Consider the following 144,179-nt stretch of genomic DNA (forward strand, 5'->3'; position numbering starts at 1 on the left):
CAGGACCCTGCCAGAGTGGCTCTGTTCACCACAGCTTGGGGGGGGGAGACAAACCCACTATCAGTTTCTTGACTAGCTCAGGAAACTTGGTTTCTGAGACAGAATGTTCAGCCCTGCAGGTAGCAATGGAATGGTATTTCTTGCCTATTATTTCTATCCTGTTAAGTGATAAAAATGTGAGAGAATGCCAAAGCAAGACCAGAAGTAAGAACTGGGAGAAATGTGGTCAAACTGCCTTAATGCCAATAGAGGCTCTTATATTTACTCAGGACTTCTGTAATTTCTGATTTTTTCTCTATGTCTCTTTTGATTGCTGGCTCAAATTTTGAATTCAGTACTCAAATTGTAAAAGGAATTCCATTGTTCCAAAGACAACTTTGTTTTCAGTTTTAATATTATACAACTCAGAGGACCTTCTGGGGCAAGCCCACTCCTCACCTATGGTGAGCAGCTATGTCATATAATTGCTTCCACAGAATCAATTTGGACATGTATGCTTCCCAATCCTGTTGTTCCATGCTTATATGGTAGTATATTAGATGTAACCCATCATTATGTGACTCAGGCTGCAAGTCGACACAGGTAACCACAGGCATGTGGAGTATGAACAGATACAGGCACTGATACTATTATAGCTTACTCTGCAGTTTGGATGTGTACAGGCTGTTGTGAACAATACCCAGCCCTCTATGGACTATACTTGCACTGCCTGCAAGTCACCACGTGCACAACTCCAGAGAAATTTAGGAACAGATCATTAGGTAGTCCACAAACAAAACATCAGAAACTGGGTGATAGAGTCACTCAAAGGGAATCACTTTCTCAAACTGGCTGACAAGAACAAGCGTAAACACGTTGTGTTTTGCTCTGATGTAATTAGAGCAGCAAAGAAATTAGCTGTCTTCTGACTGAATAAAGGTGGATACTACATGTAAATACTCCAGCAAACAAAATGCTTCTGAAATTATCGGAACCACAATGTCACTGTAAAGGGAAATTGCACATTATATTAACAGAACAGAAATACAGGGGATGGCAGCTGAGTGTTGGCAATTACCTTTATATTCATAACAAACTCATTGTCATTCATGTCGTGTCTACCAGGGCAGAGCAGCCTGTGTCCACGGGAGCTGCAGGCCTTGTGATAGGAAACATTTGGTCTCTGAGGCACCCGTTCCTGGTAGCACTGTCAGGCAAGTACAGCCTGAAGCGGGAGGCAAGGCACAACCTGTTCTGTCCTTTCCTCCTGTCCATGAGTACTCTGTGCTCTTCCACAGCTAGAGGAACTTATTGGCCACTTCCTGGTGCTGCTACAGAGCTGGGTAATTGCAGTGATTACAGTGATCAGATTACAATGAATTTTCCTACTGTGCTTGTGAAGTGCTGCAGGTCATCCCACCTTTTCATGGCAGATGGTCGATTTGCTGAGTGTATGAATGGGTACTGCAGGACTAATCCTCTTTCCTACCCCGCCTCAGCTAGGTTATATTCTTCACCTTGTGTGAACTAGCAGGGCAGTAAAACAGACAGCATGTCTACTTTGTGCAAGTTAGACCTGACATTTAGTTTATGCTCTCATGTTCAACAGCTCTCTGCTGAGTTGAAATAACAGCAACCAATGACAAGCAAAAAGAGCATCAGCGACCTCATAATTTTTGTTCCTTAGTTGAACAGATATTCTTCATTGAAGAATCTAAAGACAAGTATTAAGAAAGAAATAGAGGAAACTAAACATATAGTCTGAATGTTTGCCAAGCTTTAAAGAATACATTGGGATGTTGGGTTTTGTTTCGGTTTTTGGGTTTCTAAAATACATTTTAAAAGTAGAAAATGTCAATGTATCCCTTACAAAATTAGTTTAGTTGTAACACAGAATTAACTAAGGTGTTGTACTTATACCTGTAAGGCTTATATTAAAGGCTGCTTCTAGTGGCTCAGAACACCATTGCTGAAATGCTGACTGCTCAAAATGCCAAAATTTATGGAGGTTTAGGTCTTAAAAATATCTACAAATCACAAAAACCAGTTTTCATTTGAAAAATGTGCTTCAAACAGTTGAAGTGCTAAAAGAATTTCGGAAGTCTTATTTGTGGAAGAGCTAAATGAAATGTCTTTCCTCTCTGCTGTGACATTTGTCATCTTTTGTTCTAATAAAGTCCACCTCCACTGGACCTGGTGAACTTCTTGGTAACATAAGTATTTGGTTTACCTACGCTGATGCAAAGATTTCTCTTCTAGCAACAGCAACAGCTCTTTTGGCAAGTTCAGTCAGATTAGTCTGTCCAGCACTGGCCACTGAGTAGACCCAGAAGATGAGAGGGAGCCTGCATTGATTATCACTATTTTAGCAGAGTCCATTGTTGAAACTGTGTGTCTGGTGTAGGACAGGGAAGGCAGAGGCACTCACACAAGGTCTGAAGTTCAGCTAACTCCTGCTGACCAAGAATGTGAACAAACTCCTAAAAGAGAAACACTTTTCAGCTGGAAAGAAGTGAAAATGGGGGGGAAAAAAAAGGAGAAAACGGGAATGCCTTTCTAATATTAATGTGTAGTGTAATGTATTTTTCCTTTATAGAGTGACTGGTGTTCTGACAACTTCATAGTAATAGATCTCATTTAGTGGATCACTTGCAGATTATGAATGGCAATTCTCTTTGTTTCATTGATGAAAATTTCAACAAATTTTTATATAATAAAGTTACATTAGTTGTTTGCAGATAGTATACTTGGAATAAAACATTTTATAGTGAATTTGTGAGCACTTGGAACAAAAACTTATGAAATAAAATTGGACGGACAGTGTACATACAAGAAGTCAGTCTGTGTTGGTACAGGAGATTGCTCAGAAATTGAAGGAAATTCTGAAATTGGTGGGTCAAATGTTCTCTTGGCATAGTCATCCTGTTCTGTTGGAATTAACTTTTCTCATTAAAAACAAATGTAAAATTTTGCATGAAACCGTTTTTCAGCTAATTTAGAGAAGGATCTTTCATGTGCTTGTTCCTAAGGAATGCAAAGCACTTTTGGCTACTACTGATATGAAAGTCAAAGTTGTTTAGTACCTCACAGGACAGAGCTAAGAGTAATCAGGGGCGATTGCACATTCCTGGCACCTCAGGCGATGAAGTAATGTCTTCTACGTAGTGACCTGCAATACTCAGTAAATATAGCTGTCTCACAGGAAACTCATTGCATATGTTTAACCTGAGAATAATCAGAAATATTTTATTTTATTTGTAAATTAAAAATATGAATTCATTGCATCTTCAAAATTAAGAGTACTTTTCTTTTTGAGTACATAGATTTTTTCCTTGCTCAACATGTTTCTGTTTCTTCAGCAAGTATAATTTGGAAGAGGAAAATAATATGACTGATGCAATAAAATCAATCATGCTAGAAAATGTAATATTCAAAAAGTTCTTTGAATATTCTGGAAAAAAATCTGAGCAATGACAAAATGTAGTGCAATGATTAGTACTCATTTGCCATATTGAAGGCAGAAATATGTGGTAGTTTAATTTTACTCATAATTATAAATGGCTCTTGACATCACTGGAAAGTCCAGCTATACCACAGCTTTTGAGATAACCAGGTTATGTTGTACATGCAGCTTAAGACGCATGTGGCAGAAGGGCATGTGACCTGCATAAGTCACTGTCCTGCGCCCAGTGCAGCACATATCATTTGCATCACACAGAAATATTTATCATTTTATGTTAATATATAGTAAAGAAATTTTTCAAAGAAGTAGTGTTTGAAATCTTCTTATTGTAAGTCACTGGATTAATTTATTAAGCATGGGCTCTAAATCCCTGTTCCAAGTTCAGGCCCTTTAAGGGTAGGCACGCAGGGGTAATGAGTGCCTGGAATCTTCTGGTTACAAAGGGCACAGGACAGAGGGCAAGCTGCCAGAAACCTCCATTTTTTTAAAGGCTGTGATGACAAGAAGGATGAAAACCTTTGGGGCTTATATCTGTAATCAGCTACTGATGGTTTGAGCTGAGGAACAGGGGCTCCAAGGGTACCAGCTTGCCCAGTGAGGGGCATGAACTGGTAGAAAGGAGCTAGGAAGCCCTTACCCCCTTTTAGCAGTCTGGTCCCTCAGATGGCACAGGCTCCTTGGACTACCCCTGCACTGCTAAACAAAGTGAGACCAGAGAAGATGCTTGACCCTTTGACCACTGGGAATAGGCTGCCCATGTCCACCCTTAGCTCTACATCTTTTCCAGCTGCCCAGTGGCATTCCTATGACCCCAGCTCAGGGCTGCTGTCTGAAGTGATTCTGTTGCCTTGCTGTGAGCTGAAGTTGCACCTTGGGTTCCCAGGGCCATGGCATGGTACAGGGACGGTGGCCAGTCTTCTGGGACAATAGTGGGGGCCATGTCTGGTGGAGGTAGTGGTGGGGATGCTGGAAACATTAAATAGTGTGGGTGATCTCCAGCCTGGAACCTTGGCCCTCTTATTTAGCAGGTAAGAGACTCTTAACCAAAGTCTTGGGTAAAGGTTTAGCCTGACTTTTTTTTCAGCTCTCATCTTGTGTTCATGGAAAACCTGCTGTTAAAGAGGACCGCTTTGTGAAATTGCATCAAAGATGGATTTTTACTCTTTGTCATTGGATTGTATTTCAGTGCTAAATCACATCAGCTCCAGAAAGATGTCAGGAAAAAGTGGAAAACATGTCACTGCTGTCATCCCAAGTTTTGTTTGCAGTTCTTTACATTAAACCTCTGATTTCTGCAGGAATTTTGAGGTTGATCTCATTCTTGTCTATTCTAGGTTTCAGGAATGTATTGTTAGGTACTAAATCAGATCTTGGTTTTGCTTGTAGTATGTTTATGTATTGTAAAATCATCTGGTCTAAATGGTGCTCCTAGGGAAGCATATAAGCACTTCAAACGATAAGATTATAATTTTCATTGTAGCCATTTTGCATTTTGTTACTATTTGCATGTGTTAACATTATGGATTTTTAAAAATGTCAAAAGGACACAAAGTTTAAAAAATCAAGCAATAAAACATAATTCAGTTTCTTTCTGGCAGTAATCTGTGTAATTTTAACTAGCTTCCTTTGGGTTTATGTACTGTGATCAATCTTTAATTAAAAGAACACACACTATTTTTTTGTTCTTGTCAATGAACCTCTTCTACTGGGACTCTTAAAGTCAGACACCTGGCATGGAAACATGTTTCATATATATGGTCCATAAATGAACTCAGTATTTGGTTTTATCATTGTCTTCATGGAGCATCCAATGCTGATTCATTTCACATCGTGCAAGACTGATGTAATGGAGAATTATTTGTTTCCTTACGACCATTTCTTTCATGTTCCTCATTAGTGTACTCAGCTGTTCCACAAGCAGTAATGAACTTCTTGCCATACTCGTTTGCTGCAATGAAGACTATTATTAGTCCCATTTTTCAGATAGTAAGCTGAAGCAGATGAATATGAATACTAACTTTAAGTACAAATTTTGGACATGGAGTAAAAAACCAATAGACAACTATTCTTCAGACTTTACTAGCTCACAGTACAGCACTCCCCAATGTCAGATGTGGGTGTGAGAACCCCACACTTCTGCAAGACCACCATAGTCTTCTGCTTGAGCTGATGAACAGCTAAGGGCCTGAGAAAGGATGCTTTGCAGAATGCCTTTGTGAAGTTAGCTAGATAAAAGGTCTAGAAAGGAGACTCATGCCTTTCCCTGACCAACCGCAGGGAGTGGTCCCATTAATGCAACCATCTTGTGTAACCTCCACCTTAGTTTTTTGTCTGTCTTCTGGCACAGCACAGCTGGGAAAAGCAATGGTAGAGACTTAGAGTGTAGGCTTAGCCTGTTTTATCCTGGGGTCAGAAAGAAAATAGGCTTAGCATGGACAGAATCCTTGGAAATGCTATTTATCAACTGCTACTAAGCATATGCATTTAGATATTTTCTCAATTAATTATAACTTGGCTACATTTGAGCATTGTACCCATCCATCCATGTAGATGCACAACAAAAGACTTATCCATCACACAAAGACTATTCAATGCCAAATTTCACTTCCTTGCCTCAAGACATCATACTGCCAGAAATTATTGACAAAACTGTTGTAGTAATCACTGGTAAATAGCATGATTGGCAAATAAGATATTTTCTGCTGATTTTATTATTGAAAACAACTGGACAATTTATGCTAACTGTCTTTTGGAAATCAGACATGGAACATTTCAGCCCCAACAGTTAAATTCTGGAAGAGTTTTTAATGACTGAAATGAAGGGTTTCTAATGGGAAGAGTTTGGCAGCATTAACTACAAAGAGCCTTCACCGTTCAGTCCGCAGTTGCTTCTTCCAAATTGTGAGTTGCAAATTACCTCCGCCCCTAATTCTTGCCAGAGTTACAGTCCCTGATAAGAGCACCCAGAAGTTTTAATTTTTTTTTACTTGGATCATGGGGGTAGAGAGGTTGAGTAGCTCTAGTGTGTAGTATCTGTATGAATACCCCACTACTAAATGCATATACAGAAGTATTTGAGGACAAATTAAGAAGCAGGAATTATTTGTATATACAAGGTACACAATGCCTGTAATGAAATTTTTCTGTTTATTCATCTTTCTGGAATGAGTAGGAATAATGTTATCTGTTATTTGCATAGCTGATAACTTCCAGGTCTAGAATCAGTGTAAGGTATTTACAGTTTTGGTTTGGTTTGATTTTAGTCATATGAATTTAATGTGAAAAAGATGCAGACTTATGTTAATATGAGTCCTGCCACAAATAAAAAAACCAGTGTGTACTTGTCAGGGCAAATAAATTATAAAGAGCATATACAAAGGAGTATGTATGATTGTGGTACAAATGGTTTGGGTTTTTTTTTACTTTGCTCATCGAAATACAAAGTATAACAATGCCATAACTTTTTTACAAAGTTTATCATTCTGGTAGCATGGGCTTAAAAAGAAAGCCAAAGGGCCTCATCTTTGAAGTTTTTCTTTAGCTTCAGGTAAAGACAATGCTTTTTAGAATCCATGCAGGAACGATTTTAACAATGTGGGATTAAAATGGACTTACTTTTACATCTTTGGGAATTGTCAGTCACTTAGTACCTGTTTATTTCACAGTCACATTCCGATTACAACCTGTCCATAAAAGTTGAAAAATACAGCATGAAAGACATTATTATGTATTGAGGCATTCATCAGAATATTTGGTGTGTGTATTCGGAAGGGGGTGAGGAGGCACATCAGCAAGGAAGTGTTTTTCCTTAACACTTGCAAGACATGACCCCGTGAACTTCTTGTGACTGGGAAGATTACGCCAGCACATTGCATAAAACAGATTTGCGCTATGAGCACGGTCATCCCCCAAGTGCAGGTGTCAGGGGACAATAGAAAAGCTAGATTTTTGTGATTGATAATACAGGATTGATTGGATATGCCGTAAGAGTCAACATCTTGAGTCATGTTTTACCAGTGTGGTGGTAAAATCATTGATATTTCAGAGTATTGATGTTTGAGAGTTCTGGCTAAGAAGTTTATCCTAAGTAAAAAGAACAGTCCTTTCAAATAGGAGCTTGCAGTCTGTTTGTTTCCCCTCCCCACTGCTAACTGAAGGTGATACAGGGTATGCCTGATAATACAGGCTCCACGTCCTCACCTTATTTACTGTGTTAGTCCTTCTTGGACTAATGGCGGCCAGCAAGCTACTGAAGTCTGTCCCTGTTGGAGATGGATACCTGAATTTGTTAACATCAAAATGACCGATTTTTCTCACCTCTCTTTTTTTTTTTTAATTCCCTGACACAGCCTATATTAGAATGATTACAGGCTGCAATCACTTAGCAGAGCATAAGGGAGCAGTGAGTGCAGTACTGTCCACATATTCTCTCCCTGTGATCACAGCTAATAAAGCTCCTGTCTGACCTGTTCCAAACTGTACTTGTGTTATTACACACTTGGATTATCCAGATCTCCCACTCCAACCTGTAGCCCCAAACTTTTATGGTAACAAGGTTTTCACTATAGAAAACAAGAAAGTCACTTGTATATTAAAAAGAAAAATCTCCTTTGTTTTCCCCTTTTCTTCTTCAGTTGTAAGTCTTTTAGAGGTCTTTGATTGGTATTTCAGTAATCTTTATCTTCAAGAATTCAAGCAGCTCTTTTAGCCCAAAGGAACAACTTTTAAAGGTAGCTGTTTTTCTTAGCAAGACCACATCCACTCTGAACAGAAACATATTACTTGGTATTTATAATGTAATATTGTTTCTCTGAGTCATCATAATGAATCTGCATTAGTTTATTATCACTTAGACTCAGCCCCAACACATTATATAAATGATGTTGGGTAGCTTTGTATCTGAATACTAACGTCTACCACACCGCTTCTGTTGTTCTGTTCTGTGTTGCTTAAGGTAATAATTGCTGCTGCTGCTGGACTAGTGATGTTATCACTGTACACCACCTATAACTACACTACATCATCTGCTCAGACAGTATGGAACTGGGTGCATTTCAGATTTGTGGATATTATCACTTATGATTAAAATATTTATAGTCTCGAGGTACAACCCATAAACCTCAGAGTTCATGTTCATTCTTACCAACACAAAAAAGCCATCCTTTTTTCTTTAAACTGAAAGGTGTTTGTTTAAAATAAGTACACTTTTCTTTAAAAATGCTATTTATATTCATGGCAATGACAGTCTGTTCTAAGGCCTAATTTTGCTCTTACTATTCTCAGATGTTAATGAATTCAAAAGTGCATTTTGCCTAATAATATGTATTTCATTGAATAAATCTTTGCATTGTATAAGTCTTTCAGAAAAGAGGGTTTGTTTGCTGTGTTGTGGTTTGTTGGTTTTTTTTTTAATTTTGGAGCTTTTTCAGTTTCTGCTGTACTGGTTGAAGCTTTCCTGAGTTACTTCCAGTGGAATTTTTAGTTGTGAGTTGCAAACACAGTATTTTCTTCATTCATGTTATTTCATCTAAAGCTGATAGACTGAATTAAAAAAGCAGAAAAAGGAGTTCTGTCTTCCAGTTTACAAACAAACTCCAAAATGGACAAGAAAAACATCAGTTGAATCTGAAAATTAAAGAATATATGGACATATTTGTGACAATGTTCTTGCATGTATCGCTGCTTTTCAGAAGTGCCTCAGCATCTTAATGGCACTGATTTTGATGGGGAAAAAGCAGCTGGCCTACTGCAGTAATTCGGAAATCCCACGAAGTAATGAACTGCTTTATTAGGCAGCAGATACCTTTAGAAGTGAGGCCCAGGATGACCAGAAGCAATATGTTATTTCACTAACTACGATTAAAATTTCCTTTTCATAATAATGCAGTTTTAAATACAAAACATAGTTTAAAAGCTTTCTTTTTGTGAAACAGCAATAGAGGGTCATTTATTTTACCTGTACAAGCAATTTTAACAGGCTCTTCTTGTGTATTCTTAAAATTTTAGTTCCATCTTTCATCTGAATACTGCTTATAAAAATCTTAAAACAAAAATAATCACCAGGAAGTGTGTCCACTGCTATTATCTGGTATAAATATATATATATATATATATCTGTACAACTAGCCATCTGAAAAAATGTACATGGGACAGATGAAAAAAATATGAACAGGTTAAAAGTACCAAGTTCAATATAACTATAACTATAACTATAACGAAAATTGAACAAGATCATGCCAATCGATGAAAATGAAGCTTTGTGGTCTGCTGTGACAGTGCCCGTAGTTAGAGATGCTGTAGAATGCAGCCCAAGCAGGATTGGAGCCCAGCTGTGCAGCCAGTGAGCCAGGACACTGCCAGTTGCATCCCCCTGGGCACAGGGAGCACAGCCAGTCTGGGTGGTCTGCAGTATACACAGGCCTGTTGAAAAACAGGCCAATTTTCACTTTTTAGCTTCAAAAGGGTCTTCCTTTTTAGTAAATCACTCAGAGTTATTTTTAATATTTTATACTTACTGACATCTTTTTGGGGGCACAGAAAGGTAAAAATCAAGAGACATTTACTATTTATACAAATAATCCATGCTTATTGCTCATAAGGAGCAATTTAAAATGATAAATCATTATTCTATAAATCAGATATAGACAGACAACTTACTGGACTCCTTCCAACATACACTGAGACATGCACCAAAATATCAGAGTGTAATTACTTTCATTATGTATTCCAATTAATCTGAAAACAACTGAGTCTGTAAAGATCACATCCTGCTAATTTTTACTCACATAAATCCCAATATTATTTATAGAATTGGTTGTCCTCTGTTTACTTGATTAAAATGTGGACTAATCAGGCGCTGCTTTTCCAGAAATAGTTCTTGACTATGATAATTCGTCATCTTCTGAAATTTTCTTTATTTAGCCAAAACATAAATGCATATTTTACTTCATGGCAATACGTTAAACTTATGTCTGCTTTGGAACCAATGACTTAACTGAAAAAACCTAAACAAAAAGACCATTTTTAATATGCATCTGAAGGTATGGTGTCTTTTATGAACCCATGTTCTACTTCTGATATTCCGAAGATGTTTTGTTGTTTGACCATAGTGCTTTTCCAATAAGCATAATCAATTTTTTAATTTTGAAAATTATTTTGATAATGAATTCATCTTCACCTGTGACATTGCTTCAGTAACTCAGAAATGGATATGTGGCAGTTGTGGGCATATAACTGTCTCTGACTGTGTATTGTCAATGATTTAGACATTCTTCTTTGTATTTCAAAAGCAATGACTTTTCTGTCTTTATCATTTGTTTCAAAACCTGCTTCCTTCTTCCTTTAAAATGGAGATTCATTTTTGCATATTTGGAGTTCTCCATAAAGGGAAAAGAAATAGCATGAATCTTAAAATGTTGTAAGATAATAAAATGTTAGCTAAGAATATACTATTAATGTAGCATATTTTAATAAAAAACCTTTAGCTCTCATAAAGGATTGGAAAGTTAAAGGAAGAAGCTTGATTGCACTTCCCTGGAAAGTATATTATGAGTGATGGAAGAGAAGTGTATAGCAAAACCTAAGCTCTGAGATGATCAGATCAGGCCAAGAACTCTTCTCCACCCTTGGGGCAGTTGGGTTGGTGCAGACTTGATGGAGGTTGGGTGCAGTGTGTGGGATCGTGGCAGCCCTGCTTTGGTAGGTGGGCTCTTCCTGGAAAAGTGGTACCTGCACAGAGAAGTTCACTGAAGACAAAGGTGTCTTGCCTTGGTGGGCAGTGTGCACCAGGCTGTAGAGCTCTTCTGTGAAGGGAGGAAGGCTATAGCTTTTTTTTTTTAGCCTACTCCTAATCCCCCAGTTTCCTGAACACTGAATTAATTAATTATGTCTGTAATCCTCTCCTCCTCTATTAGTTTATGTCTTCTCTTCTGACCTTGTTCCTCCCTCTTGGCCCCTTCTTCACTGGCACCATGCTTCATTCAGTGCTTAATTACTCCTCTGCACTTAGTGTTTTGTAGTTTGGAGCCCGTGTTCTGTGTTTTGTCGTATTCTGGTAATGCAAATAATCCCCTTCCTTTGAAGGTATTTATATTCTCTGATCTCGTCTCCCCTGAGCCTTCTCTTTGGCAGACTATAGAAACTGAGTTTCTTCTGTCTAACCTAAGTCACTAGATACCTTTTAATGTTGTTTTCTCTGTATGTGTTTTCTGTAGTTTCATGGCACTTTCAAGCTGTGGGGAGCAGAGTAGACCCAAAATAAGAACCCTGTGCACTTACCTACCATAAAGCATGCCACAGCCTGTATTATATTTACAAAATAGCAGTGTACAATCACTCATCCCTCCTGAACTTTTACTGCAACTCTTCATGCGAAGGAAAGTATCAAGGAAAAGGGGTATTCATTAACCTATCAACAATTTGTTGATTTAAAATCTGTGCCCAGTCTAAAATCTGTAAGTCTGTTATTCACCATGCAAGGCAGTACTGAGACTGGATTGCTGTTTAGAGACCTTTTGGCCGTGCCTTGTCTAAACTGCACTGACTGAATACATTGATTTTAATGAAGTTATTTGTGGCTTGCATTGATTGATTTAGAGTCTTTGTGTTTCCTAAATATTTTCTTACAGGTGTAAAGTTGATGGAGAGTCTTGTGATTCATTGCAGGATACATTGGAGAAGATAACAACCAGAAGTCGTGAGGCTCCTTCATGTCCTGGATCCTTCTCAGCAAGAGACTGTGTAATAACTTACAGAATGACTTAATAGAAGAACCTATTTCCATAGGTACAGCGATCAGAAAATGTGCACTGGTCTCTGATGTACAAAGGTACTGTCAGCAAGCACTAATGCCTCAGCTGGTTTTCCTCTGTTATCTTGTCTGCTATTTATTTTTGACCCTGATGGTTTAATCAGTGCCATGTGAACTGAATGCTTCATGTACCTGGAGCTCACGGAGGGCTGCAACAGCAGGTTGCAAGAGGCTCATGGCAATGCCTGCCATTCAGCTCTGTGCAAACTGGTTTTATTGGAAATCATTTGTTACAGATAGATATCTCAAATCATCGATCATTTTAAATCCCTCTTTTGTCTTGCCTCCACTAGTCGTGACTCCAAAAGTTAAAGAATAAAACCTGTGCCAAAAAATACCTCACTTTTTTTCTGCATGTCTCATTGTTTAGTATTTCTGGAAAAATAGAAGTAAACTTAGAACAATTCTTCTTCTGGAATACTTGTTTATCTCAGTACCTCCTCTTTTCACTTTAATATAATAAGTAATAATTGCACCCCTTGGGTACATCCTGGCTGAGCTGTTTTCATTTTACTATGAAAAACTGTTTGAAATGAGAGGCTACAGATGCTTTAATACCAGGACCACAAAATGAGCTATCAATAAACCTCTATCATTCAAAAAAGCTAAGTGGTGCTAAGATTTATTAAATACCAAATATAATTTCACTGCTACCGAGTACCATAGCCCCATTCTGTTGCACTAAAAACAAAGGAGAAAATATAAAAATAATTAGCTTTATGCATTTGGAAATCTCATAGACCCCAAATAATAACTCTGGTCTTGACTTGAGTACTTGGTAGTACTCAAAGGATCTACCCTGTGCCACAAAATTTCCCAAGAATTTGCTGGTACTAGTAATGCTTAATGGCTTCGGTGGAACTAGAATTTCTCCCTAAGAAAGTTACTTTCTCCTGCTGTTATTGCAAAGTCCAAACCAAAGAACTTAATTAAAATTCCATTGTGCTTTCTAGCACAAATGATGATATGTTTTGTAGGCTTCTCCAGAAGAGGTAAGCAGCATGGGTGGATCTTCCCTAGTCCTCGCAGGAGAGACAACCTGGGAATCCCACAAGGTGCAGTAGGCATAGTACCATAAGTTGTGATTAATCATCTGACAAGGAATGCCAATTTCCAAATACACTGGAAAACACCATTTGGCTGTAACACAAGTCCTCGGGGGACAGGCAGGGAAAAAATGAAGGGAGCACAACAGTTAAATTCATATTTGCAAAATATGGGTCTCATGTCACAAAGCCCACAAGTTCACAATTGCCCCACAAGTTTTGTGCGGCTCTGCACAGGAATGTGTTCAGTGTGAAGAAGATACTCTAAAATAAAAATACTAATAATTATTCTCAGTCTCTCTCTTCTAAAATTATAGGCATTTCTAACTGAACAGACTGGAAATAGTCTTTACATGCTGGTCTAAATAAATTCAGATTTACTATGGAAAAATATGAAATAGCTTTTCCTTATGTACAAGACTCCATGGATTCCAAGACAAAGGTATCAAATTCCACGTTCTGTTCCAAATTCCATTCTTTTAATTTCAACACATTAATTTATTAGAACATGTTGCAATCATCTTTCTTTCCTATCCTCCTCCTGGAGCAGGGAGCCAAAGAAGCCCATGCAACCAAAGTTTGTGGTTAAATGTATTTTTTTGGCATGACATTTATTAATGATTTTTCCACAATCCTTCACTTTGAAGATATTTTTTTCTTAAGATTTCTGACAAGGGGTTAATGCACAAGGTAGCTAGGCAGAGTTACTCCCTGGGATCTAGAAGCTGTAGACTGCATTTCCTGCTAGCGCTAAGCCCGGGGCCAACACACTTCCAGTCAACTGGGCACTGCCTGGCACCACCCTGCAGTCCCAGCTCAGGGTGTCCACAGGGAGAAAGCACCTCTGCTTTTTGTGCTTTTGAAGTTTTATCTTTTTTTGCTACAAGGTCCAGAACAATTACATTAAAAAAAAAATAGATCCAAAAACACAATTAAAATTTTATATATTTTATATATTAAACATTAGGTTTTGGTAAACTGAATTACCAGGAAATTTGTGGATTCTTGCAACTCATTTCTTATGCAAGAAGATAGAAACTTGCATGTATCTGACATCAGCCTTTAACAGGTTGCTTGGTGCAACAGTAAAACTTTGAAGGTGTCTCTAGTCACAAATCTCAAGAATGCAAAAGACAATGCCAACAATCTGCATCTGTGATGCAACAGTCCACAGTTTGCTAAATAATGGTATGTTGTAGAAGCTAATCCAATGCATACAACTCTAAGAGCATGAAAAGAAAGAAGCAAAACAGGTATGGTATGAAATGTGTGCTGGGCAGTCTTCTGAGGAGTGGGAAAAATGTGAAAAGAAAATACGATTTTGTATTCTGTGCATTCCAGTTCTTAAAAGCCATCTGAGCAAAACATCTACTATTAGCTGCCCTGTAAAGAAGAATGGGAAATGGGTGGCTGAAATATGTGAAAAGAAGAATATTTTAAAAGCTAATTGCCCTTATTTCAATATAATTCAAGAATATAAAATTGCCTGAGCAAAATGACAGAAGTGATTTATTCCTAGCCTGTGAATAACCTAAGGCTTGCTTACTTGTTTCCCTGTTCTAGAAAAGCTCGCATAGGAAAGTTGAAACAGGAAGCTCATGTATGCATTTCTTTCCAGGGTGAGGTTTGCCATTCAAAGATGGTACATAGCTCTCAAGCCTGAGGAGGGACAGGTTGTATATGCAGATGCACCCTTCCCTTGCACAGGCCTCAGATCCCTCACCACAGCTGAGAACTCAGCACCCCCTTTTTATAGTAGGGAGAGCTACTGCTCTCCTCAAAAGCATCCTGGAGAGGGTCTTTGTACCAGAATATGTGTTGTACTGTCTCCCCCGCAGGAGGGGTGTTTGGGGTGACTGAGAAGGCGAAGATTCATGCTGCCACAGCTTCACTCAGCGCTGGTCCATCAACCTGAATTGCTGGATCTCTGCTTTGTCTCACAAAAGCAGAGGACAGCATCTCCTGCCTTAGCAGGAGACCCCAGTAGCAGGAAACACAGCTGTAACTGGAAGTAGCAATTAAACTCAATACTGGCAGTGAGGCATAGCAGGACTTCAAGTTTAATAGCTCAAAGGTTAGGACAGTAATCATCACTCACACAAAAGCACACATCAAAATGTATTTCTTTGAAAATTTAAAGCAATTAATCCAAAATCACCAGGATAGAAAAAATAATGAAATCTGTAGAACTGAGTGAAAGGCAGTATTGTCACTACTATCATAGTATCATAGGCTCATAGCATAATCCAGGATGAAAAGCACCTCAGAAGGTCACTAGGCCAGCTTCCTGCTCAAAGCAGGCTCAGCTCTGAGCCCAGACCAGGTTGCTCAGGGATACACCCATTTGGGTCCTGAAAACCTTCAGAGATGGCAACTGTACAGCCTCTCTACGCACCCTCTTCCACAGCCTGATGGGGAAAAAGTGTTCCCTTTCAACTAACCTGAAGGTCTCTTATTTCAAATTATGCCTCTTGTCTCTTGGTCTCCTGCCATGTACCACTATGAAGAACCCACATCTGTCTTCTTGCTAACCTTCCCATAGGTGCTGGGGGGCTGCGCCTGGGTCCTCCCATAGCTTCCTGTCTTCCAGGCTGACCAAGCTGGTTCCTTCACTCTCTCTTCAAAGGGCAAATGCTCCAGCCCCCACCCAGACTAGGGGCCTCTGCTGAACTCCAGTTTGCCCAAGTTGTTCTTGGTTCAGTATCTAGATAATCCCTTCCCTCAAACTACTGACTAATGCAGTCCAGGAGAGTTCCCAGTCACCTTCTGCTTCATGTGCCAGAAGTGCACTCCAAGAGGACTCAATGAATGATTTCCTGAGGAAAGAACGGTAGGCTGAGCTGTCTGCAGTTCCCTGGGTTGATTTTTGTGCCCTTTTGAAGATGAATGAAACACTTACTTTATGTCAGAGGAAGAGAGTAGAGGGAACAAAGCAGAAGAATTTTAAGCTCTGGTTTACAGGTTTTCAGCTTAGAGATTTTCAGCTAGGTCAGAAAGAATCGGAAAGAACCCTGAAACATCCATGTATTGTCTTCTGGAATGTGAGAATGACAAAGTAGGTCAAATTATGACTCTGCTACGCAATTCTAAATCTAATAGTGATCAGTGTAGGATGCCTAGTGTTTGGGTATTAGAAAGAATATAAATGAAGGGTTCTCTTGTGTGGAACACCATCTGGTGCCCCAGGACACCATCTCATCTTCAGCAGTGACTCAGTTTGGACTGGTGGGGTTCTCAAATGCACCTAAACCACTCTTCTAAACAGTCCTGATAATCCCATCTTTTACGAACTCATTAAATTCCTTTATAGCTCATTATAACTTTGGTAGCAATAAATTACACAATTAAATTCTCTGTTATGTTGGAAAAATGCTTCCTTTTGTTTGACTTAAACATACAGCTGAGGCTGTCCCGTAGCTCTTGTGTAACAGGAAACAATGGGAAACAATGAACGATTCCACGTTCACCTTCTTTCCACTGTATGCAGTTGCTTAGATCCCATCAAAGCTGCTCTTGAGCATTTTCTTTCCTGATGAACTTCCTCTGGGATACATTTCATACGTCCATCTGTCTTTCATCCCCTTCCCATGTGTCTCTCCCACAAACACCAGTTTGAGAACTGTTTACAAAACAGTCCACAGATCTCCTGGCAAACTCTTAAGCAAAACACAGTCCCTAGCCAAAGTCTTTGTTTTGGAAACTGTTTTTCTTTAGTCAGAATAGTTTCATTTTTATTTCATTATCTCCATTTGCTAAACGTGGTTAGCTAGCATTTTACAACAGCTATATTCCATCAGCTGGAAAGACAGGAGGGACTCTGGTGCTGTAGTTGGAAATGGGAGTGAAACATGTCAGGAATGGCCTTCACCAAGGTCTTTCAAGTTTTTTGTATTCGGAGGGCTCCCCACATCCCGTGTCAAGGTGACTGCCCTCTGGAGGCCATCGCTGCCACTCAGGAATTCAGGTGGGAGGCTTTGGAGGAGAACTTGGAGATTGTGAGGGAGAGGCAGGACAAGGCTGTTGGAGTGTGAGTGCCTGTACACAGCGCCTGCTGGCATCTGCCCTCTAGGCTGTGGGCATCCTGCCAGAGCAGTGCCTGCTCACAGTCCGGGCTGCCTCATACTCTCAGGAACTGGGATTGTGCTTTTCACACCACCACCTTTCCCTCTGCTTGGGGCTGGGTGCAGCACCTTTGCCATGCCAGCACCAGATGCCAACTCTTCCTCTGTATCAGTGCTCCAGCAGAGCACAAGACAGTCCTAAAATATTACCCTTGGTGCAGTCAGTATTTTGGCTGTAGTGACCTTAGGGCCAATAATGATATAAATCAGTGCTGGAAAATCATTTCTTGCTGTGAAGATAGTTTCAGCGCACAGAGGTGATGAAGCAGCATGTCCTGGAACACCTGCACCCACAATTCCGGCACTGCTCCATGAGGCTTTACTATCCATCATGTGGCAGAGAACCTCCTTTCCATTGTTTTTATCATATGGAGCTGCAAAGGTGCATTTTATTCTTTTATTAGCAAGCTAAGTCCACCAATAATTTTGATTCTGTGGGGAGGACTTACTTTGGGGGTAACTTTTCTGGTCATTCAGTTCAGAGCTGCATGTGTCGTCCCTACAAAGCAAACTCCTTTCCCTCTCTCTCATCCTTTCTCCTGCAAGCAAAAAACCCACCAACTAGACACATTATTCTAAATAAGGCTGAGAAAGGAAAATGTCTTGTTTTTTCCTTACATTGACCAATAATGGTGATCAAGTATAAAAAAGGGAAATAATAACAAGGCAAAGCTATTGATTCTGTCCTGGGTGACATTTGGTTTTAGTCTAGGCTTTGGAAAACCTACAGAATTTTCCTCAAGTTTATAATATTTTATGTGTATCTAACTTATTTCTCAGGTTTGAGTTTGAGCAGAAGTGTGGGCCTTCAAGACACGTATTTGTAGTTTATGAATGGACAGAGCTAATGGGGAACTTCTTCAGATACAGCCTCTACATTTTCCATTCAAGGAGTCATACGCTCTTTAACCTTTTTTTATGATGTAGTTTAGTAAAGTAAAGTTGTGGCTGTTCAGTCTGGAGAAGTTTGTGTGGAGACCTCATACCAACCTTCCGGTATCTGAAGGGGGTTTGCAGGGAAGCTGGAGAGGAACACTTCATCAGGAACTGTAGTGACAGGACAAGGAGTAATGGGTACAAATTGAAAGGGAGTAGGTTTAAATCAGATGTTAGGAAGAAATTCTTTAATGTGAGGGTGGTGAGACACTGAAACAGGTTGCCCAGAGAAGTTGTGGATGCCCCATCCCTGGACGTGTTCAAGGACAGGTTGGATGGGGCTTTGAACAATCTGGTTTAGTAGGAAGTGCCCGTGCCCATGGCAGCGGAGTTGGAACAGGATGATCATTGAGGTCCCTTCCAACTCAAACTGTTCTAAGATTCTATGATTCTGTATCAACACTCCAACGCTTATGTTTTCTCTTCCACAAATAAAGCCTTTTGTTTTCTAGCAGCTCCATTGCTGTGACAAGCCACACAGATGGATAGTGTCAGGATCTAGAAAGTAGATACTTTTCTATTTTCCCATCACAGAAAAAGGAGCAGGCTGAAGGTACTTAACAAAGTTGATGTACATTTTCTTTGGCGGTAGTGTCAATACTTCGAAGATCTTTCACTTTCCTTTGATTCAGCCATTTAGTACAATTGTATTAGTTTTCTTTAATACCATTATGTGCTAGAGCTTTTCCTCTTGTCTTATGCAGACTTCTCTTGTAATGGCTGCAAGCCTTAACTGTGTATAGTTAAACAGAGAAGGCCATTACATATTAGTTTTGCCAGGCAGATAACATACAGAAGAGAAGAGCATTTACCTATGGCTTACTTCAGCACAACCTCTTACAGACTATACTGAAAATATGCAGACAGGCAATCTGCATAAGGTTTCTGTGAGTGCTCTGGACAATATTTCTGACTAAGTCCTCAGCTAATTTAAGCTGGCATGCATGTGTAGGCCACAGTTTTAAATTTTTTCAGTTATGTGCAGCGAACATGTTTATCTCAAATTTAAACAAAGTAAAGATGGCCAAACATCACAAGCTCTATTAACCAAGAACCCATTTATTCCTACTTGAGTGATAGAAACTTTAAAGCTGGTTAAAACTGTAATGCAGCCAGATGCTTTTCACTGGGCAAACACAAAAATCTGGTTTGGAAAGGCTTCCAGTACATATTCAGTCTCTTTGATATTCTGTAGAAAAATTAATACAATACAGAAAAGTTCCACAAGTTTTGAGAAAAAAAAATCCATATTAATTCCAGGGAGCTCATATGGGGGGGGGGGGAAAGGTAGAATTTGATTTAAAATAATTTTTCATGTGACCCATAAAATTAAAAAACTTATCAGTGAAAGAAACTGACAAATATTTAAAATGTGCTTTCTGTAGGCAGTCTTTCAGATTGTGGTACTTTATTTCAAAATGTATCAGTTTGGAGTTACAATTCCTATGTACTGTTACTCTTTAATGTAATTCTAACTATTTTATGATGAACACTAATAGGAATACCATAGGTATTTTGAAAAATGTTCTCTATAGATGTCTGTATTCCATTGGGTGTATTATAACACCAGGTTAAATTCAGTTAAATTCTATTTCAGAACTCTACAGGTAATCTTATGTTTATTTATGCTTAAAAATTATTGATGGTTTCTGTTTTCAAAATTTTTCAAGAGATAAATTTATAAACCTTAGTTCATATACACCTTCACCTCTAATATTAAGGTTATAATTGATTAAATAGAAATAAATAATGTACACGTTTCTTTAACGTAGTGTCTAATTCCACTTACTTTATACTATCTAAATTACCCATGTTATTTTTTTTCTCTGAGATATACATATAATTTATTTTCCACTTTAGCTTTATTTATCAAGTAACTGTTACAGATTTTATTTAATCACACTTCTGTTTGAGTGTATTTTCCTCTCAAAACTACACTCACACACTTTTTTGTGTGTAGCTGTAGATGGACCTGGACTGCTGGATGAATCCAAAAAGTTGTGGTGTTCTCCTTCATCAATGATCTTTGTGGGCATACTTTATTTTTAAACGACATGTAGAAAATGTGGTTATAATATAACAGGAAACAGTCAGTTTAGGATTTAAACTTTGTTAGACCTTGAAAAGAGTGTGAGGAAACTGCAGCACTTAATCAAAGTGCTTGAAGATCCTATTTCCTAAAGTGTAAGAAGAAAAGAAATCAATATTTTATTAAATAAGCTGTTAACCACAAAGGTTTACATCATCCAGCATGAGTTTCTGAACAAGAGAAAGGTAAAAAAAGCAGACTTTGTGCTCTATGTTCCCATGGAGGGCCTGGACAAATTTCTGCTTCTGTACTGAACATTTCAGTGTCCTCTGTGGCATGGTGGGAATGGGAGGAAGCAGAGCCCCTACAGCCAGTGCCACCGACATTGCTGTCCCACTGCCATGGTCTCTCTGCCCCATCCTCCTGCCCCTGCCCAGCTTCTGCGCTCTCTCCTGCTCTGGGAGCAAGTACTAGAGGGTCCATAAAGAAAACTGAGCTTGTGCCTCTTTCCAGAAAGGATTACCTCTGCATTTCTCCAGTCTCTGCAAAGGCTGTAGTTTAAACATTGTGTTTAACCCCACATTAGTACAGGTCTGTTGAATACTGAGTTGGCTCTATTATTTTCTTTCAAGCAGGACAGAATATAATCTGATGCATTTCTAGGTGATTGCAGTATCTGGAAGTACATCTCCGGCATGGAGCTGTTGTATACCCATTCTGAAGTACATGGAAGAAGATTTCTGCTTCTTTTTAATTCTTGTTCTGACATTTTTCATTGTCTTACTGTGTTTGGAAGGTCTCCAACATGGAAACTGCTAATTCACAAATTTTTGTTGCGTGTTGTTAGATTTTTAGTTTTTGGCAGTTCTGAAGAATCAATCTTCCATCAACAGCTTAGACATTTTCCCAAATGCCTATATTCAGACTGTTAAAACATTCTATATTTATATATAAATATATATTTTTATCACATATGCTATATATCAAACATCATTCAGTTTTGCAGGGTTTTTCTGAGGTCATTTGCTGTGGAAAGATCACGGTTCTGATCAATCTGTTAGATCTACAAGTCTTTTGGTGTTTTCTGCCCTTTGTTACAGTTTTCTGTTTCACTGTGCATTATTAGGACCCTTTCAAGCCTTGCCCCTTAAATGATGCCCCAGGCTCCCTCCTTCTGCTAAAGGTAACTCTGGATGCTCAACCTCCAGCAAGGGAACATGCTTCCCTGGGATTCACACTCGACAGTCCAGCAAGTATGCTGTCTTTTTACTTTGACACCATGCTGTCAAAAGATTAAGAAACTATATTTATTTGACTTATCTTCCATTACACACAGGGATTCTCCAAGATCCACATATCTCTCAGCTCTCTGTTTGAATCCTTCACTGTGCACAGCCTTCTCGGCAGTCCTCCGCCTCTCCAGTTGCATGTTGTATGGTGTATGATGACTCTCCTTTTACCTTTCTGTTTGTTCTCTCATCTCTAGTTTCCCCTAAAGGTTGCTGTGAAGCACCTCCCTTCTGATATTCCCACCCACACACCCCTCCTGAGAGCTGGCTGCAGTGCATTGCAGTGTTTCGTGGCTTTCACTACTCTAGGTACCACATGATGCTCTTGTCCACGTGACTGTGATGACAAGCCAGTTCTGACACTGATAGAATTGCAAGAGTGAATAACCAAGCAACTTATCCACACCACTCCTCATTTTATTCCCCTTAAAAGTCTTTTTGCACATAATGCGTTCTGCTGATTTAATGTTTCCCCATTTGGAAGATGTTCCCACCTTTGGATCATCCCCACTGTGTTTCTCCTACACCTGTACCATTTCTACAATGATTTTTTAAACAACAGAACCTGAACTGTCACCAGGAAGAGTAATTTCACACCATGTACACAATGCCATCATTACATTTCTGGTTTGACTTTTATTCCTTTCTTACATACTGACACAGTCTATCGGCTGGCTCTCTGCAGTCACTTGGCAGAGCACGGGGGAGCAGAGAGACCAGTGCTGTCCAAATGTTTGTTCCCTGTGATCATGGTTAATAAAGCTCCCATCTGACCTGTCCTGCACTGTATGTACGTTGTGAAGCACTCAGTGTCCCCAGATATCCTGGACTTGACAAAGCTGAGTGTCTTTCTGACCACTGTTAACAGTGAACTGAGTTCTTCGCACAGACCCACCAGCAGTGACTCCTAGTTCCCTTTTCTGTATGGCAATAGCCAATTTAAAATCCATTAAGTTACATATGCCTAGTTAAAATTTTTTCCCTCCATATTCATTATTTTACATTTATTGACATTGAATTTTTGTCTGTTATTTTACAGCCTGCATATTCAGAGCCTGTTTAGCCATCAGACTAAATGCAGATAAACATCATCTGAGCCAGGTACCATGTGATCCCATTATGGGGAGCAGAGAGAAAGAAACATCTCCAGGGCCATGATTCCTCCAAGTCTAATGTATATGTCCCAAACAGACCAGGGGATCAAGCCTGTTTCTCTCCACTGAGTACAAAATGAGCCTTAGGTGGTTCTTTGTTTCTCTAACGGCTATGCTGTGGTTAGGTAAAATAAATGCCACCTGTGTCAGATTGTGAGCTGCCTCTATCATACTGCAGACAGCCTTTGTTTATATTGCCCTGGACTATTTCGTATCATCTACAAACCCTGCTATGCTGCTATTCACTTTTCTCAGATGATTTTTGGGTGAATGGGGTGGGCACACAAATCCTTAGATGCTGGTGGGACTGCCCTGGAAACCTCCCTTTAAAAAAATACCAAGAAAACCCCCATGACCTTTTGTTCCTACCCTTTCTTTTATACTACAAGAGCTTTATTTAGTTAAGAACCTTTTGGGAGAGACCATCTCAAAACTTCTTTGGAAACACAAGCATGCTGCATTAACAGCACCACCACAATCCGTGCTCTCACTATGTCCAAGGAGCAGTGGATTTATGACGTAAGATTTTCTCCCTACAGAAGTTCTCGGCTTTATCATAAGTTTCCTGTGTTGGTGTTCCTACGTCAGAACTACACATCTATAGGTGTTTGGACCTTTTCTAATTTTCTTTTCCAGAACTGAGTTCACATCTACCTTTTAAGGGGAGCATTGAACACTGCACTTAGCAGTTCTTTTACAACTCTGGTGAAATACCTTAGGGTTCTGCAGATTCATTACTACCTATTTTATTGTTCTGTCCTAAACATTCCTCTACTACATTTGAAGTGCTCCTATTTGTTCTCACCAGGAAAGCCCATGCAGTGGGAATGTCCTTGACTTCTTCTTTGTGGTTAACAAGCCCACCTAGCTTTCCTCTTCCTGGACATCCAATGGCCACTATTGATTTCCTGGCAGTCTGACTGCCCACAGCATGTTTGAGAGAGATTTGAGTATGTCTCTTGGTTCTTTTAGCAAATTGTCTTCAAAATGCCTTTCAGACCTGACTCCTTATGATTTTTCTTACCAGAACACCATCTTCACCTGCTTCCTCGAGATTTGTCTTTGATGTTGTTCATATCCATAAAATATTTTTTGTTTTGTTTTGTAAAAAAACCAGTATTTTGATCATAGTGGATTAGATTAAGTGAAGCTATGACCTACATTAAGTATATATCTGATTATTATGGTGAAGATGTAGTTTGCCTATTTCTGTTCACAGTCTGTGGTTTCAGTAACAAGAAAGAGAGTAATTTCCATTAGTCTGACGTGGCCCAAGGTAGGCAGCAGAGGTATTTGTGCTCTGGTACCCTTCCTTTTCAGGGCGTTTTTGGAATACTCTCTGCTTCATTAAAAAAAAAGAAGAAACACCTTCCATTTTTAAATTAATTGAGTTAATACTATTTTCACGAGAGAGGAGGTTCCTCAGAGGAAGGTCAATAACATAATTAGCAAAACATAATAAAGACGGTGGTGCTGAAGAACAAGAACCAAGTTGCTGGCCAGATGCTTCCCTTAGTACACCTGGTAGGTTGGGTCTGTCCTTTGGCTAGGCGTGTGAAAAAGACAGAATTTAGTGAGAAAAAAAAGCTCTTGGGTCTGAATATCTGGAACTTGAAGGTCAGCACATACTATGATTTCGTTTTCTAAGCACTCAATTTTTTGCAACTTTGCATCATGAGCAAGCACAAAAAGCACCATTTATGTTCTTTGTTTCAAAATTTAATTTTACATCACATACTAATTTGTAATATTCAGTGCTTTCAATTTTCCCTTTCATATATATTTGCAGATATGAGCCTGACTGAAGCCTGAAACAAGGCCATTAGTATAGCCTATTAATGCAGTCCATACTCTCAATTTTTTTATCTTAATGAATGTTCTAATCTCTGGGACATTTTTATAGAAATAAAAACTACTTTTGAGGAATAACCATATTTGAAAGTTTGAACTTTTGTTTGTGACTGTTCATAAAGAGAAAAATCAAGAATTATCCAATAAATTACTGGCAATGAATTATTGTTCTTGCTCTGTTGATAATCACGGGAACAGAAGAATTGCTGTATTTCAGCAGACATCTAGTGTGATGAGTCTGTTACTATTTCTTGCACAGTGACCAATTCCCAAAGTTTCAAAGGCATATTATACAGAAACCCACACAAAGGAACAGTTTTTAATCTCTGGAAACTAGAGATTTACAGTCTCAAACATGGCAACGAAAGCCCTAAGAGTTTTAATACACCTTTCCTTAAAATGACTCCTGTGAAAACCTGAAAGGCCAAGACCTGGTTCCACCTGCACAATGTGGGTTTGGTTCTGTTTCTAGTTTTTAAAGAAGAGTTAATGGCATTTCATGTATTTACTTGGCATCTTCAGAAAAAGGACATCTGTATTCATCTCTTTGACAGATCCTGGAAAGGCAGGAGTTTCCCCATGCAGTTTTATGGGGGCAAAGTAACCACAGCATTAACGAATGAAAGGGAATGAAATCTATCTTACCGTCTCATTTTTGTTTTTCAAATTGCAGGCTTTGTTCTATCAGAGCACAAGATGCAGCTATCTTCTCACTGCTGCTAACTGAATTAAGACTAACAATTATTTTTACATAGAGGAAAGTCATTTTCCAATTGCTAAGTACCATTATCTTTCAGCAGATACATTTTTATTAACAAGTGGAAATCTCTGGATATTTTTTTTATTGTTTGTGACCCTTTTTCTTCATATGATCCAATTCTCACCTGGGTATATAATTCCAGAAAGACTGTAAACTCAAATAATTTGGCCATGCAGAATGCATCTTTAGGTGCTTGAATGCTCTAAACATGTTTTCCTGAAGTTCATGGATTAACACATGGTTCCAGATTTTATTTAGTGACCTATGATTGTTTCTATAAATATATGTTTGAGCATGCCTTTAATTCTTTTGGAAACCCTACTTAGGCATGGGTAACTGATGGATCATTACAAGTCATTGACTGTGGAGAAGGTTAATCAGACAAATCTCATGAACCTGAATCTGATTCTCTTCTTTATTCTTGAAAGCCAGATGATTTACATTTTCACAGTGAGGTTAAGGAATGAGTTAATATATTATAAAGTATGTCTGTATATTAAGCATGTATGCAGTTTATATGAGAGTTTATAGAATAAGGAATATATTGAGCAAAAGCATTTTGTAGTGCTATTCAACCAGAAAAAAACCGCTAGTACACATAAATGAATAGAGGACTCTTCTTTTCCAGTGTACAAGTGCATAAAAGACCTTGATAGCTCTTCTTTTCTTTTTTTTTTTCTATTTCTGTGTTCTTTTTTTCATTCTGCCCATTTTTTTCCATTGTTTTATGTTGATGTTTCATTTTCATTTGGCTGCTTGCTTGCTTAAATACACAACTTTCCATTCCCTTCGGTGGCGATCCCCGTATTGCTCTGTCTTGCCTCTTCCCTGTCTTGCACATTGCCCTAGTAATCTTATAGGTGGCACAATGTTGTCTCCAAGTAGTGTGTTTACATTTTTGAAACAGATCTGAACATTGTGAGCTTTATTTCTCAGACTAATAGGTAAAACCCCATTTTAAAATCTTACTTGGCAAACATGCTATGCCAATATGCCATGATGAGTGGTATGTAGATAGCAGGACAACTCATTCCTTATGTCATTCAAAAATTACATACTTTTTATATAATTTTGAATTATGAATGGCAGTGTGCTACACATATGCCTCCATCTATATGTGGGAGAGGGAACAAGACTAAATGAGTCCAGCATGTCCTCTTTCTTGCAGTCACTGGACTTCCCCCTAAGATTCACTTTGTCAAGAAATCTGGAAGCAGTAGGATTTCCTAGCACATCCTACATACTTACAGGGATGTCAAACCATAATTAAATACTTAAAATCTTTTTTCTGTTGCTAGCTGACCCTGACAGCGTCATAAGTCTCTAGGCATCTACACTTCTGCCAGAAAAGTCCTTAATTTTTTGAATGATATGTTGGGAACATGACCAACACCATCTTGTTGCTGAGAGTAACCAGGTATTCTCATATACCCACTAAACATGATAATTTCTTCTGTTAGATAAATGTTTTGATTTCTTCTCCAATCAATGTTTTATATCAAATAACTGAATAATCTTGAGAGCAGAAACTGTAATGATGCAGTCTTCCATGCCTACTCCAAGTGACCAGATTAGAGAGGCATTTTCTAGCTTGCTAGCTCAACAGACATGCAATCATTTAATTAAAACTGGAAAAATTAACCTGGAGAAGCTGGAGAGTGACATCCAGGTATATGCTGGTGGCCACAACAAGATTTAGGTTAAAACTGCCTTGGCAGAGGTGAATGGGAAAGGCTCCCACACACCTGGATGGGTGTCCTCATTGGTCCTAGAAAGCAAGGAAACTGAGAAGGTTGCATCAGCTTCCTGGGGCTAAGGGAGAAAAGGTTTTCCTGCTCAGCTCAGTGCCAGCTAGATGAGAGAGTTCCTTATTCCTTCTGGGATAAGAAGATTAGATCCTGTTCAGAGACATGTGGGTGTCCCCACATATACAACAGGGAGCCTAGGGATATAACCCAGGGCTGGATATTTCTCTGTGGGGCAAGATCTTGGATTCATCCCGTGTAACAGTCAGCCTGAATTATTGCTGGGAATTCTCCATTAACTTCAGAGGAGCTCTGCAAGATTTTTGTTTCTGGCTGAGGTTCCCAAAGTTAGCGGGATGAAGCCGGCTGAAAGTGTCAGAAGTTCAGAATTGAGACACTTGATACTGCAACTTCTAAAGCCTTTCATGGACTGATCTGGTGGGGAAATTTTGGTTAGGTAAATGCAGTGGTATTTTACAATTGACTTTAATATCCCTGGAAGTAATTTAAAGAATTCTGTAAAATAGCTAATGCTGCTACTCTAGAAGTAGGTATTAACTGCCTTTGGTCCGATAATATTGAGGGATCAAAGCCATTCCTCCTAGGTCTTGCTGTAATGAAAGATGGGGTTTTAACCATTCTTTAAAAGCAGTGAATCGTTTCAATTCTTTCTCTCCTGAAAGGTCTTTCTATCAGATGTATTTTGATAGAGTTAGAATCATGTCCCTGTTTTCTTACTAAATGTTCCTATTTATATGTTAAAAAAGCTGGCAGGTTTGCAAGTACTGAAAAAAAACCTCAAGGGGACAGCATTTTTTAAATGGAATGGGATTCAAAGTGAGAATTCATGAATATGCCTTTGGCTGGCTATGACTGCAAATCTTACAGAGATCTGTGACACTCTTATTCAGCAGAGTCCAGCTGGGAACTGGCGTGTTGTGTCTGTGTAGCCCTTTGCTCTCTGCATCTGTAGAGAAGGTCAGTCTCGAGCCCTGCGCAGGCGGAGGACATAGGAGCTCTGGTGCAGTTTGGGGAGGGGCTGTGGTTACAGCTGGAGAGTAGGCTCTCTGCAGGGGGCCGTGAAACCTGGATCGCTTGCAGGAAACTGGGCCGCTGTCAGCCTTTTATTTGGTTCTTGATGAAGAAATTGTGGATTGGGGAAACCTTCCTGAGCTCAGTACTGACATACACATCACTAGAAATCTGTTCTGGCATTTGCTGGTTTCTTCTCTTTGAACACTGACTCTACAGTATAGAAATCACCACATTGCACTGGGCATCCTTAATACAGAAATCAATTATAGTCACTGCCAAGTCAAAAACATCTGCCTGAGGGAAGATCTTGCTGGTCCAGGCCATGAAGATGTTGCTGTGAGGTAAAGCATTGATGGTTATTCCAGCACTGTTCTGTTATGTGGCTCAGTTCACTTCTTCTGACTGTGCTTCCATATGACTTTCTTTCTACATTCCCATAAACTGTTGGATGAAAAAGGCCTTAGGAGCTGAGAAGGTCTGGAAGAACTACTGTCGGCTGCCACAGATTAGATAAACTGCTTCAAGGGCTATAGGGTGTTAGGAAAGATGGCACCAATCAAGATACTGGTCTAAATTTTTTTGCCTGATTGAAAGTCACTAAAGCCTAAAAACATACACAAAGATAACTCATTATCATACTTAATGGGCAGTTAGTTGTATTGCTTCAGGTTTCCTTTATGTTACAGAATAATTGGACAAAGCAGAGTCTTGCCATACCAACACACATCATCTAAAAGCCTGGAAATAGTTCTGTATCAAGAGAGATGGAGGAACCACAGCTGCTTGATTCAGAAAGCAAATAAAAAAACTAAATGTATGAATAGAGTCAATATGGAGTGGAAGATGCACAAAATAATAAATGTTATAGAAAAATCAAGGTCTCCTATTTATTCTTGAACATAATGCCAAAACAAGGCAATTTGAAATGGAAGTGAAAAGCAGCATATCCTGAGTGGTATATTATTAATTTATGGTATTGATTGGTGCATCAAAATGAAGGATTTAGTAAAAATGAAAGCAAGGAAAAGTCTGTGTATGGTTAATGAGAAGATCTAAAACCTGTTAGGCAGCACAGGATGACACAAGCCATGGGAACAAAAGGCTGGGCCTTAATTAATTGGCAGTAGATTTCTTGTCCTTTCATTTTGGCAGTAATCTGAACAGGAGTTTCAGATGGCCAGATCATTTCTCTGGTCATTTGTTGCAACGCTGTACAGACAAGCTTAGGCACGATTTTGCTAAAATGCTCAGAAAGGCTTTTGTGTATCTGCATTTCCAGCTAAAATATGTTTAATGTGACTTCAATCACATGTGCTGTGGACAACTCATTGTCAGCCATGGTTGCTTTTCACAACCTAAGCGGTATTAAGGAACATGAATTTGGCAAGAAACAACTGAAGAGGAGTATACTCATTCCTAAGGTGACTCCGCTGACCTTGCTAGAGCTGATCCAGAGTTCAGTCTAGCCTTGACCTGTTTTTCTGTAGTTCGCAAGTTGTGTGTCTGGAGAACTGCTTTTACTTCTGCTGTTCTATCCATCTTTGTTCAAGGTAATAACAAAAGAAATAAAAAGGGTTCAGGGAACAGTGGCAAACATAATTGGAGCAGAAGAAAACTCTCATATGAAGGGAGATTAATAACGTTGGAGTTGTTTCCCTTAGAGATGAGACAAATAAAAAGGAGACAAAATAAAAAGAAATCTGGAAGGACTCCTCCCTCCTCCACGTACGCCTTTAGAGGTCCACAACCATGGAATTGAACTGAGCTGCTGCTCCTGCCAGCTGGCTGTGCAGTTGGGCTCTCTGCCCTGTGCCTTTTGGGGTATAAAAGCTAAAAATCATTCATATAGGGGACAAGCAGATGTCGTCCCTGTTTCCCACCCAAGAAAATAGGGGTAGCCACAGAAAGTCTGAGAATATTCCAAGTGAAAGGAAAGGGAGATAACTTTTCCACATAATACATGAACACCCATGGAACCAAGCAATAAACAGTGTTTGAAGATATTATGGTTTGTTACAAGACTTTCATGGGTTGTAAGAGGTGCTGATGTGCAGCTGTGCAGCCTAGGGGATGCTGGATGCTCCGTGGGTGGGAATGGGGATACACAAAGACTGGCAGTGAGCATGCTTCCCAGGAAAGGGAAGGCTGAGGTGTCTGAGGCTTCAGCCACACTGGGAGTTAGCTGCCTGAGTCCAGTCATTATCCTGCATCATCTGAGCCGAGAGAGTCAGGCCAACTTGTGAACATAGCCTGTGGTCAGTGTGGACAGCAGTATTCACAGAGGGTTGAAACTGGGTCAGAGAGAACACAGTTTCTCATGCACTTGCAGTAGACAGGCAGCAGAAACAAGTAATCAGTTACCATGGTTCAGTTGGTGTTTGGTAGCTCAGGGAGTGATGGTGAGATATCACAAGATCAAGTCCTAAAAACATACCGCCTCGTGCCTCTGTATTTCATAGGCAAAAACCACTGTTACAGTCTCTGAGGACTCACCAAACAAGGTCCCTAAGCAGTTGATGATAGTGCTGTACTTTCTCAGTAAATTCAATTTCATGTCAGTGTACTTTATTTGATGACTATTTCTTTTTTTGCTGCAGGGCTTCAGCAGCAGTGCGGATGGAGACTGCCATGTCCTCACTTTTTACTAAGTGGTTCACTCACAGCACACCCGGGTTTGTAACCCAGCAAGCCCCAGAAATTGTAAAAATGCATCTTTCGTGCCTGGGGTGTGTACTCTGGTGGGTTCCTTACTGCCCAGCAAACACCTACAGACATGGCTGTCATTTGGGAATGGGAAGGATGAAGGGAGTTGCTGGGACATCGCAGTGACCAAGCCCCGGAGATGACAGTGGATCCCTGCTCCCAAGCCTGGCGAGAGATCTGAGTCTCTGGGGCTTTTCTTTCTAACTTCCCTTTCTTCCTTAGAGAGTCTTTGAATTCCATTCTATTCTTCACTTAATATGAAGGGATTTACACTGATCACTCTTGTTAATAGCTGCTAATGGGAATTTTATTCTTGAATCTCCTGTGTTTGGAAGTGTCATCTACTTTTCAGAGCAAACTCAAGATTTGTAAGCATTCATGGGAAGAAAAAGTTACCGGACCAGGCTCTGTACTTCCTAGCTGATATTACACAGCCTTCTCTGACTAGTTTTTAAAAACTATTTTTAGATTAATTATGTAGCATAGAGCCCTAGACACAAATCTTGGTGGTGCTTATCACTTCAAATACACTATCAACAACCTCCTCCCAAAAAGAACAGATTGTAGGTGTGTAAGGGACTCCCTTTTTTCCTCCTGCAGAGAGTCTTCACTTTTGATATCAAAAAGCTTGGCTGCAGTGAGTCCCCCAGCTGCTTCAGCCTGACTCCTGAGATGGCTGAGGCTGCAGGTGAGCTTCCTGCAAAAACTGGGGCACCCCTCATGTTCAAAGTGAAGCAGCTGGAGCTGGATGGGATGCATTCCACAGATACTTTTGCTTTTGGTTTTGTTGTTGGGGTTTTTTTTAATTCCCTTTGCTATATTATATTACTATATTTCTGTTCTGTTTTACCTCTCATTTTTTCTGACCCACTTAATGTCTTTTCACTTGAAATGGTTTGTACAACTGTTAGAGAGGATTTGGGGAGAGATAGCAGCTGTAATGCTAGAAAAGCTGGGAGGCTTTATCTTGTAGCCCTCTGTGACTGCCCCTCTGTGCTCTCAGAGGGCTTTGTACCTGGTAACGTTACTTAGGGGAGTTTATCTAAGGAATTTAGGTTGTCATACAGATCTCGGTTTATGGGTGTGGTTGGGTGGATTTGGGATGTTTATGTGAAATTGAGTATATATATGTGGGTAAAAATAATAGTAGAATAAAAGAATATGTAATGTAATTGCCTTTCTAACGCCCAGGCAAAAATAACAGGTTTGTGTATCCTACAGCACACAGGATGAGCTTTCTCATGACTAGGTGTAGGAATGCTTACTTATGCCCCAAATATCACGTTGCCATTTGCTTTTCTTTTTCTTTTTAAATGCATGTGAAAATCAGTTGCTAAGTGAACTGCAAAAATAATAGTGTTGTGCAACAACTGCAATATTTTTTCAGGTGAGCTTTGAAATTTAGTGTTTGTGTATATAGTTAAGAACATATAAGTTTCTCCATCCCAGCCTCTATCTCACATCTGTTGAGCTGATGTCTTGTATATTTGCTCTTTCCTAGAGTAAAAGTCACTTTTTGACTGAGCAAAATTTTCTTAAGGGATCTTAAGTAGGAAAATGGTAGGAAATATGGCATAATCATCTTTGTTTCTTGTGAGATTTTCCCAGTTTGAGAGGTTCCTAAGCCATTCTTCAGAATATGGATGCAAAGGTTAAATTATGAAGATATCTGGCAAATTTTTTTATAATGCATTCAGAAAACTCCCCTCATGTACCCCCACAACCACCAGCAACACCTGGCCTGCTGTCCTTAGCTCTGCATCACTTGGGAACACGTTGATGGATGACAGCACGTTTCCCTCTGATGTAGAGACGTTTCTGAACCTTACTAAAGCTGCCTTTTGCTTCAGCTCAGGGCAGAAAGGATTGAGAGCTGCAGGGGCAACTAAATTCACTAAAAAGGAAGCACCTAAAGTCAGAAGTGCAATAAGTAAATGAGTACAGAAAAAATAATTCAGTTGCTGCCTTGCTCCTGTTCACCCTTTCTTTTGAAAGTGTAGTGAAACTCCACACTGCACTTTCAGATGAAGAGCGGAGCGGTCTGTGATTTACGGGCTTTGCTTTACGCAAGGAGGGATTGTTCTCCTAATCCATCAGACAGGTGAACTGCATTGCATTTAGCCAGTAAAAAGTGGATATTGGAGGAACTAGCCCATTTAATTACCATTAGTCCTAGAGGGATATTCCTGAAGAAACATCACAAAGGTGTGAAAGAGCAACCACGCCTCTCATCAGCTCCTAGCTTTTTGAGATTGGAAAACAGACAGCAGTGGTGCCCCTCTCTGGGTGAGTCATGCAGCTTAGAGCAAGGACTTTGAAAATCTTCTTATCCATTAGAGAGAGCCACGTGTGTTACACCTGCTGTGTGTTACGTGCAGCTTGTTTATCAGATGCTGTAGAGGACTTTTCCACAACCGAACCCTCAAAATGCCTCCTGATAGGCAGGGTCAGACCCAAGAGCAGAGGAGAGGCAGCCTGCAGCAAGTGCATCTCCCCTCAGCCATCCCTTCCCTAGACCTGGAAGTAACGTGGGGTTACTCACTTTCTACTCCTGCTTTTGTTTTTGAGGTGTTTCCAACCGCACCATAGGCTGGGTGAGGCTGTGGGGCTGGTGCACAGCTCAGTGAAGGCTTCAGCTGAGGTGTTGTGTGGAGCCAGGCTGGCAGCACGGGGCCACCTTCCTACCCCACAGATTTTTGGTCCGGGGATCACCCTGGCCCTCAGACCTGCTCAGCCTCACCTCCTTAGCTCATTACGCTAGCAGAAGATGAATAAAGCAGTTGCATCACCTTCTTTTCTATCTGTAAGGAAAAAGCCCCCCAAAAACTTAATTTGGACTCTGGTTTGGGGACTGGTTTTACAATGAAGAAAATGGGTTTTACCATAAATCCAGTCTTTACAAAGCAATACAAAATCAGTACTTCATTTCATGCAATACCTGTACATCACATCTCATTATCTTATTTGTAAGCTAAACTATCAGTCACAAAAGTAAGCTATAGATCAGAAAATATTGCACACATTTGTAAATGATGTAAATATCCAGTTTGTTTGGTGTTTTTTTTTAATTGCAAGATTCTTTGTGAATTGTGCTTTTTCCTAATTTAAAATCCTGAAAATTTGTTCAGCTAGGTTTGTATGTTCCTAAGATCCAGATCCAAAAGCACTCAGATGTCTTAACTGAAAATTCCTCTAACACTTAAGTTGACAATCATGGATCTTTAAAAACACCTAGCATCTATGCAGCTTTTTTTACTAATCAATTCAAAAGTGATGGAATTTTACCACCCTTCTGCAAGTACACATAGAAGGCACTGCTCAGGTTTTCATCAAGCCTCCCAGCTTGATAAAACACACACCTTGACAGATACAGACCACTGAAAATCAGCCTAAAAGTGAAATGAAGACAATCATAAAATCGACTTTTTTGACAACTAAAATTTTCAGTCTTAGCCAGGATCAGCTTTTGGATTGCAAATGCTCTCAATATGTATATCAATGTCACTAAGTGGAAAGGGTCACATAAAAACTGGATTTTTTTATTTCCATCAAATTTCATGACAAAACTAGGAAAAGTTAGGTCTCAAGTATTATCCTCTCTGTGTTATGGAATTAGATGGGTTTTAGCAGCAATATTTCAGTCTTAGGGCTTTATAGAATTATGCTAATTTTCACACTGTGAGGTCTACAGATTAATATGAATTTTTTTTTCTCATTGACACACTTTCTAAGGAGTTAATACTTTTGTTTGTTTTTTTTTTTTTTCTTAAACTGATTATTCTAAATTGAAGCTGTTAAGGAAAAATATTCCTTTTCTTATGAACACACACAAATCCTTACAGAAAGGTTCTTGGCTAAACTGTGGTGTTTCTGGTCCAAGCTAGGAGGAAGAGGGAGGAGGAGGAGGAGGGAATAGAGGAGCAGGGGGGAACATTTCTCTTCTTCCTTTCACCATGGGGGAGTGACCCGTGCCCCTTCCAGGATTCTGAAAGCTTTGACTCAAGTCAGGCTTCCCTGGTTTTAAACTTGGCAGGAGTGTGCCCAGATGCTGGATGGTAGCTGGGATAAGAATTAGCTGGGAAGGACTCACTGAGTTACTTCTAATGAAATAATTTTGTACTGTCATTATAGATAATTACACATTGGCATAGGACCTCAGTCTGCTTTCCCGAAACCCCTGGTGAAAGAGCTTTACTCCAGCCTTTTCCAGGCTTTTAAATATGTTTGTGGAAAACTTCCCAAGGTCTTGCATTTTCCTTTGGTTGCAAAACATGTAAGTTTGGACTCTTATAAACTATCTGGGGAGGGAAAATATTTCCTATTCAGGTCTTGTAACAAAACAAAAAGAAAAGGAAATTTTTCTTTTTTACTTAATTATAAAGGTTGCTAAGAGATAGATACTTCATTCTTTAAAATTGCTTTTTCATGGAACAGTACAAATGTTAGCAGACAAAGCAAGCTGGTCTTGCTGTATTGTAAGGTGCTGCAGACAACAGTCCAATAAATAGATTGAAAAGAAAAAAATGCTGGGAAATGCTTGCTATGAAATTAATTAAGTATTTAAAAAGGAGGAGCTGATTTCTGTAAAAGCAAGAGGATTTCTGTGAAACCAAGAGTGCTTTTTAATCTTTCATGGTGGTTTAGAGATTCAGTCCTCAAGTGAAGAAGTCTTAGAGGGCAGCTCTAATGTGTTGGTAACCAAAAAACATGGACCAGTGAATAAGAAGGCAGTATCTGCTTTATAAATATGCAGAGACAGGTTCACCTCTATAATGTATTCATCATGAAGCAGTAAAAGCACTTTGGCCCCACGTCTTGAGGAACATTAAAGTGTTACTATTACTGCAGTGCATTGCCTGTCCTGCTTAGTGTTACTGCGCACTCAGTATGTCTTTTGGGCTTGTAATTGTGGTATATTGCAGGCTATTTCTTTATATTTAAATAATCATGGGCCTAATTTTCAGAGTGTCAATATGTCTGGCTGAAATGGAATGAATGGGACCAAACTCCTTTATACTAGCTAAGGAGCTGGTCCTGTGTGCTTAAAAATAGCCTAATGAGGGAAGGACCGATCTACCTACTGAGAGGTTTTGTGACCTACTTCTGCAGCTCTCCTGCTCTTTTGGGAATGCTCTGCTGGGCTTCTGGTTCTTCATCTCCTTGGTCTTCCCCAAATCACTCACAAAAGCAAATTCCACCAGAGAGAGAGAGAGAGAGAGAGACAGACAGCTGCTCCTGCATATATTAATAATACACAGCTCTATAAATGATTAATAAAAGATACCACTGACTTTGAATTATGGTGTAGTAATTCACGCTTAGCTGTTTAGATGGCTCTCAGTCTTCATCCTGGTGGTGCACGAGGCACCCGGGATGAATGATTATCCTGTCATGCAGACTTGTTTCTAGTTGCTTAAATTGAGCACTGCACATATCGGACAGGCTCATGCAGCTGATTACAGCCCACCAGAGAGACCTTGCCCACCACATGGATGGTCAAAATCAGATTGATTCATTTTTAAAATTGCTTAAAGATGTATCTGTGGGAATGGTGTCAGCCATAGACTGTGAGGGCTTCATCCTTTGACATGCTGGAACCTAGAGCTGGTCCAAAGAAGTGTCTAAACTTGTGATCATATTTAATTTAATCACATGTACAGGCATTCTGGTGAATCCTATGGAGTGCCTAGTACAGAGCAAAGGCCTGCTGCTCCTCTGGTGATGGATATGTTCATGTTATCATTCTCCAGCTGTTTACTCTGTGGGAAGTCACTGCATTCTCTGCTGTGCCTCTCCAAGTTCTCCATGATGATTACATTTGTGTGAGATCTATCCCTAAAAAGGGAATATTAATTTTTAAAAAGCTTTGCGAAAATGAGATTTAAAACAAACAAACAAACCCCAAACTGAGAAGCTGGGGGTTAACTGAGTAGCTGGGAGCTGAATAAAAGAAATTGCCCATGGGAGACAGAACAGGAGCAGAAATACAGCCCTGTCTGGTCACCTGTAGACAACTCAGCCAATTCTCATTTACCTCCACGTGGTTCACCACATCCCAATGTCAATCAAAATGGATCAGAAAGATCACACCTGAAAAGTGCCAGTTTTCCTCTGATAATTACAAAGGGATCCTGAGGTGGCTTGCTTAAGCATAGATGTCTATGCTCCAGAGACCTAAAACTTGGGGAGGCGAGGCTTACATTTTAAATCCCTGTATTCCCCATTCTCTGTAGCATTGTTAGGCTGCCACTACACAGAAGAGTGAACGGCCACAGTCATCACTAACAACCTGTTCATCAAAAAATATTCGGTGTTAAAATGCTGCAGTGGAGAAGTGACTCTGCTGATGTGGAGCTTGGAGGGGTGTAAAATCCCCACAGAAACGTTGTCTCTGACTATGGCCTGCAAAGGGGAGGTGGAAAATCTGGTTGGGTTATCCTAGATAGAAGGGTGTCATGGTTTAGCCATGACACCAAAGTATTTAGTTCCACAAGTGAGGCCTCCCTCTTCTTCAGGGGAAAAAATGGAGCCTCAGAAGGAGTTTGGTGCCTTTGTGCTGGTTTCTGAGTGAAACAAACCTTTCAGGGGAAACAATGCTAATAGAGTCATCGAATTGGCACATGAGCCCTGCTAGAGAGAAAGCCTGTTAATCCCCTCTATAGACTCTCTATTTATACCCTTAGGCTGCACCTAAACTGGCCAAGTACAAGAACAAAAGCTAACTAGAAGAATCACTCCTGTGATTGTTGTTCTCATGAGCTATTATCCCCTTTATTAAGGAGCAGGCTCAGAACAACCTCTCTTAAGGACAATGTTCTGTGAAGAAATGTGACTATCATGCTGATTTAGGTGAAACTTGGCCCTGTGGCTCGACTCTCCCTCTGCCCTCCCTGCCCATGTTCTTTACTGTGCTTTTAAGTGGTGGTGCCATCAGCCAAGCTGGAGGAATGCCCCTACCCCAGCCCTGCCCTTTGCTTCTTTGGGAGATCAGTATCAACCTACAAGTTAAGTTTGTCTTCCCAGACATTGCTTTAAGACATTTGGTTATATAAGTTTCACAGTAAAAAGAAAAAAAATCTTGGACTATGCATTTGTGTGTCATCTTAGAGGTGGGATCTTCTAGAGAGGGGCAAGGTCTGGGACTGTTCACCAGATTGCTGGTGTCCTTTCTGGTGTTTCTTTACTTATGATCATTTAGAAATTAATGTATGTGATATTTCATTTGTTTCTTTAGTATATCGAAAGCTCATTAATAATTGGGATTATCTTCACTGCAGTTTTTATTTGAGAATAAAAATCCACACCAGTATCCTGTTTCACCGTGACTGAATGGAGATGTACCTTCTTGACCTGGAAGGCAGTATAGCCCAGGTTCTTTTGTGTCAATCAAATTAAAAGAGGAAAAAGATGTCTCTTCTGATCTTTCTGCAAAATACATTTCCAGAGGCTTTTGGAGAAGCTCATCCTTCATTGAAATGCACTTGACTGAGAAGATACTTTGAAAATGTAGAGTGCAAACAACTCCTCCAGTGGTTTTGTTGGAGAAAAAGGAGCAGGAGGGATTCATCACCCTTGGCTATACCTGTTGCAGAATTATTGAGGGATCAGGGACATGGATCATTGATAGAATTATGGGATCAATAAAAGAACTATACAAGCAATAGGCTTTTCTCCATGAGAAAATCCCTGTGTGACAGGGCTGGGAACAAAGAGGGAGTTTGAAGATTTGCAGCTGTTCAGATAAGACCGGGAGAGAAGGGAGGTAAACTCTGAATTCTTTTAATCATAACATAACTGTAGAAGCTTGCCAATGTAAGTCCAATTAGGTAGAAGTAGAAATGCGCTTTGATAAGTTTTAAGCCACTTAAGAGTTAACAAGCTGGTATACTATATAAGTGCCTTTGGATTGCTAATAAACGGAGTTTTGCTCTTATCAACCATACTGGTTTGGACTGCAAGTTTCCTCCCCCCGCCAGAGTCCCTGGGCGTCTCTTCTTTTTACAATTCCAACATTTGGCGCCCGAACAGGGACTTATACCAAGTCTTCCTTGGAAAACTGTCTGCATCAAGAATAGTTGTGTTGCACCTTATGTTCCTGCAATTAAAATTGTTAAAACGGTCAGGTTAGGCTTATCTGTAAGAATTTTACAAATTGTGACTAAATGTAACTTTTCCATTCATGTATTACCAGTATGATTAAGGATAATTCATTAGATAACATGGACTTAGGGGCCTATGAACTGAATAATGGAGATTCTTGAAGAAAAGTAGTAAGTATCTTTTTCAGACTATGTGTTTACAGTTTTCTAACCCTTCCAGTGCTGGGCAATCAAAAATTTATCTACAGTATACCCTGACTTTTCAAGTCACAATCCCATGTAAGGCCAGACAACAGGAATAAATGAAATCAGTGCAAAGAGCCACACGTTGTGGGAATTTTTTTTACTCTATGCTTTATTTGTGAAATGAAATTTAGTTACTCTAACAATGGTTTAATTATAGATAGGCAAGATGAGACTGTTGGTATTTAAACACAGAGAATGTTTATATTTAAAGAGATGAGATGAAACTCCTGTCACACTGGAAAGATAAAGCAAAAAAAAGGATGATAAGATAGAGTGGTGTTTAGGCTTACGTCTGAGGCTGACTGGAGCCAGATGTTGGACTTAGATGTGGTAGTGGCTGGATTCTTATGAGCTTTCTGCTACTGAGAGAACACACCAGAGTGGGGCAGAGAAGATCTGCTCTGATGCTGCTGTGACCTTAAGCTACGAAGTACAAGTATAGTCAGTCCTCCTTCTTTGGAAGACCAAGTGAAAACCAGAAGCAACAAGAGAAAGCAAAGATCTGGGAATTTTTGCACGTGTGACTCATTATGGGATATCTAAGTGGGAAAACTGGGCATTTCTAATTTTTGCAAAAGGCAGACAAATAAGAGGATGTTTATTAGGTCATATGCACAAATCAAGCAATTCTGAAGCTGGAGGGGGGAAAACCTTTCCGCTTCAGAATTGACATTTGGGCACACTTATGTCTTATTCCTGGGTGAGGAAGAGGGAATTTGGAGACCCTCTTGGGCACCATGTTGAATATAATCTCTTTGGGCTTGGCTTTCTGAACCCACAGATCATTTCTTGCACGGTTAATCAGGAATAATCTAGGAAGGTGTTGCACAAAGCTGCTAACACCCAAGTAGGACCTACGGTAGCAAATATGAGAGAAGACCACTGGAAATGTCCTGACTCATTATTGTAAGAATTTCTTTCTCTATTACTATATCTATTTAAATATTTTGCAAGTTTCTATTTTCCTGAGAATTTAATTGAAGAGGGATATCTGAAAAAGGGAAGTGGTATTCCTGAGCCAGATGTTTGCCAACATTATTAGTGGCTTTTGGAGAAGCCAGTCATGCCAACAAGCTTTGCTCTGTCACAGGTCCTTCAGCATTCTCCTGACCAAGTGTCTTAGTGGATGCTCAGCTTCCTCAGGGGGCTTGAATTTTGTCCCCTTCAACTTTCCTTCTGGCCTCGCTGATGCCTTTTGAAGATGCATATTCACAAGTTAAGACATCACATATTGCTCACTCCTGCTCTAGCACAAATGGGGTTTAATATTAATCTTTTTTTACTCAACACTGTAAGTTGTATTTAATCTAAGATCTGTTAAATTTAATATTGATAAATTGAGCACTTTCTTAATGTATGTTCACATTCTGTCTTAGTCTATTATATATGTCCTGTACAGATGGGATGCATTGCTTTTATAAACACAAAAATAAAGACAAGAATAAAAAAAAACATTTGCAAACCAAGATACTATTCTGTGAAGCAATGGAACTTTGAGAGGTGCAGTTCCTTCCATGGGCTCAGTTGATCTAATACATCATAAAAGCTGACAGGGCGGGTCTAATCCCCCAGCTTCTGACAGTGTATTCTTTCAAGACTTGCTCTGGTTCTGGTGATGTTTGGATCTGTAATGAGCCAGGCCGACTCACTTATCCAGAATAAAATTGAATAGATAAAAATGGGGCAATTTTGTCTCAGGTTAATGAATTGAATCATCTTCACAAAGGGCCTGAGGAGTGCTGTGCATAGTGAAGGTTGATGGAGAGGGAGAATGATGACTTCTGGGTAGTAGAGATCTGTTAGACCCACTCAGCTGCCTCTTCCACCTCCCCAGCCAGGACACCTGGACATGGGTCTACAAGACTTCAAAGCACTCCAAATGGGTCTTGCTGTTCTACCCTGCTGTGCCATGACATGGTGCCCTGCTCTTTCTGTGCACCAGCAATTGTGTCCACTGGCCCTGTGATGAGCTGGTAGAAGAATATTCAGTATTTGTATGATTTTAGTTAGGTCTCTCCCAGTTTTGCATCTTGAGCTGGTTCTTCAGGATGTCAAATAAACACAAGTTGTAGTTGAAAAATGTGCAGGAAAGCTTGGGGACACAGGATGTGATTGAGCTCTGTCAGGGGTGGCTTAGATTACTTGAAGCTGTAGGCTTCAGTACTACAAAAACCTGTTTTCTGCATTTTTGTTTCCCCTTTGCTTGGGTGAATTTGAGAGGCACAGTTACATTTTCTGTCTGACTGATTTTTCATTTGTACGAAGCCATATGTATACAATGGACCTAACTCTGATATCTGGGTTACAAAACGCTCTTCGTACCCTCAAGATACTGAGAAGAAGCTACAAGAAGGTGAATCTATCTAAAGAAAAAAGGTACATTAATAATTTTAATAAGATCATACACAGATATGACAACCAAAACCCAAATCACCAGCTCACATTTGCTCATCAAAAATATCTGCATCTTGTAATATCTGCAGATTGTAAATGGATGGACCTGTATTTCTAGGCTGATCCATATGTCAAGTACAGTGTTAAGAAAACATTCCAGCACTGTTCCTATATGTACCATAGATCATATTTAACTGCTTGCTACTTTGGGCATACTTCTTGTAGTAAGGTCTCTGTACTTGACTGAGTTTTTGGTGCGGGTGGTACCTTGGTGGACTATGCACACCTTCTGTGTGCCTGGGACTGCTAAAGGCCATTGGAGGACTAGGGCAGAAATTGTCTTTGATTTAGTAGTAAAACCTGTTTTCATTACTTGGTCTCAAGTCCTGAGGACAGCCCAAATCTTCCAGCACTGGAGCTTTCAATAAGACATTGTTTGTTCTGTTGCACTGCCAATAAGATGTCATTACTTTAGCTGCAAGATAAGGAAGGATTTGTTAATGGCTCCTCTTGGGGGATGGTGACATTTTTTCCCCCTATAGATCACTGGGGAAAAAATACGGGAGCAGGCTGACAAGGAAAGAAAATCAGTTTGGCTCTTTTTGAATTTTTTTTTATTTATACTTCTCAGTAAAACTTTAAGTTATGAAAAGCCCAAATGTAGCCTTTTTCTTTTATTTGTAGTCAGTCATGTGCAAAACCAGTGATACAATGTTCAATGTTCGTATGCGTATACCTTTTTAAGAGATAAAAAGAAGTACTTTAGCGTGTTTTAGAAAGAAAGCTGCTGTGAGCAGCAATAGGTCTATAACCTATCACTAATCCAGAGGTACAGTACTCCAGGAGAGGCAGATTAGTTTTTGCCTTTCCCAGGTCTAAGTAAGTAGTTACTAATTAACAGCAGATACGGCAAGAGGTTTTCAGTCCTTGCTTTGGCATAGCTGTCAGCATGGTAACCCAGGGACTATGTGGCTGGGGATGGGGCTGCTGCTGCCCTTACCGTGAGACCTCTGCCTTTAGCCAAAACCTCCTGCAAATACCCCTGTCTGGTGTCACCTCTGTCCCAAGCTGCACAGCTGGCTCCTGCAGGTTGCTGTCATGAACTCCCTCATTGTCCTGGGGCTTTCAGAGTCCAGGTGACATTTTGGCAATCTCTGAAAGAACAATGCCATATTCTTTGAAAAACCACATTTAGGATAATTATTAAGGGCCTAATCCTGCAAGTTTTTAGCCATCTATATAATCTTCAATATAGTTAAAGATATGAGCACACAGACAGCATGTCTGAACTTGGAAAATTCACTTGGCTTCAGGTGAAGCCTGAGCTCAAAGCACAATATCTACACCTGAATAGGGATATTCAGAGGACACACAGCAGGTGCCAAGACCAGACCTGCTTGTTTGTAGTTGTGCATTATAGATTCTTAAAGGCACAACCCTGCCCATTCATCTGTGTAACCAGCTTAGGCAGGCAGGCAAGTCCCTCTTTTTTTAACTCACTAAAATAACTATGGGATGAGGAGCCCATTTGGTTGTGTTTTGGTAGATTTCTTGGGCCAGAGGCTTCCCCGAAGCTGGGCTTCCTCTCCCACTGTCTCATCTCTACTTCCCACCCTGTGTGACCCTCTGTCAGGCTGCCCGTGTGGCCACAGGCTGTCTGTGTGGCCACAGCCATGCATGCCAGCACAGCCACCCGTGCCAGCACAGCCACCCATGCCAGCACATCCATCCATGTGGCCACACTCCCCTGCCCAGTGGACAGCTGCACAAACACGGGGGTTGGCAAGAGGCAGCCCCAGGGTGGCAGGAGAAGGCAGAGCCCCTGCCTCCTTTTGCTGGCACCGCTGCCAAAATATTTTCACAGGACAAGTAATCTTAACCCCTGGCAGCCAGGGTACTCTGAGCTCTATAAAGCCCAAGAACACAACAAACCCCAAGCACCCTTGATCCTCAGTGGAGAGAGGATGGATGTTCAGAGCTGAATGCCAGGCTGGGGGTGTTGGTCACTGTTTCCACTGGCTTGCCTGGCTCCAGCAAGCAAAGATCCTGCAGTGCCCTTCCAGAAAGGCTTACAAGTTACTGCTCTCTCTGAGCAGCCAGACCGGTTTGGAACATGACTGCATGAATGAGCACAGTATGGCTGTAACAGGAGACCAAGTGGGATCCCAGAGAATGGGGAGGTAAAGCGATAGCTGCAGTTGGCTGTGGTTCCCAGCACAGCTTATTTAGGCATATTTGTCATGCCCACACAAGTGGGGTGGGCATCATAAGTTCTCAGAAGCTGAGAAATTGTGTGAGAGGCTTACATGGATACTACACAAATACCTAACATCCCCTGCCCCCATATCGCTTTAAGGCTATCACAGTTGGCTGTAACTCCTCTTGTGTCACACAGTTAAAGATATGAGATTCTCCCTGCACCTTGTCCTCCCCCCAACTCTCTCTTCTTATGCTAGAGGTGGTTTTTTGGTGTCCTGGCCTGTGCATGTTGCACTGTGGAATGCAGTGGGATTTTCTCCTTGGTCTGTGTTGTGTACTTCTTTTTCTTTCTCTTCAGCATTTAGGATATTACCATAGTCTACATATTTGTAGAGAATAGTATATCTTGAAACAATTGATACAATTGATTACTGACTAACTGTAACTTTAATCTCAGCAATTAGCATTGCTTTTACAGAATGTAAAAGAGAATGCAGCAGAAAGCAATTGTAAAAGACTCTTTTTTTGAGGCACTTGCAGCTGGTAAATAAAAACCACTTTCTTCAACTTTCCTGAAAATAATGTTTTTACTATTATCAGGCTATTTAAACACATTATTTTCTTATGAGCAAAATACTGCTCCAATCTGTGTTGAGGTTATTTATGACTAACTACATCCATATCTTTTCAGTGTTTTGCACACCTGCTACTGGTCCATGCTTGAGGTCCACAAAAATGCAAATAAAAATAAAACTTGCAGCCACTATCACTTGCTTCCCTTTACTGGAAAAGCAGCCTTATGTAATAGACTGGAAATGACAGGTAGGCATACCAGAGAGAAATCTAGGCTTGGTGTGAGTTGCTCATACCTCTGCTGACATCTCTGGTGATGTGCAGGCAGAGCACACTAACAGAGTGGGGTGTTCCGGGTGAGGCAGAGCACAGTGCGCTTTCATCTGGTATATATTGACTATCCAAAATAAGTGCACTTCATCTGCTCTGTGACAGAAGGAATTACATTCTAGCATCACCAGAAGTAAAATGCTATGCTTTGACTATTTGTGTATTAAGTAGAAAAATAACTAAAGCCTGTTGTTTGAACAGTTTTAAATGTATCAGTCAAATACCACACAATCCTCATATGGATTTGGGCTATGATGATACTATATCTGTCTTGTAGGACAATAATCCTTATTATGCTTTATTCTAAAGTTTCTTCTGTTCTTGCTCTGACAAAGCCAAATCAAAGAAAGAGTGGCAGTGGCAGTGGGTACTGGCATCTGTGAGACACACAGCCCGTAGTCAGCAGAAAACAGGTTAGAAGTGGTAGTACTTCTGCTTTACAACTATCATAAAGCTGCTGAAAGCAGATCCTGGGAATCCCTATGTGAAATAAAACCAACACATCACAGTGCGAAGAAGGTCTCTATTTAAAATTACCCTCTAACCTTTCTGTTCTCTAAGCCTTAGAAAAGGATTTCCTTGAAGCAGAGAGCAAGAGCCAGAGCAGAAGCAGAAGAGAACAGATGGCTGGATGGCAGGGAGAGACAGAGTGGACTGCCTGGAGGTGGGAGCGTCCCAGACTCGATCCAGATGAAGAAACAAATGATGACTCTGAAACACAACACAGGGTTTATCATGACAGGAGTGAAAGGTTATAAAGACCTAAACTGTTTATTTGTATGAGAATATAATGGTTCTTGTCATTGACTTGGTGTTGAAAGGAACGGCTTCCATCTAGAGGATGCAGAAAAACACAGGAGATAAATTTCAGCACTAGTAACAGTTTAATGGAATAAGATTGAAAGAGAGGATGAATACGGAAATTAGACAGGGATGACACCATAATAATTTAAATGTAGCATTTGGCAGCAGCAGTATCATTCAAGGAAAACCAAAAAACACTAATCAACATCCGATGTATTGTTATTTTAAAATAGATTTTATTTAATGACAATAAATATAAAGAAATCTTAATATTCAGAAACTAATAGCAAACATTCTTAGAAAAAATACAAAAAATATGCTCTTACATTCTGAATTTTATTGATATACACAGGGTCTAAAACAGTGGTGATAGTCTGTAATTTATGGTACTTGTTAAGACAACGAAATGGTCACGGGTCCAAATTCACCCTGACTTCAACAGATCTGTACAAAATAGGAGCCTGGCATACATATCAAGTGTAAAAAAAAAAGGTAAAATGGATTCAGAGTTTAAACAAATGCTAATTTTCCCTTCAATCAGATCTTTAATTAAAGTGACCTAGCCTAAAAAAAAAAAAAAAATTACAAATACTCATATGTTGGCAACTGCCCCCCAGCATTTTGTTCTTATGCCTCCGCAGAGCTTCCTGCATGCAAGCAGAGTACATTTCAGCAGTTGGAGGTAGAGGCTACAGAAGTTACACAGCTTAAATCAAACTATTAAAATGCAATTATTAGGCACTGTCTTGGTTTCCCTCTTCCTTCTCTGATTCAGAACTCTGCTGTAAATAACACTGTGCACATGGCAAACTGAATTGGATTCCTGATAGAATGTCTTCTGAAATGAGATGTTACAGCTACATTAGCAAGGAGCATTTCAGAAGCAGGTCACTAGAGCAAAAAGTTAGTGTTGGCTAGGTGATGCCCACGCAGAGCTCACCACTCTCTTCAGCCTAGCTCTGGTTTCAGCTCTGTGGACTAAGTGCCTGCCAGCGACCATTAGGGGCCTATCTAAAAGCTGCCTTCTGGGTCAGTCAAACCAAAAAGAACTCAATCCAAACCAAAAAGAACTCAGTCCATGTGCACCCAGACCAGTCTGTGATGGGAAGCACCGCCCAGAAAATGGAGACAAGTGGAAGACCAGTTTCAAAAGCACATTTGTAATCTGAACAAAAAAAGGTTACATAGAAACACACTCAGGGTTGATTAGGATTTTATTATGGGAGGAGCCCAAGCCATAGGCACACAGGATTTGCTGATGTAGCAGGTTTTTAATTGTTATTTTAAAGGCAGGAATATAAACTCTTTATGACACTGAGGGCTAACTCCCCCTTTAGGAAACAGTGCCAACTGATTTAGGAAGAAACAACTTGGAGAGTCCCCAGATATCAAACAAGGAGCAAAAGACCAGGCACTCCTGAAAATCAGCCTTAAGCTCTGCCACTGCTCACAGTATGACAATCCCTTTGTTTGCTAGTTAGTCTCTTTAACTCTCAAAGAGCTTCCCTAAGACCAAATAATTACCTGAAATGGTACATTTTGTGCTGCATTTTTCCCCCTTTATCACAGGATGCCTCCTTACCTGCCTCAACACCTCTAATACCACACCTGGAAAGGTATTTAAGGCACACTGGTGCTGTCATCACTGATGAGGGAATAAAAATGGCATCTCTCATTTGAACACAACTGAAAATGAGAAAGGTCCAGTTGAAAGCTAAAATCAAAACTCCAGGCATGAAAGGAGCTGACTGTCCTTTATAACCCAACTCATTTTGCACAGGGAAATCCCAAGTACTTCACTAAAATTGTTCCTTGGAACAGTTTTTTGGACAAAGCTTTGTTTTAACTGAAAGTTTGGTATATTATGCAGTGACAGGACCAGAGGCAGCGGGCACAAACTGAAACACTTTCACTGTGAGGGTGACTGAGCACTGGCACAGGTCGCCCAGAGAGGTTGTGGAGTCTCCATCCCTGGAAATGTCAAAAGAAGAGAAGACCAGCCTGGCTGAACAGAGAGCTTTGCCTGGAACTCAGGAAAAAAAAGGAGAGTTGATGACCTTTGGAAGAAGGGGCAGAAAGACTAATGCTGCGAGGTTATGCAGGGAGAAAATTAGAAGGCCCAAAGCCCAGCTAGCATCTAGTCTAGCTACTGCTGTAAAAGACAATAATAATGTTTCTATAAATATATCAGTGACAAAAGGAGGGCTAAGGAGACTCTTGATCCTTTTTTGGATGTGGTGGGAATCACAGAGACTGAGGAAAAGGCTGAGGTACTCAATGCCTTCTTTGCCTCAGTCTTCAGGAGTAAGAGCAGGTGTTCTCTGAGTACCCAGCCCCCTGAGCTGGGAGACAGGGGCAGGGAGCAGAATGAAGCCCTCATAATCCAAGGGGAAATGGTCAGTGACCTGCTACACCACTTGGACACTCAACAAGTCTCTGGGGCCGAACGGGTGCTGATCTGCTCACGGCTTGGGCGGACCTACTGTTCGCTGGATGAAAAACTGGCTGGCTGGGCCCAGAGAGTGGTATTTAAAAGACGTGTACATGTGGCACACAGGGACATGGTCTAGTTGTGGACTTGGCAATGTTGCTTTAAGGGCTGAACTTGATGATCTTAAAGGTCTTTTCCAATCTGAATGATTTCAGGGTTCTGTAGGGTTTGCTTCAAAAGACAGGCTTGTGTTACACAGCACTCAGTATTTGGAAATCTTGCTGCAAAATTCATAGGTTTAATTCCTTCTGATTATTGACTGGATAAAATACATCTTCTAAATGCTATTTAGTTTCTGTAAATGGACATCATATGTAAAAAGCTATATGAATAATATGCCTAAAAATTCTGCATATTTATTGCATTTAAGAGGAGTACAAAATTACAAACATAAAGTAATCACCTGGTTTATAGAGTACAGGCATAGTTTTGCTTTTTTAAAAAGGTTTTTGTTTTCATGATTTATAAAAACTGGTCCATTAAAACTGTTAAAAGAGAAAGTAAGTTAATAATCTGGAATATCAGTGCTTCAGGCACAAAGTAGCTCTCCACATACATGCCTAATTTGTAATTCCCTAATTCTCAGTTTGCAGCTGGAGCCAAAATAAGCAAGCAGATCTGCAGCCTGATTTGAAGATGACTGATGGCTGTAGCACATGCCTCCACACCTCTGACATCCTTCATTGTTATTTAAAGCTTCATATCATGGTTAAGGCCTATTATATGGTTTATTCCAATCTCCGGTTTCAATAGATTCGTAGTCTTGTCAGAATTCACTTCATCATGCAATGTTGTATCAAAATGTTCAGCTGCACATTTGTCCTACGTCAAAACTTCAGGGAAGAGCACATTCTGGTGTGAGAGAAATGCAAAAGACAGCCCTCCACAAATATTGATTTAGTATGTGAAAAGACTTTTAACACTTATTGCTTTTACAGGTAGGAGACCTTCAAGGCTATGAGCATTTAGCTCAGAATGGGCAAGTGAACTAATGAAAGTACATTGACTGGGGAAAGATAAAATGCCTGAGTTTTCTACTCACTTGGAGTGCTGTAAGGTCAGTTTGTATGCATTGATTTCAAAAGCAATTCTCCTGTTTACACAGAGATTGATGAACAGGATGGGCTTACAGTCCTGTTGCTTCTTGTGATCCATGATTATTTGAGATATCTTGTTATCCATTTAAGTCTCAGTATGCATAGCTAATTCAGAGTAGCAAACAACTGTGCTTAGTATGTCAATTCCAATGGCTTAACAATGGGATTTTGAGTTGTATTTTCTTTCTTTTTCCTTCATGTTTTGGCTTTTCCTCTTCATTTTATAGCAAGGGTTTGCATTAGCAAGCAATCAAAACTCCTTCATTAGATGCGATGATATTCTTACAGCAAATCATTCTTGTTCTTAAGGTTTTATTCAAGTCACACTAGTTATCTAATAGCTGATGCCTAAAAAAAGTAGAAAGCATACTTGGTGTTTGGGAATTTATCTGCATCTTCTTAAGAGGATAAGTAATTTTCACCTTCATCTTTTTTTTTTTTTTTTTTTAATGTTCTAAAAAACTGTTTTAAAAAATGGTAACTCTTATCTGAGTTGCAGTGGTTGTGTTTGTCCAAGGGAAACTGGTAAATGAGTATGTAAGAGTTGCCAGAAACAATGTTTAGTAAATCCAAAATGCTTGATAGCTATTGGTAATATCTGGACAGGTATTAGTTGGCTAAGTACAATTATTCCATGTGAAAAAGTACTTATTCTTCTTTAGGTCGGAAAGTGCTGTCTGCTCCTTTGATAATTTTTTCGGCTATCTTACCCATGTTTTTTTTCATACCTTTGAGATCATTCTCATGTAAGAGTTTCTGTGTGAGGTACTTCTCCCGTTTGACCTTGCTCTTGGTCTTTTGTGATACATCCGGAATTACATATGAAATAATAAACTTCACAAAGTATATGACATGCTGGGAAAGGTGAAAATGAAACAATTTCAGTCAGGATGAACAGGACATAATTACAATTATAAATGAAGTGTCACTTTTTTGTCTTAAGACTCTGAGCTGATTCACTATCAGTATCTAACAGGGTAGAAAAGAATTTTAAAAAGACACTAAGACAGAATAATTATCCAATAAACAAGAGTTTCTGATTTTCCAATCCTGATTTGAGCAAGGACTTCTCTGCCTGCTTTGGGAAACCCTGGTACACTGTGCTTCCCTCCCACATGGAAACATTGGTTACAGTTTCCTGTAAGATTTTTTAGGTTTGTTCAAATGACTCTGGGGCAATTACTTTTCCCTGCTATAGGAATTCTGCTCTAACCAGTTGCATGTTTCTGATGACTTCAGTAGTCTCTGGATCAGGCCCTAAGTACATTTTATAATTAAATAATACCCAATATTTCCCTCTCTTCATCTTGGACTGACTCCCATCTTTCATTAGCCCAGGCTGTAGCTGCAGAAGAAGGAGCAATTGCTTTCTGATGATCATCTACAGACTCACCTCTTACAGTGATTGTCTTTATAGACTTCACTCTGCCACGTATTGTACACATATTATGTACATGTATTACGTATATATATCATGTATATGCATTCAGGATGCTGTGCACAGATTTCTTCTAAGTACGTGCATTCTATTTCTGATTCTACAGTTCTTGAGAAAAGAAGCTGCAGATACATTGGGGCAATCCTCAGCTGCAGGTATGTGGGCCAATCCTCACCTGAGGTCATGATTTCAGGGAATTATTTTTCTAATGTTGCTACTCTTAATTTACATCTCCCAAGTTCTTGCTCATGCTAGCACACATCACCAGCTCTGATAGCTGTGCCTGGACTGAATGTCTCTGAAGGATTTTCTGCATGGAGGGAAGAGACTAAATAAGCAATGCTCAAACCCCCATACACTGACCTCCATGACAATGATGAAAGCCAGCTTGGCTGCAATGACATGCCAGTAGTATATGTTGTGCTCATACTGGTGCTGGTGACCAGGAGGGTAGCGGAGATCCCGGTATCTGAAAGCAAAGTAGGGAAGTCAGGAGCTGGTCCCTGGCATCTCTGCAGTACGGCACTGTGGCCAGAGGATGGAGCACAACATGGCCCTGCTTAATGTGTCCAGGAACAGTTAGCTCGGGGAACTACTGTGATGGGTAAAATCTATCTGCAAAATAAGCCGTATTTGGCTGAAATGTCCTATTTTTGCCCCTTTATTAAGAATTACTTACAAAAACTTTAAGGTGTTTTATTTTATCAGCTAGGAGAAAACCAAATTAAAATAAGAATTTTCTGAGTAGCACAAACTTACGGGTGAATACTTCCACTCCATTCTGCCATTCAAAATAAGCTGGCTCTTCCTGTGCTTTAATGTTTCTTACTGCATTTTGTTAACTGAATTAGATGACTTAGATACAAACCCCATTATTTTTGTAATTGGAAAATGACAAATGCTTATTTAACACTTGCCTGCATGTCGTGTGGGTCCCGAACCAAGGGGAAAATGGCTTGCTTGCATTCTTGAAGTCTGATATATTGAAGACAGAAAGTGTGCTGTTTATATACCCTTTCATAGTGTGACTGCTGTGGCTCCCATAAGGAGGGACTGAAAAGGACCAGTAATAAACCAAACGAGGAATCATGTCAGATGTAAAAGCAATGATCATAGCCTGCGTTTCAGAAAGAGAAGACAAAAAAGCAGAGCAGCATTAAAGAAATAAGCTTTATTATGCATTCCTTTGCCATATACTTATCATCTCAAAAGTTAGCGTGCGAGCTAAAAATAGAAAATACGTGCTTTTCCCGTCAGTGGTGGTTCATTCTGTAAATGAGCATGTAGTCTCTCATGGGCACAAAACCATCCCTTTCTGGCATGTGCACTCTGTACAGTTTCTAAATTATGGTAGCTCTGCTGAATGCCTCAAAACAGTTATACTATAAAACACTTTTTTCATGTGCATGCAGAGGAGATCAGCAAATGTGCTTCTTATGAGTACTTACAAGATTCTTAAAGAAATTCTGCCTGATGAAACTAACGGAAACAACAGAAAAGTTCTTCAGTAATAGAAAATTAAATTTCACCATGTTCCCCAATGTTTGAGTAAATGAATTAAATAAATTAGATATATAACTGATCCATCTCTGATCCTAGAAACATCCCACCCTTTCTGAGGTGCTAGCCAGCCCGAATTCATCTTGGTGCTTGTTGCCTCCTACTATAGCGTAGTACATGTGGAAACTGCTCTTGATGCCAAGATAATTTTTTTTAGTAGCAGCTGCATAGTGCTGTTTTACATGACGTGACCATTTGTTTTTATCTTGCTCCCAAGAGAGTCTCTGTCCTACTCAGTCTGCTAGTCACAAACTAGCTAGGAAATTTGATCTGTGGGTTTATTGTGGGAAGTCTTTTCTAAACTCATGAACTTCCCAAAACATCCTATTCTGGAGGAAAGGTTAACTATGTTTAATCTAATTTCCTCCTCTGCTACTGCAAGTTCAAAAGGTTCCCCTGTGAGGAAGACTTTCCATTGGCAAGATCTGCAGCTCAGTACTTAGCAAGAGGCTGCCCAGCCAACTCATGACAACAGGCGTCTCTGGTGCCCAGCACCTGGGAAGGAGTGACCAGCTGTACTCCAGGACTGAAAGACAAGTGTTTTGTCCCGTGCCAGGATAAAAATACATGCTTGACAACATGGATGGGAAGAACCAGGGCAAAGACATGGAGGAGAAAGGTGTGAAGTAGGGATCTGATGGGATCAGGGGGAGGGAGATTTAGGCAGAGATGTATAAAAGAGGCAGAAAAAAACTACAGGAAAAGCATGGGACAGAGTTAGGGGCAAAGTCAAGCAGTAATGGGTAACAGAGGAGCATAAAAGCTAGTTAATATCTGTATTTTATTCTCCATCATGCCTGTCTGCAATTCACAAAGTCTGTATTTCCTTATTTTCATGACATGGGACAAAAATTTTCTATTTTTGTGCACCGTTCCCAGCCAGCCAGTCCCAACCTGAGGAGGTATTTGTAACAGTTGTAGAAAAAGGGAAGGGGAGAGAGGAGAAAGGGTGAAAAAGTAAGTGGATACCTCTTCTACAAAGTTCCTTGAAGAATGCTTTGGTGGCAGTGCTAGCTAAAACAACCTCCTGCCTCTGTCTCTAGCCATTGACTTGTGCTCTTCGCTGGCTTGGGCATTCCTGGCCCCATGCAGCAGATCAGATGACAATGCTCATCTGACTGGGAATCACCACTGGATGCTTTCCCTGGTCTGATTCATCATGTGTTTATAAAGTGCTGGTGCTGGCACAATGCAAGAGACAGCATTGAGGGGAAAAGACAGTGAAGGGGAAGAGCAAGGAGTTGAAAAGGGGGCCAGACCCATCCTACCTCGAGTAGCACCACTTCCAAATGATGAGTGCTATCCTACTGTCTTACCTTTTGAGTTGGCTTTCTTTGAAGGACCTGAGAAGCTAAACTGTAGTTAAGATAAAAGTTGCAGAAACAATCATTTTGAGACTGTGGTCCAAGATCTGTATTTAGTTCTCCAGAATATTGTTGCAAGTGAGTTCAGTTGAGAGAAACTTCGGCTGCTGAGAAATGAAAGGGAGGCATCCCAGGTCTAAAATAAACTCATTGAAAAATTTCAAGGGTAAGGTGTTTTTCTTGTACTGCACTTTGGCTTAAATCAAATGTAGTTGGCATGCACTTTTAAATACTGTTTTTAAGCATTACATGCCAGTGTGAAATGAAGTGAAAATTATGTGTTGTTTATATTTACATGCTGAGTGGGTGTTTTTGACTGACAAGAAGTATATATTACTGTGTCTTGCATTTGCAGGGAGACGACCTCACAGCTAAATTACTCTGTTTTTAACTCTGAAGTAGAGTTAAAAGTAGAGTACAAGTAGAGTATTTATAGTCTGAATTACAAGCATAGGAAATTTTTGTTAAATAAATTTTCTTTCTGTTCATTAGCTCATCTAGTCAGACCATAAATGAATTAATATCAACTTAACAGTAAGGCAAAAACATTCCTTCTCCCTTTGGACCAAATGAGTTTGATGCTGCTTCTTTGTATTAGAAAGATGCTGGAATATGGTATTTACACAGCTTAATACTTGATCTTACTGAATCTTTTTTGCAAGGCCCCAGGTCTCTCATCATACTAAATCTGAACCCTGTCTCACTCTTCCCTCTCTCAGAATGATCTCCAGATGTGCTCTGGAGAGCTTCAAGGACAGAAATACGAGAGCTAATCCTACGGCATCCTCTCAAAGGAAAAACTTTTTTCCCCTTGAATTATGGGCTGCATTTCAGAGTATTGCACTGGAGAACTACAAATAAACAGCACATTCTTTGCTTCCCAAGCTTTACTGCACAGTTTTCCATTTATACCATAACTAATTAAAATCAGTCTTCAAATCAACAACAGATGCAATAGCAAGTCCAGTGCCTCATGGCAACTCCCAAAACTGGTAGCTTTGTGCAAAAGTTGCTTGCAAGTCACCAGGAGCTGTTACAAAGGTAACATGCATGAAGGAGAAGATGCATGAAGGAGAAGATGATACACTACTACCCAAGTATAATCAGCTGTAATAAGTCATGTAGGAGAGAAGAAACACTTTCTGTGTTCTACAGCAAAATCAAGGCAGGGTTGGTAAAGGAAAGACTGATGACTTGGATCAGTTCCTGGATGTCAAACAAGAAAAGAAACATACTTAAAGGAAGAAAACGGCTTCTAGCATTTGCTTAAGCACATGGTTTTGCAGCCTACACTTCATTAGCAATAAATACCAATCTCTTTGAGGTCCTCACAACATATGCAGCAGGGCTGTTTGAAAGTGACAGCCCCATGGAGGTGAGCGTCTGATGCCCTGTTTGCACAGCGACATCAGCTGCGGAAAGGAGGGCACGAACACATTCATAACAGAAGCCTGCACATGGCCCAGTCAAGGTAAGGTCACCTAAGCCACTTTAGCTCTGACCTGAATACCGTGAGAACTGTGATAAGGTACAATATTTTAAAGTAATCCTAAGATATAGATATATACAACTTCTAATTTCATATTGGTATTACAAGATCCAGCTGGATTGACCAGGAAAAGCAGTTATCCAATAGCATAACATATTTGGATCTCCCTGATAACAGAAGAAAACAGCAATCTTTTTGAAAAAGGTTATTCCCCATGGAGTGTTATTGTCCCTGTGGAAGAAACCAATGGTCATAGCTCCTTTAAGAAAGGCCAGCAGTGAGAATTTTCTGTAAGTTAATACATACTAGCTACTGTTTAAGAACAAGTAATCAAATAATCCACAGTGATAAATACCAATGGCTTATTTTTCTTCCCACGATGCAGACTACAAATAAAATCTTGGTGAATTGATACAAAAAGTGTGAAAGGTCTGAATTTCATTGTTAGAGGTATATTCATCAGAATTTTTTCTTAAATATTTTAAAGAAACTCTCTTAAAATTCAGCTTCTTCATTGTGTACATAAAAATTTTAAGAACAACTGAAGAACAGATTAGTGTCCAAATTCTCAGAGAATTCATTCTGATCTGCAATTTTGAGCACACATTGTATTTTTAAGTACACAAGAAAGAAGCTGAATTTCTGCTTTAAGAAGATGTGCCTTAAGGATCATTTAAGTTGCATTGCCACACACAGCATTCCTGGCACCTGCAGGGAAGGCATTTTATCTTTTGCAGTTGTTGGCACCGTACTTACGTTGGTGACCACGGCCAGAATGGCTATGCCCTGCAGGATGGGTTGCCAGGCGCCGATGTCTTGTGCCTTCTGTGGAACCATGCGCCTGAATTGGGTTGTCAGCTTCCACGCATCCAACCGGATTTCCAACAGGTTGTTAATAAGAGCCAGAAGAGGAGCCAGGGGGAAGGACGCCACAAACAGAGTCACAAAGCCAAACTGTATAACTGTGGAAGGGAGAGGTTACGTACATCGATGAGGCTTTCGCTTACTGGAGATAAGCAAGTGTAGGCATGCATAGTTTATATGCTACAAATTCAGGTGAGAGACACAAGAAAGAGTAGCTGGGATCCTAGTGAATCTTCTGGATGAGAAAATAGTAGCACAACAGTACTGGTAAAACCTGCTAAGTGAAGGGGACAGAAAAATATTACAAGTCACAATACACCAAGAGGAATTATTCTGGGTATTCAAATATCCATTTCTTTCTGATGTCTTTATCATGAAGACCTGGAAATCTCATAACTATCTGTCTCTGTACTGAACTGGAGGGCCCAAACCAACAATCATCTTATTGGTGTCTGGGTACTGCCTTAAGTACACTTGGCAGTGCCATCACAAACTGGATGGTGGCAACAAACCAGCCATGGTCTTCCAGCTCCCAAGTTACCAGCAACGAGTCCTGGTGACTGCAGACCTCCAGAAGAGCAGTCTGACACAGGGCCCTGCTTTGCAACACCAGAACATGACAGTGGTTTGCCTTCTGAATGCATTTCTCACAGGATTAGGCAAGGAAGCAGCAGTACTCCTCCTTGTACAACCACATGCTGTTTCCTAGTTATAAACTTGATTAAGACTTGGCTGCTTAATAAAAGCTTGTAAAACCATCTGTAATGGCTCATCAAAACTTGTCTCAGAAAACATTAATGTCTCCTCTGTCCACCTTATTAAGCATAGCTTGTATGAAGATTTTCTTTAGAATATGTCTGTATCCAGCAGTGGTAGTGAATCCAGACTAAACTGTTACTTACCCATTTCAAGATACTCATAAAATAGTCCAAGTTTTCCAATGGGCTGGAGGTGGTAGTCATGTTCCCAACGTGGAACAACTTTTTCTGATCTAGCAGCTGCAGAGTATCTTCCAATTAAATTCTTGACCAAGCTATCAGGCAGGGAGAAAAAGAACACTAACATTGGTAAAAGAACCTAAAAAGTTCAGTAAATGAAAAAAAAAAAAAATTGACATTTCTGCCATAACAGCTTTAAACAATGGATTTATTTATTTCTGAATTACTCAAAACTTTCTTCCTTCCTTTTGTTGCCTTATCCTAAAAGTGGTTATTTACAAACCATAAATGAGAGTGTAAAGGGGCTATATATCAGAATCATAGTGATTTATACTTACTAAATGAGTTAAATCAGTAACTTTTACATGATTTTTAAAAGCCCAATGTATAACAACAAATCATTCCAATCAATATTAAGCAAATCTTCAGTTTAATATTCTCAGAGCTCCTATTACCTCAGTTTTAAATATTCAACCTGAAACACATCGAGTTTGACTTGCAGAGGAAGGAAAAATTTCTGATTAGAATTAAAATCAGTTGAAACAACAGAGACAGGAGCCCAGACTACCAGACCAAAATATCCAAACTGTCTAAAAAGGACCCTGACGACAAGTCTTATTCTTTCAGAATACAATGTGCACTTACTAAACGCAGTGACCAAGTGCCTGAAGGCATCAAGCAAAACAGTATTTTTCAAATATGGAAGAGCAGATTACTTAATAGTTTGAACTTACGGAAGAAGCACTTCTTGAACGTTGTTCCAGATAGCTTTCCCTCCTACTATGATAGCAAGCTGGGTTGTGAGCTCAAGGAGACATCCACCTGGATCACACTGAAGGTTGGGAGAAAAAGGAAAATTTTTTGAAGTTGGGTAACTTTTCAGGCATGAATGAAGAGTTTAAAATAATGCATTCCTGGTTTATTATAATAATATTATCAATAACTGAAAGCAATCCAAGAAGACTGTGTAGGGAAACCTTTGCAGTAAGGTATACAAAAGCCAATTCCAGGCCGTATATATTCACATTTGGTAAGTTGACAGAACACCAGTGGAAGAGTGCGATACCAGGTGAAGCCATGCAGCTCTGTGCTATCACCAGGTGAGGGTCATCCAGCAGAATAGGAATGTGTCTACTGATATTCTTTCCTTCCTGTGTGCCCATTCACAGATTGTAGGACCACGGAAAAATACACTTTTCTGGGTATGTGTAACACATTTCTAAGCCCGACTGGTCCTGTGCCATGTTCTTTTATGCTAGAGGTTAGTGAGGAGGCAATTAGCTTGGGGGGCAGTCACTTTTAAAACCCTAAATATGTACAACTATGTTTTGCTTTATACACTCCTAACTGCAGCAGATTACCTGGACTAATTATACATTACGCATTCTTACCTCTTCATTGCGATACTTTCCTAGCCAATAAACTGGACTTCCAGGGTGACCTACAAATTTACCCTTAAAGAAGGCTATGTAGAAGCATGAAGAATAGTAGTTAACAAACTGGAACAAGAACATCTTTGTGGTCAGACTGTTTTCATAATCGGTCTGTGTCCTTGGAAGTTCTGCAGTGAAAGAAAAGTAAATACATTTAAAGAACCCCAACCCAATCTACAAGTAACCTACAAGCTGTTCTAGAGCCACGGCTGCAAAGTATCTGTATGCCCCATATTCCTTAATATGACTGAGAGCATAATCATTTAGATTGCATGTAATCCCCATGTATACTGTAACCATTACATCATTCTAAAACTGTATGGATTGTAAAAAGGAAAGAAGTTGTTCACTGACAATAAAGAAAGAGAAGAAGCAAAAATTCTGATAACTTGGGAAAAAAAAGAACCCAAATCCAGCAGACTCAGGAAAGATGCAAATGCAACACTTTGAACTGATGAAACAGTACTAAATGAAAACACCACACTACTTCATGCATTTAAAGTAAAATAGCTACTTTAATGTTGATGGCCTGGATATAGAGAACAATATTATTTGTGACTGTTTAACTGTTTAACAACATCAGAGTAGTATGTAGCTTTGGAATGGTGACCTTAGTTCCCTTATTTACAAGAAAATAGCTATTTTCCCCATAGACAAAAGCTAGTGTAATTGAATGTGTTATGACTTACTGATCTGTTTTCATAAAGCTTAGTTGTTGTAGTAATTTTATTTGCTTTGTCTGTTTCACAAGCACAAAACTGTAAACAATTGATCTTTCATGCTGCCTAGGTAAGGACTTTTCAGGCAAAGAGCTGAATATCACATTTCTCTGATATTGAGAAAATCTATATTGGAAAATTTCTAGGTGGTATTGTATTGTGTGATTTGGTGGGAAAATTCTGAAAGATGTGGTACAGGTGTTCATTTATTGTAATACCTACTATACATATAAATGCCAATTTTTCTAGCTATTTTACTGCACATTTCTATCTGAGGTACAGAAGCAGCATACCGAAGTCAGTGATCAGGATTGCCACTTTTTCATAGATGATGTTGAGAATCATAATGACAACGAAGCTGATGAGCGAAGCGGTTACTGACGTGGCCGTCTGTGGAGTCAGGTACTTGCGGATCGTCTCCGTTCCGCTGATGTGCTGTGACAACGTTGCAGAGAACACCAGGAAAACTGAGAGCCTGTAGACAATGATTCCAACAACTGAAGCAATAATCAAAAGGATCTGCCAAGGGAATGCAAGAAAGATGTTTATGTTCAACCACTGGCTTTAGGGAAAAAGTGAGTTCAATACAATTTTCATGATAGGTAAAAGGAAAGCAACTTTGTGCCTGTCATTCCATTGCAAGAGGATGATCAAATAAGATACAAGGCAATAAATAGAGAATCCATAAAAGAAGCCTTTTTTCATATAGCATAGTAAATCTGCAGGAAAGAAAAGAGATGGTCTGTTTTATGACTAATAACAAGGTTTGTACTGATGTGAGCCAATGTAATGAGATGTGTAATGAAATCTTACACCTTGAGGCATGTGACAAGAGAAAATTCTTCATATTGGACAACTGGCAGGATGGCAGATGTTCTATCAAGTCTACGTTGATTATGGAGGGGGCTGCACCTTCTCTTCCACATGGTACTGTTACAGACTACAGACCCCTCAAAGGAATAGGAAAATTTTAAGCCAAGTCATGTAGTCTGCAGGAGTTACAGTAATGACCCATGTATCCTGTCTTGCTTGCCATCTCCTCTTTCTGCCTCTCTTCCTGCTTTTATTTCTTGCTAGTTCTCTAGCTATTATTCAGTTAAGGTCCATAGGCTGTGTATCTTTTTACCACTATCTCAGCAAACTGCCATGAACTACCTCCCCTGACCCTGCACACAATAACTGTGCAGTAACACAAGTGACAGACCCAGAACAAATCTCTTCCCTCCAATATGAAGTCCAGTCTATTTAAATCCAACTGCAAGTCAGTATTCTTTCCTTTGTGTTTCAAATGTGTCAATGCTGAGGCTCTCCTGGGCTGCCAGACACCACTCTATCTCCTATCTGCATCCTATCACCTAGAATGAGGTCTTTTCCAGCTACTATTTGTGCTACAGATAAGGAGGACATGCAGCATGCTAAAATACAGAGCTTTTCAAGGTAATCTCTCTGGGCCTGCTCATTGCGTCATGGTTGACTGGACTGCTTTCAAGGTTTAGTTTTAATTAAAGTAGCAGCTCTAGAAGATTAAAGAGCACCCAGCTTTGCTCTGTTAAGTGAAACACAAAACCTGAAAGAGGTCATGGACTGTGAGACACAATATGGAAGAACACAGCTGGAACAAATCAGACAGAAACTAGCAGGGAGGACAGCATATAAACCAGTCTTCCCCTTATTGTCCCCCTAAAAGCAAAGACGTTTGTCCTAAAATAATGAGGGAAAAACCAATGGACCACCTTCACAAGCATAACTCAGAAGCCACAACCACAGGATATTTTGGTACTGTGTGCTAATGAGTGTTGGGTGACTACAGCTACCTTCTCCATGTGGGTCTGTACCTTTTGGGCTTGATTTATGCATGAGATGGAAATCCAACTGAACCGGTTCCATTGTCATTTCTTGTTCAGTTCAGGAGGATCATTTTTTAGACACTTACTAGAAAAGTGAATTTATGAGGGGAAAGAACAAGAGAAGAACTTTACCCAGAAGAAGATGGCACTTGTACAGAAAGTCATCCGTACGCACTTCCCCCATGCAGTGTATGGCACATGTTCTTCTTGCTGTAAAAGATTAAGAAACAGATCAAGGATGCACCCAATCTTCTTTCATATTTTTTTGTGTGCTCCAATTAAACTGTTTATGATATTGAGGGCAGAAAAAAAGGAAAAAAGCACCTTGTTTTGTTCCCTGGAAACTCAACATTTATTCATGATTTCAGAAGTCTAGCCGGATTACAGGTGTCTTTTTTTTACTGCCCCTTCAAAGATAAAAATTACTTCCATAGAGGTAGGGGGTCCTCAGCTCTTACTGACTTCAGCCATGACAGGCTGCATAGTCGTTTTAAATGGACCCATCCTTCTTGGCTGATCATTGCATCCAAGGTCATTATCTTTCAAACGTCAATGGCTAAATTTAGCAGGCATTAAAATTTTGGTCCTCGATCTCTGTATTTCTCAATGTATTACATAGGAACAATGGGATGTGTTCCCCAAAGAAAATTCCTACCTCAGTGTGGTGCTGTTAAAATTCACTGAGTCTTTAAAGAATTTCTGAGGATCAAGATAAAATATTTTAGCATATTCTTCATTCTTTGAACCGTCTTAAAGGAACTTTCTAGCTATGACTTCATATGTTCAAGGTGGCATACATTTATAAGCTTTTAAACAGGATGAGTTTTTGATAGTACAAGATATAAAAAGAAGATCTATATAGGATAGTGTCAACTATGGCAGTTAATTTTGAAACTTTTCAAGCTCCCTCTAATAAACATTAGTATAACGTGGATGGAATGTGAAAGCAGTGCAAATGATTAGATAAAAGACAGAGTAACATATTGACAGAGAATAATAAAAAGTGAAACTGAACTTGAGTAAGCCACTGAAGATAAAGCTACTCAAATGTATAAAAAACAGAAATCTAAACTAAATCCCCAGAAATATGAATCCTATTTTGTTGAAATGAGGTTTATCCTTGTCTCTGCAAGTTTGTTGTTATTAATCATAATTGCATCCATATGCACTTAGCAACAATAGCTATTTATACAATTTCAAACAGAAACATCTTTGGTTAAAAAGACATTTGTGGCATCATATATAATCATGTAACATTCTATTCACCTTTTACCTGATGCATTCCTAGGCAAAGACAGCAAATGCTCTGTGATCTTGGCCTCTGGAAGCAACATTTAATAATTTCTCAGGGGATTTAATAAAGTAGCCTTTGTCTTCTAAGCTGGGAACAATGCCTACTTCTGTTTATTTAAGACATAAGAACCTCAGCAGCACAAGGTCCTCAAACAGGCAACTACTTTAAAGTGCTTGCAGTTAGGTAAAAATTCCCTCTCCTTCCATGTGTACTTTATAAATTCACTGTTTTCAGGGCAGTTTATCAACTTGAGGCACTGCTGATTTATAAAGCTCCAGCCCAGATTTACCATTTTGATAGTATCTGCTCACAGCAGTCTATAGCAGTAACCATCACCAGTTATCAAAATATTCCTTACCTGTGTGATTTCATTCATCACTGTGTGAGTGCAACGAGCTTCGTATTCTGGGCGAACTTGCTCTTCTTGCTCTAAGTACTCAACTGTGTCCCATTCATACTCCAGTTCAGCCTGCCGTCGCTTCCAAAACTCCAAAAAAAATGTAACTATTTGAACGATAGACAAAATGAGCAATACCACATGAGTATTGGATACTGCTTGACTCCTCTTGGCTATAACAGATGGCTCAGTATTCCATACAGCTTTTCACAGGCATGGAATAAAGCATTTATTGGCCAATGCAATGGTGAAAACAACTGGATCTACTCCTTTATGCAATTATGCCTTTGGAGATATATGTACTTTAATATGAGAAACATGAGGTAAATTATGTTGTAACCACATGCTAAAGAATGTATATAATTTATCTATATATTTGCTTTCTGTCTAAGGCCAAGAAATGAGCACTTTGGATTTCATATTACAGACCACTTTGAAAAAATTTATCATGGGATGCTTAAGAAACTAAGCTGTTTGGATAGGTGAAGATAAAATACTGGGAAGTGCAGGACTTCTAGAAAAACAAAACTTAGTATGCCAAAAATTGTCACAAGGAAGAACTCATGCTCATTTACGCTGCAGTTTTTGTGTAGACAAGTTATCAATTTGTAGATTACAAAAACAATGATTGTTCAGGTAAAGCTGCTTAAATACAGCTGTCTTTCCTCCTCTGCTAGCACAAACCTGAAGAAACTCCAGCCCTTTTTGTATGGCATGAAGCTTAGAAACTCCCTGGGCTGGGCCAGCTGTTTCCCTGGACTGTGCTCCTACAGCTGGAAGCACTGAAGGATCAGGTACACAGATGCCTAAGTGGTAATGGTGAAACGTGAATCCAGCCAAACTCATTACCTTATCCCAAGACATTATGCAGGTAGATCTGGCAGCAGAGGCAATGACAAACCCAGATGGGAAGGTTGGGAGGAGCTCAGGATGCTGGGTGTCAGTACCATGCTCCCTGGCACACCTGGATGCTTCATTACTGAAGACAGTGTAGTCTCAGATTAAATGAGTGGGGTGGCTCTGCAGCACTGTTTCCAGGAGGAGTAGTAGCCAATCACTGCACTCTCATTGCTCTCATTGTCTGGGAGCAATTAACCCTAAAATTGGGGTTTTTTTTTACTAGTTTGGCCCCTCATTCTGAATGATGAAACCTCAACAGCATGCAGTTACAAGTTCAAACATTAAAGGTTATCTCGAAAATCAGGTGTGGTTGAAAAATCCCAAACTGAAACATTTAAAACCCAGGAAACTCCCTGTGAGATGTCCTTGGCATCTGCACACAGGCAAAACCCCAGAAACCCCTGCTCCCCTGATTATTCAGGGGCCTCTTTCACAAGCACTTGTCCACTCCCTCATGATTATTCAGGGCCTCTTTCACAAGCACTTGTCCACTCCCTCATGCTTAGAAGCAGCAAGGCCATTGCAAGCAGCAGACCAGAGGGTCTCATCTGCTTTCTCCTGCAGAGCGAGGACGTTAGCCTTCAATAAACCTCTAATTGCTGCCCAACCCAAATCACAGGAGTCTACAGGCTATACTAATTTGTTCCAGCTGCAAATTCAGCTGCTGCTGGAGAGCCCAGAAGTGCAGGGGCTGCTTCTATGATGATAGCCTCACGTGCTAACTGTGACAGAAGGGCACATAACACAGGTACATCTCTCCCAGCCCCGTATTAGCCAGGTTGTGTCTTTCAGAGCAGGAAAGGCGCTTCTGCTGGGTCTGCCATTTTCCTTTTATTTTGAAGCAAGATTGTTTCAACAAGTGGAAACAAATGACATTTCAGAATCAGAGATCAAAGCAGTCATTTCACCTCATATTGAATGGTGTCCCCTTTTGTGTGTCTCCCAACACTACCCTTCAGGATGGCCCAGGTATTCTGCCTCTGAAGCTGTGTCACCAAGGCCTGAAAAGAAGTGCCTCCATTGCCGAGCATTTCTTGGTTTCACTGATCTTGCTCAGGAAGGGGACCCAGGGATGGCATCAAGTGATGTGGAAGCTGCCTCTTGTTCATAACCTTTGCCAATCTAGTTTTACCATCAAAGGGAGAATTGGCAGAGCATTAATGTATAAAAAGGACTAACTCCTGAGGCCAAATTCCCTGGTGTTTCATAGTGCTTTAAGATTTTTGAAGGGAATACACACAAAAAAATAAGAACTTATTAGAAGTGTATTGATGATAATGATGCAATAATATATCTAAAAGTCTAATATTATTTTAATTGTTTTGGACCAGGAGGTCTAAAAAAGTAATAGAGCAAGATGAAAATTACAGCTGGAATTACACCAGGACCATGGGTCATTTGGATTCAGTACAATTTTGGTTGAATTTCTGTAATATAATTCACCTCTTTATATAGTGGACTTACAACAAGAATACTAATAGACCTTGCAGCCATCTCTATAACCATGAAACTTAACTTCGTAATTATTGCTCCTGGAACCATTCTTCAAAACAGGAAGAACAATTTTAATTAAAAACCAAATTGCCAATAAATTAACTCTTGAGATGATAGGAGAAGATTACATTAGTATCAAACTTCTAATAAGTTTTAATTTAGTGAATCCCCTGCCTATCTTTTGATGCTAGCATATGTTTTGAGAGAAAACTTCTTGAAATGATACATTTCATCTTACATTTCTTTAAAGCAAGAGCTATTTTGAAGCACTTTAGGTTGTCATAGGGAAATAAAAATACAATGTGTTTTACAAAGAAAGCAAATTTTGCATTCTTGTCAGACTATATATGAATTCAAAATACTACATGAGTCACATACTCTATAGCACCCTGCATACAGACCTAACATGGAATTTACTTTTGTAATTACTGGATAAGACACTGCAATAAAAGCCAGTTAACAAAGCTGTTAATATGAGTAAATAAACTGTTTCTAGGAAAATAAACCTTGCCTAATCCTTTGAATACAACACCAAGTGTTTTCACCTGTTGGAAACATCCTGGTTTCATGTACATTTTCTCTGCTAAAAGATAAATCTAGTGCTTGTAACTATTAAACTTTTTACAATCAGCTTCTTAAAGACTGGAGGAAAAAGTTCCTGAGAAACATAACAAATTACCATTTTTCAATTGCCTTGTGCAGTTACACAGCTGTTAATAGCACAAGCATCTCCAAAAGTCTTTGGGAAAAAACCCCAGCTTCTCTGACAGATATTCTTAAGCATGTGGCTGGCTCCTGCTGGATGAACACATGGCAGCCTCAACCACTTCCCTCAGACTTTTCTTCAAGTCATTGAAACAGAACAGATACTGAAGACCCACTTTTAAGTCTACAATTGTTTGTTTTCTTACAATAAGTTCCCATGAATGTGCTTGTTTTCTATGGAACTACTTGCCAGTGAATGTCTAAGTGCTAGAAAATTGAGTCAGTGCAAATTTATCCATGTTTTCTTGGCTGATGCTGGAGGCTTGGCCAAAATTAGATAACAAACCACAGTTGCTGAAATTTACTTACCCCATATTCCCATAAATACTGCAAACACCAGTGTTCCAAAGCTATCAAATATACAGAGTTTCTGGAAAAGTGGAAAAGAAAAAAAAGTCTTAAAATATAACCGACCATTTTTATTCTTCTACACTGACCCAGAACAGAAGCTGCTTACTGAAAATGTCGATTTTCAGTTTTTATGTTGTTTCATAAACAACTCTTGTGGATAGTGTTTCCTCAATTTCTGTCCATGCACACCACCCTCCAGTAAATCAAGGAAATTAAATGCAAAGTTCAGAATTAAGAATAAAAGCCATATATGCAGTATGAGGGGTAGTAAAATGGTTGCTATCAAACATCCTTCCATCTATTGCATACAAAGAGGAAAAACAGTGGTTCTGGTCTGGGAACTCTGTACAGAATTATGGGTTTTTAGTAAAGCCACTAAAAGGCCATGGATACATCTGGTTCTCATAAGCACGATAACAAGTTAGTTAGTAAAACCACATTCTGATGAAATACCTCTGTGGTCACTATTTACCCATTTTTTTTCCCATCATAGCCTTTTCCCTGCATTCTTATTTCTTTTACCCTTTAAGTGTGCTGATGCAACACATTAAAGCTGGGCAAAATGTTTTTGATGAATAGCTGAAAAAGCACAGTTTTGGGACTGAATCTATGGAGAGGAATGACAAAAGGCTAACATTATTAGTGAGACAAGGTAATGGGGAAAGAAGGTGAGGTTCCTTTTGACAGGAAGAAAGAGCAGACAACAGGACATGGCTGTGTCACAGCTTCTGTCACAGTCAACACCAGCCTCTCCTTGTACCCATCTTCTCCTTGGAAACATGGATCAAATTCAAGGCATAGATCCAGACAACTTCTTTGAACAGGGAGGAGGCAGAAATCAGAAATGTCAAAACAAGCTTTAAATGTTTCCTTAGCAAAATTGATTCAGAGCTACTGAACCAAGGCTTTAACTGAATCTTTCCTTCCCTCAGAAGGAAGAAGTACTCTCAAATGAAACAAATTTTCAATTAAAATAACATTTTATTCTCATATCAAATATCAGCAGCTATGTGAAGTAAAAAAATTTAAATTTTTCATCTTAGATCAGTTTGGAGCAATTAATGATGTTGTTTTTACTTTTCAAAGTTGAGTCACTGTATCAAAAGGAACAACTATTTGCACATCTTTAGCAGCTCTGCAGGACATGAATGGAGGACCAACAGTGTTTTATATGAAGTACTAGAGAAAGTGCAACTAAAGTTCAAAAGCATGTCTACAGGCTGTGAATGTAGTTACCTTGGATGATTCACAAGTGATGGTGAGGTTCCAGTAGGTACATACTTTATCACACTGAGGGCACATTATGATATTACCTCCTATGTTGGGATCACATACTTCTTGGCTAAAAACAAAACTAGTCAGTCACTCACCAACACTAAATTCTTCAGTCCTTTTTCATACACGAGAACAGTACAATAATCTCAGGGAATTAAGGAATAATTTACCAGTGATACGCACTCAAGAATTCCACCCCCACCCCTCACCCTGGCAATACATCCCCGTTTCCATTCATAGTCCTCATCTCAAAAATGGATGACACACGAGGAAAATAATTTCCATCCCTTGTACATGGTGGTAATTCTCAGAACTGCCCACACCAAAAATAAAACAGCTCTTAAAAGATCTCACAGTCTTCAGCAGGAAACCCACAGTTGCATGCTCACACATGCTATCGTAGCAAGTCTGAAGGAGAAGGAAGAGCAACACTGCCTAGCAAAACAAGGAGTAGCTTCAAAGCCCAAAGGGCTACCCAGTCCCTGTGGTCTTCTAAACAGGATCAGATTGGAAATTGTGCAGAGGGGAGCTGCCACCATGATTCATGGGATGGCAGATCTGTCTCCTACGAGGTGGCAAAGGAGCTGCCATCTCATACCTACTAACCCAGCACGGTGGAGGCTGCAAGGTAACGCCGTTACTTACTGTGTGTACATCACGGGGTAAACACCAGGGAGGGAGCTGAGCTGTTTAGCTAAATTATAATACTGGCAAAAAGCTAAATGGGTATAAATTGGGCACAGGAGTGGAGCTGTGGAATAGCCCTTCAGCATGGATTATGAACACCCTTCCATGAGGGGTTATACACCTGGATGGCCTGTAGGTCATTTGACACAATGCCAGCATTTTTTTTCCAAGGGTCATTTTGCCATGATCGAATTTTGTTGTGTTCTGATGAAAGAATCTGTGTCATGGCTATGCCTTGCCTTCCAACGGATCCTATGCAGCTGAAGGCCCCTGTGCTGTTGCTCTTCCTACATTCTCCCAAATTAGAGGAAAGAAATTATCAAGGTCTTTGGGCATCTAGTTTAAGGATTACCACAGTTAAAATTATGTCTTATGGCAATTTGTATTGACTTCTGATTGTCACTCTTTTCTTTGTGTTTCTACACTAGGTATGGTGAACCTTGTGCAAAATAAAAACAAAATTATGAAATAGCAAACTCCTGGATGTCTATCACTGTAATGGTCCATGGATATCTGTTATTTATTTCATATTTTATGCCTTTGCCTTCAAATCCACTATGGCAGTTGTTCTCAGGGCCTTTAATTTTGCCTCCTTCATTAAGCAGTGTCTTGCAAACCCTGTGCTATCCCCCTCTGTACAGGACTGTTCAAAATTGCATGTGATATTCAAACCAGGCCTGATCAGGTACCTCCAAGTGCAGTTGTCCTTTGTCAGGCATCCATACAGAAAACAGCCAACTCCTACAACTGCAGCCACAGTCAGCATATTGGTATAAAAGCCCAGCCAAGCAAAGTAAATGCCAATTTTCTCTCCATAGTATTTCCTGTGGAGGAGAAAAGGGGGTTTTTTTTTTGGTTTTTTTTTTTGGTTGTTTTTTTTTTTTCTGAAATGCAAGTAAATTTGCATTTCTGTTTCACATGGCCCTTCATTTCATACATTTTATGCCAACCCATATTGTAATAGTCCTCTGGTTTCAACTTTGGGATTGCAGTAGTATTTTTTTTTGTAAATTTGTATATTTTTTTGTAAAAAGATAGAAATGGGGGGAAAAAAGGAAAAAGAGAAGAGATCATGCCTTGCAAAGAAAAATTGTAAGTGGGTGCCTTTTTATAAATCAGCTTATCGTGAAACCAATCTCAAATTACGCTCCCGTGCATGAGCTGATCTGGGTATATGTATCTTCCCACAGAAGTGAGCTGTGTCTCTCTGACATCCCCAAAAACAGACTTCTTATGTATATTTCTCATTCTCCCTGCATTAGTCCAGTGCCACTCACACCAACCTGATGAAATCCAGGGGTTGCATTTTGAAAATGTTTTTCGGATGAGCCCATTCTCTGTAGAGGAGATATCGTTCACTTGGGCAGTTGGGATCAGCTGACGGGTGCCTAAAACTTGACTGCAAAACAGAAAGAGCACGAGAAGATACCACTAATCTAACCAGTGCAGCTCATTTCTCATCTCTGCAGATGATCTCTACACCATGAAGCTAAAGTCACCAGTAGCCTTTTGGACCAGTCTAACTGCAAAAAAGTAATGCCAAGAAAAGGAACAGGAAGGCAGCTCTGAGAGCACACCAGGATTCAAGATAGAAGATTGTCAGAAAGGCACTGAATTCTAAAGGAAACGCTGTACATATGTGAGCTGAAAATAACAGAGACTCATCATGAACTTAATCTAAGCACATGTCAGAGTCTTGGCACTTAGGAATAGAAAATAAAAAAAGGATTCATTCTAATTAGAGAACAGGACTGAATTCAAATGGATTTTTAGTAGCTTTAACATGCTACACATGCTCTGCTTCAAAATAATACTGTACTAGAATACAGGCTGGAAAGTCTGAGGGAAAAATCCAGTGTCTCTAGTTTCTGTTTTAAATTTAAAAGAGAGTTCACATGGAGATAATATTTGTATTTCTTAGTAGGCTATTAAAAAAGCTATTTCAATAAAACCTATTTTATTTGAGACATTTTTCTATTCTACATCTGTAATGCAACAAGACAAGTGATGTTTGTAGAAATCTATCTGCTACTTTTCATTTTCAGCATAGCTGTGATGTATAATTTCAATTGTATAAAAAGACTGTCATTAATTACTAGTCATACTGAGTCCAAATTCCCCATTCCATGACAGAAATAGCCTGCAAGGCAGGTTTTAAATCTTTAAAAGGAAACCGTAAAAAAGCATAGTCACAAATTATATGAATTCTATCCTGTAAAGCTTTGATTACTTACAACAAACACGGTTTGTCTTGATTCTGCCTTAAAAATTTCTTTGAAAACCTTGGAGGCCTCCTAAATATTTTAAGCCAAGTCCACGCAGCTGAAGCAGTTATCATTCCTGACCTCCCATGCTCTCAATGTCTCCTCGACAGAACACACCTTGGACACAGAATGGTGGCTCTGAGAGTGACAAGTTGTGATGTTGTGGTAATGCAACAGATAGAATACAGAAAATCAGCCCTCGGTCTTTGCTCACTGTATTGCATTCACAGCCTCACATGGAGCTTCTTCTTTGTCAAATATTCTGAAATCTGATTTTTTATCTTTGATTTTCTTTTTTGTTTTTTCTTTTATATATTGCTAGCCTTGGTATACAAAACAATTTTCAGTATAACTTTCTTCTTCAAATGATATAATTTAAAAAGCTTCAGAAGTGTAGTTGCAAAAGCTGGATTTGTTATTATTGCAAGGTGGAATTCAAACCAGTGAAGCTTTTCTCTGCAAGACTCTGATATCACCTGTGAGGCATTGGACTGGCTGGGCAGAGTCTTCCTATAGAAACCTGAGTCTCATGCATGTATGTTGCAATGTCTGGGAACTGAGGGAGTGTTTTTCACTGTGCAAGACTTTCACACATCCAAAAATGAGATTTGTAGTCTACGTCTTTATCAACAATGTTGATAGGAATTTTAATATTGGAAAATTTCATACTAATGAAACATTGATTTACAACTGATAATGCAGTGTGTCATGGCAGTCCTCTCAGTCCAGGCACTTTACTGAAATACATTTCACAGAGAATACAACTTTAAGAACTCTCAAGTGAAATATGTTGTTTTCCATTTAGAGAAATGCATTTTTAACCAACAGTGCTTTGGAAGAAAAATCTCTTTAGCCAAAGCGCGTCCTATTCTTCTATGCCGATATAATACCAGTCCAGGAATAAGGCAATGAATAGTGTTTGTATCCTTTGATATAAACCCCTCTAGATATAGTTCAGACCTCTATTTCAAAGTGTATTTTAGCTACAAGCACTGGACTTACATCATGAAGGGGAAATGCTGCTTTGTAGATTCCAGTGTCCAGCAATTTGTTAATGCCAAACTTTTTCACATTATTTTTTGTTGCATATTCCACACGGGACAGGATAAAATGAACCTGAAATTTGAAAAATATTTTTGTGTCTCTTGCAACCTGAAAGTAATGATATACAATCAAGCTATGAAAGAGTAAGCAGTGTAGACAAAATTAATTGCACAGGGTATACAAACCATTCAAATCCCTCCTTTAAATTCAGGTGGAAGAGAAATAGGACAAATGTAAGGAAAGTTTTCCTTCTGGATTGCCCAGGCTATTTAATAAATTAGACAGGACTATTGCATCCTAAACATTTTTAATTTCTTAGGGTGTTTCAGTGAAGGTAATTACACTGATTTGATAAAAGGGATAGTAAATGCTAGAAATACTCCATGGACTTACAATTCGGCTTCTAGTTGCAGGATTGAAAAATGCGTCTTTGTCTTGGATATAGAAGCTGGACAAAAGTTCCTTTTGAAAAGGGGCAGTGAAAAACTCTTGTTCAGGTTTGATGATATTTTCATCCACCCTGAAGAGTCTGCTGAACCAGTTGAAAGCTGACTCTCGGGTTTTCAGGTCATTGTGCTGCAGAGGCAATTTGATGTGCATAACCTCGGCGTACGTGCACAGCACTTCCCAAGGTGCATGCACTTTCAAAAAAATAAGTTTCTCATCCAAAACCTGAGATGAAAGAATATTGAAAATAAGTATGTAAGCAGAGAAATTTTCATCATAACAATTCTTCAAATATCTAGAATTTTCTTTCTCTTTACAGCTCATAGATGACCTACTCAAGGTCGCATTCATTGTCCATCCCAGCAAACATTTCACTGGCTTCTGTAAAAGTGCTGACATGAGGAAACACTCAGGCAGATGAAGGCATTTAAAGGCATATAAAAAAAAGACAGTCAAATGTTCCCTTAATGCTTAATGTTTACATCTCTGCAAAGCATTTTACAAAGCAATTTAAGTGCAACACTTTCCCCATACGAGGTCACTAGGACTCTTAGTACTTGTAGCATGGTAGGGGCAGGCATAGCTCTACAGCTGCCAGTGACTCCCCAGCAGCTCAGTTACAACCCCAGGATGATGGGAGCAGGCTAGACACCCATGGGTGCTCCTGGGCAACAAGAATTCCAAGCTTCCTAGAGAGAATGGAGAGAGGGAAAAGGAAATTAGATGAAACTGCTGAAAAAGACAGCATGGGGAATATTTGCTCCCAGTGGAATGCACCACTATGCAGTGGGAACCCTGACAGCCACTCCTGCCATCTGTCTACACATGGCCTGTAGACCTACTGCTGTCCTGCATTAGTGACTGTCAGCCACATGAAATTTCCTTATGCAGCTCATTGGCTCAGGAACACTGGTCAGGTATCTGATCGAACTGGGGGAAACACCCGGTTTCAAATGTTTTTCAGTCATAGCCACAGCAGAACCATTGAAAACTGCAATATGTAAGTATAGCACCAGGTCTGCAGCAGCCTTCCAGCTGGCAAGCGTTTATTTTCTTATGAATGTGAAGAACCAGACTGCATTCTTGGACATGCAGCAGGAGCCCTCACTGCAGAAATCAAATAAATACTGTGATGCCATAGATTCTGAGTCTAATTTGGGAGGAAGGGGCAAAGTGACCAGTTCTGGAGCTCACTACAGAGTACCAAACAACAACTAATTTAGACTGGAAGTGATTGTCCTGGAGAGGGAAACACAGATGGAGCACTGCAGCCCTGCAGGGTAGGAAAAAAGAAGGGATTCGGAGGGGCTCTAACCCTTCCTGCCAGAGACAGAAGCTCTGGCAGCCAATGTGCATTACCACAGTGCTCTTGAACTGCCTGCAGGCGACATCACAGCCCAAAATATACAAAGCATGATAGTTAGAACCACTTGCACAGTGCCAGGCCTTGCGAGAAGCAGGGTCACATGCAGGAGCCCTGCACTGCTCTTCTGGCAGGGGCGTTCTGCCCCAGACACACACTGGCTTCCCACCTGCACTACACAGCCAGAGTAGGGGAAGCACCTCTCTGCAAGGTACAGACAGTAATTTTTATCTTCCAAGCTCTGAGCAAACATGAGCTATGTAATCTTCCAGCTTAACAGTGTAATCTTCCAGCTTCCCATCTTTTATTTTGCAGGGGAAGAAACAGACATAAAGTTTAAAAAGATTTTGCATCAGATCACAAAGACACCACTAACAGAAGAAAGGTGGGTCTCTTTTTCTTGAGGGGAGAGAAGTCTTACAGTGAATTCATCTATCCAGTTCCCTTAGTCCCACAGGGGCAGCTCTGCTCTCAGAACAGCTGTTCACACAGAGAATAGCACTCACCGACCTCGTCGCTTCTAGTTGCAAGCCATTGTTTATCAGGTTTGATTCATATACTTGTCTCTTCCTCTGTTAAAAGGTATTGAACACTGTAAAACATCTGTTCCAAATTTCACAAATATGTATGCATAGAAAAATGGACTTGCTTCCCAAAGCCATCATTATGTTGCTATCTCTATAGCCCACTTGATAGCTACTGTGGTGATACGTACAGTCCTACCTACTAATTAATCCTGATCAGTTTTTTTATCTGACATGCAATATTGCTCTCAAATGCAATTGTGGAGAACTTACCCTCTTAGTTCCTGGTACTTTACAGAGGTAAAAGTGAGAGTCAGGCTTTGAAAATTTTGAAATCTATCCCTGAAACTGTGATCTCTTTCACTTTTAGTCACTAAGTGAACTACATTAATCTTCCTTTAGAAAGTCTTCATCTCAAGTGCTTTCCATCCAGCAACCTGTAACTTTATGCTTCTTTCACAGTAATCACATGAGTTCACGCAGTGGTTCAAACTGTACAATCCCTCTATATTTTAGTCCATGGATTACATCCCCAAAGGAAGAAGCTGAGAGCTGTAGCACTTGTAGAGTCAGTGGTGCTGTTCCAGGAGCATTCAATGTCCCCAGGAGGACACAACAAGTTTTCCTCAGTAAAGATCAGATTTGTGGATCATTTTAATTACATTTCATAGTTGCCAGCACTTGGCAGGTAGTGAGTTACAAAAAACTTGAAATGTCTTTCCAGTCTTGAATCACCTTCTCCATATAGACAAGCTCCTCCCAAGAAACACAGAAATATCCTCTTTACCCTCAAATACAAAACATATAACTCCATAAGGAATTTATAAGAAATTTTGAAACTTCATGTGAAGCAATCAAATTTAAAAGCTATTTGCACCAACTGGATAGTTCCTCAGTGATCTATTTGTTTATGTGAGTCAAGGGTAGCCAGCTCTCCCTGGCCTACAGACTGCATGTCAAAATATCAGCACAGGTAATGGGGGGCACCTGTAGGCAGCCGGAGCTGGGGGCTCTTCTGTGAGGAGTTTGCTGGAAGAAGATGTCTTTAATGCACTGGGGACTGAGAGCTTTATTCCTGTACCAGGTTAGGCTAGGCCTGCAGTGAGGTTCTTGCAGTGACTTGGGCATACTACTTTCATACTTCTGGATTACCTTCATGCCACTGGCCAATTTCTTGCTGATTATATGTGCTTAAAGGATTTGGCATCTCCCTATGCAGGAACTTAAAGAAAAATGACCCAGTGTTTTTTGTCATGTGGTTCTCTATAGCCATTCTAGCTGCCTTAAGGTCTGTGCACAGGATCCAAACCTGTTGCAACCGTGAAGGACCATAGTCAATGAATGACCCTCTAGATAAAGTCTTAGGAACTTTGATAGGTATGTAGAAAGTGGTCTTCAGGGCTAGAATCAAGGCCCACCCAATCTAGGGGCAAAAGGTGCTTCAGCAAAAGAGTGAAAATCTTCAGAAGTTCCACAGGAACAGGTCAGTTGTATACCGAAATAAGTTTCATCCAGTTCTTCAACATTTAAAGATAGTTGTAAGTCCCCAAAAATGAAAAAGCTGTTTTTCTAAAACTCTAGAAAGTCTTGAAATTATTCATTATAAAACTGAATAACAATATGAACAGCCTACCCCATTTATAGTTTGTTAGTTCTCAGCTGCAGCAGCTGCATGTGACAATGATCTCAGTGGACTAATTTAATATTTTGTTAAAAAGTATTTTTCTTATCTGTTTTGGGTTTTCTGCCTTTTTATTCTGGTGAATATCACCTTCTACTCAAGCTAGGCACAAGAAGAGCCAAATATTTCAAACTGTTTTTTTCTCTCATCAGTACTTATCACCTTTCTCCTTATTCCTTGCTTTTCTCAGCATAAAACCACAAACCCAAACTTTGATAGCACTCTTCATGGAGGGATCTCTCCACATCTCAGTAATTCACTTGGCTGTTGGAGACAGTAAAATGCTCTTTATAATTTTTCATTGTGTATAAATGTGTGTGTAATATAGACATTTATAACGTATACATCTAATTGTCTTCATTATACTGAAAGCTCTAACTTAAAATCACAAATGTGAATGAGTGTTTTCCTTGCAGTAATATATTTCCTTGCATTTTCAATATTTCATAGGTAATAGTGCTCTCCAGTCTCCTTTAAAGCTAAAGGTTTTCAGTCACATTGGCTTCTAAGTAAACTATGTAATGATTTCCTCTGCAATTTTTGTTTTATCAAAACTCAACCCTTTTACCAGTTCATTAATATATGTAGAACACAACACACAGGACTTTGTCACTCTAGTAGTAACTCTTCTGCCATTTCATCCCACCTCTTTGCTTCTTCCGCATTCATGTGGTTCTTTCTGAAGTGAATAATATTCAATCATGAAAATATTTCAATCTGAGTTCTGCTTTTTTTCAGAAAATAAAACAGGCAGGGGGCTAAATACCTGTTCTTTCTAAATAAAAATCTTTTTGCATCACAAAAATAGATGCAGAGCAATTCTCATTTGTAGAAGACTAACGCTATTTTTAAAAAATCTTGTAATCAGATTCCTTCAACAATTTATTATGGCAAGGAGTTCCCAAAATGAATTTTGCCTTTAAAATCTTAGAGGAATGTTGACAATATGAAGGTATCTAATAATGCATGAATTCAAGTAGCAGGAAACAAAGCCTCTGGGAGGCTTTGCTAATTAGGGGCTTTGCTATTTTATAGAAATGATTGAATTATGCGTATAATGATCTATGGAGGAGCCAGACTTTTACCCAGGGGAGTCTGTAGTGGTTTTGCATTGACTGGGGAATACAGTATATAGATATAATGGTTTATTAGGCTGGAAGGTGGAGACCATCCAAAGTTTATTTTAGTATCTGGCATTTTGCTCAGCTGCCTGCAAGGCTAAGTTGCAATAATAAAGTAATCATGGTAATGCTGCTGATCTAAACCTGACATAGGTTTTGATGACTGAATGGCTATTCAATAGACTAAGACACCACAGGATGCATAATCATATACAGTCTTAAGAAAATGAAAGCAGAATGTAAGTAAATGCCAAGTATTACAGGCATGTGGAAGAGTCAGCTTTTGAGAGCTGCTTTTTCACCACAATGCTTTCAATTTCTGGTGATTGTCTTGCCAAGTGGAGGAGATTAACAAGATTGTGGGTCTGGAAATTGGTAGCAGACCAGTAGCATTTTTTCCCCTGTGTTTTGTAAATGGTAGGGAAGACGTGCTTTGATTACAGTGACAGAAGAATGTAAACTCATACCTGTGCTAAGTTTCTTTTGTGCAAAGGGAAAAGTTCCCTACAACAATATCCATGTGGCTTCAGGGGAAAAATCCTAACAAGGAAAGAGAGCTTGAATAGCCTCCTCTGCCTTACCTGACAGTCAACAGACAAATCACAGTCAATAAGAGAAAGAGCATGGGGTCCAAAGCCTCCCCTATGGAAATCAGCTGAAGGGAGTGAAGAGGATCATTGTATCAATATTAGCTGCCTCACGGTTTCTTTGATGGTATTTGGAAGCTTTCCTCAAAGTCCCAGCTGTCAACGTCAGAAAATTAATTGATTGAGCAGCTCTGCTCTGTAAGCTTCTTTCCCTTATGTTTGAAGATGATCATAAAAATGTGAAGCAGAACATACTATAGAGAATAACCCCCAAAAATGCAAACCCAAAGAACTCCAAATACATATTTTCTTGTACACCCTTTGATTTCAAGCCAGCTTCATGGTTTTCTGAAACCTGATCTGTGACCACACAGAACTGGCAATACTGCAGTCTAGCCCTACCCTCAACCATGGCTTCTAGTCACCCTGTTTGGAAAGACCCATTTCTGGTCCTACAAATGTTTGTAGTAACTGCAGAGTAACTCTCTCCTTCTATCTGTCTTCATATTCTTCTGTCATACTTCCTTCCAAAGAAGTAAAATTAAGATTTGTGATTGCCTCAGGAATAGAGGTTTTATTTCAGAGAATTTGTTCTTCAAAACCAAACCATCCAGCTGACATGAAGGCAGGTGTGGGTGCCCTCCTCCCAGTGCCAAAGGTCCCTTCCGTAGTTGTTATCAGACTTCCTGAGTATGTTGGCTGCGTACACCACAGGCATGCAGAACCTGTCATTCTCTACTGCCTCAAATCACTGCAAAAAATGGCACAGAGGTACCCTTTTACCTGTAATCCCAAGTGCTGTTCTCTCACTGCAGCTATGATACATGCTAAGCAGTGAGATAAGTACAATTTGTGTTTGAAAAGTCACCCAAGCTTATTTTTGGTTGTGGTTTTTTTTTTTTTTTTCTCTTTGTGGTTTTATTGTTGTTGGTTATCCAATTTAGACAAGTATAGAGGCAGGAACTGTCCATTGTTTGCTTATGAGAACAAAACTCTCTAGCCCTATTGAAGTTCTCAGTAACACTGTACTTAACCCCAATGAGATGTGTGTAATATTCTCCATGAGTGATAGTTTTCATTCAATTTGGAAAAAAAAAAAAAGAATCTCTGTTTCTGAGAAGTACATATTCCTTCATGGCTGGAAATGAAGATTTTGCCCGCATTCCAATTTAAATTACTGACAATTTTTCTGTTAATATCTGTTGGGGGGAAAATAGATGGACTAAAATGACACTCTGCATTGATTTAATTTGAATTTACCTTTCTGACCCTGATCCTTTGACTTTCAACAAGGACCCCAACAGATAAAACTGGCATTTTGGAGCATTCCTGAAAAGATTGGTGATATTCAAATTCTATTCTGATGGTAAGCTATCCTGACAAATAGGGTACATAAATTGTAGATTTTAGAGACATCCTTTGAGCAAGAATTTCAATTGCTTGCAAGGTAGTTTCAGAAATCTCCTGGCAGTCTCATTTTTGCTAGTGCTTGCAAAATTAATTGTATACCAACTTTAAAAGTTTGAAGTTTGAATTGAGTTGCATATATAAAACTTATCTCCTAACTTTTGAATCTATAAATTACATTAGAAACTTCCACGAGGTTGTCATTTCATTCGTTTGACTTTGTCTCCCCTAAACCAGATTTCAGAAGCAGATGAAAATATGAGAAGTACTGTGGATCTCCAAGAGCTTCATAATCCCATATTTTTATTCCTTCTATCAAATCACATTCATGTTTTTATTCATTTCCTGCTGTCCCCTGAGATATTTTCCCAAGAATATTCCTTATTACTATAAAGTAGTGCTGGACCATTCAGTTACATTTATCCAATTCTTTGGAAAAAGAACAGAAAACCATTCAATTCCAATATAATGATAGTCCCAGGATCTGAGTCTTCTCTAGCTGCAGAAGAACAGGTGGATCTGTGCCCTGCTTCTCTGAATCCAGCAAACTGGATACCAAGGTTGTGGTCTGATTTGCAAATCCTTCTGTCTAAATTCAGTAAGCATTTGGGGACTCCTCCACATTCAGTATCATACAAAACCACCTGCAGCACACAAAACATTTCACTTCAGGAATCTGCAGATGTCCACTAACAATTTGAATTCTGAAGTGACTTCCACGTCATGCACTTGGGTGGGGTGCTGCGTGTGTCAGACAGAATTTGTCCCAGTGACAAATCTCTAGATTTCACAGACCTGTAATGTTGCACACAACCAGTGGAACACTTGCTCCTGACCCCAGTGACATGAGGACATCACCCTATGAGAACAGACTTCACTGAATCTCCTATTCTTTAGTAAGCTGGAGTTTCCAAATTCTGTGCACAATAACGCTCTGGATAATAGTTCTGTAAAACTGTCAGGGAAGTCAAAGAAAGAGTAGCATGGGCAAGGAACCTATTCATGCTTAAAGCACCCTGAATTAAACAAGATACTACTTATAAAATTGGGCATTTTCAATTCATCATTGATCAGACAGTGATGTATGCAGTATTTAAAACTGATTGTAAGTGACAATACTCCTTCTTTTGGTTGCATTTCACCACAAGGGTAGAAGTAATTTGCCTCAGAAAAAATTACAACCAAATAAACAACAGCATCAGTAAAGACAAGTTATCAAGTAGGTTTTATGCCAACACTGATGAAATCTGAGTGTATCTTGGGCTGCACCAACCCCACACTGTTTTTGGAACTGTGGTAGGCCAAAATGTTAATTTCCTTCCTGGAATTCTAAGAATGTAAAGCTGCACCATAAATGTCATCTTAATTTCAATCTCAGATATAAGGTACATGTGTACAGTCCCCCTGTTGCTTCAGCTTCTACTTATCCATGGAAATACTGGTTTTGGCTTCCTTCTGACTAATCCATATCACCCCAGTCTCGTGTGTCACTCTCCTGGCCACACTTCTGTCCATACAGGCTTTGTTGGCCACTTTGCTGTCAGGCTGTACAGCTGGCTCTTGTTCAGCTTGCTCTCCATGTAGACCTCCAGGGCCTCTTCCACAGAACTGTTCCCCAGCTGCTCAGTCTTCCCCTTATCTGGTCATCTGTCTAATATGTCCTTGTCCTCGCATTTGTTGCGTGTAGGTAGATTGCTTCCTCTTCCTCAGCACACCACAGAGTCAATGTGGCTGCAGATCTTTGTGGGACTAAGACCTTTGAAAGGAAAGGTTTTTCGCAAGCACCTACCCACAATCTCCTGGTCTAACTATTCATGGTTTCATTCTGGCTAATGTCTTAACATTAATGCTGCACTCAAAATACTACCCCATTGCTCACATTTAATTTCCATCACTACTTAGAAAAGATGCTCATTATATTTTTAATATATTTGGGAAATGGCCAAGTATTAAAAACATAAATGTAAAATGCTAATTGATAAAAACAATTCTTTCCAAAGGGGCAGCTTTTTAATCTAATTACTTCTTTCAATTAGTTTTTATTGCTGATCCTGTGATCATGTGTAATACAACATCCACCCACGGCAGGACTCCCTCAAACCCTTCTAACAACATTCCTTATGGCTGTCCTGTTAATGCCAACAACAACACTGTGTAATGAGTATCAACCAACTTAGCTACAGGCTCTTTTACTCCTACTCTTCTATTTCCTAACTGCAAATTAATATTTGTATATGAGTTTCTCTCAGTGATATCTTTGTCCCTGCCTGTGTCTACCAGAGGCTGCTGCTAGAACATGGATTGTTGCTAAATCAGAGAAGGATGTGGGTGGGTGGGGGAGTGCAGATGCCAAGGGAACGACAACCTCCCGGACGCTTATTTCTCAGACAGTTCAATGGCATGGCTGAGCTTGTTTTCATGACCATGCGTGCCGTCATGAAGGTAGTCCTCCAATGGAACTGATGAAATGATTAAAAGATAATAGTTTAAAAAAGTCTACTATTGTGCTTCATTGCTTAGGAGCTACAGAGCTATGGATGCTAAGGAGCATCAAGAAGTCACTGGCTTGAGTCAAAAACTTTTTGCAAGGTCTCTAACAAGGGTGAAAGTGTTGAAGTGTCAAGGGAAAGGATTGTACAGGGAGAAATTCTGGTGGCAGATGTACAATTATTTCCCATAAACAACTTAGTAATCAGAAGTCAGAAGAATGTCAGCAGCTGTGTTCATAACTGTGATCTGAAGCAACTGGTCAGCTGTCTTCTTTGGGTTCCTCTGAATACTTTGATTTTATTACCAAAGTCCATTAGGGGCCTAACTGAGTCACTGTAGGTAGAGAAAATTGCCCCGCTGTGAAGATCTTGGTGTCTAATTTTAACCTGACACTGGCATTTTCCTGCTCTCATCTTCTGAAGGGCGGCCTCCCAGGAAGATGCTCTGAGGTCACCAGGCACACTGACAGACATGATGTGCAGTGCTCTGCCCATTTAGACAGCAATCTTCTGGCTCGAGCCCTGTTCCCTGCTCAGTTTGATGGGCTTCAGTCTCCCAGCTCCCCAGAGTACTCTGAGGATGGGGCAAAGCAATTGCTGTTCTGCGAGAGGGCACTTTCCTTTCTATCTTCATCTCTAACACCCAATATATGAAAAAAAACTTACCTTTTGCTTTTTACGATTACTCCTCTTATGAGTCATTTTTTTACTTTCATCTTCATACACCAAAACAAAGTCAATTCTTCGCTGCCCATCTTTGAAGAACAAGGAGTCAGGCTTGTCATCAAAATCCACCTGAAAGGCAGGTGGCATAGGTTAATATGAAGATCTTTACTCACTAGTTCCTTACTTACTTCCTGTTACACAGTGTTTCAGTGAACATAGAAATTCGACATATATCAGTCTTGTGTAAGAGGAAGCCCAAAATGACAAAGTTGCACAGAATAGAATGAAGAAAAAAAAATTATCCAGAGGAATTTGTCAGGTCTCTGCATGACATCAAATCAACAGAACTTTGACCTAATTTTTTTCTTTAAAAATGGTACATTAGCTTTTCATAATGAAAGAAGCATTGGGATGCAGCACCAGTACCAAATATTGCAACTGTCTGGTAATTTGTACGCCATCATGGACATATCATTAGATAGTTTGTCTACAAGATTGTAGTTGCCTGATGGGAGTCTCAGAATTAGTACATTCCCATCTGTTCCCTTACCTGCAGAATTTTAAGCATCTCTGCAATCTCTGCAATTACTAAACAAAACAAAACAAAACAAAAAGCAGCAGTTTCATGCATGCTTATACCTCAACCCACCACTGCCAAGAGAACAAAGAACATGGTCAGACCAGAGACGGGATCTCCAAACAGACACATATTATGCAGATTTATTTCTCATTTTATCTGCAACATCTCAGCAAGCAAAAAACACACTGTTGTGTTCCACACATCCATCATGTTATAATAGATGCCAAAATCAAAAGTTTTAATATATCCATAAGCCATTATCTAGTCCCTGGAGGAAAGTAGGATAGATTGTCATATCCATTAATAACATCTTAATGTGTTATTTCATGCGTGAAATGATACAGACAGATTGGTGACAGGGAAACTTGAATGCTTGAATAATGATTTTGCAATTTCTTAGAGTACTCGGAGGGCAATATCAAACATTAACAACCCCCTCCTTTCAGGTAATATACAGCTGTAATGGTATCAGAATCATGCTAGGTGATGAGCACCAACCTCGCAGGTACTTGGCCAAATGGGTCCATGCTGTTAATGGAGGCAGTGCTACTGAAGTTGACAGATACCAAACCCCTGAAGTGGCACTCAGAATGGCATTAGGGACAATAAGATCTCCAAAGCTGGCAAGGCTCCCACACAGAACTGCAGAGGAGCCTTGGCCTCCAGCTGACTGGGCATGGAGGGTAGCCAAAACAGGATCAGGTCAAGGAAAATGAGACAGACCAATCTCTTGCATTTGATGTGGATGGATGTAGAAAAGATTCCCAGATGTCCCATCCCTGGAATTTCCCTGTCAGTTCAGACCAAATTTTGTAAGACATGTCAGATCAGGTTTTGGAGTTCTGGGATGTCTGGTCCACAGAAAGGCCATGGAAATGTGGTTATGGTGTAAGAAACCCCTGAAGTGCAGACTGAAATGGTTATTCTTCAACTGTGAAGAACTGAGAAGAATGTCAGCCTTCAGTCGGGAGCACCCAAGTCCCAGGGAGCATACAGTGTTTAGGAACCACGTGTCAGTTTTTCCAAAACAAACTTTCTCATGGTTTTTTTCCAAAACCTCTCCCTGTAGATTATTTTGTTACTGTGTATTGGCTGAACCAAAACAGGCAACCAAGATGTCTCCCCATAATTATGACAAAATTTCCATATTTTAAATAAACTCAGGGGAGTTTAAACTCACCTTTTTTTTACGTTGCATATGCAAAGGCTAGGACCTGCTGCAAAGAGGTCCTGTTGACTTAGTTGCTTCAAAAGTTGGAGCAGATTCTTGAATAGAACAGTTTTCTTTGAATGCCACCTGCGTGCCGGGGTTTGTGACCAACCTGACAGCAAGCAGCTGCTGACACGCACACATACACAAATATATATATATACTGACATATGGCCAGTAGACACACATTCTGTATGTTAGTTTCACAGCCTGGGCTACAATTTAGAGGCTACCTAGGCAGCCACCAAATCAACATACAATTGCATACTGTGAATAAAGTTTTAGGAAAAAAAATGCATTCAGTTTCCAGATGACATCACCAGACCACAATGACACTGAGTATCTCTATCAGCCAAAGCAAGTCACAGGTGTGAACTTCTAAATTCATGAGAGATGAAGTTGGCATAGCCCCATCAAGAAATCAGAATTGGCCCTGACAAGCTTTCCTCCTGCTGAGGACTAGTCATGGGTGTAAAACACAGCCCTGCTGCTATCATTTCCAGTCTCATTTAAAACATAACCACGATGATTTAATGTTGACAAGATTCCCTATTGGGAGGAAAACACCAACAACAGCCAACAGCCCCTGTTGGGAGACAGCTTGAGAGGTGCTGGAGCAGCAGCAGAAGGGAGGTGTGGAGCACGGAGCCCAGCAGGCACAGAGCCTGGCCTGGGAGCTGCTGCTCTCTTCTGGGAGCCCAGCGGGCTCTGTCATGTCACAAGCTACAATGGCTTCGTGTTGCAATGCTGGAAACACAGAGACCAAGTCTTGTGGTAATGAATACCAGGGGGAAGGGTTGCCACTACGTAAACCAGAAGTTTTTTTAATTGGGCTTTTTCCTCTTTGGAATCTTAGAAACATCATTATAACTTCTGCTTAAAAACACACTGTTTAGTTGTGAAAGTGAAGGACTTGAAAGCATAAAAGTAGTAATAGCTTTAACTCTTCTTCGCTACAGCTTTTAGCACTTTTTCTGATATGACCTGTTCTCAGGATAGAGAAGAAAGACATGGGAAAGAGCAAACATCAAATCAAGTTTTAATACAAGATGATTTGATCATAAGTCATGCTTGCATAATTTCACTGAATAATTTTCCTTTAAATGTAGTATTTTTAAGCTTAAAAAAGCTATGATAACTGGATTACCAATAATAATTTATTATATTAAAAACTACATATATTACAATAGTTATAAAATATTTATAAAATAAAATCTGCCTGTTAACCAGCATTCTGATGAATTTACTTACATATGTGTTGTCATTCACAGGTGTGTATAACTGTTACTGTATACATACACCTTTCTCTCTCGCTCTCACACACACACTATGCACATATAAATTGAATATAGCTGAAAGATTAATAAATATTGAACTGCATGAATCCAGATACACAGAAGTTCATACCTATGCAGCTAACTTCTTACATGTAATCTCCACTGCTTTTAATCACAAGGACGCTGTTCAAGTGACCTTTCCATTGACACTTTATATATCAATAAGATAATAAAGAATTAACTCATTAAGCCTGAATCCTTAAGAGATCAAGACCTACACAAATAGATTGTTATGTAGCATTAAATATTGCTCAATTAAAATTAAGAAGTAAAATGCAAAAGAGAAGGTAATAGCCAAGTTTCCAACAGCCACATTAACTAACGTGGTGTATTTTGTAATCCCTACTGGATAGCTGGTAATGAAAAATCATGTATTATTCAACATAACTACCCAGGGAAAAACACGACTGGAAACCAAAAAGATGTGGTATACTTTGAAGTTAGCAATTCCTTTGAGACAAGGTTTGTTTTGGTTTTTTTTTAATATGTAATATTATTTGACAGTTTTACAAATGTTACTATCATACCAATGCACACAGGCTTGCGTGCATAGACACATAAATTAACGGGCTGAAATTTCAATACATAATTTTTTAAAGTATCAGTAGCAAATGATAACCCCAAATAATGAACAGGCCCATTGATACCTCTTCGTTTTGGAAGAAATGAACACAGGTCTATTTACTGCACTATCTAATTTTTTTAGCCTTGGCATAATCACATTTTTAAGTACTGATGAGGCAATCAGTTGCGTACTCTAATGTTTTAATAATACCCTAATGAACAGCAGGTTAATATTGATTAACACCATTAATAAATAAAAATTATAATATATATAGCTGTGAAATACTAATTATACTTAGCACATAATCTGCAGCCTTTCATAACTCTCCAAGTGCTGCACAACCAACTGCTTGCCTACCGGTGGGAAACAGGGAACTATTAGTTGCTTTATTAACAGAAGGAATTTCAGGGAGAGAAGGACCTGGCCATGAATAAAGTTTTTTGCAATGCTGAGGTTACACTTACATGGGCTAGCCTAGAGGCAGCATGGCTACATCCATGTGGTGTACCTCTGTGTTTCAGTTCAGAACAGGTCAGATCAGGTGAGCACCAGAGGCTCTTCACTCCAGGGAACGAGACTGGAGGAGCCTGCGGTAACAAAAAGCCCAGAAATGTCTGTAATGCAGACACCACCTCCTCAGCACCAAATGCCTTTTTCATAGAAAAACTGCTCAGGCCTTCACTGCCAGCAGATGTACACACGGGCTGTGGAATCCTGCAGGAGCTGGGAAGTGCTGCACTTATGTAGTCACACTGAAGGTGCTGGTCATAAGCAGTCCTCTGCCATGCACTCCCCTTCCTTTACACACAGTATCTTCCTATTCCCTGAGCGTGTCCCCCTGTGGCCACCTCGGCAGAGGAATAAGGAGCTTCCTGCACTCTGGTAATCCAGCACAAGCCATCACCAGCCAACTGCACTGGCTCTCCCAGGCCCTGGGACACAGCAGCACTTCGAAAAGAGTCAAGAGGGACACAGAGATAAGCTTGCCCCAGCACACAAGGCTGAGGGAACTGGTTTGGCTTCAAATGCCCACATCATGGAGGGCCCCCTCAACCCCTTGATTCAGAGCTCCTCAATAGGGAGACTTCTGTGTGCCCCTCCACACATATAACCAGGCTTGCTGGTGTCCAAAGGGAGCTGCTGTGTCTCACTCTTGAGAGCTGCTCCTGTAGTCATGGCTACATGTGATGTCTGCAGTAGATTAAAGGAGAACACGAAGGCAGAAAGCTCCTTCAACAACAGCAATGTTCCAGGGAGGAAAAATGGTTGCATTGCCAAGAAACCTGCCTCACTTTTCCAGGCTTCACTAGGCATGATATAGTTAAGCATTCAGTGCTGATAATGGTGGGAAGGGCAGCACTGAGACAAGCACGAAGAAAAATATGTGTGCAGGAATTGCAGCTATTTATTGTTTACTATACTCTGAACAAGCACAGTATTGTAAACTGGATTTTTAAAATAACAAGAGATTCTGCAGGAATGGTTTATTTAACTGGAAAGATAAAAGTGCTTTATTTTGCCTGCAAGAGCCTTTGGTGTGACTGTCAATAGCACCAAATGTAATCATCACTGGAGGGATAAACTTCTTGTCTGCAACCTCACATAATTTTCAGATCTGCTTCAAAATATCTTTCCTGCAGCATGCCAGGGAATAAATCAGTACTGGGAAAGAAGAGAGCAGAGCAGAGCTTGTGTAACATTGCCTCTGCTGATAGGCACCTGCAAAAAATCCTCCCACTGGGGCACAGAGACAGGCACATGGGGGATTTGCAGGTTGCCCTTCAGATGTGGGTTTTACAAAGGGGAAAATTTCAGAGTGCCTAATTAGGAGCACAGTTATTTCTCTCTACCTGCCTCGGGAAACTTTAAAACAAGGAAATAAAAAGAAAACAAACTGTATTACCGGGGTATCAGGAAACATAATTATTTATAAAGGACTTTGAGATCATCTGAAGAAAATGTTACAGAAATAACAAGTTCTTCTTACTCTCACAGCCATTTAAAAAGACTTTTTATTGCTTTAGGTTCTGAGCAACCAGTAGAGACAACTTTCTGACATTAAGACCAACACAAGCATTTATTTCTGGATGATATTTATATATATAATATATAAGATAGTACTGGAAGATGTAAGTTTATTTGCATATTGCATAATAATGTTGGTCTGTCTCCAGAGGGCCATAAAACTGTTGTGCCTTTAACATTTTCCTGTATTACTCATATTTGTTAATAACAACAGAGGACTGTTTCAGTTCTCTTTTTACCAATAATGCGAATATTAGCAAGTACTTAATCAGAAAAAGGGATTTTTTTTACTTTTCTCAACATACAAAGGAATTTTAGCTACGTAACAAACTGAAATAAACGGAGACTAAAGACAAGTAGAAAAAATACGGGGTGTCATTACAGTCATGCGTTTCTGTCAGCAGAAAGCAGCTGGTAACTGGCCAGGCATTGGGATGCCTTGTCCCCTGAGCTAAGTTTGGACCAGACACCCACTTGACTTCCTGTCTGAGCGTCAGGTCGCTGCTGGCTGCAGGAGGAATTCCAGTCACTCCTGATTAGAGAGAGACCAAACGGCCTCACTTTTAAAGAAAATGAAGAAAGTGCTCACTGAAAACCTGCTTTTCAGCAACTCCCATCTTTCTTGGGATGCAAGAGCTAGGAAATTCACTCTTTTAACTTCCCAGAAGCCTTCTTGCTGAAGAAATTTTATGTGAGGGGCAGCAGTAATAGAAAGTTTGAAGAAGTTAACCTCCTCTCTGCAGATATTCGCTCTCAAAAAAACCTTATTGTTACATGCAAATTCAAATTATCTACCAATAAAGCAGATAAGCTGCAAAATGAAACATGAGCTGGAAAAAGCTTGAATTAATGCTGTCTGTGCAGTTTTGTCTTCCTTGTACAAGTTGTGTATGATACATGATTAAATTGTAGCATCACATGCCATATTTCTATGCTCCTTGTAGTTACGGAATACTCCTTATTATCTTCTTTATTTAATGTCTTTTTTTGTTTCCTTGGTGGGTTTTTTTTGTTTGTTTGTTTGGTTTTTTTTTCTTGTTACACTTCATCTAAATAGCTCAAAAGCTTAAAATAGGGATTTCCTTCTGACTATGCCTTTGGTATTCTCCTCATAGAATCTCGATGTTCTGCAAATCTTGTGAAATTTAATTTTAAAAGATCCCCCAGGAGAGAAAGTAACGGTATAACTCTGATTTTAATGGTGATCACATAAGGCATCTAAACATCTATGCCAAAACCTGTTCACTGTCTCCTAAATTTGGAGTTACAGCTTTATACACCAGGACAGCGACATCTTTTCAGAGAGCTCAGCAATTGTCTCTATTCGAAGAGCAATAGAAGGTCCATATGTCACTCTCCTGAGCTAATGCAAACAGTGCCATGGATGTTCTCCTTTGGCACTCGGGAAAAAAAAAGCTTGCTGTCACTTTACAAGTCTTGCACAGAAATCCTATAGCACAGGTTGTCCAATTATCTAGGACCAAACTCAGTTTTTCTAGTGGTAAGAGCCTTTCATTCCTTTGCAGCAATTTCCTGCCACATTTAAAGCTTGCTGAACTACCACAAACAATACCTTCACAGATTTTGGGCTTTTTGGAGATAATTGTCCTATTCATGTGCCAAATGAGGCAGGGATCTTGTGGCGAACTCAGCATATGATCCTGCAATTATAGAAAGCACCATAAGAAGAACAGGACTGCTTCTATTAGCCAATAATTTATTTAGTTTTGACTGCTCAGAACAACTTGCAAAATCAAATCAAATTTCCAGAACACTTCCGACTGCAATGCATAATCTAAGTTTAGACAAAAAGACGCAGTACTTCCTTCTATTCAACCATTCCAGGTTAGGCTTCCTCTTCAGTTTCTGTTTCTAGATACAGTTAGCCCTAATTCATTTAGCAGGCAGGTTCAGTAGATCTCAATTTTATCTTTCTGGCTCCTCCAACCCGCTGAAATATCTAGTGATCAACAAGGAGGACTTGACACAGAAGGAGTAGGGCAAAGATGCTGCCAAAACTGAGAAGAAACTACAATTGCTGGTAAACATGAGTAACCAAAAATAAAAATTTATTCTGACCACCTATTTTCAGAAGAAATAAAAATAAATTCTACCAAGACTACTCAGAGGAAACTGCTCTAACTACAAGGCATATGACATTCCAGCTATTTTGATGCTATTTCACTTCACAGAAATACATAAAAATATTCAATGAGCCACAAGGAGACTCCAAGAAGGGTTTCTATAACATCCAAGTCTGGGCACTCAGTTGGGAGATGGAAGCTCTTGATTGCACCTCATGCTTCAAAAGTGTTTAAACAGCTTCAAATGAACACACTTCTGCAAAACACAGGGGCGGGGGAGGTGAGAGTGTCTCCCTCCCAGAAGAAAACTCATTTCCGGTTACTTTGGGTATTGGTTTCCTATGAGATCTGAGACAGGCGTTCTTGAGCTAGAGCCAGCAGCCCATTAGCTGCAGAAAATCTTAGGTGAGATGGGAACCTTGAACTTTGGACAAAGGGAACAGGCACCTCTAGGTCTTTTTCCTTCTTGTCAGTTCAGTCTCTGGAGTAAGGAATTTCTTGGTGTCTCCAAGCTTTCTGTAAAAATGAATCCTGAACTCACACGTCAGTGTACTAATACTTGGGTGTATATGAATTTACAGGGTATGTGTATTTATGTGTAGGGTGTGTTCAGAACTAATTATTCTTGTACACACACAGAGAAGTCCTATACATTTATGAACAAAATTACATAGAGAGGGGAGGTCTATGTGTTTGTATCAGTTCATAGTGAGTTTGTATTGGTCACTTGTAACTGAGTCGAGTGCCTGTGACAACCTGCGCTTTCAGATCTGAGTCAATGACTTCAGGTACTTTTAGGGAAATGGGGATAACAGCAACTCAGATTTAATCACACAGATGAACTACATGTGCTGCAAATGCAAAGGAATGCTAGTCTTCTGGAGCAGCTACTGGGCTGTTGCATATCTACAAGAGAAAATTTTACAGGTAGTCACAGTTAAAGTAAACAGGTACCCACCCATTCAGGAGTATGAAGGCTTTGCTGCTCCGGCACAGTTCCGTAAGTAGGAATAATCACCTGGTTCAGTTCCAAGACTAAAATGAAACATAAAAAATTAAAACAATTTAGCATTTTTTGTGGTATGGGTTTTTTATGGGGTTATTGTTTTTATTTTTTTTAATTAATGCTTTGTGGAGAAGCCAATTTTTTGCATGTATTTAGTGTCTCAGAAATGGAACAATTGTGTCTCGCACTTCAGCTACAATCAGCAGGTGGCAAGAGAGTGAAACAGCAGGATGACAAGGTAATGCTAGGAGAGCATTCTGATGGTGATGCATCCCTACAGTGATGCAAACAGCATCCCTTTACTAGTATTTTTCTAGTTATTTAGTGTTTCAGAAACTCTATGGACATTGAGGCAGAAGTTCATTTTTTAATGAATAAAGGTACCAGAACTGGCTCCAGCCACACAAATAATCCTGGCTCATGCTGGCTGTACTTGTCAGGCAAGAACAAACAACAGTAGCAAAGAATTCTTCACAAGGCTTGGAATGGGTGTCATACAGGCAGGGATACTGTAACATTCTCTCAATAACACATAACCTAAAAACACAACTACTACTTCAGTGTGTATTGATGCCTCAGCTACTTCTCACCCATTTCAACACCTGTTAAAAATGCACAACCTGTGAACTGAGTTGGTTTCCTGAAAATACAACATAAACTAAAAATGACCTTGTCAAATATGGTACTGCATGAAGCCATTATCAAGCACACTGGGAATACTGGCTACCAAATCAAGCACCAGACAACACATAAGTTCATCCTAATAAAGCTACTGGAAATAAGTTACAGAAGCTCTACAATTGCTGCAAGGTATTTGGTTTTGTTTCTCCACAACTATTTTTGTGTCTTAAGAAGAAGTCAGATAACATCCTGAGGCTGAAGATAACATCAAGTAGCCGAAGGGAGCAGGCTGCTTCCTGTCTATGCATGGCAGGCAGATGGATCCCATCTGTTATTTTTAGATCCTTAAAGCTGAGACGTATCTTAGTTAAGTCTGTCCTGCACTGAGGAAGGGTCATGGATAACACAGGTACCTAAATGCCAGTGTTGCATGAAAAGGATAGCCTCAGCCTACCAAAAAATACTATAATACTAAAAGAAGATCTCCAAACTCTAAAACAATCTAATCTATAGCACTTTTAGAATAGCTAAACACCCATTAGATACAAAGCCAGGATGAACACAACTGATATGCCTGGGGTTTTTTTTTTTGGTTTAGTTTAGCTTTTATTTGTTTGGGTTTGGGGTTTTTTTTGGCTTAAAAACTTCATTACTAAATGACCAAATTTTCAAGACATTTTAAGAAGCTTTTTTTTTTCACTGATGATGCTCATTTATCCCAGCTGAAGATACATCAAAACAGTTAGAAAAAGAGCACAAGACTACAAATCAATAGAACTCTCTCATGGCCTCTAAGCAGAAAACTCTAGTTTAAATACTCTTTCATATAGTTTGGTCGGGATTAGTTCCGGGTGGTGTTGTCAGTTTCCATATCTCTGCTCTGGTGATAGTATATGCTCCAGGGAGAAGAAGCAAGTCCATTAATCTTTTCTGAAATATTAGAGTCATAACCCAAAGGTTTGAAATAAAAAAAAGCTGAATAATCAAGATCTGTGAGCTCTCAAAACCATTAAGATCTTCAGAAATATTTCCCAGCATTTGAAAAAAAGAGACAAAATGTGGACTAGTGCAGCATTCAAACATCACATGGTGAGACAGTAACAGGAGGACTCAGAAAACACAAGCACCTCTCAGCAGCTACTGAAAAATTGCTGAACATGTGCATCATTATGGTTTAATGGATTCAGCTTAGACTAGGATGAGAAGAGGAAATAGATATTCTCAATGGTAGTGTAATGGACATCTCACTACATTTCCTTCATTCTTTATTCTCTGTCTGGACACAAAGATACCCAGATATGAAGTATTTCTGAAAACCCAGAAGAAGGAATGTTTCTGCCCACATGTAACAGGTAGAGGGTATTAGAAATATAAGCATCTTGCTTTGAAATACAAACATTTACTCTGAAACTCTGTGTGCCATTACACAAAACATGCAGGTGTGGACACAGACATGAAGACTTTCAGCCCCTGAACTGCAGAATCACGAGTTGAAGTGGCCTTTTTGCTAAGTAACCACATCCCCATCATCAGTCCTGTCTAGAAAACCCTTCACATAGAATTGAAGGTGGAAACATGGCATTCACAGGAAGAACTCCAGTTCTGCCAAATCCTGATGGATGTGGGGCTGGTCAGAAATACCCTTGTGAAATTTGTATGTGAGTACAATTTGCTTCTGCATCAGCATCTCTGGCCAGAAAACCTTCCTCCTGATAGAGTGAATATCATGGAAACTTTATAATTGTATCAATATTTAGCATCTTAACACATTTGTACTAGAAATAATGCTCAGTAGAGTCCCTGGGTCATTGTCCCTATGGGAAAACTTATGTAAAAGTGACCTGCCACTCTCACCTCTTACGAGACAATAGCCCAGAACTTGTCTCAATTAATTACAGATTAATGTTCATGTGAGTCCAAAAATACAAGCCTTGACACTACCTGAATGTGTACTTTGATAATATTTGTTCTAACAGTGGTTTTCAAGGGCAGCTGTGCCAGTTTGTGCAGTTTTCATCTGGAAGAGACCATTCTAGTCTCTCAGAAATACAAAAACAGTACCCGCAAAAACTCAGCTTTGCCAGAAAAATTATACCCCCAAAATCACTTAATTTATTTCTCCCACCTCCCTCCAGCATTATGGTAAAGTCAGTTTTAGGTATGGAGGACAACAAAAAATTGCAGCACAGAAGTTTGGTGCTAGACACTACGAAAAACTTCCTAACAGCAAGAACAGTAGAAGAGAGTTCCTGGGAAGGCAGGTGAGGTCATGTGATGTCTTCAACATCCAAGATTATTTAGTACAGACAAATTAAGTACCCTGGAACAATTTAGGCCATGTTGAATCTGGCATCAGCTTTATGAGGCTGGCCTAGCTGAGCTTTTGATGTCCTTCCCCAGACCCAGTTTCCTCTAAGTCTGGTCACAGTGTTCTCATAGTTATGCCTAAAGGCTACTGTGCTGAGATTTTACATTAACATAATAGTTCTGCTTACTTATATCTTCTTCAGAAATGTTATCACTCCTGTTAATATTTGAATCACAGTACATCAAGGCTAGATGTTTGTGTTCTCTCACCCAGCCAAGTAAAGCAAAGAAGGTGCAAAGGAACAAAGAAATCTACTTTGTGCCAGCATACTCTGATTTTAATTGACAGATACATCAAGTTCTGTCTTCAAGCAAGCCAGGCAACATATGCTTTTTTCAGAACATTTAACCTAATTTCTTTCTGTAGTCATAGTTCTGAGTGTCTTCTCAATTACATCAGTTGGTCTTTGATCTAGTCCTCTCAAAAGATGCTGTTGTAAAAATTTTAAGTACTGAAAATGTGCAAACTACTTTACAAGAACATCTTGGTGGTATTTGAGCTGCCAATATACCAGTGGTATTTCCAGCTGCCTGGAGATTGCTCGTCAATGCAGGACACTGAACTGAGCTGTCAGCACCTGACACCTTACCTCAAATATGCCTACACAGAAGTTCTAAGAAGTCTATGTTAATCCCACACTACTTCTTTATAACCTATGTACATCCCATTCTCTTGGCCAGGCCATGGGAGATGAATCCTGCTGTTTATTCTACCAGTGATTTGTTTTATGAATTTTGTCTATGGCTTTTCTTTCTCACAGGTAAGCCAGAATTTCTGACAGGATTGAATAAAGACCCAAAAAATTCCTTGATAGCCAACGCAAAATGTACAGTCTTTTCAATAGTTAATTGATACTGACAGTGAATGGTTTTGTAAGTTCAGTGACTTCTCATTGAATAATTCAAATTTAAAGGCTTTAATGAACATAACTACTATCAATCTCTACCTATTGCTATAGGTGAGAGGCTATGGCCTACTGATAGACATGTAAGCTGCTCTTCCTTTGTCAGAAATCTAAAGAAGAATTTATAAAGAATTAAACCTTTCCTTGGGGTCTGAATAGTGAAATAATGGAAGCTATCCAAAACACACGCAGTGGGGATGAAACAGGTTATTTTGAATCTGTAAATTAAAGAGGACTGAGAACGAAAAAAAAAAATTAATATCCAGGGGTGAAAAAAGATGCTGTCCAAAAAAAACACTGATGACAAGGAAACCACAAAAATGTTGGATAAGCTGATGTTTGAAAGGACCACTGGGCTTGGCTCTGTAACAAGGACATTGTCAAACATGCCTGAAGATGCCAATCTTTTTTTGACAAAGAAATTTTATCTATTTGCTGTTATTGATTTCCTCTCAAATGAAAATAGTCAGAGATGAAAAAGAGCCACAGCACTCTTTGGCCTTGTAAATCACCTGCATTAACCCAAATTAATAGGCACCAACTTATCCAGAGAAGTCAAGAAGATTTTACAAGACTAAACTCATAGTACCTGGTATTTAACAAGCCTGTGAGACATTGCTAAGGACAAGATCTCAGCCCTGGCACTGAACATGGCATCTCATGAGCAACCAAGAATGCAAAGCCAGGAAGTGACATCTGGAATGCCCAGGCCTCGCAGCTTTGCTATGGAGATCACATCACCTCTCACTTTCCTCAAAGTGTTTTGTGAGAGTGCTGACTGTCTTTCACAGAACTTTTAAACAGTCTAAGCCCCAAATCCTCTTCTTAAAGGGAGAAAAATAAGTTAAGAGAACACTGTGCTCTCCTAAGTACAAAATTGATGTGCTCAAGAACATCTGCTCAGCCCCTCAGTGGGACTTGCCTGCATCATGGAGTTCTTCCTCCCCAAAGAGGGCAGTTTACAGGATGGTTACAGAAAATGAGATGTTGCAAAGCCAGACCGCAGAGCTGGGGCACAGCAACTGGTCTGCAGTACCTGGCTGCATGCACAGTGCTGCCCACAGCAGTGCAGGAGGAAAGCAGGGCAGGAATGGGCAGCAGGCACTTACTGAAGGAGAACACTGAGGAGATGATGTTTCAAACCCCCATTCAAGCTTCACTCACAGCCCTGCCCTCACATAGCCATGCCTGAGGCAACAACGTGCACTGCACATTGTGTGAACATTATGTACACAACAAGACACACTCAGGTTGTTTAGGCCTCAGATTGCAAAGAAAATTAGTATAACAAAATACCTCACTGACTGGAAAATATCAGGAAATATTTACATGCAATTTTTATCTGAATTGACACATTTCTTGATACGTTTGACAGCACTGTCACCACATTAAAAAAGGGAAAAGTGATTAGTAAATTCTGTGTGTTCTAATGAAAATCAAAAGAGACTCAAAGAACTGGCTGGAGTGAGATTGTTCCCATCTGCGGGGATAAACAAGATCCAAAGACTGTGGTCTTTGTCCACGTGATAATTTTTCCTGACTAGTTGTGCTCTGGGCTATGGTCTTTTCTCCATGTACATATGAGAGAAGACATGATAAATACAAATTATCAATGGTTTCACCTCATTCCACCAAAATACTATTGGTTTCATTTAGTAGCATTCATTCTGTTAAGTTCTGTGATTAGAATGTGTTTAAATCAGTTTTATTTCATACCTGTAGACCTCATTTGAAGAATACATGCTACTAAACCCGACATTCTTCACTTTCAGAAAAATTATGTATTAGAAGTGAAATTGAATTATTTTTATATCAAACTATGCTTTATAACTTATTATTTATAGTTAATGAGAGATCTACACAGCTGCCTTCCATGTGAAAGTCTTGTTCTCTTCTTAGGGTCACCTGCAGTCTTACAGCACGTGAGAAAAATGGTGACAATTAGTAATGTTAAAATGTAGTAATGCCAAAATGGCTTTCCAGCTGTCAATAAATTACATACCTTGTGTGCTCACACAGTGTAGATCTGCAGATATCATCAACCCCAAAACCTAATCTATGCCACATAATAAGAAAAACATTGATTTTCATTTCAGAGGCCCAAGGAAACCTAATAATGAAGCTGTAGATGCTGCTGGAGCACAAAGGAAATGAAATGGCTGTCTTGGAAGATGATTCTTTCTTGTTTGAAAGACTATTTCCATTAAGTTATCTTCTTTTACAGCTGTGCAAACAAAGGATGGGAACATGTGGAGTGACTTTCAAAAATAAATGCACTTTCACGGCCAACCCTAAACAAGAAAACATTCAGTTGGGAATATAATAGAGGGCATTGCAAATCTGAGTCAGGGTAGTTCACCAAAAATAATAAAGCAAATAGCAGGCAGTTATAAAAACAAGAAATTTGACTTTGTGGAAATGATTCTGCTGATAGCAATACCTAAATATTTAAGAGACACTGAATTGGAATGTTTGGGAGGCTCAGTAATTGTCAAAGGGTTCTTATGTGCTCAGAACTCAAAGTGGGCCAATTGCCCAAAACCTGTGGCAAAAATCCTAAAATATTTCAGTGACACCTGGATTAGCCCCAACCTCAGTTTCAAAAACAAAACGCTGGGCTAATGATGTTTTAGTCACAATTCTGTGATTTCAAAGTAATCTGCTGAAAAGCCAAAGTTGGCTCCTGTTTCTCACTGTTGTAGTCCATGCCAGAGCCAACCTGGCTTCATCTAGTATCCACATCCAACTCCAGCTGACTGTAAATCACTGCAGAAATTCAGTTGCTAATTAGAACATTTGAAATGCTTTTTCTCAAGCTAAACAGTTTACCCACCTTCAGCTGAAATGGCTGTCAGAAAGAAAATTTTGGCTCTCATCTGTCAATAGGCAATTTAAAGACAAACAACCTTTGGTTTAAGAATGTCTACCTGCTATAATTTTAAACAATATTTGGTATGCTTTTTGCTTGTAAACTGATTGTGTGCATGGTAAACACATGGCTTGCTTTGTCAAAGTATAAAGCAATGGAATAAAGTGATTAAGTCAGCAGGCTTCAGACTGATAATCTTTTCAGGCATTAATTTCAGGTTGGAGTATGGGCTTGAATAATTTTCTCTTCTCCACACATGTCTTTTTATAATCTAGTAAGTAACTTAAATATATTAAAATGATGCAACAAACAAGCCTTCTTAAATTTTTCAATTAAGGGCTGCTTTGGCTTAATTATTTATGGATTCAGGTAGAAAACTACTGTAGTGCTGACTGTCAAATGAGCCTACTTCATGATTGATTCTGTCCGACTCCTACAAACTGAGGCATACATACATGCATATATATTTAATTTCTTTCATTTTTAACAATAATTAAAACATTGTCATTCCTGCTGTCAAAAATGCAAGTTCTTAGTTTCTAGAGTTAAGAAAAATAATGACCTCCATCACATTAAGAACATAAGACATAAGGGATCAGCTGGGTCACCGAATCCAGCACAAGCTTACAGACAACTTTGATTTTTAGCTTTGTTAGAAAGTTCTGAGAGAAAAATTTCTTTACTTGGAATAATCTGTTTCAGTCTTCAAAAGGGATCAAAAAGAACAGGCTGCATTTTTTTCCTGTAGCAGCAAATAAAATCCAGGTGGAAAAAGATGAGATACACTAATTTTAAGAACCCAAAGGGCTTTAGGACAGATTTGCAGAACATACTATGTATATAAAGTTACAGATAAATTCTTGCTGATGTACTCAAAAGTGTCCAAGCAGATTGAGAGTTTTTATGCCTAATTATATTAAACACAGCATGTCCCTCAGTGACCAGAATGAATCAATCAATTTCATTAATCGATACATCAATTTCTTTACTTTAGTTAATGTGTCCCTTGCTTAATAAATTATTTGAAAAGCAAAATGTTTCATAAATGACTTTTTTTTTAAAGTATACAGCATGTTTAAGACAACTAATAAACATGTTTTCCTCTATGGTTTATTAACTCTACTTTCCAACAAGATGCATCTATATACAAGTTCAGAGTAAATAGGAATTATCTAGTAGATTAGAAAGAAATTGTTCAACAACAAATTAAAAATCAAAGTAAGTGTGCATTGAGCTATATACTTGTTGAAATTAATGTGTATCTATGGAACTAAAGAAGACATGTAGAGCCCTAAAACAGGATTTGGGAGTAACCAAAACATTCAGTTCCAGAAGTGCAAACTGAAATAATGACTTTGTAACTGCTGGCTAACAGGCGTTTCCTGCCTTGCTGTCAGACACTGTGGGTAATTCCCTTGGGGTTGCCAGGGTCCAGACTGGGTATAGCCCCTGTGGTGCCCTCAGAAATGTCATTATGCAGTAGAACATGGGGGGTTTAGTCTCTTAGCTGCTTTACCAATCAACAAGAAAAACTTATTTCTCTTAGAAAGCCTTGAAAATAAAAATTCAGGTTACTACCTATTACAACCCGTAAATTAAATCAGTAATTGCAATCACTCCTCTTTGGTTAATACAGCTCTTACAGAAACTGGCTTTCAAGGTTCTTTTGAAAAAGAGAAATTTATAGACAAATGTGGCCAGTAAGCAGATCAATAAGACTTCAAACTCAAACTCATGAACACTGAAATAGTCCTGGTTCAACACAGTTTGTCATTGCAGATCCTCATTTGAAAGACACAAAGGAAAGGACTGGATCCTGGTTTTTCTGTTTCAGAATTTTTTGTGACTACAAAAAAGGTAAAAGGTACACAATACCACTTGATCTAGCACAAGAGACACCGCCAGATTTTCAGGCAAAGGAAATAATTTTTCAGTATAAACCCTAAACTGTTATTCTTTTTCTTCAGGACGCTACCTTCTTTTGTATACAGGATGGGGCTGCAATGATGATGACTCCAGGTTTGACTAAGTAAAACTTGTCTGTCTAGAGTTTTAACTTATTTTTGCAAATACAGATAGCATATAGGTGGAGAGATTGAAAGGAAGAAAGATTATCTATTTGTCAAAGAATTTGCATACAGTCTTGGAGAAGTGGCCAGTGTCCCAGCTTCAGGATCTAATACACATGGCACTGAGCAAGCTGCTCGAACAAGGTTTGGCCCAGCTTTTCCCAGCACAGTTTTCAAGCTAACTGCCCAGGTTGCTACTGCCAGGGAGCTCAGCACTTCTACAGCACAGCTGGGCATTTGTCACTAAGAGAGACGGTTTATAAGAGCATGTAGTGACAAGACAAGGGGGAATGGCTTCACACTGAAAAGGAATATGTTTAGAATACATATTAGAAAAAATCCTCTACTGTGAAGGTGGTGAGGCACTGGAACAGGTTCCCCAGAGAAGTTGTGGATGTCCCATCCCTGGTTGCATTCGAGAGCAAGCTGGATGGAACTCTGAGCAACCTGGTCCAGTGGAAGATGTCCCTGCCCATGCCAGAAGGGTTGGAACAAGATGAACTTTAAGGTTCCTTCCAACCCAAACTGTTCTACGATGATTCTATGATGAAGTATGGTGTGGTATTTGTAATAGCAAAATTGGGAAATGCTCTTATTTCTGAAAAATGTGTCCCAAAGCTTTTGTCATTGGTGAGCATTTTTAGACAACTTTGAAAGAAAAGCAGGGAGTTTATCAGCAATAAACCCAGAATGGGATTAAGACCTCACTGTACAAAAGTGGTTGAAAATGAATTATTTTCTTCTGGCCCTGCAGAAGATGCATTCTAGGGATGCCTGCCAGTGCAATCTAGATCTCCCTGTTCAGCATCTTGTGTTTGTACAACCCTTGCAGAAGCATTTTACCTTCCCCACATCTTAGTAATCACTTCAGCAGCCTGCATTCCTATGAAAAGGGCCTGGGTTCCTAAAAATGCATGTCTCCTTAAAAACAGGACTTAGGCAACATGACACTCACATCCCTGTTGGATATAGTGTTCAAATGCGGTAAAAACACCATAGAAACACAGGACAAAAGGAATGAAAATGTTCTGTGCAATGCTTGGATAATTTGAGTTAAACAGGATTTGGAGCCATGCTCTTAATGAGGAAGATAAAAAGAAATCTGGAATTCCTACCAGTTTACTGAAGGAGGCAGTGGACTTAGGAGCAAAAAAAGAACAATGATTGTGTACATAAAAACTGAAACTTGCATTTAAACAAATGGCAGGAAAATGGAAGTTGCCTGGGCAATACTAATGCTGACACTGCCTAACTTCTAAGTGCTCTACTTTGCAACCTTAATGTTAACATTTTTTAGTCATAATATATTATTAGCTGCAACCAGTTAGGGATTCTATGGCTCCTGCTGCTAACCGGTAAAATTTGCATTTAAATATGGAGAAAGATTACTGCTGGCTATACTGTATTATTTAATTATATAGTCAGTTTAGAAATGAAATTATATCTGAAGCATTTGAGTGATTCCCTCGAGCAGAAATGATGTAACAATTATTACTGCAATTGGCATGAGGAAACTTTGCTGAAAGTCTAGAATTTCACCTAATCAGGAAATTTGATTAGTGGTCCATATGTAGCAGCACTCTGTGCTGCTGCAGAGTAATCTCAAAATGCACTGCAAGAAAAGTAATCATAGTAACTGTGGACATTTTTTCTCATGGATCAAATTTATTAAGTTTTAAAGGTCAGTTCAGAATAACATAATTAGTGTAAATTCAGTACCATGATGGAAAAAACCACAACCAACCAGTGTGGTTGTTTTAGCTTATTACAATCACTGTGAATACAAATCCTGGCTTCTGCTGAAAATTCAACTCATGATGCCCAGCAACTATAGCTGGGCAAGGTCTGACAGCTTCATGCCAGACAGCCGTGGCTTTGAAGACACAGAGGTTTCTAAACCACTTTCTGGGAAAAGAGGCATTTAACAAGAAGGATGCACGTGTGCACGCAGCTTTCTAGTAAGAGTCATGTGGGCAGGCTGATAGAAAATAAGAATACACTTCCTCTGCCTGGCATTGAAAAGTCCATTCTTCAACTAAAGTTAAAAAATAAATACATAAGAAAATACAAACTCAACAAATTTATACACAAATACATTTGGAAAACATGAAGGCACTAAAAACAAACTCCAGAGAGAACACAAAAATCTTTCCCTGGACTTTGAGAACATGGAAGTGGAAGGATGTAAGATTGCAACACCCATTACAGTCCTCTAACAAGACTGTGGTGATGGGAAAAAATAAAGTAGATTCCTCTGGAGAGAGAATGACATGCTGAAGGTTCTGGTCATTCAGTTACTGGTAAAGAGCCCCCACCTTTAAGTGACTGTGAATGCAGAGATCAGGCACTGCACATTTACCAGACCAAGCCTTGAATTTAGGCAGGGTTCACAACGCTGTTAGCTTTCCAAGGTAATGCCACCATCAAGCCACGCCTCTGGCTGCAATCAGCCTCTTGCTGGGATGGGTGCTCTGTCATCTGGCTTGTAAGCCCAGCTGGTGACTTGTCTTTTCTGTCAGATGGGGAGTGAAACGCACTACTGCCTTGTGGTCATTCAGCTGCAGGGCTTAGCACTGCTAGGTTCCTGGCTTTCGTCCTTGGGCAGAATGCCTGCTTCCAGTCCCCAACTTTATGTTACAGGGGAGTCAGTGGCCAACAGCTTGCCTTCCGTGCAGGTTCTTACTGTGCCTTTTCACCAGTGAGTGAACACTAAGCCTGTTCACTAGCTTTACACAAGGTCAGTGGTCCACCTAGCCCAGCCTCCTGGCCCTGAGAGAATCCAGTGGTGCCTTGGGTCAAAACCACCATTCGGTGTTCCGAAGTGTAAGATGTGGGCACAGAGGCAGGGAAGCTCCCACAATATGATCAGACAGAAGCAGTATATATTTTTTTAGATCATCTTAAATGCTTTTGAGCCTGCAACTGCTTCTTATACTTCTTAGCTCTGGGATGAGTGAGGAGCAAGTTTTTAATCACCTCCTTTCCATGAGGTGGCACATTAGAAATATTCTCAGATGTATTACACAGTACTACAAGCTCTGAGGCAGATGCCAAAGATATCTGAGAAAATGTACGAACAGTCCTGCCCATGAGACAGAGAGAGCTTTTTGATTGCTTGACGTGCAGCAATTTTAATAAAGTAGCAGGTATCTACCTTAAGATTTGTGCTTATAAGAAACCTATACAGAAGGATTATTCCCTGGGTAGAGTCATACTTCAGATTTCAGAATGGTCACCGACCACCATTGTGAACAGGTCTTTCAGAGTAAGAACAGCAGGGCAGCTTTAGACCCAGCAAAGTGAGCACATGACAGTCTGGCATAAAGTGCCATTTCTAGATTTCTCTAGCAATTGTTGCCCCTTCATAGAAGATTAGCCATCCCAGATTGAGTAAATTCTCTCTAAGAACTTATCAGGAAAGAATACCCATGAATCTAAAAGTACAAGTTTCCTTTTGCTTGGCACAGGGAATAAAAATATGGGAAATTGGTATTTTGATAGTGTATCTCAGGAGGGAGCTAACAGAACTCAGGACTATATTCTAACGATGCTGATGAAAAATGACTAGCATTGAATCTTAGATACCATTCAGCTATAAGAAAACCAAGCAGCAAGAATAATAAGGAGGAAAAAGCCAAACCCTTGTTTTCCTGCTATCTCACCTATACCTCAGTGTAATTCCAAGAAATCTTAAAAGAAGCCCCCAGAAGAAGAAATGAAAGCTTTGTTCTGGAAAGCATGGAAAGACATTTTTCTTTGGTGTCTATAAAGAATCCTGCTAAACTGTTTTACGATGTTATGAACATACCAGATGGCAGTAACACAGGAACAACCACAGGGTTTGCTCATTTTGTACAACATTATAGATCTCCAGGAGAGTACAACCAGTGCTGAGAGACCCAGCGACAGCCCTCTTCACAAGTTCATTCTCACCGAGTTTCTAATCCATTTCTTCAAAACTGTGGAAGTGAGAAAATATAAAATATCAGTTTTCCAATGAAATAAAACCAAAACCCAACCAGCAGCCTTTAGAGAGTTGTTATTCATTTAAGCTGAGATAAGAATGCTTACGCATCTCATTATAACAGTAGGAAAAATGCAGTGTGATGGGCTGTTAGGAGGTTAGTCATTATTCCTTGATAACAGTATGCTGAGATTTGTTCTGTTTTTGAAGAGGAGACCACAGGAGCTTTACTGCAGATTCCAATGTTTGCATCAAAGGTAAGAAAAATGACCTTTTGAAATGTGTGGATCCAGCTCCTAGAGTGTAAGACTAGAAGGTACCAGCAAGGTCATCCAGTCTGATCTCTGAACACACACTAGAGGATTTTACCTCCAGATTTTCATTTAGTTTAGTATCTGCAAACTGGAGCAATACAGAAACATGAAATCACTGAATGACTCCTCTATCCCTGCTTGCTCCAGCTTGGCACTTTGGCTGTGCAGTCTGGACCCGAAGAGCATCCTATGCCACTTGTGAGTGACATTTCTCTTCTGCACGAGCCAGATCTGTTCATATGGACTTAAACTTGGCGTTCTGAACACCAAGAGAATGACTGGCCCTAAAGATGACACAAGAAAAAGGCGAAAATAGTGACTGATATGGAAAAGAACTGGAAGACTCATCATGAAAGCAAACAGGATTTCTCTGATGTTTATTTTTGCATGCAAGGTGTTCCTAAGGAACATCCTAATGAGACAAATGGTTAATGGGTTTGTTCAGTGAACTGCACACAGTGAGAGATGCAGAAGCTCTTCTGATGGACACATTTGATCTTAGAGCACAGGATAAACATCTATCCCCAATGCATTTAATTAAACTCTCCTCCATTCCGAGGCAACAAAAATAAAGACAAGGATACACCAAACCACAGCTGATAAATGGAGTATTATTATTTATGCTTTCATCATGAATAACTCTGGAAAGTAAACAACTGAGAAAAAAACCCCACACTGGAAAACACCTACTGAACAGCTAGTACCCCCAGCCTCTGGGGACTAAGATTGCAACATTTACATACTTAAATAAATTCATGGATGCTGCTGGATCCACTAATCTCAAGAGGATCATTCTCATGTTTGTGTTCTCATGTTTGGCTTGTAATCCTTCCCTACATGGACTGGAACATAGAAAGGAGCAGCAGCCTGCTACCTCAGAAGTTTATGCTGTTGTGTGAGAACTATAGGAGCAGGCTGCAGGTAATCCTGTAAAAATCAGTATTCCTACCACAGCCTGAGACAAGTATGTGAAATGGTGGCAATGTAATAGCAATCAGAAGCTTGAGCCCAAACTCCATAAAATACCATTGGTTTTATGTTTTCTTTCCCTGAGTAATTTCAGAGGAGTTAGTGAGATCTGATCTAAATCACCTCTGTTAAAAGACAGTATTGCTGATATTTTAAGAAGTAGAAAGGATGAAACCAAGAAGCGGCACAAGCTGTTTATTATTTTTGTGTGAACACTCTCCCTCCCCTGCCTAGGTCTCACACACGCCCAGAACCTGGCCTGATAAACATGCATATACTCTGAAGGCTGACTTGCTGTAGGACTGCGACAGAACGCCTTGGAGGGGACTGTAGACTTTGGTCGAAAGTCTGATAAGCTGCTTTTATACCACTGCCAGTGTTGAAGGTCCCTGAGGGCCTTCTTGAATCAGGTGTTTTCTTCATTGCTTAAAATAATGTGATTTATTTTTGTTTGTTTGTTTTTTTGTCCCAGATCAACTAACACAAATCAGCTGTCCTTAGGCAGGAAATATAAAGAAGACAAGCCACTTCTGCTTTTGTCATGAGACAGATTTGCCAAGATCAACCTCAAGCATACTGTCAAAATTACTACTCCTTTACAGAGGGAACGAGCACACCCTGCCTTCCGTGTGTTTTACAGGAGGGCAGCCCATGCACAGCAGCTGCCCCAAGCTCCAAACACAGGTTTTTCAGCAGCCAAGCTGATCCCTTGGTGTTCCTCACCAATGCCAAGTCTCCAGGCAGCAGCTATGGAGCCTTTTCATTGGGAGCTGACATGATTAACCCAATCATAATTGCAGATAGCTGTTTGGTCAGACTTCAGTGCCTATGGATCAATGAGCTATCTAATTAGAAATCTTGAGATATATTTATAAAATTCTACCCACTGCTATTAAATTTACATGTCTCAAAGGAGATACATTTGAATTTCTGTAATGAGATTCTCAGCATGTTTGCTTTAAAGTATTTCCTATACTCAGCTGTTATACAGTGTGTTTACAGGAGGGTCCCAAAAAGATACTTTTAATTACTTTAAGAATAGTGAAAATATTAAGTTTAAAGTTAAAACCTAGAGGCATTTTTTAACTTGTGTGTAGGTGCAAAGACTCCTGCCTGCAAGCATTCTTGGTGTTGGACCCAGAGTTTAGAAACAAACTGTACTTTTGTTTCCTAATCAGGAAATACTTTGTAGTTTTAGTAATTGAAGGACTCTTCAGATTTTACTGTGGTGACCAGGGGCAGGACCCAAGGAAATGGCTTGAACCTGTATCGGGGAGGATTAGGCTGGGTATTATAAAAAGATTCTTCACCCAGAGGGTGTCTGGGCACTGGAATAGCCTCTCCAGGGAAGTGGTCGCAGCACCAGCCTGACAGAGTCCATTTCAACAATGCTCTCAGGCTCATGGTGTGATTCTTGGGGCTGTCCTGTGCAGGGCTAAGAGCTGGACTCAATAATCCTTGTGGATCCCTTCCAAATCAGCTCATTCTGTGACTCTGTGATAAAAGAACTTTGCTTTTCTTGCAAACTCCAATAAACTTACAAAAACATCTGGAGCTCTACTTGTCTGGACTGCATTGCCCTTGAAGCTTTTTCTCTCCTCACTTGGTCATTGGCAAAGAACAAGTCAAAAAATATAATCCAGCATTGACTCTTCTATTCTTCAGGTTATGTTTTTTTTAATTTATTACATGTTTAAGTTTTACCAAGTATTGTAGGAACTATTGCTGGGTTGTGTGTTAAGCACTACCACCAGTTTATAGATCAAATTTTGCTATAGTGCAAAATTCCTTCTTGCATTTTATAGACAGCAGAATAATTAAATGAATTTAATTATTTTTCCTAGAATAAATCAACATATACGGAGATGATGGAAGATTTAATAGAGATATTCCCTCCATTTGGGACTAATTCTGCTTTATCTACATTATTTACAAAAATAATGCTATTCCCACTCTAGTCAAAGGGACTGCTCACAAGGGTAAAGTGTGCCTTGCTTGACCTCATCTTTGTTCATTAATGCCTATAAAAACTCCATTAGACTACTTACAGAAAAAACACACAGAAAAAGAACACCAATAATCTTACTAATATTGCACACAAACTAATAAAACTCTCTGGCACTGCTAGAGCCCTCTGGATTATCATCTCAGCCTTCTTATTATCTCTAACAGCAGTGCCAAACCTACAGCAGTGGAATTTTTTTTTTGCAAATAACTAATGGTATAAAGATAGTATTTTTTTTTTCCTGCTGGATAAATTACCAATGAACACATTGTAATTTTTACTATATATTAAAAGTATGCATGAAAATGCCACAGATGAATTATTTCAATTCACTGCACCCATAGCTATATTATGTTAGTCCCTTCTGTAGTTTATTTTCCTGATTAACTCAACTGGAAGTATCTTTATGCCACTGCTTAATGAGTTCCTGACCAGATAGGCGAATAGACTCAGAGAATCACAGAATCATAGAATGGCCTGGGTTGGAAGGTACCTTAAAGATCATCTAGTTCCCAACCCCCCTGCCATGGACAGGGACATCTTCCACTAGACAGGTTGCTCAAAGTTCCATCCAGCCTGATCTTGTACACTCCCAGGGATGTGGCATCCACAGCCTCTCTGGGGAACTTGTTCCAGTGCCTGACCACCCTCACAGTAAACAACTGCTTCTTAACAGCTGCACTGGCCAGCCCTCCCTTTGTGAATACTGTCAAGAGTTCATCCTCTTTCACTTTTAATTACTTTCTTTCTTAGACTGTACACAGAACTCAACATGTTTTGCCTTCACTTCCATTTCCTTAACTTTTCATTTCTTCAACACTTCTTATTTTATGAGAGCCTTCAGTGAAGACCCAGGTTTGTGCTACATGAGTCTCTCCACCGATCTAAACTCAAGTCTGGTGCTTATCTCAGGCTTTCTCGCATGACAGTAACAGACCACAGCTTCTTCACAGCCTGTTTGGTCATGGCTCTTAACTCCTCCACTGTGTTAGCATACCCTTGGATTACTAATACCAGTTCCCAGCATCTTTAGCAGGGTTGCTATACCACCAGTATTTTATAATCACTTCTCATACTTTCCAGCCTGATCTGCAATCCAGATGACATTTTTTAGTTACTATTCCTCCCACAAAGGAAGGAAGGAATCCACAATATTTCACCCACTGAAAAGTCACTAATCTCATCCCCTTCTCTTGACACAAGCCCATTACCATCACCACACCACCACGAGGTGCAGGGCATCTCAGCACAAGCTCTTCTTGCTCCCACTCTTCCTAGACAGTGAAGATTCCTTATCTGACTGTAAATTCCCAAAATAGTAATGGTTGAGGGACAGGTCACAGGTCTCTGCTGCAACCGTGGAAAAAGAACTAAGATCTTTCAGTCTGAAGAGAAGGCTCTGGGGAAACCTTATTGTGTCATTTTGGTACTAACTGGGGGCCTATAAGAAAGATGGGGACAGGTTTTTTAGTAGCTCCTTTAGAGAGGGGTGATGGTTTTAGGCTAAAGACAGTAGACTCAGGCAACATAAAAGGAACAAGTTTTTAAAAACGAGGTTGGTGACACACTGGAACAGGTTGCCCAGAGAGGTGGTCGATGCTCCATCTGTAGAAACATTAAAGGTCAGACTGCATGGGGCCCTGAGCAACCTGTTCTAGTTGAAAATGGGGCTCATGACAGGGGGCTTGGACTAGATGAGCCTTAAAGGTCCTTCCAACCTAAACCATTCTGTGATTCTGTGATCTTCCTCCACCCATGCTAGAAGCCTACAGGACAGACACACACCATGGGCACTCAAGTTTTCCAGATGTTTAGCCTGCTGCATCAGCTGGTCTCAAACAACACTGAACACAAAAGAGGTAGTAGCTGTTTCCTGCAGCAGAACACTGCTGTGCAGCTCATTCTGATTACTGTACTGTAAGCAGTCTCCTATGCAAATATTTAATGTCCCATGATAAATCATATCTAAAAAATGCTGGAGAACCTGACTAACCAGATTAATGGGGCCAGAGGAAATCCATCTACAAAAAAATGAAAGGAAGGGAAACAGTAAAAGCAAAGCAAAATCTGCTGTTGGTGGCAGTTCTTACAAAACTTTAATTTTCAGTTGTGTCTAAATAATATTGATGAATAGTGGTTTAGATGGAAATTATTTAATGTAAAAACTAAACTGAAGGACCTTTATACAGTATTTTGAAACTAAGCTGCTGTTTCCACCATGAGTCACAAAAACAATTAAAAGAATGTTTATGGTCCAGCAGACTTGTAACTACACTTCTTAAAGTTCAGTTTGCATTTTAATATATTTTATTAATTTTCCAATTTGAATCTGGCTCTCATGAAGGATGCTTCAGGAGCTCACTTCTCAAGTCCATGCAGGGAACTATCCCTATGTCTACTGCTGTTACCAAATGCTTGAGAATGGGGTAGGTAAGAAGAGAATAATTCCATTGAATCAAGCAAAAATAAATTTCAGATGTCTGTATACTCCCTTGGGATGCAATCAAGACACTTCTGTCACAAAGCCTTCAGAGACGTAGGATGCGTGAGTAAATTGTGAGGGGTGGAAAAGACAAAAGATCTATGCTCAGATATTTGCATTCTTGGACTGACTACCATACACAGTCTATTTGGTGACAGTGTGTATGACTGCCAGCTTTCATTTAGCACAGACACCAGCAATAAGAAGACAAAGTGTACAGTGTCCTTCTCTGCAGCTTTGCATAGAATACCACACTGACACTGAGACTCCCCAGTGAAAGATAAGGCCAGAATGCCAAGAAGACTTAGGCTGCTGCTGTGAGGTGGTTGTGGGTGGGAATATTCTTTTGGTAGCCAAACCAATTTGTACTGCCTCACATGTTTGAGACATTACAGCCTCCAGTTTTCATTTCAACTTCCAGATCCATCAGACTTGAACCATAACACCAGATGGTAGCAGTGTCCGAGTGGTCTCTTCTCACAGCCAGTGCAGCAGATGAACACACCCTCTTCAGAGGTAAGACTGTTCCACCTATACTCACACTCAGCCTGAGTTTGAATTGAAAACCTCTAAAAATTGCAAGTGATATTAGGCCCATCCCCTAGTGAATAATTCTTAAATTTCATATTAAAAATATATATCAAATATCAGTTTAATAATATATATTCTCTACAGCAATATTTCAGACTGTTAGAAAGAACCATGCCAAAAATATGAACTGTAGCACTACTGACAGTCCACTAAAAACAATCTGATTTTTTCTATTCATCAGGATACAGAGCTCAGCACTTGCATAATATTTTTCTCCTCACCTTTGTTTCTTCAATATAAGAACAGCACACAAACCAACCCATGGCACCTACGTCAGTGCTGACCTCCTTGATATTCACACTCTGTTAAGTGTATAATTTTGTTAAACACGTAACTACAGCAGTTCCATATGCTAAAGGCCTGAAGCACCTTTTCTAAAGGTTTTCTCATGTCAAGCACATGATATTTAGTTTTATTATTTGTGCATTATGTAAAAAGCGCAGCAATCAGTAACCCCTTTTCTTGGCTACCCCAGTTAATCCCAAACTTAGGCTAATGCTACTTTATTTGACTTTTTAAGGGGGTACCAGACTATTTAATTCATGCCATGTAAAACAAAAGCACACTTCTGTTTGTTTCTTTCTTTTTAATCACAGCAGAAACCACCCATTTTAGTATCGGATTCCGCTTGGGGTTTGCCACATGCCTAGTGGCAAACTAGACTTTAAGTGCACAGCATGCAACCCATCATTTCCTAGGAATTGGCAGGTACGAGGAAACACTAGGATGAGGTGATTTGAATGACAACAACTTTATTGAATGACATAAAGATGATAACTTTATGGACAACACTAAGCTGGGAGGAGTGGCTGACACCCCAGAGTGCTGTGCAGCCCTGCAGAAGGATCTCAACAGGTTGGACAGATGGACAAAGAAAAACTGTCTGAAATTCAGCAAAGGCAAATGCAAGGTCCTGCACATGGGGAAGAATAACCCCTGCACCAGCAGAGGCTCAGGGCTGACCTGCTGGGAAGCAGCTCTGTGGAGAAGGACCTGGGGGTCCTGGTAGGACAGCAAGCTGTCCATGAGCCAGCAGTGTGACCTTGTGTCCAAGGAGGCCAATGGTGTCTTGGAGTGCAATTAGTAAGAACATTGCCAAGAGGTCAAGGGAGGTGGTCCTGCCCCTCAGCCCCGGTGAGGCCACATCTGGAATGCTGTGCCCAGGTCTGGGCTCCTCAGCACAAGAGAGACGTGGAGCTCCTGGAGTGGGTCCCACAGAGGGTGACAAAGACAATCAGGGGAATGGACCATCTCTCCTACAAAGACAGATTGAGGGACCTGGGCCTGCTCAGCCTCAAGAAGAGATGACTGAAAAAGGACCTCACCAATGTCTACGAGTATCTGAAGGGAAGGTGTCAGAAGGATGAAGCCAGGCTCTTCTTGGTGGTTCCAAGCAATGGGACAAGAGGCAATGGGCAGAAACTGATGCACAGGGAGTTCCACCTGAACATGAGGAAGAACTTCTTTACTGTGCAGGTGACCATGCACTGAAACAGATTACTCTGAGAGGTTGTGGAGTTTCCCTCACTGGAGATATTCAAGAACTGTCTGGGTGCGGTCCTGTGCAACGTGTTCTAGGATGACACTACTTGAGCAGGGAGGTTGGATCAATGGCTAACTGTAGTCCCTTCCAATCTTACCCATTCTATGATTTTGAGAATTTCCCAGGTATATAGTAACAGATCTTATTAATAATGCTTCTCTAATTACTCTTGAAAGGTCCTTTTGTGTGGAAGCGCAACATCTGTTATAGCATGTGTACATCTTCCACATCTCTGGTCTCTTCAAAAATTCAAGCTCTCTATCTGCACTTTGATATACTGCATAAAGCAGAAATCAACTGATATTAAGACAGCTTTTTGTGAGCTTTTGATTGCATTACTTTCAGTAACTGTAACACTACAGACCCATTGGAGTTCTATACCAAGTAACAAAACTCTGGCTTTTTCCTACATATTGATTTTAACGAGTTTTCTTTTTTACAAATGATAATGCTTGAAAAGTCATTTTAAAAAATCTTAAGTTGTTGAGTATAAAAGTGTAGAGTATTTTTCCTCTTAAAGGAACTTCTGGCTTGTTTAAATAGAGTAAAAATTTCAGGGAGTGACTTGTGATAAATATCCACCATAAAATTTATTACTTAATAACCAGGAAAAGAAACAAAACTATTACTATTAAAGTTGTGCAAATGGCACAAGCTGATACAGTGGCAGATAAGTCCTCCTACACTTTGCAGACTTACCTGTAAAATTCACTCATATGTTCAGTACCGCTAAATTAAAAATACAGGAACAAAGTATGCTTTCACTTTGATAGGAAGTTTCAAAACAGGAAGTTTTTCATGGAGAACTGGGAATTCAGGTATGGTAAAAACCTTTAAAAATAGATTAAAATCAGGTACATTTGTGAGGGTTGTAAGTGTCCCAAATTCTTGCCCGATTCTCTGCTCTCCTCCAGAATTTATGAATTATAAATTGCTGCAAACTGGTAATTATATTGTAATTAAATATTTATATCCTTACCCTTTGGTTTTAGGAGTTTTGCAGAAAAATCATTAAATTAGCATTAAAAAGTGAGTGGTACCAGCAGTGTACTTTCAAATGGAACCATACTTCATTGATGTCACTGTGTGGCTTGGATTGTGCACTCATCTGTGGCCAGGATTCTGCGAAAGTGAAGTGGCAGAAATTCAGGAGGTAAAATTACTGAAGTATGAAGAGACGAAGAAATGTAGGTAAACCATCAGTGTAACAGATATAAGAGAAAGGACATGAAGGCATGAGAAGTAGTTTAGATATTGACCAGTGTAACAGACCAGTGTTTTCTGGACCTGTGCAAGTCCTAGCTCACCAGGAAGAGTCTCTCACTGCCCCAATAGTAACTCAGAATAAATGAGACCCTGCATCTGCATTCCTGCTTGTTCCTGCAGGAACATACACACACGAGATGTACCTGAACGAGAACGGTGTCACAAACAGAACACAGGCAGCAGAAATTCTTGATTCTCAGCTCATCAGACAGCTCATTGCCATTTTCAGGAGAGTGGGAAATCGCAACGTGCCCCAATCATTTTTAGGCTGATTGCAAGTCTGAGAAGCTAAAGAGAAGAAATCCAGGTGCAAAAAGAGAAGACTGGAGCAGTTTTACTCACTACTGTAGGTAGACTGAAAAGGAAGAAAGTGTCCTTTCAGAAACAGAACTACTTTTTTTGAAAAAATCTGCTTATAAAGACTTGCATGTTAAAAAATTATGAGATCTGGCCCCTGCACTTACTGCCCCTTTCCAGAGGTGGGGATTGTATTTCATAAATTGCAGGACAAAGCCACACTTCTCAAAAAAAGAATTCAACTGTTCAGGCTTTCCATTGCCATTAGAAGACTTTTGTAGAGAATTCCCCATTTCATGCATCATGAAGGCAAACTGGAATAATTTGGAGGACACTGTTAGTATGGTATATTTTCATATTGGAGTACAGTATATGATATCAGTAATATTTGTAGGGTGATACAAGAAGCATCAAGTTATTGAAGCTATTGAATAGGAAAAAATAAAAACTCTAGGCAGGCAGCATGACTAAATGCAGTACATTCCATGAGGAAACAAGCAGAGAACAGAACAGTGAGCAAAAGTAATGAGGTGAAGAATAGCTATGGCTAGTCTACACAATTTGGATTACAACATTACCCCTTAGGGCAGAGTTCCAGTCGTACAGTGGGCTGAACAACACTGGTTATTTTAGGCTGTGACTCCACAATTAATGTTGCTTGAATAAACCAGTACTGTTGTACATTTTATTGTAGATGCTAACAATGTGTCCTGAACAACAGCATGAAAGTCTTTTCAGAAAGAAGAGCTGGAATTCTCCCTGAATCCTCCTCAGCATATCTACATTGCGTGAGAAGAGAAAGTCTGACATGTGAACATTCTTTTCTTGGTCATCTATAAAGCATGGTCTGGTCATTATTGCAGCAGGGTCAAAAGGTGGGAAGGTGTACACTCAAGGCTCAAAGAACAACTAGGATATACTAGGACATTTGAGTAAAACCAAGACCACAAAGAGTAAGCAAGTTGCTAACATACTCCTATGAAGACAAAAGTATTTCTTGTGGGATATTTAGTCAGGATGGATGCCTCTGGATATTGTCTGCATAAGTTAATTTTTCTGGAAAGTAAATATTCTGTAAATCCTCAAACACAAGCAAACCAATTTCAATATGGTGTTATGTTTGCACCAGGAAAAGAAAAACTTCATGATTTATGGAAAAAAAAAGGATGCCACTGATGTAACAATCCTCTTGAAAACAGCCTGACTCCAAATGAAAAAGTTTCCCATCTTGTCTAAGTATCAGAAAGAAAACATTTCAACTTATCAAGAAGTCTAACCTTAGGACAAGGCTTTCTTCCCCAAACATAATTCTGACCCGAACAATTCATTTCAAAGCTCTGTAGAACAGGCAAAGCAGCTCTGGTACCTCCCTGAGGACTAGGACTTTTGAGTACAGCTCTTTCTCTGGACGCCTGCCTAATAATGCTTCTGACATGAGTGGTTTGCTAGTCATCAGCGTGGATAACCAAAACCAACTGTGTGCCAGAATGAGACAGATCCCTCCCTTTATGTGCCATGACTACAACTTCAATATTCCATAATAATGCTTTTCTGATGAGCTACAAACACTTTGGATTGATCCTGAATAGAACTGGAAAGAGTTCAGAAATCCTGCTTACTTCCTGAACCAGGGATGATGTCCTTGCGAAAAATGCAGATGCAAGTGGTACAAAAAAACTGGAGGTAAATGGATGATTTACAAGTTTGTCAGACTTGTAAATTATACCTGTAATTATAGGTAACATAAAAACCTTAAGACAGTTACACATGCATTTTGCAAGAGTAGCAAATATGACAAAGCCAGGCACTGCGTAACAGGCTTTGCATAACAACTCATGAAATCATCAGTGCACAATTTTTAGGCAATTTTGCCACATAGGATGAGTTGTTCCAAACTGCTGTATCCAGTATATGAAGCTCATGACTTGCTGGCTCTGAAAGCTGAACTATCCCCAAGCTGGATAAAGAGTTATGAGTAGGAAACAATTCAGTTTTTCTCTGGGGTGAAGAATGGAAAAGACAGCTGTTGATTAACACTGCAGTGCTGATCCACCCTTTAAATTCAGGGAGTGGAGTCAAACAATACCTTTGCCTCACTTCATATGGAAAATTGAATTTGTCTTTGGACTATTACTGTAAGTCAAGGGATACTCCCATCTGAAACAAAGGCTAATAATGTTGGAGGAAAGACATTCCCTGCTTTCCACAGACATGGGGTGAGGCTCAAACTTTATACACTTTTGGAGTGAGCTAACTGAATAAATGTGGCAGGCTGTATTTACCATTATTAAAGATTAGTATTTGGAGGCAGTTAGAGTATTAGAGAAAGTTAATGCCACTAGAATTTTTTACAAATGCAGAAATTCAGACTCAACACTAAAAAAAAATCAAAATTATGTTCTTTTCAGTTAACACATTCACAACCTTTTGAACAATAATGAGCAGAAACCTTTTTTATTTATAAAATTTATATATACAGATCCAGCTTCTATTTGCTTGTCTAACTGATTTTTGCCTGCATTACTTATTCGTTAGATTTATTTTAACAAGTTAACTAGAAATAAAAGACTTTAGAATATCTTGGCTACTACAGCTGAAAAACAGCTTCTGAACAGAAGTAAATCTGTGTCTCCTCAATGAAATGAACAGATCCCTTCAGTCTGAACCAGCTGAGAAACAACCCTTTTCAGGCTGTTTTCTGGAAATACTTTAATAGAATTCATTCCCACAGTAAATACAACGTCATTGTCCTGGGCTACTGGCATTGGAACAAGACTAACACTTTGAATTTAAAATTCTTTGTCCATGTTACTGTCTGCTTTTCTGGCAGACACAACAGGCCTTTTTCCCCCCACCCCAGCAAGATTACTATCTTTCTTTGCTTTGCCAGTTTTCCCCTTACATTTTACTTTGTTTTGTTGGTTTGCTCATTCTGGCGGGGAGGGAGTCGTGTCACTGAAAGAGAGTAGGTTTAGATTAAATATTAGGAAAAAATTCTTTACTGTGAGGATGGAAGAGGCTGCCCAGAGAAGTTGTGGGTGCTTCATCCCTGGTTGTGTTTAAGGCCAGGTTGGATGGAGCTATGAGCAACCTGGTCTGCTCGAAGGTGTTCCTGCCCGTGCCAGGTGTGCTGGAACTGGATGATCTTCAAGGTCCCTCCATCCCAAGCCGTTCTGTGATTACTCTCCGGTTCAGCTCCGCTGTCAAGCTAAGGCACGCCAGTCAGGCAGCATGAGGAGAGAAGGGATGCTGGGAGCGCCGGGGCATGCGGAGGCGATCGCATGTTTGCATTTTCCTAAGGACCAAGGCAGCGGGCACGGGTTGTGCCTGTGCTGGGAGATCACTGCGACACCGAAGGTCTCCAGCGTCGCACTTACTGCAAAGTGCTGCTTCTGCCCCCTCTCACGCGTTTCCTTCCCGTCAGAGGGAAAGGAACAGGCAAAGTTTTCGCTGCTTCTCTCCCACTGCGCCTAGCCGATGCTACGGCAGCAGGACCATCGCCACGGCGCTCCATGAGGCAGCCACACCTGGCACACACCCGCCAGCACGGACAGAGACATCCCGTATTTTCCACGGGAAAACCATCGGTAGTTTTAGCGGAAGGAGGCGAGCGGCGGTGCGGGCTCCCTGTCTGCCTGTCGCTCCCGGTCCCGGCCGGCCACAGCCCGGGCGTGGCACCGGCCCCACCAGGGGCTTCCCCTGGCTGCAGCCCCCGCCGAGCCACAGCCGCCCCGGGGGTGAGCCCACTGTCCGGGCGGGACCCTCTCCGAGCCAGCCACCTACTCACCGATCTCTCCGTCATCATTATCATCATCTTCCTCCTCCTCCTCCTCCCCCTCCAGATCCAGCAGCACATCTTGGTTCTCCACATTCATCTTGCCGAAGTTGCGCTGCCCCGCGCCCGCTCCCCTGCCAGCCCCGGGGGCGGAGCGGCGGCGGGGGGCGGGCGGCGGGCGGCCACCGACACCTTCCCGGCAGGAGGGGCCGCCCCCGCCCCGCCGGGCACGGCCCTGCCCCGCGCCCGCCCCAGCCGCGGCGCCGCGGGCAACGGGAGCGCCTTGCTCCTTAAAGGGCTGGGTCTTTGAAAAATGTGTCAAAATATGCGCCCAAGCATTGAAGGACTCACCGTCGCTTAGCACTGCTGAAAATGTGAAGCCCACATCCACAAAAAAGCTCCAAAGCAACAAGTAATGGTAGAATTATTTGGAAAAGGTAATGGAAATTGAAGGAGGAATGCTCAAGGACTGAATAAAAAGCCGATCGCTAGAGCTCTAGTAATGTATTCAACTCGTTGTTGGCTATTTCACAGGAAAGAGGTTGTCCTCATCTCCATCTTCGCCTCCAGACACAACCTAGGAGAATTTTGCAGCACAGAGAATGCAGAATTGTCACTATGCAGGAATGCTGCGGGGGCAGAAGTGCTCATAAAAAGGGATTTGAGTGCTCAGCAATATATTCATCTGCTCACGTGTGTTGGTTCCAGGGGCAAGTAAATGGCTCCTAAAACTGCAAGACATCTGGATGAGTACCCAGACAGGAACTGGACTGAGGTTGTACAGTGGGAAGAAATGGAAGTAATACTGTAAAAATGGATTGAAGAAATGGGGGAGCAATATGGGGGAGCAAAATGGGGGAAAGAGAAAGATAAGAAGAACAAGAGAACATTTGAGGTTTTTTTCCTGTAGAAAGCAGTAAAAATCCTATAAGCAATCTCACTCTCTAGCCTGTTGTTGATACCAAAATGACTCACAGGACCCAGGATGTTTAAAGTGTACAAACAAGAAACTGGAAGAAAAGCCATTTGTCAGATAAGCTTGTTGCTTCCTAACATGGTTATCTGTTGTCAGTCAGCTGTGGGTTAGAGTCACAGCAGGGCTGGGCATTACAGCAAATCTAAGTGCAAGCACTTGCAGCAAAAAATGAGTTGAGAAATTTAATTGCGGAGTTTTGAAAGAGCTCTGCTTGGCAAAGGCCTTCTCTCATAGGTTGCTTAAAGACAGAAGTGGTCTGCAAAGGCATGAGTGAAACTGTCAGAACAGAAGCTCCTGCTCTGCTGTGTGGATAACACCTCACTAGTATTATCATTATCTGCACCATCTGACACTGTGCATTTTTCTCACTCAGATTAAGAAAGACTCACAGAGCAGAACCAGAGAAAAAAGGCAATATGATGGGAGGATACCCAGTGGGGGGTAATGATGCATAGCAAGATGTGTTCTTTTTTGTCCTAAGTTAGAAAGCTGGTGTGCTGCCCTGTGACACATCCAATCTGCCTCTGACCATCTAAGAATGTGCCTTACTTACTGCTGTGACCCCTTGTCAGGTTTCACACTCCATGAGGTTACAGGGAGAGAGTGAGTTAGTCGCTCCTAGCCAGGAGTGTTCACTCCAAGATGACTCATTTGCAGACACGTCATGGTTTTGATGTGACCGGCACACAGCTGCAGTAACATCTTTACATACCTGTACTGTGTAATATTCTTCTGCCCCCTTTCCTTGCAGGTCCTCCCCAAAATGTGGTCCTGGCTGGTGAGATCTTTTTTCATAAATAATGGGAAGAGGGCAGGGATTGTTACAGACAAGGTACAGATTGGCTTAGAATGGTGACATGAGATTTGTGCACTCAGATACTCTCCAGGGACATCATTGTTACCTTGGTTACATACTTCCCATTTTCACATTTAATGAATGAAAATATAATCCAAAAACATCAAAGTTAAAAAAAGAAGAGCACTTCAAAACCAGGCTTTAACAAAATGTTGGGTTTCTTTAACTTGATGCTAGTAAAAATACAGGTAGAGGATCTACCTCCTGCTTCCAGCATAAAGATTTCTCCCAGTATTTATGGAACATGAAGATTTTGTAGGCTTCATTCAGCCTTCAATACCTGAATGTTCGATTTCACAGATTACAGAGCTGAGATTTGCAGATACCTTAAAAACCGAGGGGAATATTGTGTGTAAAATTCACAGGAAATCCATGTATGTTGGAAAATGCATAGCTATTTTTTTTTTTAACTTTGCACCAGATGCAAATATTTCCATGTGTACTTTTGGTAAAGCACCAAAGCTTTAGAAGCTCAGTTTTGTTACTCCTGAAAAACAAATTAAGGGAAAAAAAGTAAATGAAGAGTAAAATGCAACAGCACCACCCTGCTGCCATCTCTTTGTCAGATGGATAATAGCAAAAGATCCGCTTAAAGAACTGCAGTTGGGTAAACTCTAGCCAAGTTTTTCAAAAGTCATCTGAAATGAAAAAGTTGGGCTAACTAGTCCTCACCCCAGCTCAAGCATGACTGTATTCAATTTTATTGAAGAAATAAAACTCTTTTAATGTTCCTGGTAGTGCGAAGCAGAGACAGTCCATGGAGCCAGTGGAAAAATTGCTTGCATGGGTAAGGGTTTCATAGCAACTGTAACCATATAGGTCAGGAAGAGGGTAAAAGAGATTGTTTAGCCCAGTGGTGACAAAATTCTGGCGCAGGCACCAAGTCTTTAAATGGCATGGATCTGGGCTGACACCAGGGGCTCTGAGTCACAGGGCCTTTGACAAAGAATCTGGCACTGAGCATCAGAAACATGCTGTCAGTCACTAGTCTGGTGCAGCCCCCAGCAGTAAGGCAGGTTTGAACACATCCAGACACTGGTGACAAATATTTTCCATCATGAACTTGAAATTGTCTGGTGGGGAGTCCACGAGGCCCCCAGTTTCACTCCTGTTGATACACAGCCAAAATAATTTTGCAGCATTTGAAGCTGTTTTCTTCTTGTCCTTCTCCCAGCATCCGTGAGAACAGCTGGTTGTTGTTCCCTTGATAATGATGTATTAGATGTGGAAAACTATCACCTTAATGCCTCTGAAGCTTTTCCCATCCAGATTACACAAATCCAGTTCTTGCAGCCTTCCAGCACGTATCACTGCCTGTGCTTTTCTCTCTGTTACAAGTTAGTGTAAAAAACGCAGTGTGAGGATCTATGGTAGGAGAAGGTGATAATCATTTTACAAAATCTCTTAAGTACACTGGCTTTACCCACTCACAGTCCTTTTCTCAATGATTGCATTCACTTACACTCTCACATCCACATAATTACGAGAACCAGCATGTAAGTGTCCAGATGGTCTGGGCAGGGTCACTTCTGTACAACACAGAGCACCAGGGGGCCATGGAGCTCCATCCTTGGAGATACTCAAAAGTCACCTGGACAGAGTACAGGTGGTCCTTGATTAGCAGGGGGCACGGAAAAGACGACCTGCAGACGTCCCTTCCAACCTCAACCATTTTGTAATGCTATGATTCTGTGATTCTGTGAAGGCATGCCAGGTATTAGATCCTCATCATATCCCTTGAGCAATGACAAACTCATTTTTGGACAGGTGTTTTGTACCCAAGAACCAAAAATCACAATGACATGATTCTTTTACATCAGACTTCTGCTTATTTCCACCTCCATAAATTTTAGGCAAGTCTGGTCTGAGTTCCTTAAGGCCATAGTCTGTGCTACAGATGGACTAGAAAGAAAAGGAATGGTGTATGTGATGTAATGTTACCTTCTTCTTTTGATAGAGGTAGTCTTTTGCTGACAGGCAATCTGTGGTCTGGTTTGACTGGAATGCTAAATGCAGGAAACAGTCCTAGATCTTTCTGTTGGGGACTATGTCCTTGCTTTTGAATGTAGCCCATTTTTTTATTGCATATAATCCATTGTTATCGTGCTTATGCATTTATACCCACTCATCCTACATTTCTGCCCTCTTAATGTTTCTACTATAAGTCAATACCTCTGTACACTTTCTTTCATTGCCTAACCCTTTATTTGAATGTACAGTCCTCAACAACAAATACTGTATTCCAAATAAGAACTCACCCACAGTGAATACTATTGCTGTACCATTTTGGACATGATTTTCCTTCTAACATGTCCACAACAATTTTTATTTTTGTCTTTCCACAGTTGTCAACTCATATTTCTATTGCACTCTGCAATAAATTCTTAGATCAATTTCTGTATCTGAGCTCTTTGTCAGGCAGTTTCCCTTTTTGTATTTCTGTAGTTGATTTTTTGTTCCTAAGTGCACATTTTTACCCTTGTTTTTATTATATTTCCTCATTCAATCAGTTCTTTCTCATTTTTCAAGATAATTTTGAATACGAGTGTTTTCTTGGTTTCTGCAAACTGCTAGGGGACAAAATTCATATGGCCTAAACCACAGGCCTAGCAAAATAAAGTCCACGAGCATCTAGAAAGCAAAGACTCAGAAGATTTGGAGGACTGGTAGGTCAAGTGTGCTCAAAAAAGCCTTGGATGGAGTTTTGTGGGAAAGCTATCAATTATTGAAAGATATTAAGGCCACTACAGCAAGTCACAGCAGTGCACATCAAATTTGGGAAAAACAGCAGGAGACAAGTATCGCTGTGTGAGGATTTCTTTAAGGATACAAGGGTTGGAGTTGTTCATCACTGTGGGATTCATTGCAGAGCAGAGAACACAGCTGTCTTTCTATTCTGCATTCTCAGTCAGAATGAAAGAAGTAATTATCCCAGGGACCAAAGTCTACTATTTCACATTTCATAAAACATTAGACTTTTTAATAACTGCTGGGATATTGTGCCTTTGTGTCTGAAAGCAGGTGACTTTTACACCATTACTGAAACTTTGAAACTCAGTAACAGAAAAGAGATCATTTGAAATGCAAAGCCCCTGCTGTAATGGAGAAATAAAATCAGAGAGAAGATAAAAACTAAATAACTAAATAATAAATAATACATACATATCTATTTAATAAAATGGTCATTCCCCACAAGAAATTCCCTTAAGTGCACCAAATTATTCAGAAATTTGCTGCATTAAAAATCAGTAAAAGAAAATGTAGAAGAAACTACTTCCAGTTCAGCACACCATGTATTTGTCCTGGTACTGTTAAGTTAGTGTTTGCAATCTGTTCAAGTCTAGAGAAAAATGACTGTGAAGAGTTTTGAGATCATTTTGTTTCTTCAAGCTCTTGTGTTTATTTCAGTATGATTCACAGATAGGGAGAGCAGTGAAGCATTAAGTGAAATTAAATTACCCAAATTCCGTACAGCTCTAGTATTTTCCTTTTATCTTGGTTATGTTTCCAATTGCGTGTAATCCTCACAGATTTCTTAATTCTCACTCTTGCATGCAATTTCTAGTCCGAGATGACAACTTCAGTCTCTTTTGCCCTCTATTGAAGTGAATGGGTAATAACAATTACCAAGGAAATGTGAGCTACAATGTATAAAAGAGGATATAAATAACAGATCTCAGACCAGTGGTGTGTGCAATTACTTGACGCAGGAGCCTCGTAAGGGCTGCCAAGTCTTCCGCTGACTCCTACCCATGTGTTCCTTTTGCCTTCTTTCACTAGCTGTCCTTAGTATGGGAAGTAGACATGGCAATCATCTGGCAAACTTTTTGTCTGATATTGCTAACCTGTTTAATACCAAGCTTTTAAATCTTAGGAAAAGTATATACATGGCCAATGTGTATCTTAGAATAATAGACTCAGAGTTCAAATACTTCTAGTTTTCTAACACAAATATCTGAACTTTGATAGTTCAGAATATTTAACTTCAGGGAGATAATGAGGTTATCTCAAAAAGTGAATCATGAACAATGACAATCATTTTATTGGTGGTGACCTGTACCAGTTTTATGATATTTCAATTCTACTGCAAAAAAATAAATAGTCCCATGTCTCTGGATATCTCTAAGTCACAGGAAATGACTGTAGCAAATCTTACTCATTCTTCAAGAGAGGATATATTCTCAGTCATCCTGCCTTGCCCTGCAAGTGCACACAGACTACAGCATTGACATAGGTAAGTCGTGGGGAAGGCACAGTCACCCATATGTGTTACTTAGTCCAGGTGAGCTACACGACTAACGTGACCAGGCCTTTCAAAGCCGGGCCTAGGACCTGTGCGGGTTGCTGGGGTACACTAAGCTGCTCTGAACCAGCTGTGGTATCTGGGCGTTGTGTTTGACTGCTAGGGAAGTTACGGCCCACACCTGTAGGGCAGCCAACAGGTTTTGTCTTAGTGCTCTGAAAAAATGCTAAGAGCTGCATTTCGTACTGACCTGAACCCCACTGAAATGGTTAAACTAATTTGAATAATGTGCTTCGTTACTGCGTCCAAGTGCAGGTACACTCTGGTTGGGAAAGTAAAGGATAAGTAAGTTCACTACACTTGTTGCTAAGTGTTTTTTACAGTGGCATTTTCTCAGTTACTCAGGGAAAAACGTCTGATGTAAGCCAGCGTGGAAATGACACAACCACAGCTGAGTGTTCAGACTACAAGAAAAAAAAATCTTTCAATGAAGTCTTTAACAGTTGTCCTAATTTCAAATAAGAGCTGTATGTCCTGGAAAGATAAAATTGTTTGTGAATTTTGGAACATAAGGAGATAAAAGTTACTGGAAAAGTTAAAGAGTGACCAGAGTATTGTGGTAATAGTACAGTTTTTTCTTCAGCTGCCACAAAAACATACATTAAAACAAGAGTATGTTTCCAGAAATTTGTTAATAGAAGCCATGATATTTTATTTTTAATATAAATACTTTGTTAGCCTTTCCATTTCCATGTTGGCTTACTTAGACAATCTTCCCTGAGTAACTGAGGGAGCTTCACTCTGTAGAAGCCACTTAGCAATGTGTGTAGCAAACTTACTGTTCCATTATCAGCGGCATAGATATTTTTTCAGGAAAAACCTGAATTTATCTGGTGAAAAATATGTTTTTCAATGATAATGTCTGAAGGGGTTTTCTTGGCAGTAACTCATGCAGGTTACATCCTCTCCTCTCATTGTCATCATCTCCTCTTACTGTGGTGGCTGATGCATCCAACACTTCAGCCAGTGTTCATTTTAACTCTTAATTCCAGTGGGATAAGCAAGTGCTTCTTCTGCGTGCTTTCAGTAAAGCTCTGTGTTTGTGGTAAGCAAAGTGCTTTCAGTTACTGCTGTTGTACATCTCCCCCGCCACTTGCAAGCACAGGTTTTCCATTAAAAGTTGAAGAGAGGAAGAAAAAGGAATTCTGAAATAAATCCCACCATTAGGTAAGTGACTTAATGTCAAAATACTTCCCAGCACTTTTAAGGATAATTTGGTTTTATCCTTTGGCCGTGAAACATTCTTAAAATAACTTGTCAATAACTGTGTCCTGCAGGGATGAACCGGACCTTCTAGCAGTAATGAAAACCTGCCAATCAAACTTCATAAGGCTTTACTTATAGCTGAAAGCATGAACATAATTGCACATGAAAATACTTAACACTTAAATGGTTTTCTTTTATTTCCCAATCAGACTTCTTCTATCAGGATGGGTCGCTCTTCTGCTGGGGATGGTCTTAATTTTCATCTGAAATTCAGTAACATCTCTGTTGCTGGGTTTTTCCACTGTTAGATGCTATGTCTGTACTGGCTTGTGGTCATGTAAGTGTATAAATCAGTAGACTCCACAAAAGATGATGAGAGCATTCTGTGACAGGCTTTAATGCTTGCACAGGAGTTGGAGGAGCACATGTATCTGCCTGTATCAACTCCTCTTCCCCTCTGCTTCAAAAGGAAATGATCTCGTCACCAGTCCTTCCTCCTCCTCCACTTTGTTGTGTCATGTTGCACCTCACTGTATGTCAAATTTACTCCAAGAAGGAATTACACTGACAAGCAGACAAGGAGAGTTTTGGTCCTCCTGAAGAATGTGAAGGAGGGGTCTTGCTGTATGCTGGTTTGGAGCCCCAGGAGGAATACTCACATGCTCTGCAAAGTATCTTTATTGTACTTGAAAGAGAAATGGATCTTTCTTCACCTGTCTTCCATGTCTTGCAAATGGCAAGGAAGAAAACCACTCTTATTTACTATGAAGCATTAAATATGTGTCTATATATATACACACACACATATATACATATATATATACGCACACATATATACATATATACATATACACAGAGTGTGAAAATTTCCTTACCTCAAGGTATGAGTCAGTTTTAAGCAGCGTCTTTTTTGTCTCTTTTTGTTATTTTGCTTTTTTTTTTTCTATTGAAAATGAGATTATATGAGCCTTAAGATGTTAGTTGGGTAAGACCGATCTCATTCACCAAATAGAAGCAGAAAAGGAAATAGAGAGTTGTGTGAGGAAGCTGGGACCACAGACTAAGTTACCCATCCTTTGCCAGGTGTTTGACACCTACAGTGATTTTAAAATTAGGAGCCTTCTGTTTGTCTCTGTGGCTTTGTCCTCCTCAGTGCAGGCTGCTGCATCGCCAGGAATGTGGATGCTTTCTGCTGCCCAGGATGCTGTTTTGTTAACGCTTCCTCCTTCGGCCACTTGCCAGAAAATTACCTTGGAAACCAAGGCACCAGTTTCCATGGTCACTTGGAGGAGCATATGTTTCCTTCCATTGCATGGGGTATTAGGAGGAGGAAGCCCACGAGCTTTTTTTGCCAGAATAAATTCAACAGAATTGATGTCAAAGAGCTGCATCCCGACCTTATTTCCTCCATCAAATCCCCAGTGACACCACCAGAACTGCAGAGGATAAACAAGCACAGAATGTGGCTTTACATGAACATGTTCACAACTGAGATGTGAAATGACATCTTACTAACAAGGTCCCTCTGACTTATGACCCAGAGAAACTCAGGAGTGAGATAAAGAGGAATGAAACAGAACCTTGTCCTCCTGTCTAGCACACCTCCAAGTGCAGGCACATAAAATTACATGAATAAGAAATAAAAGTCTTTGAAAGCACTCAGCTTTCAAAGCTTGATGGTTGAGGTGAAAACCAGCAGTAGCTGGTCAGCCTAAAGGTGTGACTGTGCCACTACCTTGTACTCAGAAAGGGACCATGGCTGGTTGTGGGTAAAAATGTACAAGAAATAGCATGAGGATTTTTCCTGACTGAGGTTCCTGAAAGCAGCTAGTTGGATTCAAGCACTGTAGGATCAAAGGCTAAAAATGCTGAGGGGGAACTTGTTGACTTCCTCTAAGGAAAAGCAGAAGTGTTCATCAGGCTGCTGTGTTAAGGCTTCTCTTCATTGTGACCACCATAGGCTGCAGCAGAAACATCTTCACATCAGGCATCGTATTCAAGTCAGAGCGAATTTTAATGCTTGTCTGTGGCTTAAACTTTTCCAGGTAAAGGTTGTCACAATTCCCCTTCCATCCAAAATTTAGTTTCCTTCTGTAAGGTGCTATACCCATCTAGTTCCTTAGAGAAACAACATGCCTAACCACAGGGTCCAGAATGATGGTAATCATGAAGTGACAAAGTCCATACTGTGATCCTGCAAAGTACCAGAAAATCTATTTAACACTTTGCAACAGTTTTCCAGATCTGCAGTTTGAAGTCATGGTGATTGCTCTGTGAACAGCAACTCTGCTTGTTGCTGTTGGAAATTAAAATTTCAAAGCAAGAAATCTTCTGTCCCATTTACAGATGTGACCATTCTCAAACTTGTGTCTGAGACACCAGGTGACTACAGCTCCTGTTTCTTGATTCTTACTTTTCTGACCTTCCATTTTGAAGGAATAATATTAGATAAACAGGAAATTAGGAGAATTCAAAATCAAATACCATAATAATATTTTCTGTTAGATCTGATGTTACAGTGCGGAGATGTGACAGATCACTGCCAATGCACAGAAGGGTGTGAACAGCTTTGATCTTATTTTGCTGAAGATAGGAGCTGACTAGCTGCCAGCCAGGCTGTCCAGGAACTACATAAAATGGTAGCATTCTTGATTAGTTGCTCTCTCTCTAAGCCAGTAAGCCCTTGCAACCCAAAATGGCCCTGCATATTATTTTCCACATTATACTGAAGTATACAGAAAGTAAATTATACGATTGCTGTGGCCCTTTCAAAATGAATTTAAAGGGAATGAGTTCAGTAAATTCAGGCTGTTTGGGGCACTCTGGCTAACCTGGCTAGCCCATTTAATCACATTAACACAGAAACACATTTGTGGGAGCTCCTGTTGAATGACAAGTTGGTTCCCTGCTATGTGATATCCTGTCAGAACACCTGGGATGCTTTTACTGTATTTGTATTGCCATCAGCAACTTTGATGCGCCTGAAAGCAGCTGATGGTTTTCAGTAACCACAGCTCCAGCGAAGAGTTCACCTCTGCACTGATCGATTTTGTGGGTGCCCTGCAGAGCCATGGATAGAGTTACAGCCTTTTACTGCTAACAAGAGAGAAGAAAATCAACTCTGCTTAAATTAACTCAAAATTTCACCTCAGGAACATGTATCTGCACCTTCAATACCTATTTATTTGCAATTTCACCATCATATTTTTGTACTGCATCAATTATGATGTTCAGTTTCTAAGCAGATACAGTAAATACTGCCACATAGATTTAATCTCTTTATGGGAAGGGTGCAGTGTGAATTGGCCCCTTCACTACACCTCAGGACCCACACGGAGGCTGCATTCACTTAAGTGTTTTCTTTTGTTGTTGGCCATTCACTCCAACTGCAACTGTACATGAGCTATTTAAGCGAAGTCTAATATTAGGCCTGGCTCACCAACCTTTATTTACTTTTTGCTAGGAGATTGCTTTCCTTCTAAATTATCCATGCCTAAACCACAAACATCAGTTTCTCTTAAACTCCCTCCCTTAACTGGGCATGACTAAATTAATTATGTTAATTCTGTTAAAATTGTTTTCAATAATCCATTGTTTTCCGGTGCAAATATTTAAGCAGAAGCAGCTTGGCTTGGCTGTAGGAATGTGGCATGTCAAACTACTCTATTTGTCACTCTTTCTAAAATGACATTAAAAATAATTAAACAACATGAAATGGCTGTGATTTTAATTGAGAAAAATTTAGGAAATGCCAAATGTTGGCTGTCTGCACATTCTTAGTGGGTTTACACAGTGTATGTACTTTAGTTTACACTCCATAAGACAGCGTCATGTTCCTTTTTTCCCACAAGTCTTATGGAAAAATAACAACAGCAGCAACAACAGTAACGTAATTACACATAATTATTATGTGGACAAAAAGGTCTACAACTGTGTATGTATGGACAATTGGAAATAAATATGTACAATATTGTATATTGTATATACTATAATGTATAGTGTTCTCAGGAATGGAGCCTTAGCTAGCTAAAATAAAATAATATTAGAGCCCTACCTTGGATGCCTTAAGAAAAAGTGCTTGTGACAGATTCACTTCAGAGGAGAAGTGCCAGAGCAGAGCCCCAGGAAGGTAAGTTGAACACAGCCCTGCACATGGACCACAGTAGAGGCAGGATAGTGTAGCTAAAGCAAAACACTGAACACTTTCTTCTCTGAATGGGTTCCAAGCAAGGGTCCTATGGTGAAAATAGTGCTTTTTAATGTAACTGCAGTTAGTGTCCAAATGTAGAAGTTTTTTCAACAGCAGCCTTTGTGCATGTGCGATACAAACGAATCTATCTTATTTATGCAGTACTTACATCATTTACAATAGAGAATGAAACTTCTATAAAGTAATTTCCCTGATAATTTCTGTCAGTGATGCATCTCTACCACTAAATATATTGTATCTGGTTTTACTCTCAGACACTGAATATGGATGTCTTGCTCCATGCTGGATTTGGTTGCCCCTGCACGGTGATTTTTCTCCTTCCAAATGTGACTGGCAGCTCTTAAGAACAACACACACACATGTTGCAGCTACCTGGGGATGCAACACTATTAACTTCTTTCAGGTTTTCCAGTGCATGTTTATATTTTGATTGTTGGCAAGACCTTTGTAAGACAAGGTCATACATAAGAGGAGGAGGACAAGGAGAACATGGCGTTTTAGCTCAGCACACAGACCAGCAGTGGGCTGCCTTGGTAGTGACCTACCCTTTGCATTTGCAGCAAGGAGCTCCTGCTGACATCACCACCCCCCACCACACCCCCGCCCTCCAATCTCCAGTCCATCTCACTTTTTGGGCTTGGCTTATGACACGGGAAGTTGTTCAAGTCAGAAAAAAGAGACCCCATTACTCTAGTCTGGAGGGCGGAGAAGATAGCTCCAATATTTCAGGGTGGAGATGGGAACTTTAAACCTTGCCATCCCATTTCTCAGGAGTGTGTAAATCCATCCATCTCTCTGTTAGCGGGGGCAGAGGAGGGGCATAGTCTTTGGTGGAGCTCACCTCTATGTTGGTGGGAGGGAAATCTGGCCCCTTTTCATCCCTTACAGGCATGAGTCTTTATTTAGGACCTTGAAAATCATCCTTCACATGTTTGTGATGTTTCTGCCCTTAGAGACACAACTCTCCTGGTCCCACAGAGAGTCCCAAACATACTTTTCCCCAGATATTTCTGGAGATATTCCTCCTGGTGTGGCCTTCCAGTGATAAGGTACAGTGGTGCTCTGTGATGTGCAAGAGACACCCAAATGTGCAAATGAGATGCAAAGAACATGAGAAAGCACTGCTCTTTAAAATTACAGCCAGGCACATCTGGCTGTGAGCTGGGATTGATGTGCTGATGGGTTGGTTCATGGACAAAGAAGCCCAGTTTAAGACAAGAGTCTCCCACGATCATGAGGGGAACGAACTGAGTTGCTGAACTACCCCCAGCTCCATGTGTGCAGTTCGCAGACCAGCTGCAATGCCTGCCCTGCAGTCACATGGTACAGTGTTTTGACCTGGTTTTATAGTTCTTTTTGTAGAACAACGTTTCTGACTCCATAGTCTGACCTTTTACCTTTGATATAACCAACTAATGCAAAAAGTTTATTTCTGAGCTCCTCAGAACCTTGTAAAGGTCAAATCTGAAAGCCAGAATTTCATTCTGAAAGATGCTTTCCATGAGGGTGAGGGTGCATTATGCTAAGGCTTGGACAAAATCTCCTTGCAGGTGTTGTTTGCAACAGCTGTTTTTCATTCAGAATAAAATATAGGAAACAGCAAAGCTCCTTCATGGAATTAGACAGCTGAAAAAAAGAGCCATGCCAAGATCATAGCAATATACACCATTGTAAACACCCCAGATAAAAAAAAGGGTTTTTTTGGGCTGAAAAAAAAGAGGTGTGGACACTGTTTGATGGAGGTAGATGTGAAAAGAAGCCGCAAAACTGTCACAGGCAGAGAAAGAAACATCAGAAAAGCAAGGAAATAGGCACAGCAAGTATTAGGCACGTAGCCTCATAAAAAATCAATAGCCAGAGACATCTTTCCATGACAATTCCACTGCAAGGATTTTAAAATTGAGAATAAGGTGTTGGCCCTTTTTTGATAACTTTGGTTTTAGCCTTTGTACATAAAAGGAACAAAAGCCAGGTTAATATCTGACTTTAACATTGTTTTTTCTTTCTGAAGGAAACTTCCATTGAGACTCCAAACACTGAATAGCAGTTCACATTCAAAAAGGAAAGCATCTCTCTCCAGAATCTTGCCATAGTTTCCTGTGAAATTCGATGTATTATGTCAGGAATAACAGTAACAAGAGCTACAGATATATATCATTGTAACTTGCGCTTGTTTCATACCTCAACTAAAACGGCTCCGCCTTTCCTTCCTGCTTTCACATGGAGCTAGGAGAGACTAAGTGGGCAGCGGTAGCACCTCTCCATGGGCACGAGCTTTGCCCAGCCAGCAGGAGTAGGGCATCTTGCCCAGGAGCTCCTACCTCTGTCAGCCTGCAGGAACCTCCCTCTGACCCTTATTGGGAAGATTAAGGCTGTTTCCAGGCTTCAAATAGCACTTGAATCTTTGAAAACCAGGAATACAGTCTCTTTCTGGTCCTATAAGGACCTGTAGGAGGTCATGGAAGTACCATGGAAGGCTAGCCACTAGGTTTGGCTTTGAGCATTAGGTTCTCCTTCCTTGGTGGGTCTCTTGCCTGTACAGTAGCTTGGGCTTCCTCGAGGACAGCTTCTTCGTTCCTAATCTGCAAAGCTTCCTCATAGCTTGGTCAGGAGAGAAAAATCTTCCTTTCCTGTGAGGTCAAAGGGCCAGGACCCATGGAGCATCCCTTTGACTGAAATGGTCTAAGTTTAAAGAGACTCCTTACACCACAATGTGTAAGAAAGGAAAGGGTGGTTGTAGCAGAAAGCCTTCAGAGGTTTGTGCAGACAAAATGAGTCACCAAGGGAAACTGTGTATTATACTGAAAGTAGGTAGAAAGCTCAAGCCTGGAAGCACAGACTAGTAGGTCCTGTGAAGTTTGTGCATTTGTTGGCCCGAGCCTTGAGGGACTAGTTAGTTCTTTAGTGCATTTCCATTTCCTAGAGCTCTTTGAAACTTTCTGTAGTTGCACACAGCCCTAAAAATCCAGGCTGGGCTTAGTATTTAAAATGTGTTCATCATTTCTGAAGTGCAGAACATGGGAAGAGGCTGCTGACACCCATAGGGTACAGACAGAAAATAAAGGAAAATGATAATTTTCAAGCAAATGCTTTCATTAAGAATTAATTACCAGCTGGTTCTGGCTGCTTTAGTTATGGCCAGTGGTACAATGCTCTCACAAATTCAAAAGAGAGCTGCTACATCTTGTGAATAGAACAGCTTAGTAAAGGAAATAATGTCAGAATATATACCACCAGCTAAAAAGAAAAAAAGACTGCCTATAAGGAGTTAATAAAACTTGAAAATTGTTTTAAAGAAAATAGAGTGTTCCTTGAAATTTCTTACTTATTTTTTGATATATGTATGGTCACACAAATGTTATGGGCTTCGAATATCTGAACATCAAGAAGTTGCCTCTTCCTGATTCAGGAAAGGCGCACATCAAGTAAGCCAAAATGCTGGGATCTGTCTGACTTTTGGGAAGGATGCCGGAAGGCAGGGCTATGGGCAGAGGCAAACTGTGTGTTCTGGCTTCCCTTGGGTGCTTGGGACCCATCAGCTGTGCCTGGCAGCACATTGGAACTTTATGCAGTTTTCCCCATTTTCCACTGCCACACTGGCCACTGTCAGATGGTCTCAGCATTCAGTGAAGCAGCCAAGTGTCTACCTGGTACTATGGATATCTGGGTGTTTTAAGATGGAACATACTGCTAGTCAGAACTAAAGATAAGCCCTTTCTGCAGTCATATCTGGGCTGGCTTTTCATGGAAACAGGTAATCTATCATTAGTGTATATTAGGAGCTACAAAATGGTATGTGTTGTGATGGTACTGGTGTGGTAGGTGTGAAGGTGGCATTTGTAAGCTGCTTCATCCTATTCACTCACCACTGTCAGAAGGAAGCTGTTACTAGGAAGCCTCAGCAGATGTTTTTGCATTATCCAGCAGAAGAGATGCCATTAGGCATTATGGCTGGAGGGAAAGGCCATTATGCTTCAGAACTCCTTTCCAGTCCTGCAGAGGTTAATAATTCATGACAATTATTTAGTTGATCTTGATCTAAGGATCTCAAGGCACAGCTCAGCTAAGAAACTCTCAAGACCACAGGACAAATCATTCATAGACCAATGAATAGCAATGGAAAGAATCCAGGCTCACGGTCTGGTAAAGGTGAGTATGTTTACTTTACAGACCGCTTGTGTCTGCCTGTAGAAATGGATTTTTATGGAGAAGGTTACCAAAATAATCCAGGACTGGGCAGTTAGTTTCTCTAGGGAAAAAAAAAAGAAAACTTCTGATTAACTTTGGATAAAATACTATCTCTGTATTTGAATTTTTCCACAAATAACATTAAATAAATCATCAGAAACTGAGAGGGCAGCTGTAGTACCAGCATTTTCTACAGAGGCATTCTTAGAGAAAGCTCTTCAAATGATGCATACTGAGGCAGCTCCAATGACTCCAATTGCATTAAGTAACTTACACCTACCCCATACATATGTGTGTGTCTGTAATCTAGGAATATACTTACATTGCTATTGGAAGTTATTGAAAAAAAATCCTAAACCAAATATACTGATTTGCTGGCAAGATTAATGATATCAAATTGTTATGATCCTATATGAAAGACTATATATTTATTTCACCTGGACACTTAGTTTCCTAATTGTTTTGAAAGAGTCACCGCTAGCGTGGAGTGATTTCCAGTGCTGTATTTCACAGCGTGTGGCAGTCACGTTAGTGCGATTAAACACACATTTACTCATGCATACCCAGCGCAGGCACTAACAGCCACTTAACTAAAGTCACTTTTAGCCATAATTTACATGCAGCCCTGGGATAGCTCATTAGTTCTCTCTCACTGCTATTTATATACCCACGAGCTTTGTGAAAGAGCTGGGGATTGTTTACAGCTGCCTTTGAAGCAGAAGGCGCAGCGCTGGGGAGGAGCCCGGAGGAGCCCAGGCAGCCTCCTGGTGGCAGCACGTTCTCACGGACCGAGCCCGCCCACCCTGCGCTGCAGCCCGGCGAGAAGGGGCAGCGGCTATCGGGGCGGGGAGGGGGGCGGGAAGGAAAGGAAAGAGAGACGAGAAAAAAAGAAAAAAAAAAAAAAAAAAAGAGAGAGAGAGAAAAGGGAAAATAAGAACGAAAAACAGTAAAAAAGAGAAAATAAAAGAAGAAAAAGGAAAAGGGAAAAGAAGGAAAATAGGGCAAAAGAAGGGAAAGAAAAGAGAAAAGAGAAAGGAAACAAAGAGAAAAAAAAGAGAAAAAAAGGAAAAATGCTAATAAAATTTAAAAAAATGAAAAGAAAAAAGAGAAGATGAAAAGATAAAAAACCATATAGGCTTGTTAGTATGACAGGTTGTGGTTTGTGAATGTAATTAACTGGAGAATATTAGTTTACATATCTCTAGGAAAATAAAAATGCATTTAATTATTCCTTTAAACCTCTGGAGACCTATAAACAATTTAAAAATACTAGACGTTTGTTGACATTTTGATGTAAATTTTACCACACACAATGTAAAGATGAAACCATTTTGTATGTTTTATGTACTCTGTATTTGAATATAGTAATTTATTTCCCCTGTGTGTAAATTCCTTTAGTAAATAGGATTTAACCCATAACTTACACTAAATAAGAATGATTTTTTATTTTAAACCATGCAAAGGATGAATACACAAGAAAATACACAAGTGCTGGTCAGATTTTACCTCCCAGTTACTTATTTTAGTCCCTAGTAGCTGATTTCTCAAAAGAAAGTAGTCTTCACTTGCAGAAATGACCTTGTAGCACTGAAACTTTAGGTTTGCTAACCCAGCACATGGGGTGCAACATGGAGCAGCAGTCCTGTGCACCACACAAGAATCTGAGAAACAAACTTGTGGAAAATTCATCCCAAAAATGGGTGGTGTTGGTCCTTTCTTGACATCTGCATACTGGAAGCAAAATTGCAACAAGGAGAAGCTTCCCTAGTGCGGTGCACTAATGGAGCTACCATTCATTTCTCCTGCAGATCCTCATACCAAGAATTAAAAGAGGCTGAACTTGACCATGAGAAAATAGAGAGTGAAATCCTAAACATTTCAGTCAACTGCAACCTTTTCTTTTTTTTAGATTTACCTTCTTCCCTTTCCAAACTACCCACTGAATCCACCCCACCAAAGAGAAATGTCCCATATTGTCCTGCTGAAGTGAGATCTGTCTGGAGCTCTCAGAGGCAGAACCCCAAAGTTGTGAAGTTCCAGTTGGCCAGGTCCAGCTTCTCTCAGTGCCTGGAAAGCTCCTTCCCATCTCCTGTTTTTCACCAAGGAAACCCCAGGTGCAGACACACAAGAAGTGGCTTTCACCAGTTGTATCTCAATGCAGGCTGATTTTACAGAGAGGGAAGAACCTCGAGCAAGTTAAAACAATGGCAGAGGAACTCCTGTGGAGCTGTCCTTTAGCAGCAGATAAGGAAGCAGGACTACACAATAACTTCTAAGGGGTCTGCTCACTGTTTTCCTTTCAAATGAAAAACCTGGCTCTGACCAGGAGTTCCATGTGCTGGAGAGCATGCTTTTGTGTTGACTGGCACTTAGAGGTTGTCTGTGTTCACTACATTTTCAGTTTAACATGTCTTCCTCTGTCTCTGTCTGCAAGGGGTAATATTTTCCCTTGGAAGATAATAATCCAAATGGAGGTAATTTTTGCCACACACTTGAGTAGAAGCAGCTACTTTAATTGACAGAAGAAATGGTCCAATAGGTGCTATAGGTCTCTGTAGGACCCCAATTTGCTGTGGAAATAATCTCCTCATGTTCTGTGTGCTGAAGTAAATGAAATTTATTCAGAGTGTTTGTATTTTACAGGTTTTTTTTCTCTACTCTCAGGCACTCAAAGTGCTTTATCTCTGTTTTCAGTGTGACAGACTGGTATTTAATCTGCCTCACTAGACTGCAGATCCTTTTGTAAATAAAAGGAATTCAGGCTGTATGCAACCATTATGCAGGACTGATTCAGATATTTGATTTTGCCTACAAGGGAAATTATGTCTCATGGGCTATAAAAAAATGGAGGAAAGTTAGTGGTGCTATCTCTCAGAGTCCTGGCAAGACTTCCTTCTAACTCAACACAATCCAGAGAAGATGTTGAAGTGATTCTGCTTCAAGTATAGATGTAATTCACTGAATGGGAAAATAATTATTGTTACACATTTTGCACCTCCATGCTAGGAAGAGAAGACCCACTACTTTGATCATTTTGAGGATATGTTTGGGTTTGAAACTGAAGTATTTGTTTTTCACTTTGTCATTGTTTTTTATCCTAAGCAAATAATTGTTTGTTTACAAATATTGGAGAGACAATCTAAGCCCAGGACACTGACTATTGAACAGACAGGCCTTCCTTACAGGTTACCCATAGTCTTGGAAACCTTTTGTGGGCAGAGCTCTTGCTACTATTGATATACAGAAAAATTGTGGGGTTTTTTTTCCATGATGAAAAAACAGACTTCAGATTTCCAGGAAAGGAATGGTATTGCTTCTTTCAGTTTTTACACTATAACTTTCAGTAGATGCAAGCCTTTTCATTTGGGGTCACACCTCCTTGACTATTATGGGTTGGGTTCGAAGTAAGTCAAGTTAGCATTACCATACCCATTCTTCTCCTCCTGGAAGGTGCAGTCCAGGATTTCGGTGGCAGCTGTGTGAAAAACCTGCCCACAGCCCTAAATGGTTGTTTGCCAGCTGTCTTGTCTGCTGGCATTAGTGTGCAACCTTGTGCAAAAGCTGTTCCTGGAAATGCATTTGCTGAGTTCTACTGTTGCAAAGGAATGTAACAGGATAGCAGGTTATAGCTATATTTTTCTTCTGTCATCTTTGTCTGGCAGAAAATTGGACTCTGTTTGCTGTCAGATTATTACAAACTGGTGTATGTCACTAATCTAAGTGTATTGATATGAGCACACATACGAGACACTACATTGTGCCAAAGGAAAGCTTCCTACAATGCTAGAATTCTGTGTGCTTTTGGCTTTTGCATCCCATTTCTGCTCTCTCCATCATCAGAAGTGAGATACATCACCCCTAATAAAGTCTGTTCTGGGTTCTGTGAGCAGTTATTGTGCTTCCTTGACTGCTGACAGTGAGAAATACTTCAGCTAAAATTTGAATACATTGTTGGAGTTAATATTTACAATGTAAGTAAAAAGAGACACTGAGATCTAAGATATGCAGCAAGGCTTAACCTGGAGAGCTTGCAGAGTTGAATGCTGGAGAGTTGTTCAGAGCCTTTTAGCGCTCTCTTTGTAACAGTGTAAACTGAGGAAAATAGTAGGTTGGGGTTTTTAAAAAATTATTTACAGGAAAGCAAAGTAGAGCAGCATCTGTCTAAGTGACTATTTTATTAATGATAGTAGTTATATAAATATTAGAATATAACTCAGAAGTTACACATTCCTTGCTTACAAATGCAATGTTCTTCTTCTGTTCTATAAGAAACTCTGGATGTGTTTACATTCCTGCTCTCTAGACCCTGCATTATATAGAAGATTTTCAAAATAACTAGTTCTTTTTCAAAACTTGCACATACACATAGGTCAAGCCCTCACATCTGGGTGAAGAGATATACACTGGAATAAAACTTTCATGTACAAATTTCCAACCCCTGTACTTTTCAAGGTTTATTACTTTTTCTAAATATGTTGTATATTATATATATTATATATACTTATGCAGATTGCTTTTATTCCTTAGAAGAGATTTTTATTACTCACAGAAAAGCTGGAAAATAGACAAAAAATATCTTCAGTCGCTTATTCTGGAGTGGATTTTTATATTCTGAATGTCAGTCTGCTGCATTCAGCATTCTGCTGCTGCTAGAGTGATGTCCAGTTGAGTATGTGCCACTGCATATGGACTGTTCTTTCTCACTGAGGTAGGAAACTTGGCACACATGGTTTTCTCTGGAAAACACCAATGTCTTCAGGCCAAATGAGAGCAACAAGAAGTCACATAGCATGCTACCCTGAGGAGCCTCATGATTAAAGTAAATTGCATGGTATGAATTATCAAAGAGGAATGAAATTGGCTGATTACAGCTCTAACCCTCATGCTCCAAAGACCATACCATCTGAAGATGTTATCTTTTCCCTTAACTACTGAATCATTTACACCAGACTTCATGAGACATCTGGTCTGAGCCAGACAATCAAAAATAAGAACATGGGACCTCATTGAAGCAGCACATATCAAATCCTGACTGAAATTGCCCCTGAAATGGGATCTAGAAGACTTAAATGATGAGCAGGAAGCTATCTAAGAGTAACCAGTGGAAAACACAAACCAAAAAAACCTAAACTCACTACTTTTCTCTTTTGTTGATGCATATATGCAACATATTTGTATATACTCGTATTTCAATACTTCATATACCACTTGTTCAAGAACTAAGAGCATATTTCAAGCCTTCCTCTGAATGTGTTACATATATTCGTGATTTAAAGCACACAGAGTTTCCTTGATGATTTTACCCACTGCTCAAGATAATTTGTGAGTTCGTAATATTTTATTTATACAACAATTACTTTGATTCTCATTGTCTGAATCCTAATTGTATTGTTTCATTGTAGTTAGTTTTCCTACAGTTAGAATAGTTAGGTTCAGATTTTAATTGACTTTGAATTGCTAGCTTCATAAATTTTCAATAAAAGCCTAAAATCCTGCAGAGTTGTTGTTTTCTTTCAAAGCTGCAACATATGTTCCCGAATCATGGATAGTATGAAGTAAGCTTAGATGGTAAAGTCTCTTTGTTCTCCTTATGATCTGATAGTCTCTGGTCACTTTGCTCCCCCTGAAGTGGGGAAAAAGGCAACTACAATCCTGGATATTTGAATCTGTCCTCACTGACAGATAGACAAAGCTGTTTTTTTAAATGCCCAAGTCAAATTCAAAATGGAACATATTTCTATGTAAGGGAAGATGTTACTTTTATTTCACTCAGTACTGATAAAATTTAAGATTACAATTAATGCAGACATGCATATTCCTGCACTAGAACTGCACTGTCTCAAGAATCCTTGACTATAAATTTGGTGTCTTTGGTCTTGAGGTAAGTTGCTAATAGTGCTGCTACTGGAAAGTGCAAGGATCAGCCATATATGGCTTCTCCATGCAAAGCTTTGAGCTATCCCAAAGTTTGGGAAATTATATTAGAATACGTGAGGAGTCCAATGTGTTTTCCTTCCCTACTAATGAAAATTGTGTTAAAAATTTTAAAACACAGAGAACAATATTTCTCAAAATAATTTAAGAAAAACTATTTACATTTAAAGGATTATTGTGTTTTGTTATGTTTTAATGATTAAATAAAATGTTGAATCACTAACTTTTAAAAATGGAGGATGAGCACTTAATATTACAGTGAAAGGCAGCAAATGGTGAAATCAGTAATAACCTTGTCAATTGCCTTGGTTTCCCATCTTTCTCTAGCAGGCACAACAGAGATGTCAGTGAAGCAATTTGTCTCTTTGCTTTTCATGGCCGCCTCCTCCATTGTACAGCCTGGCTTGCTGTCCAGGCTTGAGTGGTCTGGAAACCAGTCAAGTGGACAAGATCATCAGCTGGCTTTAGAAGCACCACTGTTGTGGGCTCAGTTTTCATGCTGGGCAGGGAGGCCTCTACCTGAGTCCCCCAGCAAGACAACCACAGTTTAGCACAGTTTCTGCTGCCAGATCTGTGGATGTGGGACCAAGCCAGGCCTGTTCCGTATCTCCTGCCATCTCCCTGGCCAGTGCAGGGAAGGCTCAGCTGCATATGGGTTTCTACACAAAGTCTCTGTGGGAACAAAGGCACCCTGGGAAGAGGAGCTGTTCTCCATCTACTGAGCAACCTTTAATTAACCTCAGAAGGAAGAAGAAGATCTGTAATTTAGGTAAGCTGTTTGTAACTCTCCTATGCCAGAAAAGCAGGCAATGCTCCACTGCTTTCATTTGCTCACCAAGAGCAAGAGACCAGCCCTTCTGTCCCCTGGAATCCCCAGGCAGGTCAGGGCCATTCTTTGTTCCCATCACCTGCAAGCATACTGGTGAATACCAGGTCTGAATGATGTCAGGCATCACACATGAGAAATTTTCCTTTTTGTCCAAAGTAAAAAGAGCTTTTTATTTCTGCAAAATTAAATAAAATTACCAACGTTACCAATATTTCTGTTGCTTAATTTTTCTGTTTCCCATTTCAAGCATCTGTGTGAAGCTGTATTTCAAAGAGACAACATACACTTCTCACAGAGTAGCTTCTCTTCAAATTATGCCATTGGAAAGCATTTTGCTTAGTCATTAAAAGAGAAGTAAACTCTGCCCATTGAAAAAAAGGGGGTTCTTTTTGGAAGTGTGCTTTTGCCACTTTCAGAAAGCTCACCAAATTACTATTTACATTTTATTCTTCTGCCAATACAAAATGGAGACAATAATAAAATCTCCTTACCTACAAATAAAGTCCAATATAAAGATATTTCAAATGCAGTGTTCTAGCCTTACAAATGTAAGCCTATGAAAAGAAGTTAAACAATTATTAAATAAGCTGTTGAGTTGCTGATACCTGACCTCGTATTGGTTCATAATTTATCATGAGTTATCAATTAATTTCATTAGTCAGATGAATCCTTAATTGCACAAATAAGTATTTCAGGGCTAAACTAGAAGTGAGAAACCTCATACACTTTCCCATAAAATTGTTGATCTGCCAGTACGGGAATCTCAGCCACTGATTGAATAAACTCTTTGCTTCTCATATGCAAATATTCTCTTACTGTGATCTAATAGATTAGAGAGGTTTTCTTACACGTAGATTTTTCAAGGTCAAAGATTAATGAGAACTTATGATAAATATTATTGGCTAGATATGACATTTAACACATATTAATGTAATTAATCTTTTAGGACATGTAGGTAAATTGTGTTGTTTATTATACAAGGATGCATTGCAAAGTTATTTCATACATGGGGGATTTTCAAAGTCCCGCACGATGACATTGATATAGTGCTACTACTCTGTTATAATCTTTGTATATTATTTAAGTGTAACAAATACTTCATTCACTGCCTGCCCTAAACTTTGCATTTGATGACATTCTTGCTGCTGTGTTAATATCGGGTCTATTAAGCTGGACCTCATGGTCCATTACCCTTTCTTTAGGCCTGACCCCAAGAAGTTTAAGGGTCTTGAGCACAGTGTGAAAAAGCAAAGGGTTTCACTCTCACCCAAGGAGCTCATTAGGACTTTATAGAAACACAAAAAATACTCACACAGTGCCAACATTTGCACTGAGGGATACTCACCAGACAAACAGCCTGGTGTCAGGAGGTGTTCATTGTTCCCTTTTTCCAGGCCTGCACACCAATTTAGCAGGCTAACTAAAGGGATCACTCATTTGTAATCCCCCATTTCAGCCTTTGTAGCAGAGATTCATTTGCCAGCATCTTTTAGCTCTGCTTCCTTGAAATTCCCATTTCATTTAGGACAGAGTATTTGAAATCAACTGAAATACACTGGCTAGGATTACACTTGCCAAATGCTACAGAGGGATTTGGAGGTAGTCTTTGTTTGCTGCCTCAAGGCAAGCAAACAGTCATTCGCAGTACATTTTTAAGAGACCTTTTCACAAATCATTTACTGACAGAGGGCCAGGTCTGCTTTGTTTACCTGCCTTGAATAATGTTCCTTTTCTCCTAGATTGTAGCTGAGTTACTGAAGGAGTAAGGAACTACGAAAGCTGCAGAAGGCTGTCAGAGTCTGACCCTAACCAAGATAAGAATAAGGAACTGCTCTCTCTTCCACCACTAGTGAAACAAGTTTGTGCTTCTTGGGCTGGAGTCTGTCTGCAGACCTGTCTCCACAAAGTGTCAGCATCTTTGGTGAATATGCTGTGTGGTGTTAGCGGCTGCTAGCGCAGTTCACTATGGCTTTGGGCTCAATATAAAACAGCTCCCTATATCATCAATCAATCATTAAGGCTTTTGCAGGATCCAGTCTCTGAGCACAACAATGTAGGTAGTGTCTCAACCATATTTTAAATGGGTATTCTTTTATATTTAAGACTCTGGCATGAAACCCCAAAGTACTGATTTTTAAATCATTCTCGCTTTTTGAAAATTGATGCTCATTGCCTTGGGCAGCAGCAGCCAGCTGGCTGGGTGGAAACCTTTGATATACTTTTCAGAATTTCCACACTTTCCATAAACACAGGAACAACAGATTTGCAGACCAAAGGGACTCACTTTACGCCAAATCCTAAGGGCTTTCTATTTTTCAGGCAAACAGAAAAATTGTGTAGATAATTTTGTCTGACGAAGATTCCTTTTAATATTTCACAATAAGTTATCTTTACATCAGGAGAAGCTATGTAGCATCCTGGCCATTTCCCACATTCTCTGTGAGATGTTTTTCTCTAAGAAAGAGCAACTGACATTAAAATAACTACAGCTTTGGGTTTGACCACGTGTGAAATCTGAAGTAAGGAAATTGTTGTTTGCACATAAATGGCGTATAGGTGGGTATTCTTACTATTCCCTTATGTTGATACACATTATACTACAAAAGCAGAGGAGAAACATACAGCAAGAATTTGTTAATTTGTTTTAATACAACAGCAACAGAAAAGTAGCATGGCATGACATCTCTGTATCTTGGTTATGAGCAAAGCTAGTTTTGTTAGTCCATGTGTAATTTTTCTATTTCAGAAAGAACTACCATGTAAGTCAATTTGGTGCCATCAGTGGATATAATGTAAAATAAATACAAACAAAACAGTCTGCTAAGGAAATATCATATCTCTTCAGATCCAGCAGAATGGATTTGGGTCACTGTTATAGTTCAGGAATGCTGTACATTTGCTGACAAATAAGTTTGCAGTTAACTCTTGGTCAATGAGCCCTGCCTGACATATTAGGTGGGATATATTCGCTACTACAGCCTAGTATAGAAAAGCTTGTGTCCTGCTTGTTGTCAGCCATTACAAAGCTAAGTCCTCATATCTCCACAGCCACAGTTTGGTTACATTTAATTGCTATGCCATCTCTACATAATTTTCTCGACCCATAAATTTACATCTCTGGGAGTTCATTAGCCCCAGCCCACAACTGCTTCATCTCAGTTTACCCTTAAGTAAAATGGTGAATACAATTTTGAAAGGGATTACAGGAGGAGATGAAGAAGCCAATGGAAAATTCTGCATCTTGTTCAAAGGCAATCCGAAGACTAAATGGAAATGTTGAGGACGATGCAATTAGATGAGGTAGAAAAGGGAAGGATTCACTGATCATCTGGGGCACCTGAGTATGAATGGTGGTTTTTTGAAGTTAGCAGCCACCTACACCTTTTCAGTACCTTCGACAAGTGGCAGGGCCAAAGGAAAAAACATGAAACCAGTTAACAGCAATTTCAACATAGCCTCAAACAGCAGCATGTCCAAAATGGCTCATGTGAAGACTCATACTGTCTTCATTGCAAAATTACTGAGTTTATCCTAACAGCTTTTCACAGACAATTAAATTGATCTGATACTGCTGATATTTGGATTCAGGAAGTTCCAGAGCCAGTTACACGATCTATTTTGGCATCTCTGCTTTGGGGATGCAGAGACAGGGGCTTGAAGGGGCAGTGATATTTAAACAAACAGCATAATTTCTGCAGTTAATGTCTGATCGTGGCCTAGGATTTTGGCCTTTGGCCTCCAAATTTATTTAATCTGAGATACAGTCAGGACACTGTAAACAGGAAGGCTCCTGAAGCTATCACATCAGTAATCTGTAAATTTCACTTTGTTCTCTCACAAGCAAAACAAACAAACAAATGTAGAAACCATTCTTCCAGCTGCTGTTGTTCTTAATTACAATGCAGAGGAAGAGTTAAGTCAGCAGTTAATTGAACGGAGTCCAGTAAAAGTAATTGCTTTTTAACAGCAAATTTATACTGCTTGAAGGCTTGCTAGATAAAGTGTAGCGTAAAAATCAACTATAGGTCATCGACAATTTTAATATTTCCTGTATGGATTTATTTGCATTCCTAAATAGGCAGAGACTATGTGTAACATTATCTTTCAACATTTTTCAGGGTAGTATTTGTATCTTAGATGAAACAATTTCTTGAAATAAGTGGCATCTTTACTTTGGGTTCTGTTGCGTTCACCAGAATTTCATGCCCAGGTGCCTGGGGCCAAATCCTTGGTGAGACGGGAGAAGCCAAAAAAATAGCTCTACCTGATAGTGCTGCTCAACTTGAAAGTTTTCTTCAGACTTACTTGAAAGTAAGTAGAAATAAGACAAGGAAGGCCAAGGTCCACCTGGAATTAAGTCTCACTAAAGAAGTCAAGGACAACAAGCAGGGCTTCTTCAAATACATCAATAACAAAAGGAAAACAAATGATAATGTGGGCCTGTTACTAAGTGGAGGGGAGGCCCTGGTAACAGAGGACACAGAGAAGGTCAATGGAATCCTGGGGTGCATTTGGAAGAGTACTGTCAGCAGATCAAGGGAGGTGATCCTGCCCCTCCACTCAGCCCTGGCGAGGCCACATCTGGAGTGCTGTGCCCAGTTCTGGGTTACTCAGCCCAAGTGAGACATGGAGCTCCTGGAGGATGACGCAGATGATGAAGGGACCAGAGCATCTCTCTTATGAGGAAAGGCTGAGGGAGCTGTGCCTGTTCAGCCTCAAGAAGAGATGAGTGAGAGAGGACTTTATCAATATCTATCAGTATCTGAAGGGAGGGTGTCAAGAGGATGGAGCCAGGCTCTTCTTAGTGGTGCCAAGCAATAGGACAAGAGGCAACATTTTCTGTGCAGGTGATTGAGCACTGGAACAGATTATCCAGAGAGGATGTGGAGTCTCCCTCCAGATATTCAAGAACTGTCTGGACACAATCCTGTGCAATGTGCTCTGGGATGACCCTACTTGAGCAGGGAGGTTGGATCAATGACCCACTGTGGTCCCTTCCAATCTTACCCGTTCTGTGATTCTGTGAAATTGAGGTCTCTAAGCACTCTCAATGAATAGTTATAATGTACCTATGGCTAAATATAATTAATACTGACTTTTGTATCTGCATATACAGCTCTTTGTACAATGGACCATGAATAGTTGATCTCTAGATGTTACAATTATATTAACACCAAAAATGTAACAGTGATGCAGTATAGTAAGAATAACTACAGTACTTAGGATAACTAATAGGACAACTAGAACATGTATAAAATAAATTGATGCTTTC

At 39.9% G+C, this 144,179-nt stretch overlaps 1 protein-coding gene and 1 long non-coding RNA gene across 8 annotated transcripts in view; one reads left to right on the plus strand and one right to left on the minus strand.

The window, feature by feature from the left end:
* LOC116442872 overlaps positions 1–12,860 on the plus strand; it is a 49,210-nt gene extending 36,350 nt beyond the window's left edge. For 2 of the 3 annotated variants that reach the window (XR_004239674.1, XR_004239673.1), the window contains one exon: positions 12,070–12,860. This is a non-coding gene — a long non-coding RNA (uncharacterized LOC116442872). The remainder of the gene's footprint in view (positions 1–12,069) is intronic. The other variant, XR_004239675.1, reaches the window with a different exon arrangement.
* A 32,919-nt stretch (positions 12,861–45,779) lies between these two features.
* ANO6 (anoctamin 6) lies at positions 45,780–116,570 on the minus strand. 5 transcript variants are annotated; one of them, XM_032105920.1, is made up of 21 exons: positions 116,418–116,570; positions 90,321–90,397; positions 81,562–81,690; positions 73,593–73,658; positions 71,670–71,948; positions 71,235–71,348; positions 69,252–69,367; positions 68,658–68,792; positions 67,243–67,348; positions 65,965–66,025; positions 62,458–62,603; positions 60,938–61,015; positions 59,252–59,477; positions 58,198–58,367; positions 57,541–57,638; positions 56,771–56,901; positions 55,761–55,966; positions 51,509–51,708; positions 50,955–51,060; positions 49,882–50,008; positions 45,780–49,501 (listed from the first exon to the last, which is right to left on the minus strand). In XM_032105920.1, exons 1-21 carry the CDS (start codon positions 116,503–116,505, stop codon positions 49,488–49,490), a joined length of 2,673 nt encoding a protein of 890 aa, XP_031961811.1. In that variant the 5' UTR covers positions 116,506–116,570; the 3' UTR covers positions 45,780–49,487. The 5 variants fall into 5 exon arrangements, with proteins under 5 accessions (XP_031961811.1, XP_031961810.1, XP_031961812.1 ...); XM_032105919.1 differs by having other exon boundaries at positions 45,780–50,008; XM_032105921.1 differs by lacking the exon at positions 73,593–73,658 and having other exon boundaries at positions 45,780–50,008.
* Between the last annotated feature and the right edge of the window lie 27,609 nt (positions 116,571–144,179).

The sequence above is a fragment of the Corvus moneduloides genome, chromosome 4, assembly GCF_009650955.1.
Source record: "Corvus moneduloides isolate bCorMon1 chromosome 4, bCorMon1.pri, whole genome shotgun sequence".
In the NCBI taxonomy this organism is placed as follows: domain Eukaryota; kingdom Metazoa; phylum Chordata; class Aves; order Passeriformes; family Corvidae; genus Corvus; species Corvus moneduloides.

What these genes read in the sequence shown, in the direction of transcription:
- ANO6 (XM_032105919.1), bottom strand. Translation starts at nt 116,505, where the DNA reads ATGAATGTGGAGAACCAAGATGTGCTGCTGGATCTGGAGGGGGAGGAG. An exon ending in AATCCTGATCACTGACTTCG is followed by an intron (nt 58,368 to 59,251) that starts GTATGCTGCTTC and finishes CTTTCACTGCAG; the next exon opens with AACTTCCAAGGACACAGACC. An exon ending in GAAAGTATCGCAATGAAGAG is followed by an intron (nt 57,639 to 58,197) that starts GTAAGAATGCGT and finishes CCCAACCTTCAG; the next exon opens with TGTGATCCAGGTGGATGTCT.